Genomic DNA, 144,179 nt, shown 5'->3' on the forward strand with positions numbered 1-144,179 from the left:
TCTTCATGTTCTTACTAAAATCGTAAGATTCATAAGCTAATCTTGCAACATCATCTCAATTAAGCTGATTTTTGACCAATCTAACACAACTCTATCTGAATACACTGGGAGAACAGGGATTGTTCAAACATTAAATGTGAGCCCAAAGTGGTTGTAGACAGACCACCTACAAAACAAGTTCTTTAACTGTATGGCTCTGGGATACTGATTTAAACATAAAATGCAAGTTTTAGGAGCTCATCTTCCAAACTTCCTTAGTACCCTGAGAAAAGAAAAATCTTATCCTATAACTGAGACAATCTAAAAGTAGGTTGGAAAAGACCTCTAGATCATTGAGTCTAACTATTCCTATCAACCACTAAACCATGTCCCTCAGCACCTCATCCACCTGTCTTTTAAACACCTCCAGTGATGGGGACTCCAGCACCTCCCTGGGCAGCCTGTTCCTGTGCCCAGTGACCCTTTCTGTGAAAAATTGTTTTCTGACGTCCAGTCTGAACCTCCCCTGGTTCAGCCTGAGGCCATTGGAAGGCCAGCTCCCAAACTTACTTAGGGCACACTCAATCCCTTCATCCAGGTCATTGATAAAGACATTGAATAGGGCTGGACCCAGCACTGAGCTCTAAGGGACGCTGCTTGTGACCCTGGACACAATCTGGAGTTACCTCCATTTCCCACCACTCTCTGGGCCCAGCCATGCAACCAGTTTTCCACCCAAAAGAGTGTCTGCCTGTCCAGGCCAAAAGAAGAAAGTTTCCTAAGCAGAATGCTGTGAGAAATTCTCATGAGAAATGCTGCTTTATTCAACTGAGATCGCAACACCCTCTGGGTTAACTATAGTTTTTATGTATCAAGTCACAGCTATGCATAGAAAAAGTCGCCAATCTATTATTCTTGAATAATGTAATCTTACAAGGGTCTAAGTATGTTTCTTATTAGAAATGACATTTGCGTTTCAGGAGGTGGTGGATGATGTTTTATTTCTTGTTTTATTTTTACAGCCATTTCCAATTAGCTGTATGCTAAATTGATTTTACCATTTGATGTATTCTGTATCTAAGCAGGACAATGTGTGTTGTACCTTGGATATCATTTCACGTAACACCTTCTGAAAGAAATTCACATATCCCCCTGTCCACTCTCAATTCTAAAGACAAATAGAATATATTAATCAATGCCCGAAGGAAAAAACTCAACGGAAATTAACTGGCTGCATTACGGAATAAGTGATTGCTCCATAATACCCTGCACACAAAAGACAAGCTTTTCTTTCTCCTTGTAGTCCTCATAAGTGGACTTTTATCATGACAGCCAGAACATCAGGGGTTTTCAAATGATTAAGGCATGAATATATCACAACTCTTTCTTCCTTCCCCTAAAAGATTAATGCAAGGCACCTTAGGATTTGTCTACAGTAAGAGCATCCTATAAAATAATTGTTGCAAAAATACTTGCCAGCATTTCTCAAATGCCGTCTTTTGACTACTTGACATCTCTGTTAAAATCACTCTCAATTAGTATTCCATTCAGCATTAGTAAATGCTAAGTGTCAAGCAGTTACAATAGAGTCCCAGATGATGCAACTAAAAAAAAATCTAATGCAAATCCCAGCAGACTTGAGATATAGATTTAAAATACTTTCCTCAGAGCCTAACTTTTTATTTGCTGACAGATGCTTTTGTAGATCTGCTAACGTTTGAAGCCAGCAAACAGTAATCGCCCAGGCAGAGGCTGCATCAGCAGACTAAGAACAGCAATGATGAATAAGACTCTGTATTTTGAAGAAAACTTGAGCATGTTTGCCAACATCAACAGGTACCACCATTGTTTCTTGGAAATTCATCTGCTTGTGTAAGCTGTCCCAGTTCTCCGGCAAAAAGGAAAAGCTGCTTTCAAATTTCACCTACATCAGCACCAATGAGGAGTAACAATACAAAACCAGAATTAGTTCCAGTTTATATCAAGATTACTGAAGATGAAGCCCTTGAAATTGCAATTTTCCAGTTAGTGAAATGAAGACAGTAAATACTACTTGCCTATGATAAGAGGGAATTGGGCTGACACAGTAATATTTGCTCAGTGTTCAAAGAGTTCTAGCTAGAATAAATCAGTCTAAATTTGTCTCAAGTTCATCCTATGCCTAATGCCAGTGATTTCAATCAACTTATACCAAAAATTGTTTGGTCAGCCTTTTTTTACCTTGCACGTTGTATTTTCTGCTGCTGTGGCCAAAAGCAACACAGACGGCTTCCTTGGCCAGGACCCAGGCAGACACCGGTCATCTTACCTGGCAGCAAATCCCCATGCCAGTACACCACTCAGTGGCCTAAATGTATCTGCATAGATGAAAAACAAGAAACCACATGGAATCCAAGCTAAATTTTATTTCCCTTCCCACTTGCCAGTCTCTAGGAGCAAAGAAGATTTGCTTCAGGCTTTTTAATTAAAACTTTCCTTCTACAGCTGGACTGCATTACTGCTGGACGCAGTGCTTGGCTTGCAACACATCTGTGGCCAAGAACAGTAGACATGAAGCACAGGAATGTGTCAAACTGAAAAGGGTAAGGAAGATAGTTGCTGGTAAGACTTGGGTTGAAGTAGACAAAAAAATTAGGCTGTATTCTCCATTGTCAATGCCTAGAAGCACCATTTACAGAAGTGCAGAAAGGAATGGGAATCCATCAGTTCAGGTTCAGAAGTTTAAGGAAAAAAGTCCCTATATGACGTTGGTTAAGTCGCAAAGCAATAGTCGAAGTGTAATTTTCCTTGTAAAAACTGTAGTCTTTAACAGCTCCATTGGCTGATGCAGAAATCCTCAGTTTACTGCTTAAATTCTCCATATTCTTTAGCATTTCTGTGCCTCACCAAAACACTTCAGTCTTGGTTTGGCATTGCTTATTTCCTATGCTCTGTCTGTTCTCGTCATCCCAGTTCTGCAGAATCCTCCTTTCGATCATTATGGTATTTTCAGGGCTCTTAACACAAAAGAAGTCTCTGACTGAACACAATAAAAATCTTAAGCACCTTTTAAAATAGGATAAGAACACAAAGAGGTAATGTTCTGTCTTCTAGTGTACAGCTGCTTAACCTTTAGGGGTCAAACCAGGCATAGTGCTCAGGAAATAGCTCTCAAACAGATATAATTGGAGTTACAGGCTATTCCTACACTGCTTTGGAGAAGTTTTTCCTTAGCTTGTCTATAAAATTATTAACAGTTAAGAGGTTTGCAGATGCTACAGTAACAATGTACAGTCAATAGAAATAGAGTACCTATCTTCAATAGGTTGCCAGTTGAAACTAAGAGCAATATTTAGTCTCTTTCTTTATCAAATGGAAAACCAAAACCATTACAATGTTTTCTTGTAATTTTATTAAGCAAGTGACGTGTCCAACATTAACGTCAATGAAAGAGAACAAAAACATTGTAAGTTTGGAACAGTGTCCTGGAATGCAAGGAAAATTCAGATCTAAAAATTCAGATTCATTTTCACATCAAGAATTTCTAATTTTTTTGCCAAAGATGACAAAAAGATAATAGCAGATTTAATAAAAAAATAAGCTGCAGACCCATGATCTCAGCATAAAATAGGGATATGGATGACACCTAAAAGTGAACTACAACATTTTGGCTAAGTTGTGATACAAAAGAGACCACACATGAAGCAACCACACAAAATCTGGGACTGCAGCGCTGCAGGAAGAGGATGTATTGAATGGGTGAGGCATGAAGGAGAGCTGTAACATTTCACTGGAGCAAAAATAATGAACACAGATCTGGCTCTGTATCTGGGTCTGGCAAACTCTGAAGCATAACAACCTATGGTCCTATTTTTAGTACCAAGCTCTTACTAAATTGGAAAGCACATATAAAATAAAATAAAAAAAGTAATGCGTAATCAGAATAATTAACAACAGAATTATGACAAACACTAGCTGACTGTCGAGAGACACCTTGCTTAATGCAAGCTTCCTCAAGCCTCAGACACATCTGCATTTCAACCCAGGTATCATACTGCACCCAAGGCCACCAATTTTACCACAAATTTTACCACAAAACTCTGCAAGGATTTATCTTAAAGCGAGCTGAAGTCCCTCCACCCCCAACCAAAACAGTTTTACATATTCCAGTCCTCTTTTCCCCTAAAAGAGTCCTTTATTTTCCTCCATTCAAAATGAGATTGGACTCAGATACAAAGATTATTCAGAGCTATAATGAGGAGGTTTGCCATAGGGCCAGCATTTTCTAAACAAGGAATTTAAATTTCTCATTCAGCAATCAGAATTAGGAACAGCCTCAAATTACTCGAGAGTTGCCTACACAGTTCTCTGAAACAGCTGGTGTGATCTGGTTTAATTCAATAGGAAACAAGCTCTGTATGCCAGTTAATGTATACATTAACTTACTATACTTTATGAACTGTCTCCACACTTTAACCTTTTTACAATAAGATTTTGTGCTCTGAAGAATATCTGTCCTCCCACCTATCTCCCTTTCCCATAAACTGCACAAGACTCCAAAATAAATCAACCTACAGCTTTTACATGTCCACTTTCAGTGCAAAATTGCTGACAAGGACAATGACTTCACCAGAAGAAATGAGAGCAAAGTTTCACAGAATGGTTTCAGTTGGAAAAGATCTTTGAAATCATTGAATCCAACCATTGATCCAACCCTGCTAAGTCCACCATTATGTCCCCAAGAATGACATCTACTTGTCTTTTAAAGCCCTCTGAGGATGGTGACTCAACCACAGCCCTGGGCACCCTATTCCAATGCTTGACAACCCTTTCTGTAAAGAAATTCCTCCTAATATTCAACTAAATCGCCCTTGATGAATCTTGATGCCATTTCCCCTTGTCCTGTCACTGGCTACGAGGGAGAAGAGAACAACTCTCACCTCACCACAACCCCCTTGTAGGCAGTAGTGAAGAGTGATAAGGTCTCCTTTCAATCTCCTTAGCTCCAGACTAAACAGTGCCAGGAATACATGCTGAGTGTGACTAAACCATCCATCACTCTTGCCAAGAAGACAGGGAACCAAGCTCTGGTTGTGGTGAGGGTTAAAGCAATGTGTGCCCTAAGTAAATTTGGAGATGACACTAAGCTGGGTGGAAGCGTGGATCTGCTGGAGGGTAAAGACACTCTTCAAAGGGATCTGAACAGGCTGCACTGCTGGGCTGAGACAAATGGTATGGGTTTTAACAAAGCCAAATGCCAGGTCCTGCACTTGGGGCACAACAACCCTGCGCAGCTACAGACTAGGAGAAGTCTGGCTGGAAAGCCACCTGGAGGAAAAGGACCTGGGGGTGTTGGTTGACAGCGACTGAACATGAGCCAGCAGTGGCCCAGGTGGCCAAGAAGGCCAATGGCATCTTGGCTTGGATCAGAAACGGCGTGACCAGCAAGTCCAGGGAGGTTCTTCTCCCTCTGTACTCGGCACTGGTGAGACCACTCCTTGAATCCTGTGTTCAGTTCTGGGCCCCTCACCACAAGAAGGATGTTGAGGCTCTGAGGCGAGTCCAGAGAAGAGCAATGAAGCTGGTGAGGGGGCTGGAGAACAGGCCTTATGAGGAATGGCTGAGAGAGCTGGGGGTGTTTAGCCTGGAGAAGAGGAGGCTGAGGGGAGACCTCATTGCTCTCTATAACTACCTGAAAGGAGGTTGTGGAGAGGAGGGTGCTGGCCTCTTCTGCCAAGTGACAGGGAACAGGACGAGAGGGAATGGCCTCAAGCTGTCCCAAGGGAGGTTCAGGCTGGACATCAGAAGAAAAAACTTTTCATGGAAAGGGTCATTGGGCACTGGCAGAGGCTGCCCAGGGAGGTGGTTGAGTCACCATCCCTGGAGACGTTTAAAAGATGGGTGGATGAGGTGCTGAGGGACCTGGTTTAGTGGCAGATAAGAATGGTTGGATCCATGACCCTGGAGGTCTCTCCCAACCTGGTGATTCTGTGATTGGCTGTGGAGGCACCAGGAGCAGGCGCTGTCCCCCACCGTGGTGCTGAAACGACGGGCAGGACGAGGCCGGCTGACCATGAGCTGGGAGAAAGGAGCCCCTCGGGGATTGAGTCGTGGATTTAATGATCTCAACACTCTGTAGATGCCCCACCCCTGGAGCTGTTCAAGGCCAGGTTGGATGAGGCCTTGGGCAGCCTGATCCAGTGGGAGGTGTCCCTGCCCATGGCAGAGGGGTTGGAACTGCATGGGCTTGAAGGTCTCTTCCAACCTAAACCATTCCATGATTCTATGAGCAAAACGCAGAAACAGAAGACAAAGAAACAGATCAAAGGGATACATTTGGAGTTTAAACACATGCATGTGTTCACTACAATGAAAGCACCAGAGGCTGACCAAGCACAAACACTTCATCACTGCAGCAACTGTAGTTTTTAAGGAAAAGATTCATTAAAACTGTTCATGGAAAATTCACATCTAAATGATAAAAATAGGAAGGCAAGAAACAGCTTGTTAGTAATTCCTTTTACTGTTTGCCAGCCAAAGCCTCAAATAATTTCCTTAAGCTCTGCTTTTAAGCTGCAGCATATGTATTTTTATATCACAAGTACTAAGATACTGTTTTCAACAGGATTTAATGTAACCAGTTGAGTATATGCTTTAGCCCAGGCACACCACTGATAGATTTCTCTTCCTTATGGGCTTTTCTGCTGACAAGAGCTTTAATCATGACATCACCACATAGTTCCACATCTTAACAGAACAAGGTCCCCTTTTTCCATTTTTCATTTCCCTGTTCCTTATGATTCTTTGCCATCGCTTCCAGGAGCTTTAAACACAATAAGTAGACCTTGAAAGATGGCAGCTTCTTGAGACACTTAAGCCACTGAAATTAGAATCTCTGAATAAACAGAATAGGTTTGTGTAATTAATTTTTCCTCTCCAAAGATAGCACAGCTTGATGTCCTACTGTGGCAGTAACGTGCTAGGAATTGGGATGAAAACATCTGTTATCTGACAGACTACATTTGCACCTACTTTTGTTAAATTATTTTATCTTCTCATTACTGTACTACCTGAACAACTGTCTCCACAGAATTAATCCTTACAATGCCATGAAAAAAAAGGCAATAACAAAATTTCCCAGTATCACATGGAGATCACCAGAACTGCTTCAAGCAAACAAAAATTCTTTATGAAATGCCATAGAAACAGACTCTCCACCCATTTTGTAAAGCAAAGGTTTCTCAGGTGTAAACCAATATTTCTAGGTCACATATCCATGCAGATCAAGAAGGAGAAATAACAAGTGCTTATGGCACATGTCTGATATCTGTGATGGCGCACAACTTTGAACCTGCGGAGATTTCTTCTCATTTAAAACAGAGTCCCAGAGAAGAGGAAGGTTGTTCTTACGAAGTCTAATCAAATAATCAAGCTCATTAGATCCTAGACAATCCCCCCCACACTTTGAATGGTTGGGAAGTCTCACGAAGCTGTGTTGTCTTAGTGACTTCTGTTCAGGCTTGGAGGTCAGAATTGTAGACGTTGTGAAGAAACAGAGCCTCATTGAAGATGTGTGAAGATCTCATGTGTGGCACATGAGAACAGCAGTATGATTTCTATCCCAGTGTGCCACTGAATTAGAATCATAGAATCATAGAATAACCAGGTTGGAAGAGACCCACCAGATCATCGAGTCCAACCATTCCTATCAAACACTAAACCATGCCCCTTAGCACCTCATCCACCCATCCCTTAAACACCTCCAGGGAAGGTGACTCAACCCCCTCCCTGGGCAGCCTGTTCCAGTGCCCAATGACCCTTTCTGTGAAAATTTTTTTCCTAATGTCCAGCCTACACCTCCCCTGGCAGAGCTCGAGGCCATTTCCTCTTGTCCTGTGTCCCCTGTCACTTGGGAGAAGAGGCCATCACCCTCCTCTCTACAACCTCCTTTCAGGTAGTTGTAGAGAGCAATGAGGTCTCCCCTCAGCCTTCTCTTCTCCAGGCTAAACAACCCCAGCTCTCTCAGCCGTGACATTTCATATCATGTCATTTGATCTCTGTGCTTTGGTCTCCCTTCTGTGTTAGAAATGGGAGACATCTCATTAAGGATACAGTCTGAAGACCTGAAGGTTTTACTGTATCCTTAAGTTATTGTCACCAGCTGCACTGTTTTCTCACAGCTGGCCATACATACAAATAAGACACTGTAACAGGCTGAACATGAACAAGCTGCTTTCCGTGTGGTTCAACAAGTTACTTTAGATCACCTCCAGCAGCACATCTGACTGTGTCCCAAAATGTTTGCTTGAGAAAAAACTTAAGACCTTACTCTTGTTCAAATCAGCACTTAAATGGTCACTAGGGGTGCTTGGTGGGAGTGGCTGAGTCTGGTTTTCTGCATTGCAATAGATGGGATTTCCTGAATTATCCCAGGTAGTCTTATCCACAACGAATCTTATACTTGCAGAATTTTTTGGTGTATCTTCACTTTCCCCTATGAAGACTGGTCATAGCTACCTCCATATGTGACACCTAACTAGTTTCTTTCCATATCCTGTCTTTCTGATTGGGCTTTTCAGTCTCTCAGATGTTACCCTATCCCTAAACAGATATTTAATGTCTCTAAATGATCACCACCTCCATCTTCCTGTTGGCTCATTGTTCTAAAATACTTTATTACTCAGCAGACAACCTGGCAACCAAATTCCTAGGCTATATCTTGGGTGTGCTACCCCACAGCAAGGAAAAAGTGGAAAGCCAACAATAATTGTTTTTCTGCAGGAAAGATACCAACTAGAAACCAAGCCAGTTATTTTCTGATAAGCATCAGTAGCTTCTCACCTAGAAGTGAGGAGTTCTATGGGATTTTATCTATATTACTGCAAATCATCTAATGTACTTTGTTCCAAATCAATTTTGACTGAGAAAAGTAATCCTTCTAAGATAACATTTGTGGTTATAACCACATACTCTCAAGGACCTCACACATACAAAGTACTTAGAGCTTCCATTAAATAACCATCCTCAGTTTATCTCCTACCCTGGACTGTATTTATGCTGCTCAGGCACTAAAAGCTTCATGTAACAGACGGGCTATAAAATAGCCCAACAACATTGCCTGTTAAAAACTATGATTGGCTTAATATTGCATGTTTTTTACAGGCTTTCAAAGCTTAATGACATCTCAAGAAGTGGCCATAGACATAACCTGGTAGTATAAAAAGCTATAATAGCCATTCCTATTTTGAGACAGGTTGCTTTTTTGTTGTTGTTTTCCTTTGAGAAACAACCCTGTAGTCCCTAGGGCAAGACCCCACGGCTTCTAATTCCAGGCTAAGGAATTCCAGAATCATTACTCCCCTTGGAATCTGTCCATGGGTATTTATTATACAACAGCTTCTAAACTACACAGGACGTCAAAAAGCTGACCTTTCCCTGTTGCAAAACCAACAAGCACTTTACAAGTTCATTTCCCCACTGCACCTCTCCCTCTCAAATTTCCACCTTTATCTCACTCTCTCAAGTTGGGATAAGATACTTCTGTAGGATTAACACTTGGCCTTCATTTTACTGCTGCATCTAATGGCTGCAGATACAGCCAGAAGCCAGTTAACAATGATTTTCATTCCAGCTGTTTGGAACTACATCTTAGTGGTTCCTAATTAAAAACTGCCTAATTAAAAACCTGTTATGGTGACCAGACTTGATGCCCTTGATAAGTATGTTAATCTAAGATACAAAAGAAGACAGAAGGGGAAAAATGTGGAAACAGTCATGACTGGTAAATAATTCCTATGAAGTTTCCTACAGGGCTTTCAGCCACGCTGCAATGGAGCAAGGAAAAATTTTTTCTCATTCTGCACGATGGCATGTTATGCAGTGAAAGAAAGTACGCAATGCCTGACTAGCCTATGAAAGGTCAAAATCCACCAAATCAACCAAACACTTGATACTTGGGGTAAATATTTAAGTCTTGCAAATATTTAGCTGTTGGTAGATGTGTCAGTGCTTTGCAGTTCTGGAGAACACATTTTCCAATTTGTCAGGAGAGTAAAACCGTACAGCTTAAGATTACAGAAACCAAGTTTTAAAACTAATAATGATGTTACTGTGATAAGATATACATAAACACAGTCAGGCAGTGAGTGATAGAGTGACATTAATAGAATAGCATACATTTAGATAGGCAAAAGATCTTGGAAACTCATCAGCTCCACTGATGTTGATTCAAACTTCTGGCCTCCTAACTCCATCTCACTTTTTGCAGAAGTATCAGCTTTCTTGAATTTTGAGAATGGAAATTTCACATAGGTAATTCTCCAGTTGTTCTTTTAATCCTCCAATAACTGAGTGACTGTCATGGTTTAATCCTGGCCAGCAACTAAGCATAACACAGGCACTCACTGACCCCCATTTGAGGGAGGGAAGAGAAGTAGAATGGTAAAAATTAGGGAACTCATGGGTTGAGATAACAACAGTTTAATAGGTAACCCAAAAGTTGCACATGTAAAGTGTAATAAGGAATTCATTCATTACTGTCCATCGACAGGCAAGTGTTTAGAGTTGTCTCCAGGAAAGCAGGGCTCCATCAAATATAACAGTTATTTGGAAACAGAAAATCCATAACTCTGAATGTTCTTCCTTCCCCTGGCCTTGGTTGCTGAACATATTACACAGTATAGGATATCTCTTTGGTCAGCTGGGGTTAGATGTCTTGGCCCACAGCCCCATACCAGCTACTCTGAAGAAAATTAACTCTAACTTAGCCCAAACCAGTGCAGTGGCCCCAACTGATTTTTTCCACCACCTTTTGCTCCAGTGAAATGGCTGTGGCCACATTTTAATGGCTGTAAATTGGAAAGAGCTTCATAATTAGATATAATCATTACTTTCAGTTTCTAAAGCAAACAGCCTTTTTCTTAAAAAGTATAAGTCAAAAGGAGATAGAATTAGAAAAAAAAATTTCATTATCTATTTTAACTCATACTATTCTGAGTTGTTATTATTAATTGTTAATAAAGGACACTGATTTTACCAGCTATAAAAAGAAATTCTATACAGTTTGGCACTGGTGGACAGCTTATAATTCTGTTCAGTAAATATTTTAACTATTTTCCAATAACACCATTCCCATATATGCAGCTTTAATGCTTGAAATTGGGTGTATCTGGGAAGTGGAAACAGGTACATAACTAGAAAAGACTTGGTGCTTCAAGATGAATCTTACAACAGCGCTTACGAACGAAGAGAATCAAGAACTCAAACCACTTCCATAAAGCAGGAAGGATGACAGAGTCATCTGACTTCTAAATAACTAAAATACTTAGACATATGATTAGTGGATACTGCGTCTCAAGAGATTCACTGGTATGATAGACTGTGTCCATATAACACCAAACAGGGCCATCATTTGAACTATCAGAATTTAATACTGACTACTGAGACTAAGTAGACAGGGACTGAAGATTTTTTCTATTTTCAAGGTGAAATTCCAGCTCGAAGTCATAAAGATTCTTAATACACTTCAACAGAATTTCATCCTTTTATTCTCAACATCTTATAAAGAAATCTTTCATGTATTTGTATCAAGTCAATATAATACAAAGTAATTTGCTCTCCTCTGTAGAGCATCCCTTAGAGCATATTAGCAGATTAATACATCTAGTGCACACTACTCTCCTGTTCATGATTGTATAAAGTGTATAAAAATTTCCCCTGCAAAGTCAGGTTACTTCCTAAACCCGGAGAAATCAGACATCAACCACTGTGTTCTACACACATCACATTTTCAGTAATATTCAGTAGAGCACGCTACTTCTCTAAAGTGTTTTAGCAAGGGAAAGGGAGTCAGTGAAACGGCTGAATGAAGTTTCATACTTTTCATACTCCAACAAAACACAGACTGCAAATGACCTTGTAATTTATGCAGCAAGAAATAAAAGGAGAGACTGACAACCAATAAAAGGAGGGTTTCTCCTAAAAGATGGGGCTCATCCATGGCACTTAAACAGTGGGAGTCTTTCTATCCAATTCAAGAGGCTTTGGGCCAGATACCACATGAAAAGTCCTACAGTTGCACCAAAACACAGACCTTATGGGGAGAAATTAGAGCAAAACACTCCATTGCTTACATCTAAAATTTATGGCTCCTCCCCAGATGTCATTGAAATATCTCGTGCAGTTTCCTTCCTTGAAAAGGCCCTCAAATCAATGGTCTCTGCCAAGAAATAAAATGCAAAGAACTACACTATATATTTCCCTTGAAATCCAGGCCAAAGTAAATTACCAATGTCCAAGTACTGTAAGTTTTCTTGATGAATGTAGAAACTGCTACAAAACACACTGGCTCCCAAATCCATTTCCAACCAGATATTATCAATACAATCATTCAAACATTCACCATAGGCACATTGGCACTATTAGAATACATACATACCCTCAGGAACCCACCTGCTTTATTTCAATATCAAATGCCTTCAATACTGTGACATCCCAGTCCTCCTGGTCAGCCTTTGCAATTGTCTGTATGGAAGAAGATTCAAACTTGTTCTGTCATGGCAATCATTGCTATAAAACAGGCTTTTGTATGTTTAAATACACTAACTGAAATGGAAATTCAAGTCTTACTTCACTTTACAAAGACTTGCATTTGGCACATAAAAACCTTGGTATATCAATACCTAAAATAAATTCTAAAAGAAAAATTAGAGTTAGGCTCAGTGTTTCCCTCAAAGGGAGCTGAAATCAAGTGAAGCAAAAACTTGAAGTCATTTCACCAACTTGAACCCTTTGGACAGAATTCTAAGCTTCTAGATTTCTAGGAGGTGAAAGCAACAGATAGCCAGAACTTCCCTCACTATATCACGTTCCCATCTGTCACATCCCACACACCCTTTGGTCCTGCACATGTACATAGGAATTCTCCCAACTCATCAGCATGTACATTAAAGTGTAGTCCATTCCTTCAAGCTGAAGTTTGACAGCAGACAATGTTTCATAGAAGTAAAATGTTTTGTACACAAAGACAAAAGGTTACAGTCCTAATTCGTCAAGACTTAAACATGCCCAATTTAAGTTTACAAGTAGTTCAACTGAAAAGCCAAAAGCTAGGAATGTGCAAAGGTACTTCCCTTAATTACATCCAAAATGTAGACCAGCACTGGCCGAACAGTAAAATTAAAAGATTTAACTGGCTAACAGTATCAGCCAGGCAAATTTTATCTCAAGTTGTCATGATCTACTCTGTAGTTTCATTTTAAATGAGACTTCTGATTTATCCCGAGCAGTGAGGTAGTTTTAAATTCTAGAAACATGAAGCCTATCTGAATCTTAAGGATTTGTTTATATAAATGAACCCCTGTGCTATAATACTTCAGATGTATGAGAGGTTCCTGCTCATACTTACATGAAATATACTTTAGACACACAAACGGGGGCTATAACCTTCCAGGCAGAACAATACAGAGGACTCTTATTTTCTACTTGTTTTCAGTTTTAAAAATCTCAGTCTGCAGCCACACTGAATTAGCTGATGATTTACATAAAAAGCAGAGTCACAAGAATAAAGATAAAATTTTGGGGGAGAAATTAGGTGGAATCAGTTTATTCTAGTGGGAGGTGTCCCTGCCCATCGCAGGGGGCTTGGAACTAGGTGATCTTTAAGGTCCCTTCCAACCCGAACTATTACACAATTCTATTCATACATACCTAGTTGCTCTCCAAGCAGATCATTTTACTGCTAGGAACAGTAGTAACATCTGATATGAAACCAGCTATCCTAAAGGAAGGGTAGACTTAAAGATGAAAAGGTGGATAAATTTTGGTAACAAACAAATGCAAATCATGACTTTATGAACAGAAGTAGTCTGTGGTGCTACTGTAATTGGTAAGAGTATTCCTGACAGATAAAGTAATTAGCTCTGGAAAGAATCAGAGTAATTAATTTTACTTTAAGCATATAGTAGCAAAAGCATGCAGAAAGCTGTGCCTGCTCTAAAGGCAAGGTGAAAGTCCACTGCAATAAACTACACGACCAGGTCTGAGATTAACTAAATTGAAGTCGAGATATCATAGAATCCAGTTGAAGCCATTTCAGACTCTGCTCCATCACTCAGCCCCTAATCAGAGCCACTTGAGGGAAACCTGACTGGGCAGCTCTGACTCAAACCCTTGGCATGCACAGAATAAACAGAAAGCAGCAAATTATTAATTTAAAAAACAACTCTTTGACAGAGGTGATACCTTAACAAATACAAGATTTCAGAAGGGGGTATGTATGTGAGCTCTCCCCGTTGCTAAGGAAAGAAGACATTATATATGTGGCACAGGAAAGCTCCAGGGCTCAGCATACCTATTTCTTTCCCCACCTTCCCCTCTCTCTTTCTTTCTACTAATTGTCTAACTATGCATGTCTGACGTAAGAGTTTGTCACAGTTTTCCATGCAAAAAGCCAAGCTCAGTAGCAATACGTATGAAATATCTGGGGTATTGCAGCAAAACTTGCATGCAAGAACAAAAGAACCCAGAACCTGAAACTATAACTTGGACATGGACTTGGCCTTGCCTGCCATACCTCAAAAAAAGAAACTTGCTTTTATTTCTGTGTTCTTTCTTCTCCACAATCATATTTGCTGCTACATGCTTAAAGCTTAAGCTGCAGTGTAAGGTGTCTGCAAATTCTCTGCAGAACTTCTGCACCCACAGCAGTGCATGAAGTGCCCTTATTACTCATATACTATTGACAGAAGGTGTTATTCAAAAATTGGCTATCCTGAACTAGCTCTGGGCTGGTAACAGAAAATAGAGATGCACTTTGAAATGAAATCAGTTCCCTATTAAAAATTAAAAAGGAGCAGCTTGGCAAAGAATTCCTCCATTCTTTCTACCCCCAGCAGTGGCTTTTGTAATAAATTAATCACATCAGAACAGAATCAGATCCAAACCAAATTTTGAACTCCACTTGGTTTTCCCACAATCCTCCTAATTGCTGGAAAATCATATTTCCACAAACACCTACGTGCTGCTCCACTCTGTCCAGCAACTGCAGAGCTCCATAGAGCACATGTTCTTCTTTAGTGACCTGATGTTCCACTCTCCCCTTGGCAGGGCTTGCAAGGGACACTGCACGCCTGCTTACAGATGTGTGTCAGTGGTGTTTACCTCACACTGACAAGTTGATTAGATAAACTGTAAATACACATACAAATACAAACATGAGCTGATTTGGAACTATACACTCAAATACCTGGGACTGGCAGAAAAGGAATTCACTTTGTGCTCCTCATCCCTGAAGGAAAGAACCTGGCTGAAAAAATTAGAAGACAGGAAAGAAAAATAAAACCTCACCATCTCAGTTGCATGAAGCCAAATTCCAAGACTTTAGAAAACAAAATGAAGTTTCCAAAATTGCACGACTCAAAACCAAATATTGAGAGCTGACAGTGCTATGAATATCTCTGGTAGTTCTCTGCAGCTGTAGAGTATTGTGCTTAATCTAGATGCCTGACATGGAAACCCTTAAACCATTATGGGTTCTGTTGCTATGGCATGTATACATAGACAGGTATACACACTTCTATCCTGCAAAGTACTTATTTGTCTGCCAGGCTGGAAAATACAGGACAATGGGGAAATCTTTCTGCATGAGTCACTGCAGGAGCTGCTTTGAACCTTCCAGGGCGGTCTGGAGGTTCTTCTGGCTTTTAATGTATTTTAGTAAGGACTACAGGGTTTGGTGTAATCTTAGTGATACTCAGTCCTTTGGCTGCCTTCCACCTTTGTGAGATAAAGACTGAGGTTTGCAAGAGCAGCAGGGGAAGCGGAATTAGTAAGTTATTCTCAATAACTTCCTAACCTCCTCCATTTCTTCCTCTCTTGGCTCTCATAATTTGTTTCCCCACCATTCCTCAAAATGCATTTTAATTACTTCATCATTGCAAAACAGAGCCACAAAAGCCCTGTTGACTACTCTTCCACAATAAAAAAGACACACACGCATATATACATACATATACACACACTATAACAACCCCTAGAGTTTATAGTGATTTAAGACATTCTAAACATAGCACAGGCTGTGGCTGAAAACCTCATGAGTTTTATTTTTTCCAGTCTAGGAAATAAAGCTTTCATCAGCCTGGAACTCTAGTTTTAATAAAACAAGGGAGTGCCTTTCACTTAATGTTACCGCTAATGCCTCAGGTAGTGCCAAGCAGTAAAGGTTCAGCACAGACACTTATAGATGAAAGCCACAGCTTTGTTAGCATGAGGGAATTCAAAATGGTTTTGAGCCTGCTGAAGGCAGTTTTGTGTGAAGGTAGTGGTCTACTAACTGCAACAGCAAGGACAGAGACTACCTTGAATTCAGCTACCTTGAAAGGCAAGGCACCTCTTCTGGCCAAGGAAGCTAGAGGGAGCATGAGCAAAATAACATTGTTGAACCTACTAGAGCTCAACCTGCCAATGCTCTAAGAGGATATAAAAGGGCAGACTCTCAAACTAACAGCATATATTATTGAGAACAGGAGCTCTGATCACCTGGATCAGGCCAGTCTTACCCTGATAAATTACCAGGGCTGCCTTGTTACACTGTTCTCAAAATGCTTCTAAAAGTGGAGACTATCACATGGGGTTGATAAGACAGCTGAAAGAAAATTATAAAAGCATAAGTAATTGGGCTGCTCCTCTTTACTGCCCCCATCTTTTCTATGCAAGAAAGTGTATCCAACTGATTCATGTATGTACGCTTGGAGAAGAGCTCCTAATGAACAGAAAGGATCATTCAGCTATTGAAGACCCAGAAGCTATTAACAGAAATCATAAGAAGTTTAAGGTGACTATGAAAGAAAAACTAGGCTTTCAGCACAAGGACAATGCACAGAAAGTGAACTGTGAGCATCATTTCAACTTTTGCAATTCACCCTGCCACTTAAGTTTTAACGGTTTCTCTTTTGTGATATTGAACCTGAGCTTTAAGGACAGCATTCAACTGATCTTCCACACTAAATTGAAAGGGGAGACAAGTGCAAACACGAAATCATCTTCTAAAGTACTGCAAAGGAGATAATAGCCCTACAGCATTAAGCTCCAATTAGCATCAGTTGAGGTCTAACAAAGCAATAGGCAGGAATAGCAAAGGAGAAATGCAGTGATACTTGCCTCCCTCAGTTGAGGGGTGGAAGTAAGCCTCAGTCAGCAAGTGGCTTCTACAGTAACTTTGAGCTGACTACCATTAAAAGTGGTCAGAGCACTACTGCTTTTTCAGGAGACGTACAATCAATGCTGCCATTTCTAGTGCTGGTTTGTGATCAGGCCAAAATGAAACAGGACGTATTCCCCTGCTGCTGAATGTTTTGTCTGCCTGTTCCTTAACCTCACTGATGTAAACTCTGTACTTCCCCCCCTGCCCCGTCCCTTTCAATGTTTAATTTCTGTTTCAGCCTAATAGCTAGCTGCATGCCTGTGTTTGTTTTTACTTTGATTTATTGCCAAGCTGCGTCTGAAAATGTAGACAGGTGATGGAAATGTTTAAAAACTTATTAAAAGCTACTAAAACTCCTTGCTTTTGCATGTTACATGGGTTGTTTCTTCCTCAAAATGAAGCTAATGTTCTCTGAACGCTGTTCTCTGTCCTTTTGCCTCCTCACCTTTCCTCCCATCATGACACTGTAATAAGCGGTTATTATTCTTTGACAGATGCTGCTTGATAGCAGACCAGCAGAGTTTGCCTAAAGGAAAACAACAAAAAAGCCTGCTTAGCCCCACAAAATACAGGAGTTTTACAGTGCAAAAGGCTAGTTATTTATATTTATATTTTTATGTATAAATATATTTATTCTTACTTAGCTGGCACTCTTATGCAGCAACTCCCCCTATCTGAGGCTGGGTAACAAACTACTTGTGAGCTCCAGCTAACAAATACGCCCATATCAACCCCAGTTAAGAGACACCCAGACTAGTTCTAAGGCACTATAACCAACAGCGTGCACCTGTGTTGGAAAGACCAGGACTAATGCACAGCTGCACATTTCCTAAAGCACTTAACCTTCTTTCTATTTTTCTTAGGACATGTTAGTATCCAACATAGAGTTGCATAGGAATCTCCTTCATGAAATCATTTTCTGCCCTGTAGTTGCTTATATTTGATACTACTGTTTCTGTACTCGCTTACTGCTGAAGTCCTTGGTCATGAGAAGGCTGAGTGTAGCAACAAAGTGGACTTCAGGAGACTAGAGAATTCCTCTCCAATCTTAAACCTGCCAAAGAATGGGAATTGGAGTTGTTAGGGCACTATCATACCATGAGTTCAGCAGCACAGATACGGGCAGACTGCAAGTCTTTTGGCATGAAATCTAACACCCTAACTCTGACCACATGCCATGAGACAAGCATACACCACTGGAGAACAAAAAAACTTGAAGTCTTCTTCCATTTCTGGGTGCAGAGGTTTTCATTTCTTCTCCTCAGTACAGCAAAAGCTGAAAACTGAAGCCAAACTCAAAGGCACAAGGGAGGAAAGCAATTATGGATGACCAGTGACAAGCAGCCCCTTCTGCTGACTGGCTGTTCTAACTGAAATATCCATTCTCCTTGTGCATGGGCCAGGTTTCATGTTTCAAAACTCAAGCTTTTACACAAATTAAAACACAGTGAGAGTTTCACCTAATTTTTCATTTAGGTAATGATCAGAGAAAGAAAATCCACAGATTTTTACAGAACAAATTACAGTTTATTTGTAGAATCATAGAATAACCAGGTTGGAAGAGACCCACCGGATCATCGAGTCCATATTCTTCCTTTATAGGAGCAGTAATGAAAACGAGAAGGCTACGGCATTGCTTCACTAATTTAGTAGCAGGTTTTGACTTAGAGTAGGTAAAAACAAGGAAAAGATGGAAAAGGTGAAGCTTTAGGCATGATAGGGCTGCTGTTGCGGTAGATGTGTGCATGTGACAAAGCGCAAACCTAAGGGTAAAACTGTCTTGTACAGAAGACAGCATAAGGCTCAGGGCCAGCCTGATGCTGTTATGCATGCTCAGAAAGTAAGAGAAGACCTCATCACCTTGTTCTGTCACCTTCTCTTTGTAGCACCGTATGTATATTTAAATAATGCAAACAGAGCAGAAAGCATTCCCAAAACACACACTCCACTGTGTACATAGTGCTACCACCAGAGAGAAGATGAAAGAGCAAGCCATTTCAGAGTTATTAGTCATGTCATGCAATGACATTGTTTAAACACCACAGAACTGAAAGTGCATCAAAAAGTAGCTATTGGACTTACATTAAAGAAGCTGCTGTCCCTAACCAAGGTCCTCTTTCCTCATTTTTCACTCCAAAAGGAAAAAAAAGAACAAAACCAAAATAAACTCAGTCTGATTTCCAAGATGAGTACCCTGAGAAAACAAGTGGCTATGAACACCTGCAAGTTCTGCTGAGTGACTATAATGATTTGGTTCTTGTTGCAGCGTGCTCGTCCGCAGGTAAGAACAGGATGCACGTGCTGTGTATCAGCAACAGAGACCTGCACTGAACAGAAAGAGTGAATTCTGCAAGGGACTTGTTTCTCAGAGGCCTGGCTCTCAAGGAACACTTTACTGGATGTCACTGTTGATGCCAAATACTGGCTTGTTTCAAACAAGTGGAACTGAAGTTCCATCCCCTGGAGACCTTCTTAGGACAAGGTGTCAGGGTCTAGAAAAGCGGCAGAGGAGGAAAAAAGATCTTCATGTTACAAGTAACCCATGCAGGGCTTTCCAACAGCTGCATCAAAACCACGTCTACCCTGTTCCCTACTTTCATATACTCCCAGCCACAATTCCTGCCTGAAGTACTGATAGTGGCTTAATACAAATTTGGATCCGACTATTCTGTGCACACAAACAAAAATCTCGTCTCAGGTTTCTTAGATCCATTGAATTTGGAAATACTTCCCATAGCTTTTAGACTAGTGTACTAGACCTGTCTTCAGCTCATCTCACCTTGCTGTGCAGGGCACACTGATCTACAGTTAAAAAATAGAGTTGCATCAAGAAAGGAGAGCGAGAGGAATAGAGAAGGAGTTATGTATAACAAAATACTGCAAATTAATTATTACCCGATGATTGTGCAAGGGTGCTGCTCAGGTCATCACAAAATATAGTATGGTTCCAGTGATTACTGAAACTTATAAAAGCCAAAAAAAGAGCACAAAAAGGGAAGGAGGCATACCCCGTTGACTTGAGGGTACTGTGAGATTAACTGAGCATCCTAAAGCAAGACGGGTGCAAAGTAGGTCAACCCATCACCACTACGAGGCAACTCAGTCTCATCAATGCCTTTGCAGTGCTGCTTCAGCACTTCATTAAAACATTTTTACTAGCTACATATGCCTTCTGCCTTAGCAGCACACACTGTCAGTAATAAACACCTATTGTCTTTGCAGATCAGCTTTTCACTAGTGCAAGCACATTGCTTCATTTTTATAACTTCAGTATTCACCCCATCAGTGAAACCACCAAGGCCAAAGCCCTTCTTCCTTTCTACACACACAATATCACACACTTAAGTGGAATGCAGTTATGAAGGGCAAATTATTGCCTAATACCAGTGCTTCCATAAAAGTTCACTATTTAAAGCACTATTGCTAAAACATAGTCATGAATGTAAACTGAAAAACTCTTGGAAAAAAAGTCAATTCCACAACAACCCACCCTGTAAAACCGGTAACAGGTGAAAGGAAAGTAGCCAGAGTGCTTTAAGACAACTGTTAAGCTACATCCCTTCAAATCACTACATGATACTGCTTGAATGTGGACCAAGTTCTCTGTTCCTCTGTTGTTAGAGCAGTAGCTGTTTAGCAGCCATAAGTACTTTTTCCACAACAATTCAGAGTAGTAGGAAATATTTAAGTTCCTTGGAACAAATTATTCAGCCATTCCTGCATTGCAAAGAAACATAGCAGAGATGCATTCTTGCCATTCCCCATCCCTTCAAGCCCAGACATGCAAACACTAAGACTTGTGAACTGAATCCAAAAGCAGAATACTTCCTTAGATCCTCCCTTTGAAATAAACTTGTCCTCTAATAGCATCGACTCTGATCTGGGGTCCTAATTCTAAGTGCCAGCACTCCTTTTTGAAGAATAGCTACCAGGTGTTAAATGGCTTTTAAGGTACTATGAGGCAAAAGCAGATCAAGAATTGACAATTAAATATGAAGCCAGAAAAACTACAGTTTTAAAAGAATTTAGCAGAGATGGCGAACAAACTTCAGAATGCAATACCCAAACACCAGTGCAAGATCCTCAATACTCCAGGAGGTAAAATCAGCATCTCTCCCTTAATATCCAGAAATGAGGTTCCTTGAGAAGAAATGCTTTAACAAGAAAAGTTATGAGGTTCCAAATGGGAATAGTATAGTCTGTAAAATATACCATCTCCGTCTGACCTCTTATGAGATGTCCCTGTAGCTTAAGCTGTGTGAACCCTTTCTGTCTTCCTTCCAAGCTCAGGCATTCACCTCTGGAAAGAAAATCCTTGATGAAAAGTGCATAGAGTCACTCAGATCCAGTTTTGCCAATCTGAATAGACATGACTCTGAACAAACTGAACAACTATTCCTTGATGCTCAGTGACAATTATGGTTTTCCTGAGGATTTGGTCATCTTTGGAAGGCCAGACCATTAATCTGCCTCCTCAGGCTTTGCTAGCCAAGTTTTGCTTCTTAATCATCACTATATGCTCCACAGGCTACCCCAAAGCCACCTAGTCGTCAGACACCTTTTCTCTTGCCAGCTATGACTTAATGATAGCCTTTCTTGATGGCATTCCCATTCCAACAACGACCAGCTATTCTTATACTTGCCTTGCTGGCCAGCTTCCCAGCTGTGCAGTTCTGTACACATTCTGCACATCATTTTGGTTCAGAAGTCTATACCCACATATCATTTCCAGTATTCCCCTAAGTGCCAAGCACGTTTCCAGAGAAATCAGGACAGGAAGGAGGTTCAGCGCTCCATTTCAAAGTTCAAGAGTAACAATAAACCTGAATTATAATAGCACAGTTTGTTCATCTACATAGTATTCTTTTGTTTGGCTTCCCAAAACCCCATAATGAAAAAAAGATAATGTTTACTTGGGCCAAATTTAGATGTTATGTATACAGGGCTGTCTAAACGTGACTTCAGATGTTAAAATTACTTTCTATTGTTCTGAGTGAGTATCCTAGGGAAACAAAGGAATACTAGCTGCAGCCCTCTGAGCTGTGTAGTGCTCAAACACAACAGAGCTCTGGCACACCAGGAAACTGATGGAGTCACATCACCAGTCCCAGAGCCCTACACAAAGTACCTAAAACAGGCATCTGTGTGCTACACTTCACTGCAATGCAAACACCTGGGACCACCTGCACAGGTTTTGTAAGTTCAGCTCACTCTGAGCTAATAAGAATAAAAAGGTTCACCTGGCCTTACTTCTTGTAGCTTTGTTAATCCAGGATTTATCACCATTTACAAGAGGCAAAAGTTGTCAATACCAGTCAAGTTACCTCCATGTTCAATCTACTTCAGAACAGGAGAATCATAGCATCATTAAGGTTGGAAAAGACCTCTAAGATCATCAAGCCTAACCATCAGCCCAATGAAGAGCTGCCACACTTGAACCCTGTGTAGCCATTGTCCTAGTTTTATGTGTATTTTTTAATTAGTTGGCAGTTAGTATACACCTACTTGATAACATTTTCCCTTCTTTTTGTCCTTTATAACTTACAGCCCATAGACAAGATGATGCTTCTTTATTCAATTAAGGAGGACAACAGGACTTCATTTCTCTTACCAAAATTACACCACTTTTCCATTTCAGAATAGCCCATGGACACCTGCTCTGAGAATAAACAGAATTCCAGTTTTCTGCTTAGAGACAAGGGCTACCCTCTGTGTCCTAAACATATATTGCAGAAGGAAGGACAGCTGCAAAGACAACTTCAAGCTTGCTTAGAGCACAATTTCAGATTCTTACATCAATCACAGCTGCATGGGACAAGAGCAGTTAGTGTGCTATCTTGCAAGAAATTTACCTCAGATAGAGCTTCACAGCCCTGCTGATTCCAGTATGTACTTCTACCTCAGACCACGCTCTATGCATACCTTTTATCACTGGTAGTTTTTAAGACCTCCTTTGACTCAGGGAAGACATCATCATCGAACAGAATAATACAGATCTCTTCCAATGCGAGGTATAAGCATCATCATCAATCCCAAATCCCTGCTTCTCACAGGATTATCTAAAACTAAGCCATATGACTAAGACAATCATCCAGATTCTCCTTGAACTTTGAGAGGCTTACTACTGCTGGCACATGGAAGAGATTTGGGTTTAGGTTTTAAGAACAACCCTTTTCCTCATTGCAATTGACAAGATAGATTTTCCTTCAAAAATTATAGTTAAGTTTTTAAGGCCCAGAGCAGAGCAGAAACATGCATGGAAGTAACAGTTCCACAGAACATCTTATTTCGAGAACAAATATTCTCAGCACCTACCAGAAACTTCAGGCAAGTGTTTCAAGTATGGGTGAACCTCAAGTCCTGCTGCCAGTGCAACTGATTGGAGCCAAGGTTAGTCTTTCATGGAGATGGTAGTATTCTACCTTCAGACTGAATTTTCAGGCAGGATGCAAACAGTGATTTACTCCAATTCAGAAGGGTGTTTGGCCATTCAAAGACCTAAGGTGGACTTGGAAGTTTCCCCTTGTCCAGCACAGAAACAGCTTAAAGTGTCTTTTAGCTCCTATAGAGTGTGCCGTTTCAAGTGCTTCTTAGTGTGTCTAAGCAACAAAAATCCAATTCATCCCCAATTAACCTAAATTGAAGTGTGATCACCTGCATCCAGTTTATACTGGCTTAGACCCCAACCTGGATCACTAAGTGACTTAAGCCTACGCTTACAGAAAGAGCAAGTACAAGGTCAATCTACATGGTTATAGTCTGTAAGAGTTAAGAGTGCCAAGTACATTGCAAAGAACAGATTTTTTACTCCCAGATGTATTAAGCTAAATCAGAGCTAATGTACAGCTTTCTAAGAGCACAAGGCTGAAAAAAGGCTCTATATATGGGAAGATCCAACTACACAGATAGGTAGCATTTCCAAAAGGAGAGGGTGACCAGGCAGACAGCAAGAATTTTGGCAGAGATCTTTTGTAGAAGGACAGTCATTTATCTCTATTCTCCTTCTACAGCTCCAGAAGAAGCAATCACTAAGATTTATAACTGGCCATAAACACACTCAGTCCCATCACTGCCCTAAGGCAGCCCAGAAGAAACCCCACCATACACTGCATTCGACACTACTTAAAGCAAGCTTAGAAATCCGTACTATAAAGTCCTTCACATGCCACAGTTCAGACACTCCTGAAAACCGCTTTTACTAACCTGCTACCTCTGTGGTAACATTAGGTTACCAACAGCTTCGTTTCTAAGCTTTTTGGAAGGGCTCTCTTCCTTTCCTTTACTTTTAGCTTTCTGTCTTGGATTCCAGCCAAGCTTTCAAGGACAGCACTCATGAAACAGTAACTCAAGTGAGAACAAATTGGAACTGAACAAAGGCACCCTCACATACTGCCTACCCCACTGGAGCCAAGGTTTCTCATTTCCTTAGTGACTTATGAAGCTTCCACTACGTTAACTAAAACAAAATTTCTTTCAAGAGTACCCAACTGCTTCTGCCAGCTTCGGCCATGCAAGCTTATCCAAGTCTTGCCTTACAGCTCATTGACTAGTTTAACTTCTGGCCCACACCAATTTTTATCATCCCAACGTTTATGTTTCTCCAGCTTTAGCAACTCCCAGGTTCTGCTCCCATTTCATATCCAGCTGTCCACTGGCCAGTAAATCCATTATCAGCAAAAACACACAGCCATTCTCTCTTCTCCTAAGAAAGAATATCTGAGGGAACAAAGTGTGGATGACACTGCAAGGTGACTTAATGCCCCACTGTACCCACTCAGAGAATCAGGCTATGGGTTCCCAGTTCTTTGAAAAGCTCAGAGAGAAGCAGCCAGCACCCACAGCCCACATGGTGGAAAATGATACCTTGAGGTGATGGCAGGAATTCTCTTCTCTACTAATGCTGGCTGTTTAGCACAGATTCTGCCCTTCAGGCAAGCATGCCCAGCTGCCAGTGGCATGAGAGCTCAGCAACATTTTACAGGACAAGATTTAAGGCTCATAGACTTGATACCTTCCACCAGAATAATCATAGAATAGTTTGGGCTGGAAGGGACCTTGAAGATCATCTAGTTCCAAAGCCTCTGCAATGGGCAGGGACACATCCATCCAGATTGCATCCTTCCAGAGGGCTGAAGGAAATAGAAAGATTAAGTCCCTTATTAGACCAGTCTACTGTACATGCTGAGGGAAGACTGGAGTCTGGCTGACCTCACATTTTGAAGAGCCTCTAGAAAAAGGATAAAAGCAGACAGAAGAGTAGTGATTAAAGTTCAGTGCAGAGATAAGCAATCCTTGGCACCAGTCTTTAGTTTGAGGATTTTTAAGTGGGCTTGGGGGGCACAGTCAGCTATAAAACTTTTTAAAATAAACTTGACTTTGGGACTCCAGGCACATTCACTCCTGATTTCATATACAGTAACTGCAGCAGGAAAGTATTAGAGAGCATGGACAAATACCCTTTGCAAATAAGTGCAGTTTAAGGTGAAAAAGAGATGCCAGTAAGAGAAAAACCGATCAGTTTCCTTCAGAGAAAATGGGGAGGACAACCTCTAGCTTTCTAACTTACAATAGTTATTGACACTTGTATATCCTGAAAAACTGGTCTACAGGGCAGGAGTTCAGGATTCATAAAGGCCTTGCCCAGTGGACAGCAATTCACAGTTCTAAACCATGAAAATAAGTGACTGTTGCAGTTGCAAACAGGCCTTTGAAAAGAACAGTTTAATTGCTGTATGTTTAGAGTGCTGGGCAAGTCTTCTATGCTTATACTCTGAAAGGTCACCCAACCTTGTCCACCCTTGAAAGACAGGTATTTCTGCCTCCCACTCCTCACAAGTGCAAAGACATCATTAGAAAAGAGCCAGTCTACAGGATATGTCTATTGATTTAAACATGCGGCTGCCCTCCAGGGTCATTCTGTAAATGTACCACATGGTATTCAGTCCAGGCTTTTCTTTAAAGTGGTTCTCTCAGAAAATTCACTTCTAATGACCCCCTGAGAAATTTTCCAAGTACACTGCTCAGCCCTCTGCTCGTCAGCTTTCAGGCATGCTGTTCATCCGAAGGAAGCGTTCCTGGCTCTGTAGATATTATTACTCAATTCTTTCATGGCAGCCAAGCAGCTAGAGCTGCAGGAAAAGAGACCATGGGCCGGATCACAAGATGCGTTTCAGAGATGCTCACTTACAGCTGCTCTTATAGTTTGGAAAAACTGAAGAAGGGGCAAAGACATAAGTGAAGAGAAAAAGACTGCAAACGTGTAATTAGTAATGGGTTTAAACTATGAAATAACTCAAACGAGAAAGATACATCTTAAAAGCCTGCTTTTTGTTACTTGAGTATTCAGTACTGATCAGTGGATTAGTACTCTAGCATGTATCTGCATGATTTTTCACAGAAAGGGTCTTTGGGCACTGGAACAGGCTGCCCAGGGAGGTGGTTGAGTCACCTTCCCTGGAGGTGTTTAAGGCACAGGTGGACGAGGTGCTAAGGGACATGGTTTAGTGTTTGATAGGAATGGTTGGACTCGATGATCTGGTAGGTCTCTTCCAACATGGTTATTCTATGATTCTATGACAAAATATCAAACTGATTCTTCACATAATGACATCTTAAGTAGGATACCCTTAAACAGCATTTCACTCTACAATAGGAGCTGTGTTCATTTCTCATTGAGAAACTGTTCCTGGCACACTGCTAAGGGTCTTCTCAGGATTGCATTTTGAAAATAGCATAACTAAAGCAGTCTACTAGATCATCTATAATGTAATTCAAAGGTTTAGTGACCAGTTCTATTGTCCTAGAAAGAAGTAGTGCTACTAGTGAATTACTGCTTCTATCTGGGGCTTCATTTAGAACAATGTTTTGTTAAAACACAAAATGCATAGCACTGAGGCACCACTTAAGACCTCTAATATTGTGATAGGGTTCTATGAGTCCAGAAAACAGACATGTAAACCCACAACTAGCAACGAAAGAATCAAAAGCAGTTTAGCTTTACTAAAGTGCAGTCTTCAGCACTCCCTAAAGTACTGCATTAGACCTATGAGCTTGTCCCTGTGCTGGTCACAGCTGCCTGCTTGTACGCTCCAGCTATCTCACTTGAAGGGAGAACTTAAGTGTCAGTAAGTCAGACTAATTCCTAAATGAAGGAATACTCTGGAAATTTACACAGTGGTCACACAGTGAAACACAAAACATTGAACCCAGGACTGCTAGTGCAGCAGAGCAGGAAGAACAAGGAGTTGCCTAGGGCAGCCAGATGTTTAGGACTGGTTTATTGTGTGTCTGACTACAAAGACAAGAGGGATGTTTTCTGGATTGTCAAAGGAAGAAGCCTCACAGCCAAGCACAGAGGAAGAGATGGTGAAAAAAAAAAAAAAACCCAACTTATTTTCTACCTTTAGCTGTCATCCTACTTGGAGGAGTTTTACTCTAGAAATGATAGAAGTCTACCCTCTTACCTAGCCTTTCTCAGCACGTAGCTGAAGAATTAAATACTGGATCATGAAGAACAAGTTGGGGTTTTAAATACCATGACTTCCTTCAGCTGTGAAATCAGAACTCTAGAAGAAAAAACAAACATTCTTTAGTCACCTACCATCTCTTCAGATTGTGTTTTCCAGCCAACATGCAGTCATGATTGGAACTACATCTGGAAATATGTATAATACTACGAAAAGATCAGAGCAGCTCATTAAAAAAAAAAAAAAATTAAAACCCAACCCAAGCTTCTAGTACAGGACACTTGTTCTTTGAAAGAATGAACTGAGGTAGACCTAACGCTGAAAATTTGTTTTGGTATAGTTTAACTGACACTTTACTATGTCCTGAAAGCTTCTCCGTATTTCTTTTGCAAGCTCTTGACACCAAATGCTCTCACAGCTTCAGTTCAGGCAGCATTAGACAACGCCCTGACCTGAAAGAAGGGATATATGGATATACTTCCACTTGAAAGGTAGCACAAAGTGCTGCAAACAGTATTGATGTGATGGGAAGGATACAGATAGCAAGTGCGGTCTTTATTCTCAGCCAAATCAAATCTGATGTGTACTTCACCAGGTAAGCAAAAATTAATTTCTGGAAGTTTTACTTCCATTTTTACTTCTTAAATTTGTTTTCTACTTCTGTATATCCTCTCCCCTCCCACCTTCTGTTTGCTTTCTCACCCCTACATCCCACATTTTCTTCTTTGCTTGTAAAATAAACAAGAACAGGCAGAGTAGCTCGCTAGTTTGACAAGCTCTCCAACACTCAAGTCTCATGACAAGTAAAATGAAAAAGAATCTTTTACAAAATAGAAACCTTTAGAGAAGCCTTTTCTCAAGTCCATGATCAGTAGTCCTTATTATGCCAAGCAAGGTAACAAGAGGCATGCAGGAGGCACTTCCTTCACCTACCCATTTTATTTGCTCTGTGTCCAAAAAAGGGAATGACACTTCTCCTTCCACATACAAGAAGCCAGCTTGAACAGAAAACCAAGCCAACAGACTGTATAAGTGGAAAAAAATGGAGCTTGGAGGAGGTGACTAGTAGCTTTACGCTCAAGAAGGAAATAAGGAATAAAACGTATGAACTCCTTCTCTGACGTGCTTCATGGACAGCAGCTACGTGCTGCTTCCATCCTTCAGGACAGACTGTACTATGCTCTTCTCCACTGATGCTATACCCAAAGTTGCACAAGTATCCTGGAGACTTCAAGTCTGTCACTGGACGGAGAAAGGGGGAGGGTTAGATGACTTATGAATAGAGCTATTCACCATATCCCACGGTGGGCATTCTTTTCAGCTTGAAACAGCAGCCAGGCTCTCCAGCAATAACCACAGATGGAGGCTCTGCCAAAAGAGATGCTGAGAAAGGGGAAAAAACCTTCTGATTGATTTGTATTTAATCAAAGTAAGTTTCTGCCAAAACTCACACTATATAGGGACTTAAGATGCCTCTGTTTTAGATTTTGCTGTTGATAAGACCTGGATTATTTTGTTTCCCATGCAAAAAAGAAAAGTAGCCCAGGCCAACCAGAACCATTTGTAGGTTAATGCCGAGCTATGGGAGGAGCTGTGGACTATTCTATTGTTTCATCAAAAAGTCAATCTGTTGTACTGTTTGAGAGCTGAGCCAAACAAGGCAGTACACTGAAGTCAGATGGCCTCAAATTTAAATGGCAGTAATCCCAGAAGTATTTCTTAGAAGTCTGAGATATTTGTCAAGAACAGTTTGATCCCAAAGGATTTTAATTTTAGTTCTGGGGTAAGCCATTAAAAAAAAAAAAAAAAAAAAAGAAAAAAAAAGAAAGTAATTTGTATAACTAACACTTCACCCTGGCATCAAGAACCAGGAAAGTAGATTTACCCAAGCACTCAGCTCCTTTATCTCTTTTGTATCTGAGCATCAGTCTTAGGAGATATCTTCCTCCTCCTGAGCAGTCTCTGTTCAGTTCAGAAATTCTGAATTTCTCAGACAAGTAAGACAGGTTTGAATGTTCAGGACCTGAAAAGTTCACCTGCTAGTGACACACTAACAAGTGTGAAACTGTAGGCAAGAGCTCAGACGGACTTCATCAAGACCTTTGTAGACTGCAAAGCATCTTCTGCCTTGTGTAAGGTACACTACCACAAGAATGAAATCTATAAATCCTTCCACTAAAATAATGGATTAATTAGCCTATTTTGAGGGGATACACAAAGTGCCAGAACGTGAAATACCGTTTCCTACATAGCTCATACATAGAAGCCTACTGCGGAGCTGGGAGTTACTGTCCCAGACAGTAAACATCTGAAACGCAGCTTGCATAGAAAGATCTTGCCCTAGAGTATTTTAACTGTTTTGCAAAGTTCAGGCTTTTAAAAATTCATATAAATTTTTGAGGCATCTGTTTAGCCTAGGTTAGCATAAGCAACGATCTTTAGATTTTAAAGAGCTTGAGAACAGATGTTAGCAGTGGAAAGAGCAAACAATGCAACTTTAGCAACTCCATGGTTTCTGGTTGTACTGTCCCCTTAAACTTCTGATCACCATTCAACATAAGCATAGGGGAGCAGAGCTCCCTACAAGCAACTTCAATTTCAGCTAGACTACTGCATTGCAAGGAACTTGGGCTGGGAAAGCAGAAGCATGTACCTAAGAAGCAGAAATCCCACATTATAGCCTCTACTGAATGCAATCAGGAGCATTTGTGCTAAGGGGCATGGTTTAGTGTTTGACAGGAATGGTTGGACTCGATGATCCGGTAGGTCTTTTCCAACCTGGTTATTCTATGATTCTATGATTTGAAGGAACTGACAAAGATCTGGGGGGCTGGAATTACATGATCTTTAAGGTCCCTTCCAACCCAAATCATTCTACAACTTTATGATGTACAAGACTGGAAGATGCACACTTGCCATCTCTAGGCAGGGTGTTTATTATAACAGAGGCTTCCAGGAAGGTGCTAGAGACCATGTTGAAGTTGGCTCTTAAGAAAAATAAAAAAACCTCAAGGGAAAAATGCCTCAGGGAGATTTAACAGTGAGGATACTGAGGTATAGGAAGTTGTTTTATAAGCAGACAGGTGCTCCTGCTCTGGAGGTTTGTCTAATAGCAATCAGCATCCAGCACAGAAGCTAGAAGTCATACAGCAGCTGAGATCTCTGGAGCTGCTTTATGCACCCAGCTGATGCCTCTGCTTCTGTGCTCCAGGGCAGGCAGCTTTAATTAGCACAGCCCAGATGTACACAGGCCCATGATTACACGGTTCATGACCCAGAACACAAAAAGCACTAATTCTACTTCAAAAAGCAAGCTCTTTAATGAATTTATACAAGCCTTGTGGCTAGAATTACCATCCAAATATTACTGATCTTAAAAAGGAGGAAGTGAAGAAAGGAGGAAGTAGAAGAACAGATGAATTATAACCATGAGCACTGGCACCAGATATATGCATTACCTGGCCTGGTGGTTGGGACCACCCCAGCAAAGCAGCTGGGGAAGTAACACAGAAAAGCTAGGAAAACTTTTCCCGGGAAGTGCAGCCTTGCAGTACTTCAGGTAAATTGTAGCCTTCAAAACCAAGAATGAGACTTTGGAACAGTTTAAGACAATAATGTAGCTGAGAAAGTGTCTTTGCTGAGCCTTTAGCTGCCCAACAGGAAGGCACAGCAATATGTAGGTGATGTTCAGAGAGGAAGAGCCCAAGGCAACATACAATACCAAGCTTATTAACTTATGCTCCATCCTACAACTCCTTGCCCTTTTTGCTGTCAGGGTCAGATGAGTAAGAACATTTAGCTGGGAGGCAGCAGGGTAAACAACAGTTTAGCACTACAGGGAAAAGACTAGAAGCATAAGGGAGAACCTTGATCTCCTCTCTTCCCTACTCTGCCACTGACCTGATATGATACAAGGAGAAATACTTAGCCTGTTCTATCTCAGTATATTAACTCCTATAATTACTTAAATCCAGCTACTGGAAGGGACCTCCAGCATAATTTTAAATTGTATCCCCTATATGCCTGATGGCTATTGGCCAAAAATACAGCTCTGTTTTCATCCTCAGTGAGCCAGTATTCCGTCAGCCAGGCCAGCTCTGATCCCAAAGCCATGCAACCACTGCAGTGCAATACTAAACCTGGCACAGCAAAGTAGATAACTCTGCCTCAGGCAGGGAGATCAGCAAGTCCTAACATAACAGGCAGGCAGAACAGGCAAGAAGCCTTACGAAAATCATGAGAAGTAAGAATGATCTGTTTTCCTGGGAACAGCAGGACCACTGCAGGGAGAGTGAAGGGTTACATTAAAGCAGATATCGTCAAATGTCCACTGGTCTGCTGAGTAATTTTAACACCAGCCTTCTTGGATGTTTGAGCAAGCCCTTGGTCTCCTACATAGATGGCAGTTTTAGAGCCCATCTGTCCATAAAAACATTTCTTCCCAACATTGCTTAGACCTGTTTGCCTTGTAAGGTAAAGGACAACAGAAGAAAGCAGTTGTTAAATTGAACAGATTAATTGCACTCGTAAGTTTGAATTGTCTGTATGAAAGCTTGAGCCTTCAGGAACATCATAGGTAACAAGTCACTGAGAAGAGTCTGTTATGAGGCTGCTTTTACAGGGCTTTGGCACATAAGAAGAAAAAAAAAAACAACCAAATACTATGCATATATAGAAGGAACTAGCTTACCTAGTCCTCTTCAGGAGTGCTAAAGTGCACTGCTAGTAAATGCACCTCCTTTTCTTTCCTACACCCACCTAACTTTACTCCTACCTTGCTTTAAAGAAAAGTTTCTTACCATCTTGAATTCATAGTCTCCAATTGCCTGCCTAACCTTCCTTTTCATTTGAGAGTCCTGAGAACTACAGCACTGCATCCACAATGTGTTCAGTGATCCCTCTGCCAAGGCTGTTCTAGTCCATTCATTAGTCTACCTTAGCAAGTTGCATCTTGCATCAGTTTTGCTTTCTTACCTGAACCAAATTCAACCCAGAGTTTACCCACAGTTCCATTTGTGTTAAACCTTTACACATCCCCTATCAATGTTAACAACCTGCAGCATTTATTCCATTGCAAATATTAAATGCTCTTATTTTACCAGAAAAAAAAGTGATGAGGGGATTGATGCACGGACTACTGCCTGATAAGCAGAAGACCTTTATTTAGGCTTAATGGCTCCTTTATATATGTTAACTAGTAAGAATACCCTGTTTTTCTTTACGATGATTGGTTGGTTTTGCTGCTTGTTCCCCGCATACAAAGTGGTGTTATACGACTGGCTAAGATTAACTGTTCATGCCTTCTTCCTGCTGCTTCTTCTCTCAGCCAAGGTCTTTCGAGGACAGCCTCCATTTTCCTGTGTCCTTCAGCCTGCAAAAACCTCCACAAAGTGAGGCAGAGAAGCCACATGCCCACAATTCTGTGGGAAACACATGTAAAAAGATGTCTAAACTTCAAGTTGTTTAAGTCCCATGCAACAGTCATTTTCTCCAAGTTCACATTACCATATTGAATCCTTTAAGGCAGCTCAGGTGCCCAAAACCACTCGTGCTCTAAAATGTTAATAGGAGACCCTGAAAGTATTCTACACTCTTCATTTTCTTAAACAGTGCTGAAACAGGTAAAAATTCCTGTTAATAATGCACCAAGCCTTTTCATGTTGACAGTCTCCTCTTTCCCATCTCAAGATCCTGAGCTATCTGCACAGCCTGCTCCCAGCGTGGACACTCACATCCACAGTAAAACAAAGACTGCCCACAGTGGACGCTGCACAAATTCAGGCACTTGCATCCAGTTACAGCCTACAAAAGCCAAAACCAACCATTTTCTTTCAAGACATTATCATGCTGTCCATCCAATCAAACAAGCAACATGCCACGGCCTTAATTCATGGAGGTGGCTGACTAGAATGATAAGTTTTCTAAAAAAAGCCATATAAAAGTACATGCGTTTGTCAGACTCTTGCTGGTTGCAAGTCAGTATCTCCTAGGACTACTTTTTCTGAAGATAATAGCAGATATAATGCTGGCAAGAATCCCACACAGCCTCTATCTGTCCAAATCATCAGCTATGTTTTTGATCTAGCTGCAGTTTATACAGCCAGCTTCAACATACTGAGCAAGGCAAGGTTGTTTTAAAGATGCTCTGAAAGTAAAGGGAGAGGAAGACAAACCATTCAGAAGCAAGGGCAGTGTGGTCAGGCAAGGCTCCTGGGATCTCTGTGGAAAGCGTTTGGTGCCTTCAGCACTTTAGATCCAAAACAGCTAGGGAAGGTGAGGAAAAGAACAGAGCTCTTGTGTAGACCTGGGGGATTTTATTTATTTTGGAACAAAATCAGCATTTGTCTTTGTCCTTGAAACTGTGCAAGGCCTCTTTGATCAACAGTGTCTTTGTTTCATCTCCTTTAGCATTGTCAAATGCTGTCTTTTCTTCACAAAACTTTGCTGTTTCAGCAAGAGCACACAGGGAACTCACATGCATCTAACAGTACATGCAAAGAGAAGGCATGAAGGTCTGAAGTCCTTGAAACAGGTAAGCAAGAGTCACCAGGAGAAGAAAGAGGTGGCTGCTACATGTAGATGCACCTGATTCAAAGCTCAGATCTCATTTTCTGTGAAAAGGTTTCAAGTTGAAATTACAGCCAAAGATTAAATAAACATTTTTCTTTTAAAAGAAACCAGAAAAAACACTTGTTCTGAACATAATTTGCTTCTAGTATGTATCAAGCTCACTTTCTCTTCAGTGATCAGTTTTAGCCTACAGCATAGAAGCAACCTAAAATTCACCAAGAACTGAATTAAATTTAGAAACTGGAGAAGAGTTTCAGCCATTCCAAAAAGGCTTTTAACATGGAAGATTTTAAGAAAAGCTTCTTAAGCTGGCCTTAATATTTGTTGCCTTTTAGTAACAGGAGTAGGAAAAGGAGCAAGAGGCATGATTTCAACACAGAACACTCAGTGAAGCTGGAGTCTGGTGGTGCTCTGAGCAACTCAAAGACTCTGTGAAGCCCAGTTTAAAGAAAAACCCAATCAAGCCACAAAAAAACTCCTCCAAACCCAAAACAACAACAAACCCTCAAAACTATCCTTCTGCCCTCCCCCCACCCAAAAAAAAAAGAAAAAAAACCAAAACAGAAAACACTTGAACACACTCTAAAAACAAAGGAAAAAACTGCCTGATGAGACAGACTCTTCCCCTGTCAGTGTTTTGGGCCATTTGCTAAAATGAAGCCAAGTCTTTGAACTCCATAAAACACTTCATTAAAGATCTAGAGGTACATTAACCATCCTGATAGTGCCTGCCACAAACAGCCTCTAACCCAGAACACGACTCTCCCTGTCTCACACTGGCACTGGATTATTGTGACTTCTATTCTGTAAACAGGCTATTTAGGTGTGGAATAATCCTTGTAAACATTTTGATTTCCACAAGCCTATTTTTCATTTAACTTCTACAGCTTCTCAGAATACAGTGAAGATGTCTGCATGCTAGCATAGTTCTCAGAGGTTATTACCCGTAATATCAGAAGCTGCAAACTTTAAAGAGTGCTCTCTTCTTGAGGTTCTCTATCTCAGGCTGAACTAAATAAGATTCAGTGGCTTGTTTTTCCCTTGAATTGATGATACACAGACATCAGTATTTCCTTAAATCACTCAGAGAATTATGAAGCATTACTAAGTCTAACTCAGACAGAGTCATGCTTTTCTTATTTATATTAAGGTACATACACTCATTTTCAGTTCTTTTGAAAATAAAAAAGTAATCAGAAAAGCTCCATGGACTAAACAAACTGTCCAGTAGCATAAATACTTTGCCTCAAGTGCTTCAAAATGTTTGATTGTGAGATAAGTGGCAGCTGTTACTGCCTTCCACAGCCTTCACAGGAAACAAGAGATGTAGTTCTTCAGATCTGGTGCTGTTCTTTCCACTTTGATTTTCATTCACTTCCCTGCCCAGGCATCACCATCCACATCAGTTGGCAGGCATAGAAAACACACCTTTTAAATACATCCATACTGAGACATGCCAGGTTCTTTGACCTCTAAAGATCAGGTTTCTGAATTACTTCATTACAGGAATAAGTTACCCCTCCTTAAGTCGAATAAACCAGATTAACTAAACAGGACTAACATGCAAGTTGGACAAATGCCACAAGATTTAAGGGCTGTAAGAAAAACTGGAAGATAATGCAGAGATTTTGTGAAGTACTCACTATTCCAAAAAGGTGATACAGCCCAGCCAAGAGCAGGATAATTCCTAAGCAGCAGCATTCTCATAGCCCATTCAAATGCCATAACAAACTAATTATACTATTCTTCCCCTTCCTCAAAAATTCATTTATCACTAAGAAAGTATACTAAAGACTTAGAAGAAGCCTTACTCATCTTAGTTCATCTCTCCTCCCTGATCATCCACTACTGATCAGAAACAACATATGCCTTTCTCAACACCAGACAACTTTTAGTAAGGTCTGCTGGAAAGGACGACTATTATCTGCTCCCTGTAATAGCCTTGCAATTTAATCTACATATGTGACAGCCCAGACCTTTGAGCTCTGTTTATTTTGGCTAGACACTTCACGTGTAGTTGATTTTGTTTGAAGGCATAAACGCAAGCTGAATTTTAATTACAGATGGATTTAAAAAGGGTGAACTAGCCTGGGGCATTTGAGTCACACCAGCAGTGACAGACACTGGTAAATAACCAATAAACTCATTCTATAGTGTCATTCCTGCCTCTTCAGGCTGGGCAACAACCTAGACAGCCTGCTCATCACTGGTTCAGGAGAACTGATCATTGTTTTGCTTGGCATTGAAGTTTTCCAGTAAACTTTTTACTTATTTTTACCATAGACTTCAGAACTATACAGTTTTCAGTTTGAGAAGGAAAAACAGCAAGTAGCTTTTCAGCTTTGGCTTGCATCAATTCACTCCCCTTTTCCTTCTTCTCATCTCAAATGTGTACTTCAAAACACACACTGCCAAACGTTTCCTGGTATCTGCAATTAAAACCACACCCTGGCTTAAGCACCTATGTATGGATCTCACCAAAACACACAACTGGGTGTCTTTGCTGGTCAAGACTCCCCACCTTAACAATCAAACACTGCGATGGAATTTGTGCATCTGAACCTTCTTTCACAGTTGTTTCAACAAATAACAAATACATGTAGAAGTTATCAATCAGATACTTTGGAAACACAGGCAAGAAACTTAATCTGAGTGGACAAGCTATGGATTGCTACCTGGGTACTGTACTGCATCCTTCCTCCCAGTTAGTGTTCTCCAGGCCAGCTGGACCTGTTGAGTACACATCACATATAGAAGATTCCTACCCAAGAGCTCAAAATCAAGCTCTCCATATCATTGGCTGAGAACTGGTGATAGAGGCTACCACACAAAGTACTTCATAAACCTGAAGTGAGTAGGGGTTTATCCAGTTAGAAGGTAGAGAGGCTGACTGCATGCATGTACCTCATATTAACACTGTACCTCATTAACACTGCTTCTTCGGCAGCCCCCAGCAGCAGGGAGGTGAGTTCCGAGGTGGGGGGGACTTTGTGAGGCGGTGGGAGCTTCCCGGAGCCGGGAAAATCCCAGACAAGCCCAGGCGGGGCGGGGGCCCTGCCGGCCCCACAGGCCGGTCCCGCGGGGCCTGACGGGAGGGGGCGGCCCCGGCGGCCACCGCGGGGGATTTAAAGGATCCCCGGGAGCCCCGCGAAGGGGAGCGGGGCAGTTGGAGCGGGCGGGGCCCAGAGAGGACCTAGGGACTAGACAGGAGACACCGAGGGCCATGGTGGCCACCCGGCAGAAGGTTAAAGCTGCTCCGGGTGCTGCAGCAGGCAGGGTGGATGCTGCCGCCCAGCCAGAGCCACAGGGGGTGCAGCAGCTCCCCAGCCCCCGGGCTGCAGGCAGGGCCCCCTCCCACACCGGCTCCTGCCTCTGGTACTGGCTCCGCTGGGGAAAGCTGCACCCGAGTGGGGGACTCCTTCACATGGTGGAGGAGCTAAGGGAGGAGGGAAAGAGGCTGAGGACCATCAGGGAGTGTGAGAGGGAGATAGACCAGTGGAGCAGGGCCCTCTCACTAACTCAGCAGCCTGGCAAGAGGTTTAACAAAGCCAAATGCCGGGTCCTGCACTTGGGGCACAACAACCCTGTGCAGCTACAGACTAGGAGAAGTCTGGCTGGAAAGCTGCCTGGAGGAGAGGGACCTGGGGGTGTTGGTTGACAGCGACTGAACATGAGCCAGCAGTGGCCCAGGTGGCCAAGAAGGCCAATGGCATCTTGGCTTGGATCAGAAACAGCGTGACCAGCAGGTCCAGGGAGGTTCTTCTCCCTCTGTACTCGGCACTGGTGAGACCGCTCCTTGAATCCTGTGTTCAGTTCTGGGCCCCTCACCACAAGAAGGATGTTGAGGCTCTGGAGCGAGTCCAGAGAAGAGTCCACCAGAAGCTAGCGAGGGGGCTGGAGAACAGGCCTTATGAGGAGTGGCTGAGAGAGTTGGGGGTGTTTAGCCTGGAGAAGAGGAGGCTGAGGGGAGACCTCATTGCTCTCTCCAACTACCTGAAAGGAGGTTGTGGAGAGGAGGGAGCTGGGCTCTTCTCCCAAGTGACAGGGGACAGGACAAGAGGGAATGGCCTCAAGTTCTGCCAGGGGAGATTTAGGCTGGACATTAGGAAAAAATTCTCCACAGAAAGGGTCATTGGTCCCTGGCAGAGGCTGCCCAGGGAGGTGGTTGATTCACCTTCCCTGGAGGTGTTTAAGGGATGGGTGGATGAGGTGCTGAGGGACATGGTTGTTTAGTGTTTGATAGGAATGGTTGGACTTGATGATCCAGTGGGTCTCTTCCAACCTGGTTATTCTATGATTCTATATCAGAATCTCTTTAATGCTTAGAACTGCAGGCAACTCAAATTCAGAGCTTTGTTCTGGACCCACATCTGTTTTTAGTAATAGCCTGCATGGCTTAAAGTTTTGAGATCAGCCTCCATGGAAGTGTACTTCTTTGACACAACTAATCTCTTCAAGTATCTGAGGGCCAGATCCACCAGGTGATTCACCAGCTTGGTGCCCTTTAACTCATGCAATATTTGGATTCCAGCACCTCCTAGCGAGTAGGTCCAGACTGCAACAAGAGCCACGCAACCAAACTTTCTGCCTCAGATCAGGTGATGACTGTCTGTGTTATGCCAGTTTTCCTCAGAATCAGATGTTGGTGCTGAAGTATTTCTGTAGTGACAGGTGGTCTCACTCCTAAAAATAAATAGCTATGAAGAATTCCAGAATGATTCTTCAGAATTGCAATGCACAGGAACCCTTTAATCAGTTTGTAGGTAATTAGATGAGTTACAGGTGTCCTACTTGCATTTTACTTAGTTACTAGTGGCCACGTCCTTTGGAAACAGAAGGACTTGGGTCACATATTGAGATTACCAGTTCTCAGCCAATGCCAGTTACTCACTACTGTCAACTTCCTTGACTAAATTCAAGAGGACAAGAAACAAAACTCTAGATATCCTTTCATAATTTTATAGCTTTTCCCACTTTACCATCAGCAAGATGACTAGTATGAATTATTTGCTACAACAAAGGAACTCAATTCCTTATGCTGTGTACTCTGGGGTCAGGGCACTGGGATGTTTTAACAGATCCACTAAGAGTTCCTGAAAGCTGTAACAGCAGCTAATGGATCTGCCAGGCACAGCTTCTGAAAAATACCATTAAGCTGGGTAATGGAAACTCCAGCTCTCCTCTCCCTGTTGTTTTATGCATTTATTAAAAGTATACTTTCATTCATTTTAAGCATAAAAACACTGTTCCTCCACTGACATTTGATTCGGCGCCAGATCTCCAGTACTATTTCTAGGGCAATAAATTAAGCATCAATCAAGTTATGTTTACATTGCTTCCTAGGGAAACATGGGCGTGAAAATCCAATACCAAAATACAGAGTCTGGTGTCCTAAAACATAGTTATGACCCCCCTTGGTCTGGAACAATGTATACAAAGCATTTGTTTGGACATTATTCTACTAGCTGTAGGTTAAGGTGGGTGTTATTACAGCTAACTACACAGATTTGTATGAAATGCATGACTTGAGCCTCATACTGACAAAGCCTTCTCCAGTAGCTGCAGTCTCCACCACACACCAAGTAGCTAATTTATTGGTTCTTCTCTCTCAAGATTCTCCATTAAAGACCTCAAGAACGTCAGGTTTCAGGCAGATGCACTACCAGCATATCTCAAGTTCCCAATGTGACCATGTCAATCATGATCTAGTGGGAGGTGTCCTGCCCATTGCAGGTGGCTGGAGTTAGATGATCTTCAAGGCCTCTTCCAATCCAAACCATTCTACGATTTCCTCTTCCCCCTCAGTTTTGTTTATCATGTGGCTGAAACATTACAGCTGAACTAACTTTCACTTAAAATAAAAGCAAAGAGCTCTTAAAGCTTCAACATTAATTCCAATAAACTTGAATTTTGCTAGTTATTGAATCCTAAATATCATCCTAAATATCAATTTGTACTAAATGAGTCTAATCCAAACTTGGTAATGTTTATCTGTAGGAAGTCTGGAAACTTTTAAGGACTCTACCTGCTGCTAAAAATAAGTTAGTCTATAGCATATAACACCTTCATTGAAGGACAGTTTCACCATCTCAAGGAGGGATCAAACAATATAGAAAAAAAGAGGGAGATATCTTTCAGAAGCAAGACCCTTGCCACATCCAGGAACTCAATATCTTTTGTGATTGCTGTCCATCTGAAAATCCTGCCATGATAGAAACATGCTAAAAACAAGCCTTTCAACACCAAGTTATCCAGAGTTTAAAGTTCAAAACTAACCATCACTAACAACCTTTGATTACTTTCCATGGACGGACTTCAGCGAGCACTTCCTGCAGAGCTGCCCAGGTCCTTGTTCTCTGCAATACCACGGTACATGAAAGGTGAGCAGTTGAAGCAGCAGCTGTTAGCATATTTGCAGATCAGTACAAGCACCATACCAGATGGAAACCACCTCATCCATGCCAGTAACAACAGAAGACTTGGCATGTGAAAGGGTGCTTTATTCCTGCACTAGAATCTTCTTTCCAAACAGCAAAGACTGCACACATGAAGGTTGTTGACTTAAAATCCAAGTCAAGAGGAGTCCCATGTGGCTGTGACATTCTGTAAGTATTCTGTGTACATGTAAGACTGCATCACACTTGTAAAGCATAAGAAATACAAACACCCTGAAACAACTCTTTAAATCACTAGGAAAAGCCAAGCATATCTAAGAGAAGTAGCATCAGCTACTTTCACAGGGAAACAAGAATTCACACCATCAATCTTATGCTTGCTGAGAACACAAAGCAAGGATGGAGAGCAGCCCTCTCTTTCACCAGACAGCATGTTCTGATACTCATTTCTGTAAAGCTCTGTTTATCCATTACACAATCTCACCAGATAACCTCAGCTTTCATTGAAATGCAGGTAATCTTGGAGAGCACACAGACCTCGGTTAATGCTCTGTCAAGAGCTGACCTTAATGGTGGGGAATTCTACAGTAATCGCATGAAACAAAACATGAACTCTTCACTTCAAAAAAAATTCCTATGATGTCAGTAAGGTCATTTACGTAGTTTTAACCTTGCTTAATAAAATACTCCAATTTTCTAAATATCCACACATGTTATTGTCTTCAAATTGAAATTTAGCATCTTAAGGCAGCATGTCAGAAGATATGCAACCCAAACAGTGCCTTACAGGGCAGGCTGAATTGAAAAGCAGGATTCCTGTCAGCTAGTATTCAGGAGATATGAAGTAACACTAGAATCCTCATAAACTGCATGAAAGATGGCTGCTTCCCCATCAAAAATTCAAAACTTTTCAAGAGAGATCAGTTTTAAGCTGACCAAGGCCCTGATAATAATAATTTTTCACCTCTAAAATTATGCACAATATCACAGGAAAAAAGAGACCATAGAGTGATATTGTGAAGTGGTAGATGTAGTGGCTGAGCAGAAAGTTAAGAACAGTTATTCCACCTTCTTGCACTTTGGAACATGTATGGTTCCCTACCTTCTTTTAGCCTATTTCAGTGATGAGGTCAGGACAGCACCTGACCTCTCTACGGCATGGTCTGTTGTAGATGGTCTTCAAATTCCAGCACAACAGAGATGAGTGCTGTTCATCAATAGAATCATAGAATAACCAGGTTGGAAGAGACCCACTGGATCATCCAGTCCAACCGTTCCTATCAAACACTAAACCATGTCCCTCAGCACCTCATCCACCCGTCCCTTCAACACCTCCAGGGAAGGTGAATCAACAACCTCCCTGGGCAGCCTCTGCCAGGGACCAACGACCCTTTCTGTGAAAAACTCTTTCCTAATGTCCAGCCCAAATCTCCCCTGGTGGAGCTTGAGGCCATTCCCTCTCATCCTGTCCCCTGTCACTTGGGAGAAGAGGCCAGCTCCCTCCTCTCCACAACCTCCTTTCAGGTAGTTGGAGAGAGCAATGAGGTCTCCCCTCAGCCTCCTCTTCTCCAGGCTAAACACCCCCAACTCTCTCAGCCACTCCTCATAAGGCCTGTTCTCCAGCCCCCTCGCTAGCTTCTGGTGGACTCTTCTCTGGACTCGCTCCAGAGCCTCAACATCCTTCTTGTGGTGAGGGGCCCAGAACTGAACACAGGATTCAAGGAGCGGTCTCACCAGTGCCGAGTACAGAGGGAGAAGAACCTCCCTGGACCTGCTGGTCACGCTGTTTCTGATCCAAGCCAAGATGCCATTGGCCTTCTTGGCCTCCTGGGCCACTGCTGGCTCATGTTCAGTCGGCTGTCAACCAACACCCTGAGGTCCTTCTCCTCCAGGCAGCTTTCCAGCCAGACTTCTCCTAGTCTGTAGCTGCACAGGGTTGTTGTGCCCCAAGTGCAGGACCCGGCACTTGGCTTTGGTAAACCTCATCCCGTTGGTCTCAGCCCAGCGGTCCAGCCTGTTCAGATCCCTTTGGAGCCTCCCTGCCCTCCAGCAGATCCACACTTCCACCCAGCTTAGTGTCATCCGCAAACTTGCTAAGGGTGCACTCGATGCCTTCATCCAGGTCATTAATAAAGACATTGAACAGGGCTGGACCCAGCACTGAGCCCTGGGGAACCCTACTTGTAACTGGCCTCCAGCTGGATTTAACACCATTTAGCACCACTCTCTGATAATATGGAAAAGGGAATAACTGGCCTTGCTGTACACAAAGGTCTTGGTGAAAGCTTGGACAAACCATGAACAGAACTATCAGATTAGCAGCAACTGGGGTCACTGACACTAGGAAGGGACTTGCCTCTCATTTTATCAAAGCATTTATATTGTATGGAAGCATACACAGCAACAGAATGTCTAATGCACAGATGACAAGCAAAAGATGCACATCTGCTGGAACAAATGATGTCTTTAGAGAAAGGGGAAGTCTTGGGTTTATGTCTATTTATACAGGTTGAATTCAATTCTATTAGCCTGGGAAATAAATTTGGTTTGTCCTCCAATTAGGATTCTCTCACACAGTCCATGAAATGGAGAGGAAGCGAGCAAAAGTTCAGCCTAGTTTTCCATTGTATCTGACAAGGTAAGTTAAAGAGATTGAGGTTATCACTTCCTGCATCCAGTTTCCACTGGAGCCTGTCAGATATTTATTGTTGGAAATCCACCCTGGGTCACTTGCAAGCATAGTTGTTTCTCTCATTTGAGGAAAGTATCATGACAAAAAAAAAAACATTTCAGATAGGACTAAGTGAAATGAAAGCAGTAAAGAACTCCAAGCTTGCTACCTTGAACTTGCCATGCACTAAAATAAGATGTGCCTCGCTGTTATTGAATTACTTATTTATTCCTTTCCACTAGTGACTGGCCAAAATCTAGAAGATTATCGACTTAAATCTATATTTGAAAGCAAATGACCCATGGGCAAACAAAATATTCAGTAGTTACCTTCCTCACTTACAAATACGTTGAACAAGTTGATTGCAGCACTGGTAAAACACCCAATGATCATCACCACAAAGCTCCTGAAAAATGTAACCAACCTTTTGACTGTAAAAATGGAATTTATTCAGACCTGAGGTTAAAATTAATTAAAATGCTAAAAATCTTAATTCTTACAAATGATAGACCATTGAAATCAGAGCATTGCCAGATCAAATTAATACCTACATACATGGAAGCTGTAGATCTACGCTGTGTGGAACTTAGCTGTGATTTGTGCAATTGGTTACAAATAGGAATCAATAGGGTTAGGGGAACTTGTATTGGTTTTGGCTCAGTTCATATTTAAAAAGCCTCCTAAACTGTGTTAGGGTATAATCCTACACCAAACCCTCACAAATCACATCTGGAAAACATCAGCAACTTGTAAGTAATTATCTCAACTATTGCAGTTATCCTTCATATTTCTACCAGGCCATCCTGGGTGAGGTGATGCATTCTTTGTGCTCCTGATGAACACTGATGAATGTTCCCTCAGCTAAATAACTGTTAAACTGCATGGCAGCTCAGTGAATCACAGGCTGAAGGTAAAGCTCACAGCTGCACACCATCATTCATACACGTGGCTGTGGGAGGATATGGATGTGCCCTGGGGAAAGGAAACAAAGCAGAGGAGGGAAAGCAATGAAGAAAAGGTGTCACTTTAGAGAGCTGGGATGTGCAGTGAGTAGACATTACTCATTTTTTCCCAAGTAAACCCTAAAAGTTTCTCTGAACTTTAGAGTTGAGAAATTTCTTCAATTCCTCTGGGCAGACAAATCCCAGCAGTTCATCTTGCACAAGCAAGTACATTTGCAAGACTTCTTGTAAGCCCAGTGTCTTATCATCGTACTGCCTTCTGCCAGTTTGGTTTTAAAGGAAAGTGGCTTTTTACTAGTATGCCCACAAAGAAGTGAGTGGAATTGCTGCCAGCAGCCTTTCAGCTGCCATTAAATAAATAAATAAGCATCAGAACAGAGACCTGCAGCTGGAGGGCCAGTTCAGGCTTTTCTCTGCCTCATGAACAACTGCAAACCCTTTCACCTAAAATGATCCCTGCAGCATACCTGTATCCCTAACTCTGTACCAGCAAGAGCCTCTCAACAGGGAGAAGTGATAGAAACCTACCTTCAGCATTGTTCACAGGCAGTCAAGCCAGCATGTGGCTGAACCTTCCTGCATTCCTAGAACTTTCTTCCCAATACAGCATAGGTAAGCACTGTACTTGGATTAGAGTGAGAGACCACAGCCTGAAAAACAATAATTTCCACCTTCTCATGTTTATATTTTTTAAAAAATTCAATTGTATGTGGGCTTTGTTGTGCCAAATTGCCACTAACATAATGAAAGAAATTGAATAAATATGATTCAAAATAGCAATACAGGTCCCAAAAGAACATAGTGTGCTCCTCTTGGAAAGAACTATAAAACACCACACACATCTCTTTGTAATAAGAGTCAGCACTTTCCAATACACACAAATGAGCTGTGCACATCCTTTTGTATAAGGTCCTAACAGCCAGTCTAGCTTCTTATCAAAAGCTGTGGCACTACTCTACGTTGTATTCTTCTTAAGTTCCTTTTAAACGAATGTATCAAATCCCTGGTTTCTGCCACTGCTCTCAGGTTAAAATCCTCTTGTTCCTGCTGCCACCTTGTACTCTCCCCAGGTAACAGGAACAGCTTATATTCAAAACCAAGGAAACCTATGCAGGCACTGCAACAAAACCAGTTGAAAAAACATGCTGAAGATTTTCAGCTCTGACAGTTCAAATCTACCTATTAAAATAAGCCAAAGTGGACACACCAAAATAGCCTGTAATTTCAAGATGGGTTTTGCAAGCTTTGTAAGCATCAAGCATTGCTTGTTACATTCATGAGCATGTAAATGAAGAACAGCTTGAGAGATATCAGGGTTCTCTCCTTTGAATACTGACAAGGCAGTTGAAAAGTCAGCAAGAGCAGGTTTAGAAAACTAACCAAATGGATACAACAAAAGTGCCAAACCCCCAAACCAACAAAACACAGAGACAAGGAAACAAGACCTTTATTTCTTTATGATAAGCATGATGTTGGCTGCTGACAATGAGCTAGGCAGGTAGCTATACTCTACAGTTTTAGATGGAAGGCACTAATTTCTAGGAACATAAGCAGAGAGCAAGAAAGTTTAGTCATTCTTTTATACAACTGGTTTTATTAGCCCCATTAATAATGTTTATTTCTCTGTTTTATCAAAAAAAACCAGATATACTAATTCTGAAACAACCTCATCTTTCCAGAGTGGATGACAGCAATATCCCAACTTTATGTACTAAACAAGCTTCATATAAAAAAATGCAGACAAGCCACTATACCCAAGCTCAGTGTGAACTAAGAAAAATATTAACTTGTTTCCATTAGTTAAAATCAATATTTATCTACTTTAACAGAGCTGTATTAGACTAAATCCTGGTGCTGTTGTATAGAATTTTAAGTAGACATAAGGAATGATAATGCAGCCGCAATCAACAAGTGCTGAATTTATATTCTGATGTGACCAGTGCTCAGTTCTCCCAAGAAAAATGCATGTCAGTTGAAATTAAAACAATACACACAGCAAAGGGATCCTCGAGAATGCTACTGCATGAGATCTGGAACAACATCTATTTATATTTAATGAAATAATTATGTGATAAATATTAGATGGACTCTGAGCAGGAATCCAGCTTGCTCTCAATAACATTCCTTCACTCCATTTCCTCCTACATAATCTCAAGTCAGCGCAGTTTCTGTAGGAGTTGTGATAAACGCAGCTCAAGACCATAAAGCCAAGCAACACGGAAATCCTCCCTGGAGAAAGACAGAGTTTTGAACTCACAGAATCACTAGGTTGGAAAAGACCTCCAGGACCATAGAGTCCAACCATAGCTCATCTCGTAAGTTTATTCTCTAACCACACACATGAAGCATGATTGTATCCTCCTGCAACTATGAGAGCACAAGAGCAGTTTCTTTCTGAATGAGGCAATCTTATTCCAGGACATGCTTTGGGACTGCAGATCTTGACAAACTGAGGAGGAGCCTTCATTGCAGGGTTAATGCTTCCTCAAAAATTACAGCATCAAAGAGGAAATCCTGTTATCATTAATCCTCTCTGCCAGGTAGACTAGAGGACTCCTACTCCCTACATTGGTCTTGTCCTGACATGCTTTACCCTCTGTAGGTAAACCAGGCTTTCAACACACAGGAAATGTTTCTTCTCCATTCATTTTGGGGACTTCTCACTCCAGGCAGCATCCCTGGTCCATGAAAGATCCAGTGATGGAGCAGGCACACGCTACCATAGCTACAAAATCATAATGCCCACGTGCAAGAAGAATTCTGAGAGCACAGGTTTGTAGCTACATTCTCAGCTGCTGCAGGTCCACGCACACAGTCTGGGACCCAAGGCCACAAACCACACTTCATCAGAGAAGTGTCCTCTCATTTGTACTGTTCAAACCAAATTAGATCACTTGCATCAATGTTCTCCTTTTGTTGTTGTGTTTGTTTGAGTTTTCTTTCAGTAGCCCCAGTCTTAAATTGCTGCCTTGCACCCAAGCAAGACCCAGCAAGAGATACAGAAAGAACATCCAAAGCCAGTTCTTTCTCTTTGAGACAGACTGTGAGTTGCCTATGCTGTATTAATATTAAAAGCCCAAGGTAACAGAACAATTCTGTTTTGGTGATATCTGTTTATGGAGCACTGCACAGTCAGGAATATTAATTTCACTCTTTGCAGTCCAAGTAACCTAACTATGCAAGAGAAAATTTAATTTCAGTGCATTTACAGCACAGATGCTGCAGTCTGTCACTTGACATACATGCTGTCATTTAACACTTTTGCAGAATGCTACCAGGCAGAATATTTTACACTACTTTATACTTCCTTCATAGTGTTATAGAAGTTGAATGAGGATCCTGCTCTCCCCTGAAATGTTTTCATTACCATTTTCAGTGCTTAGCACTCACAGTAGAAATCCTCACAGCAGCAAACATCACTCTTTGAGCTGAAAACAAACATTCAGAGCTAAAGATTCAACATAACATGAACGAGTGACTGGCACTGATGGTTTAGGTCTAATAGAAAGACGAGAAAGGGGATATTTATGCTTTGGGGAAAGCATATTCTCAGGCTGTTTCCCCACTGAGAATACAGCAAAGCAGACAACCCCCTACTTCTATCAGATAAAAAGACCCTAGAAAAACTAACCCAGGCAGACAGTACTTAGCACTCCACTTCCTCTCTGAAGCTCAGCCACGACTGCGTACTGTGATACATACATCACCAAGGGACCCACTCAATTCAGGACTCAGGACACCAAGATTTTGGAACTGCAAAAACAGCTGCTTCACATTCATCTGCTTTGTAAAACAGTACCTAGGAAAGGATACTATTGCTCACAGATGTTTACTCTACAGACTCTTGAAAAAGTTTTTCATAGCACTTAAGGGTCTATCCTACTGGCTTCCAGTGAAAGTTGATGTTCTAAATACATTAGAGAGTTCTGGAAGTCAACTGTTCAACTCCATGTTTCCTTAACTCAAATTCAATTAAACTCCATTATGAGCAAACTCAGGTTAAGTAACTGGAAAACAGCTTGGGGTGGGGAGAGAATGTTCCACATCTCATATTTGTGGACTTCATGGCCATGTTTTCTTTAACAGAATTCAATTCTCATGAAAGCAATCTTTGTTTTGCAGAAAAAAAGTCCATACTCTCGTGTTTTCACATTCAAAATAAAATTGGATATAAATGCCAAGTTTCCTTGCCATTCCAAATAAGTAGAATAATTCTACTAGGTGTTTCTGCTTCTGTTTGAGGCTCAAAGTTCAGTTCATCCTTCCCAATTACACTACATATGTCCCCATTACAAATAATTTAGCATTTTGCAGAAAGCAATTAAAGAACCTCTTGGTAGGATCCCACTTATATGCTATTTAATTGCATGTATATATCATTAAGTGATACCCAATAAAGAATAAATTTTATCCAACAGGGAATTGTCAAAACAAAGTAGTTACATGCATTCACTCTGCTACTGCTATAGCTGGGGACATCTGCAACAGCACGATACTTTCATAACTTAAAAAGTGACCTTAGGCAAAAATTCCCGAGTAGCGCAAGAGTGCTAACCTGAGTATATTTGATGATGGGCTACCAAGAGAAAGCAGCCTGCTATACCTTCTACCATCTCTTCAGAATGCCTCTAAAGGTGAAATACCATTAAACAGTTGAAAAGAAAGATTTGACATAACTCATACCCCAAAAATGGTTGGGCTGATGGACTATTCTACTTTGAAACCAGTTGCAAATTCATAACTAAGGAAAATGTTCTCTTTGCCTGCTGCATTAATCCACTGTGTTTAAAGTCAGCAGAAAGGTAATCAGGCTGTGGAAAGATACTCTTTTAAAGAAGTTTTCCACTGATAGTTTCTTTTTTTATTTATTAGTAAAAGTGATATGGCTCTAGAGCTCAAGGTGAGTCACATCTTTAGAGGAGCACCGAGTCACATTCAGATGGATTAATACATGCTTGTACCTCATTTTACCCATGCCAAAAGCAGTAGCATCACCTGCCTGATGAAACATGATTCAGCACAACAAGTTCAGGCAAAACTATCAACTAACAATGAATTACCAGAACTTGGCAATTTACACTCTGTCTAGGTTGTGAGAAAGGCATAAATATCTCCCCACATATAGCACAGCACATGTAGACTTGGTACCAGATTCTGAATCCAGATGCACCCTCACACTGTTTTGATCAAGAAAGGCAAACAAGCAGGACAAAGCTCTAAGTTTCTACCATAAAAACTATGTATTTTGCTCCTAGCGAAAGATAACATCCATTTGTAATTACCTCCTTTCTTTGTAGGAGAAGAGGATTTATTTTGAAGGGAGGAATGACAAATTCCTCAAATTGTACCTTGGTACACACACACATCCCTTTACTGTCCAATACTGCTGTGACAAATACACTTAATCACTTAGCCAAACTAGTGATAGTTTGGTACAGGCTCCAAAAGAGGTAAAGGCCTAAACTGAGTTATAACTCACTGAAAAATTTAAGTTAGCACAGTGTTCCCCTCCTCAAGCCTAGAAAGAATATACATAACATCAGTATCTAGCGTTTAACACATACCCCCGCCATACTAGTTTGGTTATAGAAAAATACCCAGATATACCTAGGAAAGTATCAGAATTAATCATCAAGATCATAATTCTGGAAAGGTTAACAGCTATCTGATGCTCCCAACTCATTCTATCCAAGACCATTAAACACAGAAAGCAGCAGGCACGAGAAACAAAAATAAGGAGAAGTAAAATTCCTGTTGTACGTTCCCAAAGTAGGAGCAAAGGGGATCACAGAAAGACCTAAAAACCAAAGAAGTTCAGGAATCTTGCTTTGGGGAACACAGAATGCAAAAACTTACGCTAATAATTATAACCTAGGCATGACAGACTAATCCACTTCTATCCGATAAGGGAAAAATAGGTCTCCGCATGTCACCATTCAGTAGATATTACTTAACTGTTTGCAAAGAACTTAGACATAGCAATACCTCCCTTCAATAGAATTCTCAGATCACTAAAGGCAAGGAAAGGGTAGAAATGCTCAATTTATAGTACTAGCTGGAAAGACTTTCGAGCATCTCCAACACATCAGTAATAAATCACTATTATCTGGCTGTGTATTTCCACCTACTGCCTCATGTAACGTGGAAGGAATGAAAAAGAAAAGAGGCAGACAGCAGTAGCATATAAAAACAGCTTCCTCAAGTCTCCAGAGAAGAGACATAACATGCCTTAAGAGTTGTTTTGCACTAGCAATAGCCACATTAAATGCACGCTTACATCACCATGATGGATACTGTAATAGCTTTAAAACACTGAAGGACTAAACGTACCATTTTAGACAAGAAAACCCTGAATATGAGCAGGTTTCCCTCACTGTGTCATGCAGCAGCAAGGAGCAGTTACTCTACAGAGCACATCCAGGAACAAAAGCAAATGTGACCAGAAACATATTTAGAAAACAAGGCTATAGTATGTGCATAGGCAGGAGCGGAGACAAACAGGCACAAACACAAAATGTCCTACCAAGAGACAATGAACCAATCTCCGTGTATCCAAAATACACTTAGATAAAGAGAGCCAAAGGAAGAGCAAAGAAACATATACACCTGTAAAAGAGCTCAAAACGATGCAAGAGTCCAGGCCTGAGCTTAAAAGGGTTTTCCAGGCCCTGGGTGTAGTGTTGGTAGGTGTCCCAGGTAAGGCTGATTATAGTTGTTAAGACCTCATGGTGGACTCAGGGACCTGACATGCTCATTACATCTCAGCCAGTGCTTTCATTCCTCTAGATATTGTTTCTGCACTCCTTAGAGCCATATACAGACAGCATAGATTAACTCAAATGTAGGTGTTTTGAATACAAATAAGTCATCTCTGATTGCAACATCACTTTACTTTAAAGCTTTAATTTTCAGATAGGAGACTGCCCATAGTAGTCTCCTATAGGAGTCTCCTTCAGTTAGGAGACTCCCCCAACCCAGCCAAACTCCCCACAGCAGTGACGAGTTAATAACATTACATAATTGCCACTCCTGCTTGCTTTAATCTTTTCTCTTCTCCTAGAAAGGCAAAAATAGAATCAGCACAACTGCTTGTGCAGGACAATGCAGTCAAGCCCTGTCTCAGTCCTCTGTACTGAAGCAGAAAATCATCTTTTCTTCCAGCCTATCCTCCTACCCCACAGTACTTTCTAGGCTGAAGAACATTCAACGCTTCTAGGCTACTAAAAACTCATCACAAAGCATATGGACATGTTTCTACAAGGTAAAGGCTAGGACAAGCCACAGTCAACTGCAGCTGGCTACATTCACAATCATCATTTTAGCCAACAAGGACAGAATGCCATAATACACTTTGTTTTGGAAATCAGCAGTACATCTTCTTACCACAAACCACCAGGCAGCTCTCCTACTCCCTTTTAAGCTAAGCCTTGACATCTATCAGCAAACCAAAAAGGGAAAAGACTAACACTTGCTTCTGGTATCATTGACTGAGGCCAATTATCCTTTTTAATGAGCTTGATAACCCTTTCCTCACTTATATAGAGTTTTTCTAGTAGAAGAGGCAAAGTGGCTAGAGTGCCTAGAAAGAGTCAAGACTGTAGATCTTCACCTGTGAACTTGCCAAATCCTCTGTTAATTTAGTGAAGGGTCTGATAACTACAAGAGTTTTCAAGAAAAACTGTGTTATGCTGGGTGTTGTACGATAAGCAACAGGGGAACCTTGTCAGTGAATTGCAAATAGCTTTAAAGAAAAATACAAACAGCAAGCTGGACTATAAGCAAATTAAAACTTAGCAAATACAAGTTCTGATCCCGAACTCCAATCCCTGATCATTGTTAATGACGGAGTGGCAAAATCTGATCTTGCTCTTGATGCAGATGCTGATTTCAAACTCCAAGCCCCAATTGTTATTGTTAAGGGGGAGAAGTCTGAAACCTCTGCTGTAGGGAAAGCAAATGCCTGTGCCCTAAGGGAGCTGGCTGGATTGCAGGAGCTTGAGGGAGCGCTGTGCTTTGTGAGTCAAGCAGGATTCTGCTGGGGTGGAGGAAATAGATTTTGGGAGCAGAATGATGAGATTGAAATCCCTGTTCCTGGAACAGGAGAGGGGTTTCCCCGATATTTAATGCCTGGCCTGCCCCTATCTGACCTACGCTGGTTGGCAAAAAAGCGGCAGCCCCCAGACAAAAGCTGCCCCCCAATTCGAGAAAAGAAAATGCCTGCAGCCCCTTGGACAGAGGGACTGATAGCCGCTGCTATAGCTCCTCTTGGAAAGAGGAGCAGCCCCCCCAGGCTGAGAAAACCAGTGGAGCTATCGTTAGCCTAGCCAAAAAGCAGCCACTGGGCTTACTTTGCACTGCTCACAAAAAACAAACAGGGGGATTTATTGGCTACTTTCTCCCTCAGCAAATCAAGATACTGCCCAGGACAGCCCGTCCAGAGGAGCCTCCCAAATTCAGAGAGGCATCCCTTACTTAAAAAAAAACAACAAAAACCAAAAAACCCCACTTAATCTATATGCATGGATAGCCACTGATGCCCATGAAAAGGACTACAAAATAAATACACGGTGGATTGGTAGCATTATTAGGACAAGATGTGTTGTCTCAAATGGGGACACGATTGGTATCAAATTTTGGGGAGCGACCACTGATGGGCAGCTGGACAAAATCATAGAAAAAAAAATTAAAAGCTAATGTAACTCGTTATGTGGCAGATAAGCCTTTGGAGCTAGTATTGGTTAACTCTGGTCAAGATCGCAAACATCCTTTGGCCTTTTGGGACAGACAAAACAAAAGTTTCAAATCATTGAATGGATATTTTTACTGTATCAACCGAAAAATACTATAACCACTAGACTCGAGCTGTTTGGTCAATTGATTATGAAAGGCAGGAAAAGATGTTTGGAATTGTCTGGGACTGAACCTTCACGAATTTACCTGCCAGTTAATAAGGGATATTTGGATTGGCTTATGAAACATTCAAAACCTATTGGGGTTGCATTAGCAGATTTTATGGGTGAAATTAGCAACACGTATCCGATTAGCAAATTGATTCCTTTGATACAAAACCAAACCTTTGAACAGATACCGATGCGATCTGAAACACCAGTGAAAGGCATTCCATTTTTTACAGATGCAGGAAAGAAATCTGGTAGGGCTGCTATTACCTGGCAAAAACGAGGATAATGGAACCAGAAGTTAATATTTACACAGCCAGGTGATTCATTACAAACTATGGAGCTACAAGCAGTGGTTTGGGTATTTCAACAATATACATCACAGCCTATTAATATAGTTTCTGATTCATTATATGTTGTAGATACTGTTTGTAGAATAGAACGGGCTATGATAAAAGAAGTTAAAAATGCAGTTTTGTATGCCTTATTGTTACAATTGCTGTACCTGTTGGAACAACGAGAGCATAAGTGTTTTATTACTCATATACGAAGCCATCAACCTAATTTTGGCCTGGCAATCGGGAATAATCGTGCCGATCGCCTTGTTGCTGCAGTTTGGAATGATCCTCGAACAAATCTCTTTTTACAAGCCAAAGCCTCAAATCAATTTTTTCACCAAAGTGCTAACGTACTTAAACGCCAATTTAATATTCCTCTCTCTGATGCACAAGGTATAATCAATTCTTATCCAGATTGTCAAAAGCAAGGTATGGGATTAGGATTTGGAGTAAACCCCAGAGGGCTTCAAGCCTTACAATTATGGCAAATGGATGTGACCCATATTCCAGGGTGTGGGCGATTGAAGTACGTGCATGTCTCAGTAGATACTTTTTCTATGGCCATATGGACCACGGCACAGACCGAAGAATCTGCAAAACACGTAATCAAACACATGTATGCTGCTATAATGGCATTAGGGATACCTCAAATGATAAAAACAGATAATGGGCCAGCTTATGTCTCTAAAAATTTAAACATTTTTGTGTTCAGTGGGGAATCCACCATAATACGGGTATCCCACATTCTCCAACGGGTCAGGCAATCACTGAGCGTTCTCATGCAACCTTGAAGTCCCTTTTGCAAAAACAAAAAGGGGGAGGAGATGTATTACCCCCTAGTGAAAGAATTGCAAAAGCGACTTATGTGTTAAATTTTTTGCGCCTTACTGGAACTAGGAATAGCCCTCCAATCGTAATTCATCATCGATCACTGGAATCAGGATTGAATAACCAGGACCAGCAAGGTATTAAGGTACAATACAAAGACTGGGACTCAGGTGAATGGAAAGGACCTGTTGAACTCAAAATGACAGGAAGAGGTTATGCTTGTGTCGTAACAGATACTGGACCTCACTGGGTGCCACAAAAGTGGATCAAGCCCTGGAAAGAAAGGAAGACGACGGAGCAAGAGGACCTCACATCGGAAGAAGAAACTGGGGTGGTCTTTTGACAGAAAAGGGAATTTGGAATAACGGTTCTGAAAAGGCTCTTCCACCCGGATATTTTCTAATCTGTGGTGACAGAGCATGGGGCGGAATACCCAGCAAACCAGTTGGTGGACCTTGTTATTTGGGAAAGTTAACGTTGTTTACACCAAGTATACAATACGGTTTTGGAGTTTTGAGGAAAAATTTTTCGCCGGTTTATTAGCCCCAGGAGTTGCAGCTCTTGAAGCTGTGTCACAGGTCAAGAAAATGGCTTGTTGGAGCGGTAAAGCAAGGATTCTTTATCTTGATTGCCATTATTGTAGTTTTAAGTGTTTTGATGCTTTTAATGGTGCTTGGGTCGCTCAAAAAGAAAACGGGGGAATTGATGGGGAGCAACCTACAATGAGCAGCCCAAGCACTGTGGCTGGGAGGAGCTGGGAAGCCACAGCCAGGGTCCTCAAGGTTATAAAAGGGTATAACGACTCTGTTGTGTTACGCAAATTAGGAAGGTAACTGTTGAAGGCGGACTAAGGTTAAACAAGTTTATAAAAGCAGAACGAACCCTAAATAAAACGGCTTCACTTGGATCACAATGATCGTTGCCTGTTGTCCCGTATTTTCTTCCATCACATGTAGGCTGGACTGCTGGGGTCAGCCTGGTTTCTGTGGCCATTCTGGGCTGCTTCTGACTCTGGCTGTGCTGCGTATGATGTCGTCTTTCCTTTCTAACAGGTAAGGGTCATTTGGTGGTTACTTGTTGCTGTCAGCTCTAGGATGAAAGACTATAACCTTTCTTGGGGCCTGCTGGTGGCAGGGAGCACCAACGTGTGCTCTCAGTGGGAAATAATGCAAATCTCTACCTTCCAAAGTCTCTATTCTATACACGTGCTCTCAAGAAGAGGGCATAAATCAGGCTGGCATTAGCAGAAATGTGAAAGAAAAAGGAGTAGAATGACTTTCTAGGTATAGTAGAACTGAAGAAAGGAGAGAAGAAATCTTGTCTTAGGTTTTTTTCCTCAATTGAAGCTCAAAGGGAGAGAAAGAGAAGAAAAAAAAGTATGTTTTTCTGGTTTCTTCCTAGCAAGTAAAAAAATTCACTTTGTCTCAATCTATAACTGGTCTCTTGAAGCTGTGTCTTTTTGTCATAGTTATTTAATCTTTTGAATGTAAAAGAAGAATTGGCTTGGAGCATTAGCTTTGAGTCAATATATATTCATTTTCAAACCAGGAGATACAGAAACATTTAATTTAGAAAACAAAGAAAACTAGAGTGAAAACAATTGCAAGACAGTATTTTGATCTTCATTTAAAAGTTTTTTCCTAGCAACTTCAGCCAAAGCTACCTGTGAAATTCAGGGTGCATTGGCATAAAGCTTCAACATCCCCTAACATCTTTTTCTTTTTAACTATAGGTCCCCTTATTCACCCAATTTCAAAGAGCAAATCCTTATTCCACCTCAACCACCACAAAAGGTTATTTTTAAACTCTCTAAAAGTGTTTTCCTTCCCAATAACTGATTAGAAAGGAAGGCAATAAAACCCTATTGAATTTATGACTAGCAGAAAACAGCAAGAAAAAAGCTCTCTTGTTATCTGAAAAAGCGTTTCTTTGAATGATTATGAAAATGTCACTTGTACTGGAAGCCTCTCCACACTGCAACTGTGTCAACATAATTGTTACTGTGTTTTTCCCCTTGCTAGTTGTGGGACCCTTTATGGTGCTGCCAAGCATCCTTGTCCCAGCCAGAGACTGTTTTTCTTGCAGAAGGATTTCCCGTAACTCTTCCCTCTATCCTTTGTAGGCTTTAAGTATGGACTGTGTGGCAGAATGGGTGTGACAAGTTATTACTAAGCCACTAAATGAGCAGTCAAAGTTCTGGATACATGGCATTAAGGCCATTCTAAAGTTCATCGTTTAACTTGCTTTTTCTTCCACCAAATGAGTTTATCCAAGTTCCCAGTTTTCATGAATTATCACACATTTAAATATTTGTATACCTTACCAACAGTTGGAGTATAGCATTTGTGCATGGACATCTTTCCCTGCCCCCGTTTTAGTCATAGTAGCTGTAGAGAAAATCCTGAACACGTGAATCTTAAAATTTCAGAAGCTGAAAGAAAAAAAAAAAGCTAGAGACTTAAGACTGTGATTAATATTTCTTTTAATGCTTGGGCAAATCAACACTGACTCACTGTAGCCATACCTAATCTCTCCAAACACCCCTACCAAGGCTATAGCCTGGCCAAAATCTGTTTAAGAGTTCCAGCTGTTTACAAGATATTTCTGTGGGGGAAGTATGTGGCAATGTTTGTGTTTCTTCTAACCGACAACTGAAAAATGGTTGAAAGGATTTTCCTACAAATTACTCAAAATAAGTGAGGAAAACCAACTGTGGGCAGGAACTGAACAAAACCAGTTCTCAATAGAAATGCTTAGAGCTGAAAGCTTTCTGCATCTTTAGCTGTGGATGTGGCTCCTCTCTGTGCTCTAGAGGTAGCCTATGGAAATGGGGTGGTATTAGGTTTTCATTGCAAACTGCCTTTGGACCATCTACAAAATTCATTGTAATTGTAGACCAGCTATGCTTTGCAGAATTTTTGATTGTGTTCTACTTGGAATACTAAGACTAGGGGTAAAACATATCAGAAGAGAGAAATCTGTATAGCTTTTTCAAATTTGGGGCATCCCACTCTTGTGCTATTTGAATACCATTTCAGTCAAGTCTTGGCGGGGCCTTGATGCAAACTGAACTGCCTAGCTCTGGAGATTTAAAGGTTGATCCCAAATCTCTAACATTGGATTCTACACACTGCTCTTCTGAATCAGTGGTTGGACATTAAAAGACAAAGCTTACAGATGCTTCCTAGATCCTTTCTTGTCTGACTCCACCTGATCTGTCCCTGTTCTTAAAACTAATCTGTCTACATCATTGTCTTAGTGCTCATTAGAGAAGATCAGGAAAAGAAGCTCTTAAATGGGTTGTCTCATTGGGTTTCTGGAGGTCCTGGAAGGCTTCTGCCACCTTCACTTTCAGCTCAGGTTAAGGTGTTAGCTCCTCCCCTTTATAAAGTCGCATGTAGTATGAGCAAAGGTAGAGTAAGATGAGCACAATCTTTGTAATGATTAAAAAATTGTTGCATCTCCACAGTTATTTTTAATTTTCTGAAACATGTTCATGAATATTTTTTTCAAATGTAGTGAGGTATCTTTGGAATTTGTTCTACGTTTCCTCATTCATGCATCTGCATCTTCATTTGGTTTGCACTACCTGTGTATGTTGCACAAGCTGCGCATCTTGCCACAGCCCAATACAGGTTCTCTACAAATGCTTAAGCTCTGAACTGCAGGTATTTGGCCCACAAGATAGGATTAACCTCAGTTTGCTCTCTGAAAGTTATTTAGCCAAAGTGAAATGTCTGGCTCGTGTTACAGTCAATGAAGAAACAATGACTTTAAAAGTGTGATGAATAATATTGAACATGCACAACTACTGTGGGTAGGGAGTAAGGATCTTATTGGGTAGAGGGGGCATTCAGACAACCATGGAGTGACTTGAAAAGTAGATTTCTGCCATAGTTTATCCAGTGTTAAAAAAATAATTGAGGGGAGGAGCACATGAAATGGCTTAATTTGTCCTTTCTAAATGTATGGCTAGCGATAAAAACCTCTTTAACAATCACTGTTTGATACCACAGGGATCCACAGTTCACCCTGTGAAGACTGTTGGATGTACATCTTTAGTGTACATCTGGGTTTAAGAATCTCAGTGTGCAAATAAAGCAGCTTGGCTTGAGAGACTAGCAGGCAGAAAGCCCACAGTATGTTTATAGCAACAGCTTTTTGGCTTGTATTTATCTGAAGGGTCCCACTTCTGGTTTAATTACATTCCATATAAATCATAAGTACAGTTATATTTAAATCTGGAGAGTTCTAACGTAAAACATTTTCAATGGTGCTGCAGTTAGTAGAGAAAGAGCATCAACCTGCAAGGACAGAGTGAGAAACAAAACCCTGAGCAAGAACCTGGACCTGTGCAGACAAAACTCATGCCAGGTCCTGTTGGCTGCCCAAAAGGCCCAGAAACAAATACTCTTTTTTCTTTTCCCAGGGAAAAATAAATGCTGATTAAGTCTACTGTTTCCAAAGGAGTATTTGTTGCCTGAAAGATGTGCTGTCCTTGGGGTGCTGGCAGCTTCTTCACAGCTGAAGGGAACGGGGGGCCAGTGTGAGCTACAGACGCTTTCACCTTAGGCTATCCTACCTCTGCATGCAGTTTCTCTGTCAGAAATGTGCCTACATGGACAGATGGCCTGCATATGTGCTAGAAATTTTGTATTCCACGGTTGCATTCTAATTATTATGCCTGTGTTAAAGATCAGATATACAGCAGACCGCTGAGGGAAATAAAAAATCCTCAAATTTTTGTATTTGGGATAAGAGGCAAAATAAAGGAATATCATGGGAGAAAGTCCATTTAAGTGTCTTCATGAGGCTTGCTCTCCTTAGAGCTTCCACCTCAGCACTTGCACCATAGGCTCCATTTAACTGTATGACTTAAAACATCTTAAGTAATGAATCCAAGTGGCATTGTCTTACCCAGAAAGTACATCTGAAGGGCGTCTGTTCTCCTGCCTCTTCCAAAATCCCTTTCCTGACTCCTCCAAGCTGTGAGGGTGACTTGGGTAAATTGCTATCCCTAGGACTTTCTCTGGCTTACAGTTCCTTGGTATGCAGCACTTTTTTTATCCATACATAAAATGTATGACTTCAGCTTCCCCAAAATACAAGCTAGATCCAAATTCAAATGCCAGGCTCCCCTGGTGTGAGCATCCTGGGGAGCAGGCAAGATCCCTGTGTAGGTCTCCCACAGGTATTGGGATGTACGGGGGCTCTATGGGGAGCTGCTGCAAGAGAATGTCGGGGCAGGATGATGGGCAACCTTTTTGTGCATAGCTAGCAGAGGAGAATACTGAGGACCCCTTATTCAATGCTTTGTTCATGTACAGAACTGCTTTGACTTGCTGTCGCTGTGCCATGGAATGAGTGGGGGATTCCTGCAGGGATCAGCTGGTGCTGCTAGGATTCAGGCTCGGATGCTGCCACTGGGCTGGTCTTGGATTAACCGCCTTGGGATTGAACTGTTCGGGGCTTTTTTTCCCTCTAGGAGGAGAAAAAAAGCAGAGTGATGTCCCCTGGATGGGGAACAGGGCAAACTTTCATATTTCATACTCTATGATAGTGCTTAGAACAATTCACTCTGTGGAGATGTTTTTCCTTCTCTTAAATTTCTACTGCACAGTGTAGTGGAGCTCCCTCTGTATCTATGATGCACAGCTAATAGCAATAAATGGGATGGATTATGATACTGTAGAAGAAATGAGGAGGTGAGAGCTCTTATTTGCTAGTGGGAAATGCTGCCACTTCTGTTTTCATGTAATGATGCCTCATATCTCCATTGAATATTTTATACTAGCCAGTCCTCTTTACTACTGTGATTGTTCAGCATCCTATTGTTGACAATTAATTTTTTTTACTGTATGTTTTAAATATGCATTAGAACTAACACATCATTGACTTCATTTTCTGCTGCCCAGTACCCATTTACACTTTCCTAAAGTGCAATTAGATGTGAAACATTACCAAACCAGTGCATAAGTTTCTGTAAGATCTAATTAGATAACCCACATGTAAATGAATCTAATTTTTCCTTGCACAATAAAATTGCATGTTGACTGCCTCTAATATAAAAAAGGAAAATTCCTGGCATACTGGGAACTTTAGAGAAAGTGCTGTATGAGAATATTGGCTGCCAAGCTCAGGCAAAAAGGCTCACAAAACATGCCTTGTCCCCTGATTTGTCTTTCAGCTAGCTCAGAAAATGCTGAAAAGCAACATGTCACTTTGAAAAGCTGAAGAGGGGGGAAAAAGTCTGTTGCTAAACTAGGCTGGCCTTTTGTCCAGCCGCTCAAGCAAACAAGAGGCCCAGGGAGAAAAAGCACAACACTGCAAACTGATTGAGCCCTGGTTTGAGTGTGTGAACAGCAGCCCAGTAAAACTGGCATTGAGCATGCTTAGAAAAGCCTGGAAAGGACTTCTGTGGCCAGACAGAGAAGGGAAAATAAAAAAGGTGATTCAATTAGCTAGTTTGAAGGCAAGCTTCACTGTGACTCAGAAAAGTACCTGGAACGGTTCTTGCGGTTCTAGTTGATATATCAATACTTTGGAAACAGTGAATGGAAACTCAGAAATATGGAGGAGTGCACGGGGAGCTCGGGCTGGTGGAGATGGATGTGTTTAGGCTGCTTGGTTAGATAAGGTGAATGATGAGATCACTGCAGCCTTCATGACTGTTTACATTAACCCTTCTACGTAAATAACATTCCTTCGGTACTGTGTACATGCACACGCGCTCCACTTTACATTCATAGTCATGTTAAACAAACAGAATCTGATCTAAGCCTGTGAATGATGGCTCTGTGGATGGCTTTAGCAGAAAGTAAGCGGAACTTGATGTGAAAAGTATCTTTTTCTGTCCCTTCTTCGTTCTCTTTCATGGTGCAAGCTCAGTATGATTGATTCAATGCTGAAATGTAGCAGGGCTTGCTCTCCAACATGCCATGTGCTAGCAGCATCCAATTTGACCAGTCTTTCTCCTGTAAATGGGTAAGTCTCTCCTGTGAGATGTCTACAATTTCTTCTCCTCTAAACAAGGTTTTGTTTTCCATTGTCTAATAGTCATCTGCTTGCTCAGAGGAAGAATGGTTTATTTTCAGAAGAGGGGCAAACAGGAAGTAATGAGTAACAAACCCATTCTAGGGTGAAAGCATTTTGTTGCTTCTCTGAAATCTGGTAGTATTGGCTACATGGTAGGATTTTACCTTGTAGCTTTCCTGGGCTGCCCAAATATCATAAAAGTGAATAAAAACATAATCGCATCACTTGCCCTATGTATTCCATATTCTTTTCTATTTGGATCTCATCTTTGCCACTTATTCTCATACAACTTGCTTATAAATTCTGTTGCTATGTTGTGCCTCATTTCTTGCCTCCCTCCCCACCCCTACATATGTGACATCTGCTCTCATTATCTACTTCTTTAAAGAGAAATCAGGAAAGATTAATTGCATTGTTAAACCAGGAAAAGTGGGAAAAAGGGTAAGGGATAATAGGACAGACTTTCTTCCAAAAGTAAAAGCTTAACTTAGCTAGGCCCTGTCTACTGTTGACTTCAAAGAATTTAAACTCACAGAGCTGGACTCTGTTTCAAGAAGCTTGAATGCTAGGAATGTGCAAACATTCACGTATGATAAGCACTCTCAGCTGTGACTTCCTAATCCTAAGTTTTTGAATCTGTGCTAGAATAAGAAGCAAGTGCTGTGAGCAAACATCCTCCTGATTTTATAGTTTTGTTAAAAGGGGTTTTTTTGTGCCATTGCTCTCTGTCTTCAGATCTCCTGTATCCCGGGTTTCTTGCTTCCTGGTGGGCAGGACTTCATAAATGGCAATACACTTGAGGAAAGATGAAGAGCAATTGGAGGAGAAAAACAAGAATGATCAAAGGTTTAGAAACAACCATGACCTTTGGTGTGTGACTGAAAGAATGGGGTTTATTAAACATGGAGAGGAGAAATGAAAGATGTAATGTTCTTCAAATACATAAAAGTTAGCTGTGAAGGATTAAACTGTTCTCCATGTGCATTATAAATAAGAATAGCAGTGAAAACTTTAAATAACAGGAAAGGAAATTTTAGGGAATGTTATGAAAGATGTTCAGACTGAGGCATTCGATTGCCTAGGGTTGTGTGGATTAGCTGTCACTGGAGAAGACTGCAATGTTTCTTGGAAAAGAGGTTAATTAATGCCAGTACCAAATCTGTAGGGAAGAAAATCTGATCCTTTCAGATCAGTGGGATATTATGAAGAACATCCTTATGTGGGTTTACTCTCCAGTATCCCCTTCTTAAGCAGAAGAATTTACTATAATAAAATCCTTTTTAACAGCAAAATGCCCTTTAAAACATTGATGAAATATACCATTCTTTGCAGAGATGATGTTTTCTGTTTTCTATAGCTTTCGGTGAAAATTGAAATTTTTTTTTCCCCTTAAAATAGAAAATGGCCTTATGTCCCAAAGGGGAAACATGTGAGTTTTCTTTCCAGTTCTCGTCATACTTAAAACAGCATTGGAGTCTAAAGAAGTCCTGTGTCTTGTTTCATGTTGATGAATAAAAGCCAATGTTTTACTGAAGAGACATAAACAAGAGTTTCATCCTGTCACATGCTGGTCATCCTCATGCAGCAAATCCAAACTCAGGCTCTAAGGGGACATTGCTGTTACCTGCAGCTCCCATGGCTGAGGTTGTGATCTTGCAGGATGAGCTGCAAAGTTCCACCAAAATATCAGTTGATTTGGAATGATCTGGAGCCCAACGGTCTGGAAAGAGAATTACTTTTCCTTCCTCCATGCATCACTGGCTACTGGCCTGACAGAAGTGCTGACTGAAAACACCAGTGGCAGGCTTGGGAAGAACATACTTTGGGAGTGCCATGGGCTGGGATACAGCAGATTCAGCCCTGTCTGATCCACTTGAAATCTACAGAGAAGAAAATAAACTACTCTGAGTTGCAGAAGTGCTCAGGTTGTAAATCTCTGAGGCTGGTGGTGTTTAGGACTGATCTGTCTTATGGGCAAGCTCCGAGAATGGCCTCAGGCCCAAACTGTAATGTGTAGTGTAAGCAGAGCTGTTAAGTCTTCTGGGCTAAAAAAAAAAAGGATTATGTTCATGGCTGGTTGATGGTTTTCTGTAAAATGCTATTCTATATCTTTGGATTGACTGCTTTTCAGTTCTTCTGAGCTGAAGCTTACTGATGTCTTTGAAAGGGTCATCTGGCACCGCTCTGCAGCAGGAGCTGCTTTCTGCAGAGAAGCTACTCATTTGTTCATGTTAACAAAATCAGACACTTACTGAGTTCTCATGTGCAAGTTCTTTAAAGCAAATAAAGAGGTTTTTTAAGTATTCTCCATCAAGAAGATGAATATGGAGGGCAAGTTTAGTTATGTAGCACAAAATTTCATGAGTCTAAATAGCTTTCTTTGTTTAATGTTTAATGTTCACTGATGAGGACACTTTCTGAATCCTTATCCTTATGTCTGGTTTTGGTATGTCCTGCTTTTGTGTTGGGACAATTGATTCCATTGTTTATGCTTACCCCAGGCAACAGTTCAGCAAAGGAGAAATTTTCACCCATCAAGAGGAAAGGTTGGTGAGCAGCTGGCAGGGTGATGTTATATCTCTGCTTCCTGGTGGCTCCCAGAAAGCCCTGGTGCAGTTTACTTCATTTGTTTGCTTTATTTGTTGTTTCACTGTGGTGGAAAGCTTGGCTACTGACTTGGCCATAATGTAAATAAATGATATGTGCCTGACCAGTGTTTGTGTCATGAGGCCTTAACTACAAGGCCCTGCTGGGAGCTGAAATCTGGTGCTGTTTAACTCTTTGATGAAAGCAGAGTGCTAGGGAGAAGCAGATATCAAAGAATCATAGAGTGGTTTGGGTTGGAAAGGACCTTGAAGCGATCCAGTTCTACCTGCCTGCCATGGGTAGGGCCATCTCCCACTGGATCTGGTTGCTCCCAGCCCCATCCAACCTGGCCTGGAACCCCTCCAGGGATGGGGCAGCCACCACTGCTCTGGGCAACCTGGGCCAGGGCCTCCCCACCCTCACAGCAAAACATTTCTTCCTAAGATCTCAGTCTACCCTCCTTCAGCTTCAAACCATTCTCCCTTGTCCTGTCCCTTCACTCACTGATCAAGAGCCCGTCCCCATACTGGAAGCTGCTCCAAGATCTCCCCAGAGCTGTCTCTTCTCCAGGCTGAACAACCCCAAGTCTCCCAACTTGTCTTCATGGGGGGGGGGGGGGTGCTCCAGTCCTCTGATCACCTTCATGGCCATCCTCTAGACTCTAACAGTTGCATGTCCTTCCTTTGCTGAGAAGTGCTGGAGAAATATCAATTTTTTGGCATCTATCCAGCTAAGAGAAAATAAGTTCCCTGTCTGTTTGTGGTAAAGCCACTCCAGAAGAGCAAGGTTTGTTTATGCATGGTCCTGATGAGGCACTTAACATCCACTGGACTCCTTCTGGGGAATGCTGGAACCCAAAGGTGTATATGGATCCAAATTTTACAAATCATTCTTGTTTCGGGGATGGGCAGGAGTGAGGCTGTGAAACTAAACATTTCTGACCTTTGCAGAAAGAAGCAATTGAGATCCAGTTTTGGAAAGAGCCTAACATCTGAAACTCAGTCCTTCCTCTCTCTGAAACCTTTCCAAAGTGTTGCTGAAGTTCATTTTATTGAAGGTTTCAAAGAAAACCGTGCTGGCTGCAGGATAGGCCTTTAGATATTGCAGTCCAAACATGAAAGAAGACCTGGTGTACTTCCTGTAAAAATTATTTTGCTTTTTATTTAGCCCGTGGGTATAAAATTGTTTCACTCTGGGGAGCTGGGAAGAACATAGTGCAGCCCTGTGCTAAAGCAAACATGGGTGTTGTCTGACTGACACGATGCTGTTGGGGGAGCAAAGAAAAAGGCCTGAGACGGTCTTTTAAGGTCCTATCTAGGCTCTGTTCATCACGGAATTTACATCATAATGACATTCACAAATGCATACAGATGGATTTTCAAACCAAAGATGAATCTGCTAGTCCTGCCAGATGGCTGCTTCAAAACCTTATCTATGATAGTTAAAATCCTTCTTGTTTCCAACATTGTCATATTATTGCCCAGCTTATGGCCATTTATTAACGAAAGCTTTGAGCTACTGAATTTCAGGTCATCAAGATGAAGTTTTCGTTCCAAAGGCCTTTTTTACCTATCGCTTTTCCTTCCTGATATTTACACTCATAAATGTCACTCTGTGTATCATGCCACCATGTTATGTTGCCAAATGACATGCTAGAGAATTGGATTAATATGAAAACAACCCCCTTCCTTGTGCTGTTTAGTCTGAAATAGATTTTTAACCCTCTCTTAAGATTTACTAAAGTATAAGTTTCTTCTTCTTCATTTACTTTATCTATGTTGTCCTGAGCTGTTTGTGGTCTGTTCCAGTCCATCCGTTCTGGAACATGAAGCATCCCCATCACATTCTTTTAGCCTTGGCAGCCCAGCCTCCTCCTGGTTTGGAATAAATTGTTTGCAACCTTTTCTCGATTCACCTCCAGGAATCCTCTGGGATGGGTAAATGTCTTTCCATTGTAAAATGGTCTCCTGCTCAGTAAGGATTTTTTAATTGGAAATATTGCTAGAAGGGACAAACATTTTCAAGGCATCTTTTACAAAATCCAGCAGAGTTTTCCAAGCTGCGAGTTTCATTAACTGGAATATTCCTTTGGCACCAAAGGTAGGATTTTGTGATGCTCTCTGCCAGAATTTTGGCTCTTGGGAAATTCTAGATTTTTGCTGCCATGTATTTACTTCTAGAGCCCTTCCTCTCTGTTAAATCAGGTTGGAGTACTTTCTTTTCCTCTAAGCCAGAGGGTAATTGCTCTATCGCTTCCAGTTTCAAATATTATTTGTAATCCCCACAATATTCTATGGATATCTTGTAGCTTCTTTGGATAAAGTGTTTTCTTTTTGATGATTTGGTTGTGGGGTGGTTTTTTTTTTCAGGAACATATGCAGTTTCTCAGTCTTTCTCCAAAGTATTCTCCCCAATATTTTATTTCTCATGCTGAAGTGAAGAACATTCTTCTGATATGGGCCTTTATTAACAAAGATATTATAATGAAGGAGCAATTCCAAACACCAAAACACTTCTGTGTGGTAGAAGATGCATTTGTTTCTTCCTGGACTGTATTTTTAGAGAAAGGAATTGAGAAGAATCCGAATGGAATCTATACTTGTGGAGTGGCAGTGAGAGTGGGGAGGCTTGTTCTCTGTTTTCTTGCACCACAGAGTAGTAGGAGCCTCTCTATATCACCACATCTGTCATCTCTTTGTAAGCCTGTGTGCAGGGAAGCTCTGGTCCAGAAAGGGAGACATGTTCTTGAGGAAGGAATAGGGTGGAGAAGTCTGGTTTTATCTGTCTCTTCACCTCACTGCTGTGGCATAGATAAGGTATGGATGGTGCACAGGTCACAGGGGGACAGCGGGACCTGGTGGTAAAAGACTAGAACCAGGTGTATTTATGATGCTGTAGTGTTCCTAGCAGCTGATTTTACTGCCAAGACATCCTGTATCACTGTTGCCATACAACCTGTGCACCGGGGTCACAGAACTCCAGGTTCAAAATATCTGTTGAGGCTTACCAATGATCCTTGGGAGCCCCTCTCCTGCTGGCTCAGTCGTGTGCTCTCGTTGCTCACCCTCTGCAGTCAAGGACATACTGTCTCACTTGTTCTGATTCTGGCCTGGGTTGGTTTGTGCAAATATTAACGTTGGCTTTTTCCTTTCACAGCCTGCCTCCTCATCTGGTGAGAGACCACATGTATGAATAATGTGACAAGCATTTCTTTTGGTGGGGTTGGAAAATGCAGCTTTCCTAGAGTTAGATCCAGAATTGGCAAGAGTCACTGCTGCCACTCAGTTTTTTGGACTTAGCAGAAGCAGCAGCAACCCCTTTTCATTAGCTGGAGTCTGGGGCAGATAAAAGCCTGTTGAAATCAGTGGGCACAGGAGAACTGCATTGTAGAGGATGTACTTTGAAATCAGAAGGCACTCATCCGGCTGAACAAGAGGTTCCCTCTGTTGGTAGAGGGACTGTTCTTTGCTCTCAAGCTGTGTCTGGTTCAGACAGCCCTAGGGTGGCTCCTCAGTGATGGCTAAGTGACATGGTTAACTGTGGGGGGAGTCAGGGAAGCAAGAGTCCGCTGCAAAGCTTGGAGTCTAAAACTTGTTTGTGGATATTATCCTGGTGAGAGGATGAGAAGGGCCTACTTTGTCCATACCAATTCAAAAACTTGCTGGTAAAATGGAAACATAGTTGGTTAATAAGGAAAAAAAAGACAAAAGACGTGTGAGTATTTTATTCAGGATTATGGAACAAATCTCGACATATCAACCTAAATCTAATTGCAGCCCTCTCTTTACAGGTTGGCTAGAGCCTACTGATGTAACATAAAAGCAGCTTTGATTTTGGCCCAAACATAAAGCTGAAATAGTGAAAAGGCACAAAAATACATTTTTTCTTATAGTAATTTCTGACCACATGCAAATAAGGAAGTATTACAGATCTTTCAAGAAAGCCTGACTTTGGTATTTCCAGCATCATTTCCAGATTAAAGAGATTTGGGCTCAGTGTTCAACCTTCTTTAGGCTTATCTGCACCAAACAGATTTTCTGAGATTTATGTCAGTCTGGGCTTTACCCCTTATATGAGTCTCACTGTAGGTTTTCGAAAGCTCTGCTTTCAGGTATATTTAAGAGAATTGTGCAAATCGTTCAGCCTGGCTCCCAAAAGCCTAGATTCTGCTTTCAGCAGCAAACCCACCCTCACTGACCAGATACAGTAAGAGTCTAACAAGCTCTGAACAAAGTTCTGTGGAAAGGGGGTCCAGGTTAGATTTTAATTTTGACTTTACTCAGTTTAGAGAGAGAACATATTGAGGAATGAGAATGCTGCTCTATGGTTTCTTGCTGTTCTGCAGGCTGCTTTGATTTGTTTAAGCTGATTGTGTAACTTCTAAAAGCTATTTAGGTATCCAGCTGCTGTTGATTTTTAATCATAGGTGAGGAAAACCTGGTTAGGGTTAGCTCATTACTGTCTGAACTGATGTCAGTAATGGTTTCATGATAATTTCTGGTTGAAGCTCACTTTTGCAGAGTGTACTTGCTGAAATCATCCTACAAGAGCATCTGCAGTCTGCATTATTGCTTCTCTCTACAGAGACATACATGGCTTATTTCAGGTTCTAGCTGGTCTAAAACGTCTGTGGAGTGATCTAGTATGTAGGAAAAAAGAACAAGGGAATTCAACAGTGACTAAGACATCCTCTTTTTTCTGATCCGCATGCAGCTGTGATGGTACATCACTTTGTTACTCTAGAGCAGTGCTGAAAGATTGTGAAGTACTTCCTTACCACCAGGATTATCTAGGACCCACTTATGGATCCTAAAAATCAGGATTTTGGGATTTTTCTGAAAAAAAGCCATTGAATTAATGCCAGCTGTTGCAGGGAGATTTTTCATTTGATTGTCAGTGATAGGCAGGGTCAGAATTGTGATTTTTTTTAATCTAGGAAATCAAAATGCTATTTCTTTTGAGGTCTAGTGCTTTTTGATGCATCTAAACTCTCTCCAGGCTCATTTGAATATAAATGCACTGAGGTCAAGTTATGTAAATGTTGCTTTTATCTCCCTGAATGCAAAGTTCAGCAGCCATTTGTTCTTAGAGCAACTTTCTGTACTGTAACAAAGGAGATGAAAACAATAGGGGTTTTCATGTGACCACACAAGTTTATCTGTTTTCTTTCATGCTGCTCTTTACAAGAGTCAGATGGACACCTTGTTCATTTGGTAGGGGAAATATAAATTGCTGAAAGCCTCTAAGAATTGAAACCAGTAAATCCTTGCAAAAATGCAATTGTCATAATTCAGGGAAAAAAACTCTTTCACCATAGTGCCCATCTTTCCAAAAGGAATAATGTTTACCACATTGGTATTTTTGGCTTTTGTTTATCATTAAAAGCAAAAGAAGATTTGTAAAGGAAATTTGGCAAAGAAGTTACCCGTAAAGAAATTTAATCACTTTAGATATTTTTAGCATAATGAGATCCATGCTTCTTTAAAAAATGTCTTTGGGCTCCCAATGGGGAGGATGTTTATAGCTCTGGACCTTCAAGATTTTAAGTTGATTATTTGCAGGCAGCATAGCCGGCCTCCTTATATAACAGAACAATTGTGTAATCACTATGAGTAAGTGAAAAGGCACAGGATTTGAGTTTTGTTTAAACTCAGCTGGTTCTTGTTTCTTAATGTGTTGCCATTCCCTTGTATGCAACCTAAAGGAGAGTGAATCTGATAATTTGAAACAGCATTTCATCTTCGTCTTTTCATGCTTTCTAACTTTGTTATGACTTTCAAAATCTCTCAAACTGTTGGGGAAATAGCTTCCAGTATTAGCTATCTGGACTAATTACACACTTCTGCATGGAACTGGTATGGCATTAATGGTTCAACAAGAATTTTTCCTAGTGAGCACATTTGAGCATGAACAGCTTCCCACAGATCAGCTTTTAATGAGCCACAGAGACCTGGAGAGCCCTCAGCATGGTGGATGCAACACAAATGACTGGAAGGATGGAGGATCAGAGGCAGCAGGCACAAGCAAACATAAGTATATATGTGTGTGTGACAAAAAAATTAGAATTTTCTGGAGGGAACAAATCTGAATTATGTTCCTGAGGAAGAGGGAATACAGCAGCTCCCTACCAGTACCAGAGGATTTGAACTGAGCTTACGGTTAAGCTTTCAGATGCTGCAGAACTTGAATGCCCATCTTTCGTGCCATGCCACTTCCTACATTCTATAAGCTGTTCTCTCACACTGCAGGTCTTCAGGAATAAAGGGAGACAATACGAGAGATTTTGGTGTCTGGAATTTGTATTTCCATTATATAACTTGTGTCTCCTTGGGTTTTTTTTCTTTCTCTTCTAGATCTAAGATTCTCTTCTTCCTTTCCTCTTTCTTCATCATCATCTTTTTCACTGCTTCCACTGTCTTTGCCATGGCCTGGAAGAGCTCCCTTGCCCCACAGCCCAAATACCCTCTTCAAGTGCCAGCAGGTCCTCCTGATTTTTCTACTCAGTCTTGTGCTTCTAGTGGCATATTTACATATTTAAAGCTTGTTTTCTTTAAACTATATCTGGAGAGCTAAATAAGTATGGAAAACTGTCTTTATGTGACTGTGGCACTACAGCAGTTGCCCTGGGATGTCTGTTGCTAGTAAATGAAAGCAAAAGTGGTCTACTGGTACAAGCTTTGTCTTCTGTAAGACACGAATTCCCCATTTGAAGAGCTGGGTCTCTTCCTAGAGGCAGGTTTGGCCTGGAAAGGCTAAGTGACATGGCATCTCTGCATGACAGAAGTACCACATTCCACAAACAGGTCCTTCCCTTTGCAACAAGACTAGAACTGCAAATATTTTCCGTGGTTACTCTGCCATTTTCTATCTGGCTATTTCATTTTGTTGAGCGATGATGATAGCTACGTGTATGAGCAAGATGTCTGTTCTCTAACCTCTGCTAGAAGCTGCTCTTGATTTTCCTTAATATAAAGCAAGCAGAGGACAATGGATCATGTTGTGCCTGATTAAATTTTCTGAACAAAAGGCATAATGTCTCCTGTGTGCTATCTTAGCTAGGGTTACCTCACTATAACCACAAGAGAAACCTGAATCAGCCACCAGACTGAGCCACACGTAGTGTGTGAATCCAGCTGCTGATGGGAAAGACATTTCTCCCCTCTTCCCAAGTATTTTCCTGTAGCATAGTGTCCACTGGGATGGCTGTGGAGGTGGTATTGCATTGCAAGGACATGTGTCTCATTCTCTGACAGTCTTCGATGACTTCATAATTTATAGCATAATAAAGTGAAAATCATATTTTGCAGTTACTCCTCCTGGAGTGGCCAGGGCAACAGAGCTGCTGCCCTGGGAGATGGGACAGCATCTCCGATTTCAGAAACCACTTTGAAGAGAAGATTATTGAATATTGCTTATATAGAAAGAAACAAATTACTATAGAAATGAAAAAAAATCAATTTCTAAGGTCAACAGTGCTAAACATGAATCACTGGTGTGTATGTGTGAGAGAGATTTTGTCTTTCTATTCTTTGTTTCTAATATCTGAGGAATGGTATTTAATGGAACAGTGCAGACAGGGACAAGGCAATACATGGATTTAATTTCTTACCTCTATAAACAAAGCCACATTTCTTGCTGAACTCTGCATGAGGCAAGGGAAGAGATGGGGACAGGGATTTAAGCCTTGCATGCTGTTTACAAAGGAAGGGAAGGAAAATGTTCACAAAGGTGATGCTGTTTGCAGCATTTCTACATTTTCCTGGGTATTAATGTCACTAATACATATTTGCACTATTATACTTTGCTCTTAGTGTGTGCATACCACTCAAACAGTGCCAAGGGAGATCTGTGGATCAACCTGCTTCCCGTTGGATGCAGCTAAACTGCCGGTCACAAGGCAGACGCTATCAAACACAGCAGCACATACAGAAGTGGGACATGATGAGGAGCTGCTCTGGAGGCACAGGACGAGGGAAGTGGTGGAAAGAGCAGCATGTGGTTGAAGACGGCTCTGGCAAGGAGTGGCATTTGGTCACTTACAAAGCTGGAAGTTGGAAGAGATTTTAGATCTGGAAAACAGTTATGCCCCTAGAAATAAAAGGTAAGTAATTAGCAAGCTCAGACTCAAACAAAGCTGAGTCTGAATGTTTGTGGACCCGTTTGATCCTCTTGTTCCACCAGCTTTGATTTCTGTGGTTCTCCATAGCATTTACCAGCACAGAGGGACTGAAGATGCTGCAGTGCTTTGGTGTACCTAGAGCTGTATTATTTACCAACATCCTACTCTACAAACCTCTGCTATATGGCAACATGTGCTGTCATGCAACCTCACGCACAGATTTGTGACAAATATTCCAGGGCATCATACACAGATACTGGGGAGCAGATATAAGAGGACTCTATTATTGGACACAACAAGGACCTTGGTGACTGAGAAGCAAGGTGTTCAGAATTGATTGGTGCAGCTATGTAACCTATATCCTAACCACACTCTAAACAGCTATTTTTATCAGGCTTGGGGGCATGGAAAATAGCTGTATTTTTAATTTTAACTAATCTGTACTGATAGTCAGTCTGCACCTAGATAATTTTCTTTTTAACCCTTGTCTAGCCTCTGAATACAGACCCATTCACGTCACGCTTTAGGAAGCTGGCAAGGCTTCCTGAGAACTATGGAGTTTGAGCCATCCCAGGATTTCTTCCGTGCAGGGAGCTTTCAATTATAGAGCTTGCTTGGCTGCTGTGTTCTTTCCAGATATATTCCAGCTGCTTCCCACTTCTTTGCTGATGCAGGCTTTTGATATTTTCATGGCTAGGTAAAAGAAACCAGCAAATCCTTATCCCTTTGCCTCCCTTTTCCTCATACACACACACACACAACTGACAAGAAAATAAGCACTAATATTTCATCTCTAAAAGAAGAAGGAGACATGGTTTCCCTATGAAGTAGTGGAAATGCTGACATCATTTTTGGAACAGCTTTTTTCCCCGCTTTCCTCTTCTAATTGCACTGAGTTTTAAAATCAGGGAATAAAATCTTCCTCTCTGGAGTGGGAGAAAGTTCCCCATAGGCTGCAGTTTGTCTGGCCTTGCTATGACTCACACTGCTCCTTTTGCAGTTCATTGACAAGTTACTAGAACCGGGAGCTAGGATCTTCGGCAACAAAGGGAGAAAGCAAGGACTGCCAGTCAAGTAGTGAACAAAAATGGAGGGGAAACATTATTTATGGAAAGTTCAGTGTCTGGTTCCTTATTTCTGTATTATAATCTTTTTCTTTATGGTTTAAAGGAAATGGCTCCTATAGAAAGAATGACTCACTCATCAGATGTTGCTAGTGATGAGAATTTGCCAGTTACTTGTTACGTTAGCCTCCTTTTTATCACAGCGTGGTGCAAGTACATGGTTCCAGATAAGACCACAGATGTGAAGGCAGAGAAGGAAAACAGCGGGAGGTGGAAGACCCATTGTTTATGGTCAGAATCAATCCTGTGTGTCTGCAAGGAGAAGCAGCTCTTTGATAGATGTCTGAGCTGACCTGAAGTAGTATTGAGAGGTTTCTCCTGTGTCCACAAAACATGTGCAGACTTTCACAGGGTTTTGGAGTTCTGTATCTTGACAAAGCAGAGGAAATTCTACCTGGCACAGTGACAACCAAGGTACAACACTACCTCAGCTTTCTCTGTCAATTATTTTTCTTGCTGCAACACAGGCTGGTTGTGATGGCACCTGCTGCCCAGTTCTGCACAACTCCTCAGATATTCCCAGAGTATCCCTGGCTCTTCACTGGGGAGAATTTAGCCTTGTGCTGACAGAGGTAAGGGAAGAGGAGAAGCAGAGGAGGACACTGTAAATAATACCTGGAAGAGATATTCCTGGTTTCACAGTTTCCCTCTCCCTTCTTCTTCCTCCCCATTCTTCTTCTTTCCTCCTCTGTCTCTAGTAAATATAAAATGACAATTAAGTACAGGCAGGAACAGATGAATGTGACAAGGTATGGTGTCTAATTATTCACTAAGAAGAGCTGGCTACTGATTTATGTTTCAGTAACACCTGAAATCATATGAGTATCATGGGTACACTGTTGGCAGATCTGCCCTGACAAATAAAAGAGGTCCAGGAAATAAGGGAGAAAATTAAAGTAGGACTCCTGGGAGGAAATTAAAGTAGGACTCCTGGTTGTCCATAATGGTTTTTTTGTTCAGTTTCTTTTGGCCACTCGTTTCAACCACTTCAACAGGCTCTACGATAAGTTTGCTCTACAAAAGGCTGCCTGCAGGCAGTGCAGGTGTGAGCTGGTAAGTAAAATCTGATGTTAGAACTAGGTATTAGTTCCTGGTCCTCCCTATTCAGCATTATAAGTACAGCCTGGAGTCTAAATTAAAATCCATTGGCTTACCAGTTGATACAGATGTTTTACAGTTTTCTTGATGCCATCCCGACTTAGACAAGTACACTGAAAGTCACAGGACAAGACTAACTCCATCTTAGTCTAAGCTGGGAGTTGCTACTCATATGTCCTAATATCTTGGGACCACCAGCCTAACTCCTGAAAAAGATTTGGACACATTTTCAAGGTGGAGTTGGATGGCTCTGAGTTTAAACAGAGGTGTATCCTAAGAGCAGTGGTGATCTGCTCTCCAATGAAACTAGAGCAACTTAGGAACTTCTGTGCTTGTTTTTAAAACTATCTGTCTCAAATCTTGGGACGCTTTCAACTCTATTTAAAGTTCAGAATTTGCCACCTCTCAGATGTGCCTTTGCTGCAGGATATGAGGGAAGTGGATCGGGGAAGTGACCGGACTTTAAATAAAAGCTATCAAAGATGCTCTTAATCCAGATGATTTCTTTTATCTGCTTTAGAGCACGGCTGCCAGAACCTAACCAACAGCACAAAAACTGGGAGGAGGTTGTAATCTTTTAAAAGTATTGCTGTAGCAGATGAATGTACACACCTAGAATATTTGTGCAGAGAAGCTACAAAATGTTTCTTTTGGTGCTGTAGCCTCACTAAGTGACTTACACCATAGTCAGAAAGAAGTAGAGCAGGTAAGGGCAGTGACATGATTTCTGGTAAATATCCTACAGGAAAACATCCTTGATTAACTTTTCTGAGTATGGTCCAGTCTCAGTGTTACTTTATAGCTTAGATATTACACACAACAGAATTATGCACCCAACCAACCCTTTTGTTTTAGACAAAACAACTGGGAGACATGTAAGCAGTCTACAGTTTTAATCCCTGTATCTTGTATATCCAAAGTTTGGAGTTGTTTTCCTTTGAGCTGTTGAAATGGAAATTCAAATATTACTTCAACGGCGACATAGCAAAGTCTAAAGTGAGGGACTGTAAATAGAGTTTGAGCTGACATTTCAGCTTGGAAGTCAGGAGAAGGAATGAAATGAAGGAGCCAGCATGAATGCTCACTTTTCTTGAGAGAAAATAACATTTGAGAGATTTATTTTTCTACTGATATTGCAATTTCTAAAGCTGCATCTGAAGACCATTTATTCTTATACCATTCAAAACACATTCTTATTTAACACAAAACTAATTGCCATCTGCTTTCCTTACCCCATCTCTCCGTTGTCTTTGAATTCTCTGCAGTAATTCCTGAATATAGATTGGAAAGGAAACTATTTACCAGCCTAGAATGATTATAAGTTTTGGTAACAAATCTTGACATGCCAAACTTGGTGTCTGCAGTTGGGAGCATTCCTCATAGCTGTTTTGTGTGTGCTAGCCTGGAGTTTTAAATTAAATCTGATATAGCAGTCACTCATAGCAGCCCTGCTGGTCTAGGCAGTATCACATATCCAGAAGCGGCATCCTGAGCAGCCTCTGCAGAAGGTGTTTTTTATAAGAACCTTTAAAGCAAAGCACTCTGAGGTGAACGAGACACACGACGCAGGTCTGAGAAAATTTGCTGGGGCTGGAAAGTAGGAGAGTTGCCCACAGATTTCTTCCTTTGCATTCCCTTTCACTGTAGTATTGTAAACAATAATTAATATTTTTAGGCTTGTGGTAGTTCTGGGACATACTGTCCTCATTTGGTGCATAAAATCTTGGATGATCCCTCTGTCTAGAGAGATACTTTTTTTTGACCAAGCCAGGCTAGCAAAGAACTGCCTTTAGGAAGTAGTAAAGCTGGTAGCCAAGTAAAAGGCAATGTTTCACCTTGTGTCTTTAGAAAATAACTCTGCTTTTCTGGTCTTTGTGCTCCTGCAGCTTTGTGTTTCAGAACTCAATGTGTGAGCCCTGCTCAGTGCTCGCTTCAGGTTGCTGTGATGAACTGACTATGTGCTCTTGTTTGTTTACTACATGCTTGTTCACTTGGTTTTCTGTTAATTCCTGTTATAGGAAGTCCATTTTCAATTGAAAGTGAAGCTTTATAAGCCTTTCCTGCTCTCATCTTTATGAAGCCAGTGTAAGCTTGGCTGTAGGACGTGGCACCTGGGAGATTCAACTGCAACATGAACAGAGAAACATGATTAATCTAGCTGTAATCCAATTAGTTAGCGGAATCCAAACTAAAAGGCTGTAACAGTGACAGCCATAACATCTTACCTGCTACCCTGGATATATATTCAACAGCCACATTTTCTTTACAGTATGCCTCTGCTTGTTTTCACACTTGGTAGATATAACCCTCAGAACAGACCATGTTTCTTCACAAAGCAACATCCTGAACAGCCTCTGCCGATGATATTTGTTGTGCTTTACCTGGCAACATCTTCAACAAGTCCCAAAGGGTTTGTTTCCTGCTTAAGCAATGACTAAAATCTTGTGCTTATTAACTCTGTTCCAACATGTCCTCTCCACTGGGAATAAGCTTATCTGTCAATTCTTTAAAGGACGTAGATGATTTATCTGGCTATGGGATACTCAGGCCGTGCATTCTGCTGCCAGATTTCCCTTTCTCCTGGTGAATGCAAAACCAAGAAACTTAAAAATCCTGCTCCAAGGAGAAGATAATGTAAAAACTTCTACTGATGTGAGTGAAGCCAGGATTTCAAGTCATTTCACCTCATTTTCATTTATGAAATCCAGGTAGTATGTCAGGAGGTCCCTGAAGTCAGAGGAGCTGTGCTCATTTATGCGTCACATTTTCTGCTAGTTAAAACCCTCTATAAAGTTTATGTGGAGATATTTCCTTACAGTTTCCTCCACCCCCCCCAGGCTATGAGAATGAAGTGAAGCTCTTACAGTACAAAAAGAGATTGTAGGGAGTCAACAGCTACCTGACAGGTATAGATTAATAAGACTTTAGTATTCAAAACCATGCAACTGTCCATCTTTTGAACTCAGGTTCTGCATTCTTCTGAAAAACAGTAAAACAAACAAAAACCTCAGTGGCATATTTAAGCTGACCAAATGGAAAAACCATGACCTATAGAAAGCAGAAACCTGGCTGGATTCCTCCTGCACAAGAGGAAACTGGATGTATATCAAGGGGTCAAGAGAACACCTGCTGTTTCTTTGGCCTTGCTCTCTATCTGCACAGTACAGGGTGTTTTGAAGTGCTGTAAATATAAGAAATATTGGACAAAAACAAATCCTCTGTGTAAAATAATGCAAATCCTGGATGCTGGCTAATTCAAAAGGGATATGTAAATTCTCAGGCATTTGCCAGAGACCTATGAGTGTATTTGTCTAGTGTTCTCCACTGGGAAATTCTGAGGATATTGGCAATACATTTTTAATTAAAAAGTACTTTTTTTGCAAACTTTAGTCTTGCACATCTCACCACAGCTGACTATGGTGTGTGTATCGTCTCATGCAAAAATAAGTGTATTTCCAGAATCCAACAGATTAACATCCTGAATTCAAGTTATATCAACGGTGAGCCTTGTTCTGCTTATTTGCCCTTGGGAGACATCAAAGCTAATAAACTTAGCCTGGAGATCACAGACTCTCCTGTGTCATGCTTATAGCCATAGTATAAACCAATTTGAGTAATATCTATGGTGTGGCGTGTTCTTTCATCTGTTTTGTCTCTTCTTTCCAAAGTAAATTTTCATAATTTTCAAAGAACAAACCACAAATTATAATCCTTTTAGTGGGTTTTTTTTAAAATAACTGTTTTGTAAAATGAAAGTGCAATAACAGCAGAACAGAACAGCGGTGACCAAAGCATTGCTCCTCTTCTCTATCTTTGCCCATTAAATATTTACTTCCTATTCCAGTTCATGCATAAATCAGCAAAACTTTCTTAAGGCTTTCTTCCTTTTCTATCCACAGCTGCCAATGGAGCTGTGCTAGGTACCAGAGCGGGTGTCTGGTTGTGTTCTATCAGTCTGCCTTGGAGCACAGGCGTGACCACTATTATTTCTAGTCCAGGGAGTGAAGGAGGAACAATAATTGATGCTGCTAGTAGCATCTCTCTTTTTAAACTATTCTCTTGTTTAGGATCACAAGAAAGACGTTTTTGTAACATCCTGTACAGAGCAAGTGCCTTCTGGCTCCAGCTTGTCATCACTGTATGTTTGAAGCACTAAGTCGCTGTCCTCGTGCCATACAAGTTTTGCACATTCAGAGCTGCACAGTTTTCACTTAACATGGCCATGTGCCCATGAAAAATATTCACTGCCAGCATAGGCAGATTTATAGTTTAAGAACTGCCTTTCTACCTAAAAGACAAGGGTTTAAAATCTTTCTGTTACCAGCTGTTTTATTAAATACCAGTCATGTGAGGGCTTTAACGGAAGTTCTGTCTAAGTATCTGAAGGGAGTGTTTGCACCAGTGTCTGTTGCAGGTCAGGGCTAAATTCATTCATGGAATGACCTGACTGAATTCAAGTCATACTAGGAATAAACTGTCTTATTTTTGCCTTTTCATAGATGAATGAACAGATTACAGACATGTGGATGTTAATGTACCATAAGCTTGAGTGGGACTATGCCCTGCTGGATCCCCTCTGATCACTCTAAATGAAAGGAGGTTGTAGAGGGAAAGGAGGGAGCTGGGCTCTTCTCCCAAGTGACAGGGGACAAGACAAGAGGGAATGGCCTCAAGCTCCACCAGGGGAGGTTCAGGCTGGAAATCAGAAAAATTTTTCACAGAAAGGGTCATTGGTCCCTGGCAGAGGCTACCCAGGGAGGTGGTTGAGTCACCTTCCCTGGAGGTGTTTAAGGGACAGGTGGATGAGGTGCTGAGGGACATGATTTAGTGATTGATGGGAATGGTTGGACTTGATGATCCAGTGGGTCTTTTCCAACCTAGTGATTCTGCGATTCTGTATCTCAGCACTTCAGACTACAGCAGAGCATAGATCTGCGCGTGTGGCAATTATCACCAGCTTGCAGCCAGATAATCTACAATTACCATCCATTTGTCCTCATTTAGCATTAGCAACAAAGATTCTGGCATCAGAATTAATAAGCACGGCTCCACACTCTGTCTAGGTCACAGCCCAGACATATCTAGTCCTCGGAGACCCAGAATGTTTCCCATATGCACGTTCTGACTGTAGCTAGCGGATCTGATGCTCATTGCTCTTTGGATTGCTGAGTGGGAATCTCTGCAGTCTGATTCACTGTCTGCAGGCGATCTGTGGTTGAGTAACCATATCTTGCTGCCGCCTGCCTTTCTGGCTGAAGTTGATTTGGGAGTCCTTGCAGCACATTTGCATGTCCTTTAGGGAAGATCTTCTTCAATATTAAAATAAACAGATGTCTTGGTGGTTTCTGATATCATAAGTATTCTTTCCTGTGAAGTAATACTACTATTATTAGTGGGTTCATATGCATTCAAAAAGTTCTTTTATTCCCCTCTCCTTCTTTCATCCCACATACATTCTGGTTTTACATGTGTGAAGAACATTGCTCTCCTTGTGGTTCTTGTCAATGTGTTAAGCTGCTCCTGATGGTATTTCAGTATCATCATGTGAGTCTGGGATGTCTGCTTGGGGATTTGTTAGTCATACATTTGTAGTAAGAAGTCTGTTGACAACTACAGGTTGGATAGTCTGAGTGCATTTTTAGATAAGAACACATGCCATCAGTGTAAATATATACACATATACATATATTTACTGTTTGACTAAACCCGTTCCCCTAAGCCACGGGATAGCGACACAGGGGTTGGACATGTGGACAGAATCTTATCTGTTGATTTGGGGTCCTGAATACCTTGCTATAGTACCAGGCTGTAGGTTCAGGATATGTATGAGTGTAAACTCCTGGATTTTGGGCCTGTTCTTCATTGCTAAATAAATCGTGGACAGCTTTTTCATCCAGATGCCAAAGGATGCAGGCTGGCTACATTCACGTAGCTGTGTTTTCTGCTCTGTTTGTGTGACTCTTAACACACAGTTATTAGTTTTTTCATTCTTGTTTTTTCTCAGTTCAAGATGCTGGAAATAGTGCAAGAACTGTATTGTAGCCCATCAAAATGGTGTTTTCATATTATGAGCACAAAGATGCTGAATGCCTTGGGATGTACCATGAAGGTATACTGGGAATTTCTGAGGGTGCAAAGTCTCCTGGACAGTGTAAGGTAAAGAAACCATGCTGGTGCACTCTTTCCTATGTTACCCATAAGCTCTGGAACTTGTTTATTCCAGAACCGGGTCTGGATGTTGCTCTGAAGACTGCTAGGGAGCATAGACCACAACTGTGCATGGGAGACAGCAAAGAGTTGCATGGTATTGACTGTAACCACCAGAGCTCGAGCCCTTGAACTCACCTTGTTCCATGTGGTACTATAACCACAGCCTGTGTGACTACAGAGGAATCTCCTGAGGCTGGAGTTGTACCTTTATCACAGAACTATCATAAAGTGGTTTGTGTTGGAAAGGACATTAAAGCTCATCCAGTAGCAACCCCCTGCTGTGGGCAGGGACACCTCCCACTGGATCAGGGGCTCCAAGCCCCATCCAACCTGGCCTTGAACACCTCCAGGGATGGGGCAGCCACCACTGCTCTGGGCAACCTGGGCCAGTGTCTCCCCACCCTCACAGCAAAACATTTCTTTCCAAGATCTAAGTTTATGAGCTGAAGACAGTTGCTGGCTATCTAAACAGCATACTGCAGAGGTATGCAAAGAGCTTAGTAAGAGGTTGCCATGCTAGTATGATTCTACTTGTGTTCCTTCACCAGGGCTGGCTGACACAGCTGTACCAAGCCAGCCAGCGAGCTTTCCTTGGGAAGGATGGATTGCACTGTGTAGGAAAACCCACCCAGTAGTCAACACTGTGTTGAATTCTTTTTTTCATCCATACTTTCTGAGAGGTTTTCTCTTGTGTACTTTGCTGCGACTTCTCTCTAGCAAGTCACCTTATTCCCATCTCTCTCCAGCCAGATTTTTGCTTAGGCTGTTCTATTTTCCAGTACATGCTTCCAGTCATCATTTTCCCAGATATACCAGCCCTGATCTCTGCTCATAGCCAGCCAACCCACATGCAAATGCAGTTACTTTTGGGAGTACCTGCTGCCTCCGTTGGTAGTTTCCTTGCAGACAGACAGTCCTCTGTGGAGCATCAGTGAGCCTCTTGAAACATTGGGAGGAATATCAAATTCTCATGCACTCTGTTAGGAAATACTGTCCTACTAGAAGGAGAAATAAACATTTCTCTTACAGGCAATGTATTCATTATTTGTGCCTTCTAGGGGTTCCTTCTACTGATACCTGCCTCTGGGACACATAAATCATTAGCTTACCTTGATATGTGTATATTGTAGTCTTCTATTTTCAGGGCAGTGTACTTGTTGGCATTTATTCAATAAACCTCCCCTCAGCAGTACAGTTATTTTGTTAGAGTATCTGTATCTATTATTTTAATGCAGTATCTGTACATTTGTTCACATATTAGATTATGGTAATGTTAAAAGTATTGCTTTAACCTTGTTTCAGTCAGGACTCAATAGAATAGTCTGATTTATCTGCTTCATGGGTGGTTCTTCAGGCACTTAATTATCCAAAGCATAAACTACATTATTTACCTTGACTGTCTCTTTGTGTCTGCCAATAATGTTTTACGTTTCAAACTGAAGTTGGCCAAAGAAACAGAAGAATGCTCTCAATGTCTTATTATCCTCCGCGGGACATTTTATCTGTTCACAAATTCATACTGCTCCTGATTCTCCCTCTTCTTACACTACTTTTAAACCAGAAAACTAACCTGTTGTGTGTTGCAGAACTGGAGAGGACCAGGCACCAGTAGTTCCAGTAGCTTCCACAACTTCCCAGATCAGAGCAGGCAGTCTGTGTTTCCTGGGGCAAGAGAACATTGCCAAGTTGGTACCTTGATAGAAAATCCTCTTCCAGTCCTAAACCTGACAATCCTGGACATGTGATCAAGACTACAGCTGATATGTTAAACCACAAAGACATGGTATGAGCCTTGACAACTGTTCTACTCCATCCAGCTGGAAACAGCTGGAAGTAGAGCATGATTTAGGAGAATTTCCTTCTCCAATACTGTGCCTACACTGCTAAATGGCAAGAACATGCAGAGGGCACACTCTTTCCCAGGCTTCTAGAGGCAAACAGGAGCAACCTGAAAGCATGAGGTCTCATTCACTCAATGAACACTGTGAAAGGACTACATCTAGCAAAATTTTGTGAATTTCTCCCTATATTTTTGCTTGTGTTAGCATTAGCATTAGGGAAAGCAGCAGCTATGTAAATAGGCAGTACCTTTTCCTTACTGTGAAGTGGAAGACAAGCATTTGTGAGAGTCTTTCTCACATGGTCATAATGTGAAGTTGAGAACTACTGATGTAATAGGAACTGAACTGAACTGGAACTCCGATCCTTAAGTATCAAAGTTTCCTTTAAAAGTCATCTTGTGAAAAAGCAGTCCTCACTAGTCTCTTCTAGATTTAACCCTTCAGAAAAAAAAGCCAGAGGAAGGAGATTTCTTCCTGCGTGACTTAGTAATATAAATTCAAGCTGCAATGTGTCTATCCCTGATTGTTTAGTCTCATAGTGGGACTGCAAATTTGCCTTCCTTTAAAAGTTTCCCTCATTTCAGTGGTCTTGTGCAACTTAGGAGCCCTCATTCTTCTGATAAGTTTGTTTTAGATCTTTAGAAAAGACAACTTGGCCAGCACAGCTTTCAGAAGTTCCAGTGGTCAGTAATGATGTTTTAACACGGATAATGGAAAGGTCAGACTCCATTTCTTTTAATCCCTAAGACTAAAGTTCTTAGAAATAAGTAGGAGATATTCCATTTCAGCAGAACAAAGAAAACAGATGAAGTTGATGGAGGCTAGACTGCAGCCCAAGAGCACAGTGTTATATTCCTGGTTCGGACAATGTAACCCTGGCTAAGAAGCATCTGAAGAGGAATATCCTTTGTGATTTTCCATCAAGCAGGTTCATAGTTCTACCTCCGACAAAAGTACTTTGGGAAGAGAAATGTGGTGTTCCAGGGGTAGATGGATCATCTCTTCTCCTGGAGGCCAGCAGTGAAATAACTATTCCTTATTCAAAATAACCATAAAAAGCAGTGAAGTTCATCGTGGAAAAGAAAAGTTTTGCTGTAACAATAGCAACAGTCTCCTAAGTGACAGGCACTACGCCAGACTGGTCAGAAAGACATAGCAATGGTTATATCTAGACAATGCAGTAAGCACCCTTTGGTCTACATCTGAGGAACCTTCAAAAGACTTTTTAGATTTGATAGGTTGAGCGTGGCCCCATACCCAAGGCATCTGTACAACTGCTGACTTCATTATTTGGCATCCTCCTAGTGTCTTACTTCAGAAGTCAATCTCCTGGAAGTAAACTGGGTCCATTGGCTCATGCTCATTTCCATCCATGAGACTGCAGTCTCCTTGTCTTAGCTATCACTTGCAACTATCTCAGTTCTCATTATGTCCGAAAGGAGGAGAGAATTAAATGGACACAGCAAGGGGGAGGAAATCCGTTTCAGTTCAGAAACCATCTGGGCACCACAAACGTAATCAGAATAAGATCCAACATAAGATCCAGGAGAAGGAATAATTCACACTGAAATAAACATTTGAATATCCATTTGGATTACGTCATTTTAACTGAAGAGGATTTCAGATTGCTCTGTATTTAAAGCTTGCCAAGGCCATGGGTGAAAGGGCAGGTTGAGAAAAAGTTTGTTTGAGTTTACTTGTTAACAGCACTTCAGAAATAATGGGTTGTGAATGATGTATGAGGTTTGACAAGGCCTGTGGACCATCCGTCATCTGTGCAAGGTCAGGTTAACATGGAGCCAAGATGAAACTGTAAAAGTGCCGAATGTGCCTTAGCGTCCCTAAAAAACTTCTCAGGGTTAACTAGGTTAACTAAGTGTTCTTTTGAAGGCCCCTAAAAGTCTGACGAGAGCTTGAGTCATAACAAAAGAACTGAGCCTTGGTAAAAATGCTTATAAACCATCATGTATTATCAGGTACCGCAGAATAAATTTTCATGGAATTTGTGGACAAAACTCAGCTTTCATAGAGAGAAAACCCACTCCACCCCTGAAATATTTAAAGTTTTAGTACAGTACTTCACTATGTGTTTTTTTAGTCTTCTTTTCTAGGCTTTGAAATATAAACTCAACATATGAAATTAACCCAGAACAGCACTTGCTATTTTAAGAAGTTGATTGACCTGACACACTGGTGCTTTTTCAGACTGCAAGTTCCAAAAACTAATTTCAATACAAAGAGTATATAATTTATTTCATGTTTTTAACAACCACTAAGGAGACTTCAGGGCAGAATGACAGGACACCACTTCCCATTCATTTCTGGGAAAAAGAAATAACCAGACATATCTTCTCCAGCAGCAAAGCTCATTGAAGAAATTTCATACTGTGGTGTACTTGCCTTCAGTAGCCCTGAGGCAGCTAGAATCATAGAATAATTTGGCTGGAAAAGACCTTTGAGATCATCAAGTCCACCTGTACCTGTCCACTACTAAACCAGATTCCTAAGCACTTAATGTACCCATCTTTTAAACACCTGCAGGGATAGTGACACAACTACATGCCTGGGCAGCCTCTGCCCGTGCCCAAGAACCCTTTCAGTGAAGTTTTTCCTGATACCTAACCTGAACCTCCCCTGGTGCAACCTGAAGCCATTTCCTCTCATCCCCATGCGATTCAGAACAGGACTGCTGAAGTAATCTTGCCTAAAAATAACTTATTTTTGTCTAAGCAGTTTTTTAGCCAGGTCAGTGTGTGGCTTCAGAAAGTGTCCTACAGATACTAAGGGAACGGGACAGAGGCAGCAGTGTGAGCAGGCTGGGTGTACACAAGACCTGAAACTGTCCAGAAAAAAACACATCATCAGGCCACGCTGTAACCTTATAATTCTTAGGCAACCCTGAGCAAGTGATTTCTCAGAAACTTGTCATAACATGATGGACTACATTTTGTATTTCTAACAGCGATGTCTTCATTTTCCTTATCCTAGAAAGGTCTACCTTTAATTGTGGTGTAGGCAGAAGGAGTATGTTCAGTTAGATCTCCCCTGTAAAAACTCAGATGGGGCTATCACTTCTTCAAACATGTTCAGTAGTACTTGATTAACAATGAAGCCATCCCCTTGAAAAGAAGAAATATATTCATGGAGTGCTACAGCATTAAGGAAAAGTGCCAGGGGGTTGAGGATCACTAGGAACAGTCTGAGCCAGCATCTCCAGATAATCTGCTTTGTGAGCCCTGGTAACAAATGTCCTGTCTTTATGGTCTGTCTGTTTTGGTTTAGGGATCAGCTTTAAAACACCTAAATGTTCATTTTGGAGTTTTTAAGAATGCAGAATGTTAACGAAGTATTTTGTTCCAGAGGGAAATCCATGAGTAAATTAAAGCATGGGTAACATCCTAGACAAAATTTATCTGCGAGAATAGAAAAACACAGCGGGAATACTCACTGATTAAGAATGCTGCTGCTGTCATCTCGCATAATTTGTTAATGTTTGGTGTCCTCAAAAAAGCAGAAAGGAATTAGGGCCCTAAATTCCATGAGGATTCACTGGGTCTTGGTTACGCTGCTTCCATGGCCTGTTTGGTAAACAAACCCTATAACAGTCACCTTTGCTCTTCAGCACATACGCACAGCCTCCTCTTGTCACTGCTGAGGAAACATGAGCTTGTGCAGATGTACATACTTGACTTCTGCTCTGGCACAGTGTGACAGCCTGTTGTGTTGCATTTAGCATACAAATTGCATAGTAACGTGTGATCAATGTGCTAACCCCACAAAATTTTAAGGTGTTTCTCACACAAGCTGAGAAAGGCTTTGCTGTGGTGCTCCTTTTGCATCATTGAACCTCACTTGCTTCCTTCCACCACCCCACACGACAGTGATGCTGCAGCAAAACCAAGCAGGCTGCCTTGGACAGATTGACCCTGGGGAATTGTTATTGATGAAGCAGACTGTAGCCTGCTTACTGAGCAGAGTAACTCAGCAATGCCACAGCTGATGCTCAGAAGACTCTGTTCTGTTCTTGAACCAAGATATCTAAAAGCGTGGGCCTGGATTACCTCAAAGGCTGTGCTCTACTCCACTGACTAACTCTGACTCCAGCCCTTGAGCCCCAGGAGCAAAGTGTGATGGTGTCAGGCCACCACCACTGAGACTATTCCCTGTGGAGATCAGCTAGTTTCTAATTTTGGCCCCTTTCATTTCTCAATGCAAGATCCACCCACCTGTTTGAGAAGGTCTTACCAGAACAATGTCCCCTCCATAAGCACTTTACACTCCCTTTGCAAAGAAAAAAAAAAAAGATAAATAAAAAGGAAGAAATATGAGTGTGAGTTGGGAGGGTGTGAGAGGCCAGAGAGCACTAATAGCCTTAATGGCCCTGACCAGCCTCACCTGAGGCCTCCACCCTCTCTGTGGGATTTAAACTCAGTCTTGAGACTTTGCTCCTAGTTCAAGCTCTGCTGTAGCATTGGTGGTTTCTAGCTCAGCCACGGATCTCTTTGATGTGGACCCTGAACCATCCACTGATTCCCTGGGTTGGCCTCAATTCTGCATTGTCACTATGGACCCATCTGCCGTCACTGGGCTATGTCAGACCCTGTTTGCCATCAAAAAAATTAATTCTAAGTTGTATTTGCTCCTGGCTTCTCCTTAAACCTGATTCATCACTAGGAGCTTACTGGTGATTAGGACTCTTGGTTGAACTCTCCTATTCTGCTTACTTTACTCAGTGGCTGGTGAGGCTCCTGCTCTGCTGACCCTAGAATCACTCCTCTGAACTTTTGGAAGCAGGTGATGCGCCTGTGCCCTGACAGAGGGAACAATGAAAACGTTTGGATACCTATGCCAGCATGCCCACGAGCTTGTTGGACGCAAGCATTTGAAGGAGTCTTCATTATAAGTTTGCTTGCTGAAGCAGGGAGCAAGTTTGGATGACTTAGATGATTCCTCGCGGTTGCATGCTGCTAAAATGCACGTGAACAGAATGCAGAGGCATTGAAGGTAAATTCTGAATGACCTAGAATATCCGGAAGAGGTGTCCAGTGAAATGAGGGGACTAAAGCTGCTGCACTTACCACTGAGAAGTGCAGTTTTAAAATTGTGTGCATGATGAATCCTTCTTGCCAGATTATGAGGTTTTGGGGAAGAACTTTTCTGGTTTGCTTAGAAAGCTAAAACTCTGGAGAGCAGACTGCCGTGAGCTGTTTTTACTGTCAGCATTATTCAGGTTCCCTAAGCTGATTAAATGAGACCTTGGCTAATGTGTGTCATGTCTCAACACCGTGAGGATGAAGTGTTTCATGAGTTTCGGGAGCCAGAGCAGACTTTTAGTTACATCATAAAAACTCTGGTTACACTTTAAAGGCAGCTTACCTCTGCTTCTTGCAATCGTTTCTCCCAGCTGTGTCCTCTAAAGTCATTTCTGTCGGTAGGTATCATGACCCAAATTCCAGAAGGGTTGAGAATGCAGAATTAAGTGATGTATGTACACTGTGTGGAAGGACTTTGGTTGTCCAGAATAGAGAAGAGGGCAGGGAAGCTCTGTGCAGGAAACTATCACCTCCAATAAGTTAGGAAATGCTGGGGACAGGCTGTGTTTTACATCTCACTCTCTTCAATACCTTGGAAAAAGGGTCTTTTCTATGTGAGCTGTTGCTCTTTTTTGTCATCTTCTCTAGTAGGCAGAGCCATCAAGATCTGATTTCCTTCTCTAGTCACAAGGCAACAGGTCATCCTCACCCCCTCATTTGTGTAACTGAAGAACTGTAACTCCTGTCTGCCAGGTGGAACAGATTCAAGCAAAATCAAAGTAAAAGTTCCTTGCCCCTCTATTGTGGAATAGCCTCTCTTTTCAGGCAGTGTCATCAGAAGTGAAAGCTCTGATGTTCAGACTACTTAAAAATGAAACAGAACAGAAGTGAGATTTAAAGTTGCAAAGGTTTCTCCTTTCAGTACAGAAGAGATGAAGTCTCCATTATTTAGTGCACAGGAAGGAATGAGACAAACAGTAGATTAGAAACTAAAAACCATGATGTATTGTCTTTCCCTCCAAAAGAATAATTATTTTAGATAAGGCACTTGGCAGAAAGACCATGCATGGTCTAAACTAGGAAGCATGTCATTATTTAGCTTCAGTTATCTCCCAAATACTGTTTAAAAATTCTAGCCTCCTAGTAAATTAGGGTTAAAGACCAGTTAGCCCAGTGGTGAAGGTCACTTTGTAATACACAGTTGGCCTATGTGAGAGTCACAGGGTTTTCTGTGAAAGAAATCCATTTCTGCTAAACAGATTTTTATACAGAATAGATTGTTTTTGCCAAACTGAACTGGTTTTCAAAATTGTAACCAAAAGCAAAAGAAAAATCCTGGAACTGTGAGCCTACACCCATTTCTGCATGAATATTTTGCATGTCATTAATGTGGACACGTATCAGCTTAGAAAACAGAGTGAAACCAACAGCTCATTTCACGTGGGCCACCAAAGAATTCTTGTCTCACTTTCATGTTCAGATGTTGTTTGCCTGCAACAAATTCACTAAGAACACAATCCATTTTGTTAACACTTCTGGTTTAATGTGTGTAAGAGCTCTGTAGTTGGACAGGAATATTCTTATAAGGCCACATCAAGACACTCTTCCTTTCTGTGAGTCTCCTGGGGTCTGATTTTTCTGCATATTACTTACTTGCAGTGAAAAGAGGCTTTCAGACAACAAACAGTACATTGCATGACCTTTGAATTTGCCTTGTGACAGGAAATGCAAATTCAAAACTCACTAATACTTTTTTGAGGCCTGATTCTCTGCTATAACTGGCTTAAGTTAGTGATTTCACTATGATTATTCCCTATTTATATTGCTATTTTTGAGGGGAGAACCAAGTGGGTTGCTGGTTAGGTAGCTGAATAGTGACACATGGAGGGAAAAGAAAGAGGCATGAATGTACGTAACAGAAATGTAGAAGCCTGTGCTCCATTCTCTACTTGTGAACAGACCACACAGCACTCACCTCACCTGTCAGTGCATTGTGACTCCTATCAGTCAGAATGAATTATCCTCAAATAACATTATAATACTTCCCTATTTTTGTAGTCTTTTATCCAAGAAATGCAAAACTGAAGGAATTCTTTGCTGGAAAGCTCATATTCCCTAGAGTGGTTTGCATTGTGTGTATTTCCCCCAAATCATTTTCATATGAGTACTGGAATGCTTCTCAAAATCTCTATATTTTCCTTTGTGGATATTCCAAAACTCTTCCAGGAAGTCTAAAGTTTCACGGATTTTCTGGGATTATTTTATTTCAACTGGAACGTGCCTCGCTTTACTTCAGGCAGAAGAGAAACAAAGTCAGCGTGCATCTTCGGAAGCTGAGCCTGTGCATATAAATACAGCCCTTCCACTGGTGACTCTTGGTTGTAGAGGACCATAAGCATGTGTTTGTGCTCAGGAGTCCCTTTGGTCACTCAGGGTGGCAGATCGTTATCATGATATGTCAAAATTACTGAAGTACAAGGCAACAGGTTAATGGAGTAGAGAATTTTTCTCCTAAAGGGAGGCAGTTCACTGGACAGTTGTTTTCCTGCAAACAAGTGTGGGCTTGTCAGAGTTACAAAATGGAAAAAAAATGGGAAAAGGGGAAGAAAATGTGTGGGAGGACTAGCAATATAAAATTTCAAAGATTATGAAGCCTAGGATGATGTTAATGGAAAACATGTCCTTGACTGCCAAGAGCCAGCCGGGAAACAGACTTCCATGGGAGATGACATGAAGGCAACGTCTTTAAGCAATGTGACAAAAGCATTGTTTTATGAAACTCTTCCTCTATAAAAAGATGACATTAGCGATGTGGCCCAATCAATAAGCAGGGAGAAGGGGATTTGTGTGAATATAAAAATAAGTATTCTAGAAGAAAAGTTTTCCTTTGAGGAAGACGCATCAAAGTCACATAAATATCTAAAGAGATTTTTTTCTCAGCTGTAACCTGCCAAAATATTCATTAAATATTTAGCCAGAAGTTCTTAAAGTCATTCGTTTAAAAATGAATACTCATGAAGATGAAAGCAGCTGAAATTCTTTTAAATACTATCTTATTTCTCTGTTTAAAAACTGTAGGCAACCCTACATACAGAAATGGCATTAACACTTGTCCTCTGTGCCAAGAACTGAAACTCATCAAGCAGACATTAAAACTTAGTAAGTGACCAACACCAGCAGAGAGACCAACACCAGCAGAGAGATGCCAGAGTTAACTATTAGCTCTCCAGTGCAAATGTTTGTGGCCCTATCTAAAGAGCTCCCTAATGCTATGCAGATTGCTTGAATGGTGCAGTAGGAAGTATCTTAAAAATTCTTAAATGGAGGAATAGCTAAGATAAATAAGAAAAGCTTAACAAAGGGTCCTTTTCAGTCCTGTATTACAAAATGGCAATTGAAACCTCCTGAAAGAGATGGAAATCTCTCTTTAAAGTCTTGCTACGGCAGGATTTCCTGGTCTCATGAAAAATGTAGAAAAGAAATATAGATAGGAAGAAAAACATATCCCTTTCTTTAGTAAAGGATTATTATACAAGATGAATTTTGACAGGCTGTTCATATTTCACCTGAATGGCTGCAGTTTTCACCTCTTATTGCAAAATAAATGTAGAAGGGTTTCAAAGGTTCAGTGCTTCTATCTTATCGTACAATAAAATCCCTAGTAAGCTTCTGTCTTTCTAGCTGTGGTGGTTATGAAGGTCATAGAATCATAGAATCACCAGGTTGGAAAAGACGCACCAGATCATCAAGTCCAACCATTCCTATCAAACACTAGACCATGTCCCTCAGCACCTCATCCACCTGTCCCTTAAACACCTCCAGGGACGATGAATCAACCACCCCCCTGGGCAGCCTGTTCCAGTGCCCAATGACCCTTTCTGTGAAATATTTTTTCCTAATGTCCAGCCTAAATCTCCACTGGTGGAGCCTGAGGCCATTCCCTCTCGTCCTGTCCCCTGTCACTTGGGAGAAGAGCCCAGCTCCCTCCTCTCCACAACCTCCTTTCAGGTAGTTGGAGAGAGCAATGAGGTCTCCCCTCAGCCTCCTCTTCTCCAGGCTAAACACCCCCAGCTCTCTCAGCCGTTCCTCATAAGGCCTGTTCTCCAGCCCCTTCACCAGCTTTGTTGCTCTTCTCTGGACTCGCTCCAGAGCCTCAACATCCTTCTTGTGGTGAGGGGCCCAGAACTGAACACAGGATTCGAGGAGCGATCTCACCAGTGCTGAGTCCAGAGGGAGAATAACCTCCCTGAACCTGCTGGTCACTGCAAAGGAATCTACTGCAATTTTGCAGTCATCTGGAAATGTAGGCATGACAAATTTTCTAGGTGTTTATAGCAATTGCTTGGTATGCATGTGGTAACTGAGCAATTCAAGTCTCTGTTTCCCCTCCCAGAGTATTGTATGAAGGCTCTGTAGATACAGTAGGACTCTAAGGATTTTAGGATTATCTTTTTGCTGTACTCCATTCTTCTGGGGTTCACCTACATGGGGTTTTAGCTGCTATGTAGAGTCATACATTCTTCAAGGTTCTTTGTTATATTTCAATCTTTGAAACAACTGTGATGCTAGAGAGCACTAAACTGCTTCCTTACAGGATAGCTGTTCATTTGGCAACTTCATTGTTACCAGGCAGTGGTGAACTGCTATGTAAGTGTGACACTGATTATTCATTTCAAGAGGACTAAGAGACCCTTGATCTTCTGGCATTTTGCATATGACACACCAAATGGCTGATACGAGGAAACGCTTTGATATCACCCAAAGCTGATGCTGATTCCTCAATGCACAGCTGTGGCTGAGCTGTACGTCGGTTCACAAAGCCATTGGAAGAATTCATATAGTTCTTGAGGACTTACAGATATACAAAAGATGTCTTTGAAGGAGAACTTTGAAGGACTTACTTGGATATATTTCACTGTATTATGGGTCCTAATCAGCACACCCTTGATTCCGCACTAGCAAAGGCAACATTTTGAAATGTTGCCTTTTTCCAGAAAAACCCAGGCGGGGGCCCTGCCGGCCCCACAGGCCGGTCCCGCGGGGCCTGACGGGAGGGGGCGGCCCCGGCGGCCACCGCGGGGGATTTAAAGGATCCCCGGGAGCCCCGCGAAGGGGAGCGGGGCAGTTGGAGCGGGCGGGGCCCAGAGAGGATCTAGGGACTAGACAGGAGACACCGAGGGCCATGGTGGCCACCCGGCAGAAGGTTAAAGCTGCTCCGGGTGCTGCAGCAGGCAGGGTGGATGCTGCCGCCCAGCCAGAGCCACAGGGGGTGCAGCAGCTCCCCAGCCCCTGGGCTGCAGGCAGGGCCCCCTCCCACACCGGCTCCTGCCTCTGGTACTGGCTCCGCTGGGGAAAGCTGCACGCGAGTGGGGGACTCCTTCACATGGTGGAGGAGCTAAGGGAGGAGGGAAAGAGGCTGAGAGCCATCAGGGAGTGTGAGAGGGAGATAGACCAGTGGAGCAGGGCCGTCTCACTAACTCAGCGGCTGCTGGAGCTGGTGTGTCCAAACACCATCCACCTGCAAACTGCAAGGTTGGGGGAACAAGAGATGGGGAATGGCAGCAAGTTCCTGCCAGAGGTAGGAAACCTGCTCCCCTCACCCAGACAGCAAAACCCCAGATCCCCCTGGAGAACAAGTACCAGGTGCTGCAGGTGGAATCCAACCCTGAGGATGAGGATGATGGTTCCCACAGCCTAGAATCCTTCCCTAGGCTGCACCATCCTCAGAAAAAGATAAAAACATCCTCCACCAAGAAGAAGAGGAAGGCGATTGTTGTAGGGGACTCCCTCCTAAAAGGAATGGAGGGACCCATCTGCAGACCGGACCCGCTCCACAGAGAGGTCTGCTGCTTACCGGGGGCATCAGGGAAGGAGGTAGCTAGAAAACTTCCTTCCCTGGTCCTTGAGACAGACTACTATCCTCTGATAGTCCAAACTGGTAACGATGGTCTAGTAAACAAAAAGACCAAGACCATCAAGAATGACTTCAGGGCCATTGGGAAAATGATGGAGGGCTCTGGGGCACAAATAGTATTCTGCTCCATCCCAAGGCTAAATAGAGAAGAGCGGGAAGCCAGGAAGAAGAATTCGATTAATGCCTGGCTCCGAGCCTGGTGTGAGGAGAGGGGCTTTGGCTTCTTTGATCAGGGGGTGGCTCATGCACCCCCAGGCTTTCTCGCTAAGGATGGGAACTAAGGTAACTAAAGCCCTTGCTAGAAACCTAGCTGCCCAGGGAGGTGGTTGATTCACCTTCCCTGGAGGTGTTTAAGGGATGGGTGGACGAGGTGCTAAGGGGCATGGTTTAGTGTTTGATAGGAATGGTTGGACTCGATGATCCGGTGGGTCTCTTCCAACCTGGTTATTCTATGATTCTATGATTCTATGATTTTCTGGTCTGGATAATTTGGATAAGCCAAGAATAGCTCAGCCTGCAATAAAGGCTAAGGGACAGGTAATGACCAAGTGCAAAATACTAATCTCCATCAGCACTCCCAGTGACATTAATGGTAGCTGCATACTGCGGCAGGGACAGAGTCTGCTTTCCACAGAAACCCTCAGCAGTAGCCGTGAAGATTTCACTCACCCAGGAATTGTTCTTGAAACAAAGGGAGTGGTACATAGCTTTTTGCATTTTTTTCTCAGATGTACCAGTCTTCTCAAGATGCAAATAAAGTTACGAGGAAAACAAATCCAACTAACTTTTGTTTGTCTTACTGAATCGATTGCATAAAGCCTGGCACAAGTAAGTGTTTAAAGTGGGCTATTTTGCCAAATTCTAAATCCTCTTCCTAGATGCACCATGTTTCCAGTGTCCTTCAGAGGGAGTTCCCTCCTGCCAAATTTTCTTATAATATTTTCTTAAGAGAAGCAGTATTTTCCACAAAGTGATCCAAAGTCTTGCCTGCATAGATCCACAGAAGTCAGTGAAATTAAGCTGCCAGCAAAGAAAATTTTCTCTTCATTCTTCACAAGGCTGAGAGAAAATTTCCTACAAGTAGGAGAGTGTATGAGAAAGATTAGACTATGACCACTAAATATAGAGTTCACTTGACAGACTTGCTCACTGTTTTCCTTCCTAAGTTTCCCTGTTAAGCACCATCTACTGTAGCAATAATCGTGTTTTCTTTCTGTGTCTCCATTTGCTCCTCAATAGACAATATTTACCTTGTGTTCTATCTCCCAGAATAGAGGAAAGATGGTTTTTTTTCATACACATGACAATCCTTAAATTTTTTCTGTTTGAAGTTCAGGATTTCGAGTAATTTAAGACATGCATAAGGCACGTAGGGATTCTGGAAACGTGGCTGAGGGGAGAAATAAGGCAGCTGAGCTGAGTGGCCTTTCTTGAAGTAGTGTAAGATGTGTCTGAAATGCTTTATAATTCACTCTTTCAAACTAAAAATGGGTAACCTCTCGAACTAGTGAGTAGAAGACTTCACAGTGGAACTGGCAACCACAGTGAAGATACAACTTCAGCTGCTGGAGTTGCAGCTCTTTTTCAAGTCAGTTTTTGAAATTATCAGGAACAGCTAATCAAGAAGATGATGCAAAACATGGTAGAAGTGGCACCTTCACTTCCCTTCCCTGATCCATCTACTGAACATCAATCAGTTTCCTTTGACTAAAATATTTCTTGGCTTCTGAATCATGGCTGGTCACAGATAACCCAGGTTAATTCAGTTTTTCAGACAACCACCCCTCTCTAAACAGTACTTTCATCCTAGTTGTCTTCCTACCACAGAAGTCCTGCAACATGAGCAAATAAAAGTAGGTCACTCAGCTATCACATGCATGAGAAAAAAAACTCTGCCAGCATAGAAAATTAATGTTTGCAATTAGGTTTTATAGTTGAGTTTAGTTTTGCATAGAAAACAGCAGATTAAAAAACACGGTAAATAATTTGACCAACAAACTTCTCAAACTACATTTATTATTCTAATAAGCTCTCCTAACCCGGAGAGAAAGCAAAGATGTGTTTTCCTTAGATCTTTAGAGAATACACAGTACTTCCAGTGGAAAGTTTCAATCTAGGGGTTGTTCCCTGGGGTCCACATAAGAAGGTTTGCTTGCACTGACATCATGGGCCCCTCACCACAAGAAGGATGTTGAGGCTCTGGAGCGAGTCCAGAGAAGAGTCCACCAGAAGTTGGTGAGGGGGCTGGAGAACAGGCCTTATGAGGAGCGGCTGAGAGAGCTGGGGGCGTTTAGCCTGGAGAAGAGGAGGCTGAGGGGAGACCTCATTGCTCTCTCCAACTACCTGAAAGGAGGTTGTGGAGAGGAGGGAGCTGGGCTCTTCTCCCAAGTGACAGGGGACAGGACAAGAGGGAATGGCCTCAAGCTCCACCAGGGGAGGTTCAGGCTGAACATTAGGAAAAAATATTTCACAGAAAGGGTCATTGGGCTCTGGCAGAGGCTGCCCAGGGAGGTTGTTGAGTCACCTTCCCTGGAGGTGTTTAAGGCACGGGTGGACGAGGTGCTAAGGGACATGGTTTAGTGTTTGATAGGAATGGTTGGACTCGATGATCCGGTGGGTCTCTTCCAACCTGGTTATTCTATGATTCTATGATTCTATGATTCTATGTCAGGACAACATGCGTTGTGTGGGTGTGTGGACTGTACTGTCTCTTGGTTTTGCTACAGATCCATGTTTCTGAAGGGTTAAGGTTGCTCAGATTTGATTCAGCTCATTATAGACTATGTTCCAGATTCACCAAAAAGGAGGAGAGAAAAATACCCTTTCCAAATGTGACTGTATAGTGAGTTCTTATGTACTGTAACCACTGAAGAGAGAGTCTCTTCAGAGTGGTAAGAAATATGGCTTTGACACTCTCTGGACACAACACTGAGCTGTTTTACGTCTTCGAGTTGTTCTCTGACAATTGACTAGAGGAAACCATATATTCTGCACTTCAAAATCATTCACAGCAGGGTTATTTGCTTTGGCTTGAATGGAGAGGCTTTCCAAAGATGGTTGTCACTCTAAAAGCAGGGGAGAGGAATATCGTCTCATCATAGTGCTGATCAGTGAGTTACGCTGTGGAAAGGGATGTTCTGAGAGTTACAGGGCTCACCTGCAGAGACAGAGTGCACCTCCAGCCCTGTCTCTTGAATTCCTTTTGGACATTTGATATTCTGGCTTTCAGAAGGCTGCATGTGAAATCTGTGATAGAGTAGTGAATCTCCTCCTGGCTTAAAATCTGCTTAGCTACCTTCACTCCCCTAACTGGCATGGTTCTCTTCTTCCCACTAAGCCTGAAGAAAATTAAAAGGAAACCAAACCAACTTCTTTTTAAAGCTGCAAAGAACAGTTGAGATGCATTTCCTTATTTTCTTGCAGTGCCAAATCCAGAAGCTTTAAGGGCCATCCAAGGGGTTTAGCAATGCTACAGCTACTGTAGCTATTAACTTCAATAGCAAAGTCCTCTCCCACCACTTGTATTTTTTTGTGTTATTTTTCTACGAGTGTACTTAAAGTTGCAAAGCCAAACTCTCTGATGTTGGGAAAAATCAGAATCATAGTTCCTAAGCAACTTGAATTTGGTCTTTTTATGTATGTATGGTACAGTTTTAAAAATAAGTGACTTTTTCCCCCATGTGACTCAGTGCTTTTCACGATAAGGATCAGGAATTGATCTTTTTATTGTTTACATTGGCTGCATGCTTTATTTACTGGATATTATCCAAGTCCGTTCTGAGTTTTTCTGGTTTTGTTTTTTTTTTTTCCTTATTGTGCCCATTACTACAGCATCTTAGCATTTAAAGAACCCTCTTATATTCTTTGCCATTATGTTTGGATACAATCAGCCTGGTCGGGAAATAGGGACACAGGCTGTAAGTAAGCTCTAACTATTGGGTTCTTATTGAGAGATCCTCAGTGGCTGTTTTTTCTCAGGGCACGTAGCGATATAGAGCACTCTATTTGTTCCCAGCTTCCCTTGAGTTCAGCTGCAGCTGTATTTAGCACTTCAGCACATCAGGCTCCTGGGGCCCAGGTCAAGCCTGCAACACAGTAAGTGGCCTCCTGGCTGAGATGACTTAGTCTAGTGTGCTGGGATACTCAGTGGTAGAAGCTGATATCCAGTCTAAACCTGTATCCAATTGGCAGAGCCATGAGATAATCTTTTCTTTTCCAGAAAATCCTTCTTCTTGTAACAGCTGAGTCTTCCTAGAAGTGAAGTAGAAGTCTTAAAGCTTCTACTGTTACACAGCACTAATTCACTGCAGAATATGTCTGCTTTTTTTTAACGCAAATGAAGTCACTTGGAGTAAGAAGGAATAGTGTGTAGTCAAAGCAAAGCTAGAAGACAGTCAGCAGCCTTGAAGGAGATAACCTGGTTAAGCCTAGGAATTGGTAGATACATCTTTTTGGTTGGAGTTGCTGAGAGGAAGGGAAGAAACTCATACCTGCCTCCTTAATATTGCTTTTTTTCCAGCATGTCTTCGTTAGAAATATATTACTTCTTCCTAATCTGTCTGCTTCCTGAGGGATGGAAACCCAGAAGGGATATGAAGTGGTCACCTCTGATATTGATACACAAGGAGGTCTGTTATGGGTCCTGCTGTCCTGCTTTGTGTTTGCCCTGGACTCCAGAGACAACCCTGGCGTCTTTGTCTTGTGGCTACTGTTCTGCAGACTGAATGCTTTTGCAGCTGGGAAAGCAACAATCAGTCACACTTATATTAAGAGACAGTGGTGGCCATGGAAACTGATTGGAGGGAAAACCTAGAATCATGGAACCATTTATGTTGGAAAAGATATTTAATGTTATTGACTACAACAGCAAACCTAACATTTCCAAGTTCAGCACTAACGCATGTCCCTAAGTGCTGCATCTACACGCCTTCTAAATACCTGAGGGGATGCTTGAAGAGTGGGAGAGCAGAGCCTAAATGGCTCTCCAGGGAACCTGTTTATTGTTGTTCTTACATTTACCAGTCAATAAAAATCACAACTAAGCAAGATCAGTCTAAAAATGTTGTTCACAGTTCTAACAATGAAGCAATTAATCTGTCTAATAACTTAACAGTTGCTGCTGTTGATTGTCTCACTGATAATCTTTAATTAAAATCACATTTTCTACATATCTGCTTTAAATAAAAGAGTAATTAAATTGTAGGCAGACTAGAGGTGATCATCATTGCTTTCAGTCACATCTGTGTTTCAGATGTGGTTAGGAGCCTCAGAGACTCCCTTGTTCAGCAAGGTGACAGTGACAAATCCAGGAAAGTAATTTGCTGACTTTGCACTCAGGTAACCTCAAAAGTGCCAGACTAGTCCTGGAGACCAAAACCTGCCTGTTTGCAGAAGGGGTAGATCACTAGATATTAATAAAAGATTCCCCAGTTCCATGCTGGCCTAGAGGTAACCTCTTCTGCAGCAATTAATATAAAAACACTCTTTTCTGAGACTGTTACTAAGCTGTTCGACCTGACTTGCACATTTTCCCACAACAGCACAATGTAGACCTTTGACTTATTCCTGTTTAGCAAATAACTTGTTTTCAAATAGGTAGTCTGGGCAATTACCTAGAAGTGAAAATGGTGTCTTACTACTTGTCCCTTCCACAATCTATTCCTTCCTACAAACAATATGTATTTGTTGGAGAGAATACTGTAATGGGGAAGTTTGCTTCCATAGAGTACTTCTACAAGCACCTACCCATATCCAAATCACAGCTATGATGTTTGCACAGCTGTTTTTATACCAGATATTCTAACTGCATTTACATGCATAACATTTCTCTGTTGCTAATGCTAACCTTTCAATGTTCAAAGTATCCAGCTTCACAAGTGGTTCGACCTGTGGTGAAACCTGCAACTTCTAGATGCTGATTCAGTTTAGGAGATGATGAGATCTGATAGAATACTGTCTGGTTTCAGCTTATTAAGGTTGATAGTACTGTTGACTTATACAGGATTTATTACATGGGTCACGTAGTTTCACCCCTATCTTTCCATGCAAAATTGTATTTCATGAGAATGGAGGTAGAGTAGACTTTGGGTGAAGACATACTAAAAGCCACAGAAACAATCCATGAGCACCTCTTGTAGGAGGACAGACTGAGAGAGTTAGGCTTGTTCTGCCTAGAGAAGAGAAGGCTTCAGGGAGACGTTAGCGCAGCTTTCAGTACTGAAAGGGGCTCCAGGAAAGCTGGGGAAGAGGTCTTGATCGGTGATTGCAGGGACAGGATGAGGGGAATGGTTTTAAGCTGAAAAAGGGGAGATTTAAATGGGATATTGGGAACAAATGTTTTCCTATGAGGGTGGTGAGGCACTGGCACAGGTTGCCCAGGGAAGTTGTGGCTGCCCCATCCCTGGAGGTGTTCAAGGCCAGGCTGGATGAGTCTTTGAGCAACCGGATCCAGTGGGAGGTGTCCCTGCCCATGGCAGCGGGTAGAACTGGATGATCTTTGACATCCCTTCCGACCTAAACCATTCCATGATTCTACGATTTGTACCTTTGGGCTAATTTTCCTATCTCAGCTTCATTTGCCTTTGCTTTCTTCTTCTGCTGTTTTCTCCACACCCCACACTCCCTCCACGCCCTCCCCCATGTTTAGATTATCAGATGCCTAAATGCAGGTGTTTGAGTGTCCTATCTGTTACATGCTATCTACTACAGTGAGGCTTGGTCTTAACTGAGTTTCTGTCTCCCGATGAATGCAATGCCCATGTTTAGTCGGCTGTAGAGTCTACAAAGACTGAACCTATAAATTCTAAGCAAATGGACTGGGCAAATGTGTTTCATTCCCCAGAGACCCTTGGAGATGTTTGCCTTTCATCTGCAAGATTTCTAACCTATTCTGTTTTCTTTGGTACCCAAGGACGTGAATAGCTGGAATAATAAGAATAAACCTCATTTCTAGTCAGAACCAAGTCATAAGATCTTGCCCAACATGTTCCTTTGCGTAGGAGCTTGACTCCATTCCATTATTTTGTCAGCCAGTATTTATGGTCTTCCAACCTCCTCCCCATGGCAGCTGGCTAAAATTTGAAAGCAATTATAAGCCTGGGCTGATGTTTGTCGTTTTGTAGGAGGGAGTAACAAAATGCTAACATTCAAAAACAATTCAGTTTCTCTACCCAAAAGAGTCTTTTGGGAGAAGACCCTTTTCTCTGGGTTAAATAGTTCATATAGTGTAAGTGCCAAAACTAGCTTGGGTGCAGCTCTGAGATGGAAAGTACCTATTTTGCCCAACTTCTCATGTTTTCTTCTTCTACAGTCTTTCACAGAGGATCCAGATCATCCCCATTAATTACCACCTAACCTTAGACATATCTTTTTCTGAAATACTTATTCATTGCATTCCATGAGAAGTGCTGAAACAACAGCTTTGCCTAAGATATCCTGCAAGTGACCTGCATGCTCCTCACTAGGCACACAGCAGTATTCCTAAATCTATAACTGGGTTCTGTTGGAGGGAAAAAACCAGAGTATGTTATCAGCCCTTCCTTGTAGGAGTCGTTTGGGTAATATATTGGAAAGCCATATCTGGTTTTGGATGGCTAAACAGATTGACAGGGTGTAAGAAACAATTCATAACTTCTCTTCTACCAGCCTTCCCATTTCACTTTTTAGAGGCTCATTTTCTTTCCCCCAGTATTTCTTCTCCATAAGCAGACTCTAACATCTGGCAGAAAGAAGACATTGCTGCTTCACCGTACAAAGCAGCATTGATCAATTCATGTCAGAAATACCTCATTTCAGCAAGCCTTGAGATTGAAGCGTTCTCTTTTCCAGAGTCTGTCCAACTTGCATATTGGCAACAAAGCATCTTTTTTCTCTCTGTGAAAGAGGTTTACTCTTGAAATCATTATGAAATCAATAATAGAACAATTCTCTCTCCTGTCCTAATTCTTTATGACAACCACTGCTCGTTTCTTGGAAGCAGTTGGAGTGACAGGGTGAGAGAGTTGGGCTTGTTAAGCTTGGAGAAGAGAAGGCTCTGAGGAGACCTCAGAGGAGCCTTCCAGCCATGAAAGGGGCTCCAGAAAAGCTGGGGAGGAGTTCTTGATCAGGGATTGCAGGGATAGGACAAGGGGGAATGGTTTTAGGCTGAAAGACAGGAGAACAAGATGAGATTTTAAGAAGAAATGTTTTCCTGTGAGGGTGGGGAGACACTAGCCTAGGTTGTCCAAGGAAGTGGTGGCTGCCCCGTCCCTGAAGGTTTTCAAGGCCAGGTTGGATGGGGCTTTAAACATCCTGATCCAGTGGGAGGTGTCCCTGCCCATAGGCAGGGGGATGGAACTGGATGGGCTTTATGTTCCCTTCCAATGCAAATCATTCTGGCCTCTTCTCCCAAGTGACAGGGGACAGGACAAGAGGGAATGGCCTCAAGCTCCACCAGGGGAGGTTCAGGCTGGACATTAGGAAAAAGTATTTCACAGAAAGGGTCATTGGGCACTGGCAGAGGCTGCCCAGGGAGGTGGTTGAGTCACCTTCCCTGGAGGTGTTTAAGGCAGGTGTTAAGGAGGTGTTTAATCATTCTATGATTCTGTGACTTCTGGGATGGATCCAGCCTAATCTGGGGATCTGTGTTCAAGATTTGATCCTGGTTCTGACTTAATTTTTGGTGTCTCTTTCCAACAGGCTGGGTTGATGGCAGTATCGCAGCTAGTAGGCACCACTGCTGCTGCCTGGCCTTATGAGTTGGAAATTGCTCCTCTCTCTGACATCACTGCATCCTGGTCCTGGAAAGAAGCTAAGCATGATTGCAGGGTAGGAAAAAATCACTGAAAGAAAAGTGACATTGATTTGGGGTTAAATACTGGTTGTAGGCCAAAGATGCCCTAGGACTGACTGTCCTTCATAGCAAGCTGTTGAGGAGAATGCTCACACAGATATCTGGCAGGCAGACGAACCTTGAGACAGCCAGTGAGAAGCAAACTGAAAAATAAGGGAATGGAGCTGGGAAGCTGGCTTGGAAATATATAATCTAAATATAACTTATGATTTCAATAAGTTACTACTTCTAGCTGCATTCTTTAAATGCTTGTTTATTCAGCATTGTATACAGCGTGTTCTATGCTCCATATGCTACACATAATTTATTCTGCCATCTGAAATAGTCCTGCAAAAAAATAAGCTTCAAATAATGCTCTACAGATGCAAAACTTCAGTCTATCAATTAGAGGCTTAGCATCAAATTGCTAAGCCAGACTACCGTGCCTCAAAGCTTATAAGCACTTTGTGAAGTTTCATGTTATCTCCTAGTGCTTCTCTCCTCCCCTGTTATGTCATCCCTTTAGCTTCATGTTTGGAACACAGAGCACCTCTAGATGCCTGTTTGCATGCTCCTTAAAGTGAGGAGGTGGTGTTTTACCATGGAGCTGACAGTAGCTTCACACTTTTTTTGAGTTTTTTCTTGCCTAGGCAATTTTTTCACTAATGATTGATGAATGCTGTAGGGTCTGTATTGATCATAAAGAGCTACAGCCCCAGAGCACCCACCAAGGACTGCAAATAGGGGAACCTTTGTCTGCTTGTGAGCCCAACATCTGCGCTCTTCCAGGCTGTTTCTTCCTGCTCTCACACAAGGGCTAACCCACTGCACACCCCAGCAGCCAGTGTGTGTTTCAGGTAGGGTGCAGTGTGGACAAGAGATGATGTCATGTTTTTCAGTCCTTTGTGGAGCTATTAAATTGCTGGAAGACTGTGTGAGTTATGAATTGTTAAAAATTACTCATGTCAAGAGGTTGCCGCTGCTGCTGTAGGATGTGCCAGTGACTCAAATAAAAGGCAAATAGATTATTTCTCTGAGCGAGCAATGACTCATTAACATCTGCCTTTTTCTATTTATATGTGTGAATTCACTCATTGACTTGCAGATTTTCCTTTCCATTCTCCTTTACAGTAAGACTGTTACTGGTTTAGTCTAGTCTATTTTAGTCCTTCTATAGGCAACTTTTTCCACTGCCCCCTTCCACTTCTTCTTGGGAAAGAGTTCCTGCTGAAACTCCCTTTCCCAAGGCCTGTGGCTCTTTGAAGCCAGTTTGTCTGAAACCGATGGTGTTCCGAGATCCTTCAGTGCTGAAGTGCAAAGCATTTCACAGACGACAGTTTTTCTTAGAGGCTTATGGGGCATGGGACTTCTAAGAGAGACGGATCCAAAGTGACTGAGAATTCCTATACAACCACTTTCCTGTCCCATTTCCCATAAAGTTCCTTTGGAAGGAGGTTTCCCCATTGTTACACCCTTCTCCACACTGCCAGGCTGTCTAACCCAGCATACGGCTGATTTTGTCAGTTTGGTCAGATCTATCTTTAGCTTCCACCTCTGCAGAAATTGGTTGGGTTTCATGTTGATCAAAACATTCTGATTCAAATTAAAGCCTGTAATTTTTGGTTTGTGTTCTTAGCTGACAGTAGGGTGCTGGTGGGTTTCTCTAATGACAGTCTTGGGTACATGCAGTCGTGCTGTGCCGTTTTTTGCTTCCAAGAAACACTGTGTGTAGGTGCTGGCAATGTCTTAGAGGTGAGGGTACGCTGACAAGGCAGTGTCTCTCCTCTTTGCCTGTGCCACTGGGACCCATGTATGTTGGGCAGCTCCCAGAAACAGTACAACTCAAAGTTTGGGCACTAGTGTGGGACATACTTTTAGGGCAGCTTTAAATTAAGATGGTTCAGTTAGATTTGTTTAGCACTAATGTTTGTCATGAAATGGGAAAAGGCCTTTAAAGGGTAAAACTGAAGCTTTAACTGTCAGTTCTCATGTATAAATCATCCCAGTCATTGCATCCCCAGCACTTTCTGGACTCTAAGCTCCATCCAACTAAACTTTTCCAAGCTCTATTACATTCCTTCCCTCTCTCTTGTCTTGGTTGACTTTGGCCAGGACCTCTCTGCGCTCCCAGCTCATTCAGTTCAGACCCAAGTCAGAAGATAGAGCTGGAAATGTTTTCTTAGAGATGCTTGACTTTGTGGCCACAACAGTGAAACCATGACCTCCTTTTAAATAATGAGAATCTGACTATACATGTCTATGTTTTTAGACACTACAAGGTAGTAAAGCCTTGGATGGATGGTGGGTATGATTTTGAAGAAATGGACGGCTCAGAAGTTGTACCAGGAGAAGAGCTTAAGTACATCCCCTCCTATACCCAAGAAAAGGAGAGACTTTTTCATTTTTGCTTGCTGTCTGTGAATCATTAAATAGTGTGATTTACCCTCAAAACTCTTATTAAAGGTGACTAGAGTGTGTTCAGAGGTTTTCTTTAGCTCAGAATGCATAGTATAATGATTAGTTTAGGTTTGAAAAAATAGTATTGAAACCCAAATGAAATACTTTGATTAGAAACATTTTCTCCCATTTTAGCAATTTCAAAGAACATTCCTCTGTTCTGAAATTTCCTTTGAACCTCTTGGTTCATCTGTTTTCAGAACTGTATTGGAATTGTGGTTTTGCTGACCTACACAAGTAAAGATAAGACCCTGTTTTCCCCCTGCATATCACAACATGTAGTCATGCCGTCCAGTGTTGGAAGATTTCTAATAGCTGCTTTTGGTGGGTGCTGTATCTGGAGCCAGGACATGACCTCGGCTCTTCTCCGTACACAGCTCTTATTTCTCACTTGACAAAAGGAAAATGCCACAGAGCAGCAGACCCTGTCTATCCTGCAGCTGAAGAGATGCACATTGAGATAAAATAGAGCACAAGTATGTTATAAATGGGATGTGAATTTTTTGATTTTTTTTTTCTTCTCGTTCTGCTTTTGAACTACCATTGTATGGCAGTGAAAACTGATAACGTAAAACACATGGACAGCCAGGTGACACTGCTGCTGTGTCAGGAGAAACTCCCAAACCACAGGCTGCACAGCTCCTTTTCCTCTCCTTTCTGGATTTTTCAGGGAGACTCTCCTACAGGAGCAGATATGAGACAGTTTCATTATCTGTGAATCAACGGTTTCTTATGATTTCATAGCAGGTGCTTAAAAGTGCAAATTTCAGCATTTTTCAAACCTTGGGTTACTCTACCACCTGCAATAGAGTAGGAAAGGAATTTTCCATGCAGACTCCCACAGCCAAGCGGCTCTTGGCCTCTGGTCCTCATGCAGAAGAACCCTGTTTGGTGGGGATAATTGCATTATGGTGTCACCCACACTTGTCTTCTACATAAAGCTTTTGCAATCAGTTTGGATTACCTTTAGGTTGAAGATCAGATGTTCTATTAATAATTGATGTGATTTGCTGAATGTCAGTAGTTTTACACCCTCAGAAACTGTAAGTTCATGCAACTCCATAAAAGTCAGCATGTCTACATTGACAACAGCTGGGTTTATGACAGTGTTCACTTCTGCAGGAGCCTGTTTTCATAGAGATGAGGGGACAGGCAGTTTATGGGGTTTGCCGGGCAATTGCAAATGAATGAGGCAAAGAGAGATGAGTTTTTAAAGGTCTTCGGGCTAAACAGCTTTTCCAGCTGGTACTTTTTAAGAGAGCTTAATGAAGGGAGACCACAGGATGAGATCAGGTGCAGGGCAGGACAATGTGGTGTGGATTTGTCTTCTGAGCATGGGACTGGGCCCACAGGGAGAGATCCTGCCTTACTGCACTGACCTCTCCATTTTGTGGTCCTGTTTATGCTTTCATGTCCATTGGAAGTCTCTACCACAAGGAGGGACCACATAGTTCTTTTGTGAAAAGCAGGATAGTATCTGTCGTGAGGTTCCTAAGCTGAGAAGCAGAATCCAGCCCAAAATTTCCAAGGAAAAGGAGTAATTTAAACAGTGGTTCAGACTGCCATGACGCTTTCTTTCTTCTTGCAAAATGTTCTAGGCAAATTATAAAATCATTTTAGAGATGGTACTCAGTGATTCAACACATTTTCAGAAGCAGTTGCATCCGTAAGAAAGAAATAAGGGCAGGGCACTACAAAGCCTTGTGGTCTAAAAGGCTTGTTTTCAATTGTATCTTATAATAGAATCATAGAATAGTTTGGGTTGGAAGGAACCTTAAAATCCATCCAGTTCCAACCCCATCATGGGTAGGGACACCTCCCACTGGATCAGGGGCTCCAAGCCCCATCCAACCTGGCCTTGAACACCTCCAGGGATGGGGCAGCCACCACTGCTCTGGGCAACCTGGGCCAGGGCCTCTCCACTCTCACAGTGAAGAAATTCCTCCTTATGTCTAGTCTAAATCTGTCCCTCTCCAGTTTCTAGCCATTGCCCCTTGTCCTATCACCACAAGCCTTTGTAAACAGTCCCTTCCCAGCTTTCTTGTAGCCCCTTCAGGTACTGGAAGGTTGCTATAAGGTCTCCTGGGATCCTTCTCTTCTTCAGGCTGAACAACCCCAACTCTTTCAGCCTGTCCTCATATGGAAGGTGCTCCAGCCCTCTGATCATCTTTGTAGTCCTCCTCTGGACCATTCCAACAGCTCCATCTCCTTCTTATGTTGAGGATTCCAGAACTGGACACAATACTCCAGATGAGGTCTCATAAGAGAGGAATAGAGGGTCAGAATCCACTCCCTCACCCTGCTGGCCACACTTCTTTTGATGCAGCCCAGGACACAGTTGGTCATCTGGGCTGCAAGTGCACATTGCCAGCTCATATCAAGCTTCTCATCAATCAGCACCCCAAGTCCTTGATGCAATGCTATGGCTGGCTGCTGTTCAGTGGCACTTTAGCCCAGCTACAGTATTTAGTTGTATCTGGACTTTATGGCCCCAACAGCCTTTGCCTGTCTCCACTCCCTGGCAGACTAGTGTTACACTACACCAAGCTTGGCCTTGGATGACTTGTCTGTATCAAAACTTTTCTGTTGAACATAGCTAACCTCCCATGTGATACACCTTAGAGTGCAGTCCTATGCCACTTTCATCATCTTTGTCACCTGAAAATTGTGATGAGCACTTTAATTTTCTATCGTAAATGAAAGCATCTCTGCCATCCAGCATACAGTCTCTGCCATTGACTCTTCTTGATATCTCATCCTGCTTGTTTCTTGTCAGAACAATACAAACCACTTGCAAAACTGTTGGAAGTGCTTGAGAACAGTGTATCTGCAGTACAGTTACAGGAGGTTTTTTTAAGTCTCTTAACACTCTGCATTTGCATCTAATGGTACAACCATGGGATGCTATTCCTGCAGCTGAAGTATTACAGTGGCCCATGGATGATTCTGCTGTGCTCTGGACCACTTCAGCCACAGCTCACAGCTGGCTCTGCACTAAGATGGATCAGGAAGCATTTGAAGGGTCTGTTTTGGTGACCAGCTGCTGGAGCCAGCCCCAAGGAGGGGATAGCACTCCAGCTGTTTTCAGTAATGTAGGGTCATCCTTTCTGAGCTAGCTTTTGGTGGATATATGCCAAAATCTCTCCCTAAAGCCCACTGGTGGTATTGGCACCATTCACCAACAGATGAGTTGCAGAACAGAGCACTCACAGCTTGAACTCACTTTGCCTTATTTCTCCCAGATAAGTGAAAACACAGTGTGAAGCAGGAGTGAGATATGCCAAACAACTGCCACTCTGCATACATTTTATGGATGAAGAGCAAGTTCCTGTCTCCTTACCCAGCAGTTCCAAAGTGGCAGTGTCTATCCTGTTTTTTTTCATCCTCCTCTACCTGACGTAAGAAAAGAGAGTATCTTTCTACTGTGTTTCACTTCTCCAGGGTAGAAGATGGAATATATTATTCAAAACCTTCAGTAGTACACACAATTTGAAGCAATGAGTAAACAGATTACCTTATCCAGTTAGGAATCCATAGAAGTTTGAGTGGGATAGAAATGTATTAAACAACACTACTGAATTCTAGTGATGTTCTGGAGCTTAATTTCCTTAAACTTAAAAAAGTGTTTGGTATTAGGGATAAATGGAGGTCAAAACCTCAGCTCATGACACTCTGCAGGCATCGCTTGCAGCTATGTGGGGAACTACTTTCATTCTGGAGCATGGCTATAATTTACTTGAACACTCATGAGAAGAGATACACCTGCTTTTGCTGGACTCCTCTCAGTGACTCAGTGCATATGTGAAAATACATCTTGCATCTGCTAATTTCTGGTTGAAGTTGGTTTCTGTTCTTTAAGGTCTCTGTTTCAAACTCACAGAACCAGAAAAAGAACGGCTGCATAACAAAATCTTCAGTAAGTGATTCTGAGGCAGGAAAATTAAAGAAACCCCAAAGAAATTGCTTGGTTATGCCTAGCAAGGAATGCTGGACGTAGCCATTTAGTCCCTGGGCTCACACTGGTATGTGTTGCTGTGTTGAAATCAAGACCTACTTAAACTTCCAAAGTGAATTAATTTATCTGCTACTCTGCATTACTTGGTTTGCTTTAGGAAACACAACAACACTATCCAAACATGTTCTTTACAGAGCTGATTATAGAGATGAGTTGCTGGAAGGTATCAAACATTTAAAGCTCCCAAGGGAGAGAGAAGTTTATGCAAGGTAAGAAATTGTAAATGTTTCAGGAATTGCATCTATCTGACACAGGAGGCAGGCAGTTATGATGTGTAAACAATCTGAAAAAACAAGAAGTTTGTACAGGAAGGATGTGATGGACCAAGCCTTCACACGTTGTAAAGCAGTGCTGCTTTATTTGACTTCCTTAGTACAAGCTGATTGATGACGGCTGAGGGTTTGGGTCAAGAGAACCAGTGTACAGGCTGTAGTGGGTTCATGGATTCGGTTGAGAAGAACAAGCTCTCCATTTATACAAATCTTTTGCAGATGTTTTCAAGCATTTTTGTGGGGTCAAAATGGTGCTGGAAAACTCGAGATCATTTTTACTATTTACTTCTTTAATTCTTAGATTTTCCATGTGTCCAAATAGGCTGATTGGTTCTCAAAGGTAGCTTAAACTGTTTTAACTGTAGGAGTGGGAAAACCTGGGATGTCAGTTACCCGCAAGAGAATTAAAAGGGCATCATCCATCAAGTGAGGCAGTTAATGGTAAATTAAACACGGAAAAAGCATCAAATGAATTTAAAAGTTGTTGGCTCTGATTTTGAGAATGTTTTATACTAGATAGCTTCCCCAGTAAATGTCCAAATCTACTTGAGTCTAAAGTGTTCCTAGATACTAGCCAAACTGCTGCAATATTTTTTAGTTTTCATGATTTATCTCCTTTGCAGCTAATCTATCACATAGTACTTCATTGACAGCTCTGTCACCTTTGGTCTACAAGTCTATGGTCAGCATGTGTGCAAATTGGTAATTTTCAGCAACAGCACCAAGACTTGATATAATGCAGGAGGAGGTGCTTTTAATAAGATGTTTAATTGAAGTCTGTCCCTGTCAAGGCAAGGTGAAAACAGATTCCTCTGCTGCTTTCTATAATTCTGAGGCATCTCATATTAACCAGGGAATGTTTTTTCTTCCAGTGAAGGAAAAAAAAAAAGATTATTAAAAGAAAACTAGTTTAGCTAATAGACTATGAAGATAAAGATAGAAATAAGTAATAAAACTTGCTGGAATCTTTCAAATAGGAACCACTCCTTTTTTTATATAAGGGGCTATCTATTCAGTAATCTAAAACAGGCTGATCCCTACATGTTCCGCTCTCCTCTGTGGTCCAAGGTTAAAAGTAGCCAAGCTAGACTCCAAATGTCATGTGTAGCCAAATCATGATCTGATAGCCAAGACCATGACGATTGCCCAATATTAGTCTTATTAAACTTACCTGTCCATGTCACTTGTCTGTCACCCTGTCCCTGGTGTGTAAAATGTTATATAAACTACTTTTTTTTAATACAGGGTTTCTGGAATTCAGGCTATGAAATGCTGCGAGTCACATTGTGTTTGCACATGACTCAAGTGTCCAGGGGATCTGAAAAACTCATTTAGCTCTTCTCTGTTTGTAAAGTTTTAAAACTCATTTGGAATTTCTGTTTGGAAGGTTTTTAAGCCACTGTAAACTCAGCACAGGCAGAGAGAGATCTCTCCCCTGAGTCCTCCTTTCACTTCTTGCTCAATCTGCCCATCCAGCTGATAAAGGTGTTCACCTCCTCTGAGGTCAAGTGAGACGCTAGGCAGGGGTCCTAGGGTTGGTCTGGACCCTGCAGTAGGACTTTGTGCAGTGAGAATAAATTAAAAGATTACACTGATGATGTGGACTTCAGCCCAGGAGCAACTTTTCAAATCTGTGTTTAGCCATTTTATAGCAAAATATCACTAAAAACTCAGGGAGTCTGTAAGCAAATGCAATTCATTGCTGTAGTGGAAGACGAACTAAAGATTCAGATTCTAGCCTCTGGGGACATCCAGTCAAAATTCAGATCCTCCTCCATCACTCAGTTAAGCTCAGCTTAACTCTTACAATTCTGCTCTTTCCACACTCTGGCAAGGCACAGAACTGGCAAGGACTGATTGGTCTTTGAGTCTGTATAAACCACAAAATATCTCCCTGATCACATACCTAAAAAACAATAGTCATAATCAGACCATGGCATAGGGGAAAGTGCAAGGGAGTAAGGAAAATGGCCCAAGTGCTTCAGGGAATTTGTCAGAGGAAACTTCTATGCAGCCCTGGCACTTGGCCTCGTCCCACATCACTGAAGAGAATAAAATAACCTCAGTATTCCCTCCCTTAATGACCTTAGTGTAAAAAAAAAATGCATCCTGATTGCACCTCTGGTTGTAGGTTAGATAAAATCAGCATCTTATGTGACTGAGGCCAGGATGACTGATGTATCCTCCATACAACATGTCTTTAGGTACTGCTAACTCTCCTCTAAACCCATGCTGCAGAGAAAGGGGGAGTCAGTTTAAAGCAGAAGCTGCTAAAGGAAAATGCTTCCTAGATGCAGTATATACATAACAGAAGAACAGGAATGTGAGGTTCATGCTGCATAAACCTAACAGGCCCAAAGTAGGTCTCTTCCCCTTGGAAGTGTACAACTCGTATTGAGCTTACATAGAAGCTGAAGCAGCATCAAAGTTCAGATCTGGACCTGAAATCCCCCTCAGTCTTCCATGTATTTTTAAATCCCCATAGCAGTTGGTGCTTTGGGTCTGGATTTAGGCAGCACTTAGAGAAAAATGGACCAGAGACCAGATTCTGGTCCTTATAAGTCCCTTGGCACAGTGTTCCCTACCATCATGACAACCCATCTTTTAGCTGCCACTTAAGTCTCTCCTTCAGCGCAGTGGTTTCAATTCATGCTACTGGCACTGCAGAAAACGCATTCAAACCTTATTGCAATGATTTATTTTTCTTCATTTTTTTTCACTGGTTTTATTGGTGCCAAACAGAACCAGTCCTTTGAACACTATTTAAAAACCTCTTTATTTTGACTATTGGGTGTCCCCTCCAGAGCTGACCACCAAGCACTGCACACGGCCAGGCTCGCCAACATGCTCTGAGAAATTGCTCTTCCCTTTCCCCACTGCCCACACTGCCTTTTGTGGTTCACTATTTAGAGATCTGGATGGAAGAACAGATGGAATAAATCGTCTGGTGGTAGCCAAGTGACTGAACCACTTCTGGGAAATGCTGCATCTCCCTTTCTGTCAAATTGATATGCGAGATACTCAGAAGTCACTCTTGTGTCAGCAGTGTCAGGAACAATTTGCTTTGCAAAGCACTGTAAATCTCTGAGTCTGTTCTGCTTCCGGGAAAGCTCCCCAGCAGAGATGCCTGGAGCTCGCTCACGGGGAATTTCCAGCCAGCCTGGGGCTGTCCTCTAAACCAGCATCTGTGTTGTTAGAACATATAGGAATGAGGCCAAAACCACCATCTATATATCACGTCTGCGGATGTGGCATATAAGCAGGGGAAAAGGGGGAGGCACACATTAAATCTTACAAGTACCATTTTGTTTTCCCTTCCTTCTTCTCTTCCACTCTCCTCCTTCTGACCCCTGGCTTTTTTTTTCAGTAGCTGATGGGGATGGTAAAATATCGGGGGGCCAAGACAAACTGTTAAACTTTGTGATTTCTAATGGTTCCTCTTGAAAATTGCTGACAGATGCTGGTCCTCAGATCAGAACAGTGGAGGCTGCCAGTGTGAGGCTTGGGGCCAGTCATTGATTCCCTATTTTAGCAGCGAAATCTAAATCTATGGTAAATCCAGGCAGAGACTATGTGCCAGTGTTCTCAAAATTTCTCCTTGTCCCCTCATGTCCCCTTATTCCTTCTCCACCTCTCCACACTTTACCCTTTATACTCCATTTCATAATTTTAATTTATAACTTTTCTGTCTTTCCCCCCGCCACTCTCTTTCTAGCTATTGGGCTCTATGGATGTTTGCCCAGCTACAGGTTAGAAAAAGAATAGTGCAGGAATTGGACTGATGTAGCAAATTTCTCTTCTTTTTGGAGCCTCTAATTCATAAGACAGCCCATTTGTGTCTCAAAAAAATAGATAGATAGATAGAGCTGATGAGGGAGATGGGATGCAGGATTGTTTGGTATAGAGGTCAGTCAGGGTCTTGCTGAAGGAGACAGAGGTAAACTGCCAGCTTAGTGAAGGAATTTGTTTTGATTCCAGCCAGACATGTAGCTGTATTTGTGCACACTGTAGCTGAACTATTGTTTCATTCATAATTGGCCCCCGGCACCTGGCGTAGCAGTCTGGGCTCTTTCCTCACTTAATACTGGCTCCTTGTAAAAGAATATCCCTAACTTGAAGTTTTGTAAAGGAAGAGATTAGCCACGGTTTCAGTTTTGCTGGTAGAGCTTGGAAAAGCACTGACGCAGTCCTAAACATTGTCATGAGTTTAAGAAACAATAGCAGGCCTGGGATGTGGAGGAGGGGAGGGACTTGTCCCCAGAAAAGTTCATGAAATCTGGATGGAATTCATAGAATGGTTTGGATTGGAAGGGGATTTAAAGATCGTCAAATTCTACTCCTCTCCCACTAGATCAGGCTGCTCAAAGCCCCATCCGACCTGGCCTTGAACACCTCCAGGGTTGAGGCACCCATGGCTTCCCTGGGCAACACGGGTCAAGGCCTCACCACCCACACAAGAAAATATTTCTTCCTGATGTCTCACCTAAATCTCCCCTCTTTCTTTAACTGGTACTGGCAATAGTCCAATAGCTGAATGGGAGACTGGACTAGAAATCTCCAGAAAGCCTTTCCAGCCACAACTTCTGTTAATGTTCAGATGTCAGCTGGCAAGGGTAGGATGTAAACACAAGTAGGCAGAGCTCTTTCTCTGAAAATATTCACTACTGAGATGCTCAGCCGAGGCATATCCCTGCGTCAACTACCTGAACATAAAAGTACTTATGGTTACTCCTTAATTTTACCTTCAACAGCAGTGTCAGTAGACTTCAATGTAGCATCACAGAGTTGCTTTGGGCCAGAACTTATGACCAAAGCTGTGCTACTTAACCAACCTTTCCTTTCACCACTGTAGCAATTAATGCACGGAAAGTCATTTTATCCCTTTTCCTGCCTGCAAGGGACTCCATCACATCCCCTCACGCTTATCCAAGAAGCAACTGTTGGAGACTTGAGTTCCGCCAGACATTAAGTCCCCAGCTTCCTGGCTGGCAGCACGAATGGTCATGCTTGCAGAGTGTTTTGCTCTCTTATTAGCAGCTGTCAACACCACTAAGGGAACACCTCTCACTCTGACCAGCAGCCAGGGGAGATTAATGTGTGTGATCCTAGAGGAATTGTTTCTTCTGGCTGCTGATGTGCCACAATTAGCACCTTCATCTCTAAGCTGGTACTTGGTTCCTTCTAATAAAACAATTGTCAAGGATTTCCTTCCAGAGTTGTGGGAGCGCCATGTCAGAGAGGCAGTGATGATGGATCAGCTGAACAGAGGCACAGCTTGGGAGCCATGCAGATAGATATTGCATCGATCCTGTTGCCACCTTATCAGTGTTTTGGGGTTTTATGGAACCATAAATGTTTGGCTGCGCCATTTTCCTCACTTTGCAGACAGTGAAATGAGGGACCCATCAGCGCGTCCAAGGAGGCTCTCAACATGATGCAGGGATGAGTTCGATGCCTGTATAAAGGACACCATAAAAAAGAGCCTGGAAGATTGAGCACAGGCATCTATAAGGCAGACTATGCATCCTTTCCTGGGGCTGGAGGACTAGAATAAAATATCACAAGACAACCTCTCCAAAATAAGGACATGCAGCACTAATCTCCTTTTGTTTCATCGTTCCAAAGGGTAAGAGGTAGCCACGCTGTATGCTATCTCCTGTTGTTGGAGGGCACTGTGAAGTGTGGAAAGAGATCATCTTCACAGTTGCATCTATGCAGCTGGTGTGGAAGGTTAAGTTCTTCCGCATTTTTAACAGGGAAAGTCTGAAAGGTGAAACATCTAAGTATGTGCATCCCCATAACTGGCTAAACAAAGGCATGCAAGCAACTGACTCACTGACCTGCATCCATTTTTTCCTGCTGTGTTCAAACTCAAGAAAGCAGGGAAGAGCCTGCTCAAAGCTACAGCCATTTCTGAACCTTGAGCTATCTCGAGTAACATAGTCTTCTCCCAGCTTCGTGGGGACTGTGTTTATTCTGTCACATAATGCAGAACAGCAGGAGCCATGGTATACACTCTAGACAAGCGTCATTTGTCCTTCAGTGCTCTGCTTCTCTGTAGCAGGTATGAGCATGGTGCTGTTATCCATTGTATGTAGAAGACAGAACTGCTTGAGATCACAGGGCAGACTGTAGCAGTCACAGATACTTCATTCAAACCCAGAAAGAATTATGTTGCTTCAACCCACAGGTGCCTAACCACAGATGGGCAGTTCATACCTAATGTCAGAAACATGAGTGGACTCTTCCAAATCTTAAAATCCAAGCACTACTCAGAGACTGAAAGTATTAGCTTTGCCTCTAAGAACTGATGAAAAAATATCAGTCAAGTCATTTAATTCAGTAAGGAACTGCAGTGAAATAGCACACATATACAAAAAAAAAAAAGCATTATACTGTTTGATATTCTTGGCAAAACACAGGGCATATCTAATTGTATTTTTCATTGCTGAGTTCACTGCCTGATCATAATGAATAAATAATGTTAGAGGAAGTAAAGTGTATATATATATATATATGGGTATACATTTCTATAAATGTGTCTGTTATAATTGCTATTTATTATTTATAGTGTAATAACACCTAAATCCCATCAGCAATCACAGCTCTGTTGTTTTAGGCACCATACCCACACAGAGAGTCTAATGCAGCCTTTGTCTTGACACACAGCTTAAAATAGGACTGCCTTAAGGCCTGAGGTGTGCTTGCAATGGGAGAATATATGTCATCCATTTGCCTTGGATATTAGGGTAATGATCTACCTCCTGGGGATGTTCCTAGTGAGGGTACCAAACCACTATGTGTTCTGCAGGGAGATGTTGGCATCTGGCTGTAGGATGCAGGATATGAATGTGAACATTTGACAGAAAGTGCTACATGTCTTACAGCAGCTATAGGTGACAAAAGTTTTGGATCTCCCTTTAAGCTCAAATTCTCTGTGCACAAACAGGAGAATGAAAATATAAAGAGAATGTTTAACATGGAAAATTAAGTGCTTTCATGTCATGAAGATGCAGTAAATGTGAAGTCAGTGGGGTTTTTTACATCTAGTGCTTTGCCAAGAACTGTGAGGGCCTTACAGAGTTCGCCCAGGGAGCTCATACAGGACGAGAAAGGGGAAGATAGTGGTGCCTTTTCTTTGAAGTATTTTGTTTTCTGCCTGGAGATATTCCCATGGAGTACCAAGCCACACTGGGAGAGAGACGGGGAATAAACAGAGGTCCAGAATACATAAATAACCATGACAGGGCCTCTACACAGCCAAATGACTTTGCACGTGGGAAGAACTAAGTGGGGTGAAAAAGAAGCTATAGGTTAAAACCCAGGAGACTGTCTGTGCTAGAAAATGACTCACTATTAACAACATTTGTCAAAAATAAGTCCCTTCCCCCTCATGTGGGATTGAAAACACATTGGCTACTAACATAGATAGAGCCAAATGTTTTCAGTACCTATTATGAAAATATATGAGACCTCTGAGCAAGAGATATCTGTAAAAGATGGTGGGAAAGGTTTGGCTTTTTCTGCCCTAGCAATCAAGTAATTATGCAGGCAGAGGGTGCCAAGTAAGAACTCACTAGCATCTGTTGTCAGCCACACATCAGCGCTACTGGTGCCTCCAGAGATGAAATTTCGGTCATGCACAGAACCAAGACCTGCACAGAGATCCCTGACCATTCCGATGGGAAATGGCATGAGTGAGATCAGCATCTCGCTCATGCCGTCTTCCTTGGCCCATATTTTCTGCAGCCACAGGAAAGGACATACAAGTCTGTGCCACGGAGTGAGCATGTGCTAATTTGTGTCTAGACAGCCTGTCCTCACCTCTTCCTCAGGGTTCCCTGGGGCTAATGCTCTGCCTTTTATGCACACTTTCAGATGGAAGAGGAAGTATTGAAATGCAGGCCTGAGGAAACAGTGTTAATGCCACTTAGACCCTGATTATGTCATGGTATAGCTGCATCTGTTCAGTGCCCCGCAACGGACTGCATTGCTTGTCCTCCTCAGAAGCCCATTAAGGTACAATCTACAGCATTTCGAGCTTACAAGTTTGGGTTTCTTTGCAGGGAAACTGAAGGCTGAATAGGGTCAAGATTTGCTCCTGTCAGAGCTGGAGCTTTGCCAGTACTTACACCTCGACCTGGGAGCCAGGAAGCATTCCTGGGACCTACAGTATTGCCTGGCTTATTAATCATAGCCTCATAAACCTGGTTTCATCAAGCCCCTTCTTAGTTCACACTTGCATCATGGTGAGATTATTAAAAAACAAGAACAGGGATACGAGAGGACTTCATCAGCCTTTTGGATTTCAGAACTGGAGTCTGTGTGGTCCAGCTTGCCTTGGTAGCTGAGAGAATTTTTTAAACTGGAAATACCAAAATTAGCACTTAAATAATGAAAGATAACATTTAAAAATAAAGAGAGTAAAGGCAGAATAAAGTTTTAAATACAAAATTCTGGTTTTCTTCTTTTTAGCAATTTAATTTTGTATCTATCTCACACAAACACCATGGCTCATAATCTGCACTTAATTTATCACACATTTTTGTTAGTAATCCAAAATCACACAAACATCCTCAGATTGTTACCTTCCTTTTCTAGATGCTATTGTAACAGTTCCAGAACTAGCAAAGGAAGTTATTTCACTGGTCATAGTGCTGGGGAATAGTCTGTTCAAGTCTAGTTTTAAGTGGAGACTGCTTGGATGACTTCTGTAAATGCTCAGATAGTATTTCAGTGTTTAGCTATGATCTATCTCCATGGAAATGAGGTGTGTAAATTCTTTTGCAAGAAACTAAGTTACACGACAGGATGATGACTGGCTTTAGCACGCCACAGCATGAGAGTTTTCTGAGAAAACCTTTCTGGTGCACCTTTCGCTGAGGGCTGCAAATTAGCCCACACAGTAGGTTCTTGGTGTGTCTCATCCCTTAGATTGGTTATGATGTCATGAAAAGGCCAAACTCAATAATCAATGCCAATTTGATTATTAAGCAGATATTTCTTTAATTTGATGTTGGACACACAGGGAGTTATTTCACCTTATGTGTGACCATTGAGGCTGGTTACAGGACTTTTATACTGGTTAAACATATGTATTCATATAGATTTCAGGAAACATTGGTTAAACATATAACATAGAACTCATCACATCTTATCACCCCCTCTGTATGCACATCACAGTTCCTTTGTGTTTTCAGAATCCTCTTACGCCACAGAACAAGATGCAGAAATAATATAGCAACAAGGAGAAATCGCTTTGTTGTTTTCTTATCATGTAAGAGAATTATTCGTATGTTTCCAAAAGGTGCTGAGCAGCTTTGATAACCTTTAGCAACTAATTGATAATTAGCAACGAACACTTCTCTCTCCAGGTGAAGACATGGGCCCAGCTTTTACACCCTGTTACAAGTGACCAATCAACAAGCCACACACAACAGAGTCATAGAGACACCCACTTCAGTGCTACAGTACTGATACTGCTCATATACTTCACTATTTTTTATAACCTGGGACTGAAGTGGTGATGGCTGGCCCATTCATTCGGAGCCTTTTAACCAGGTGAGATTTAGATTAGACATTAGGAGGTAATTCTTCACAATGAGGATGGAGAGGACCTGACTCAGATTGCCCAGAGCAGTGGTGGGTGCTCCGTCCCTGGAGGGGTTCAAGGCCAGGTTGGATGGGGCTTGGAGCCCCTGATCCAGTGGGAGGTGTCCCTGCCCATGGCAGGGGGTGGGACTGGATGGGCTTTAAGGTCTCTTCCAACTCAAACCGTTTTATGATTCTATGATTCTATGAATGATATTAGTCCACCTAACCCACTGATAGTACCCCTAGATCATCTCTTCAGACGCAGTTCATTCAACCATAAGGATTCTTCCTCTTGTTATTCCCCTTAAAAAATATACCTGATTTCACAGCCTATTTCTGCGAAAGGGCCGGGAATCAGGACAGGTTACAATGACTGTGTGGATCACGCCGGCTAGTGACTGCAACATGAAATGCAGTCATTCCCTGACAGCTGCCTCTTTTCTTTTCTTGTTTCTCTTTTTTTCCAGTTCCCCCCGCTGACATTTGTGTGTGATTAGAGAAGAAAAAAATTAATGAGTATATCATAGGAATTAAAAACATCTCCAAAGCAGATGAATCCTAATAACTATGCTTCTCAGGCTGCAGTGGTTTTCCAGTGCTTAGGACAAACTCCTGAGGAGTCTCATTTGCAGACATGTATTGATGTGGCAATTACACACAGCATGTCAAGTGTCAGAGAAGATACATATCAAGGTAGCCTAGGAAAGAGAGAAAATCTTTCAGTTCTTCTTCATAATAGGAACAGATCAAAAATTTACTCCTAGATTGAGAATAAAATAAACTAAAACCAACAAAAGCCCAAACTCATGCCTGTTTTCTGTCCCTATTGCTTGTTTTTACTCCCTCTGCAAGAAAAACACTTCCTTCAAAGCCTGTACAATCTCATTTTTGCCAAAGTGCTGAATGCCTCTGTGATGATTCTTGTGAGATTCCTTAGTTTTTCAGCTTCCAATTGGTTCTCTGAGTCTCTGCGCCAAATCTTTAGGGCTCCCAGTTTTGGGCCAGTTTGTTAACTTGAACATGGTGCTGTGATGCCCATATCTACCCAAACAGCACTTTTAATAACAGTTATATCCTCCTGACAGTAGCTGAATTGAAAAAAAATAAACAGTAATAGGATCCAAAATGTTAATCAAGTGGGAGAAATCCTTGCCTCCTTTCTATGGGGACAATTCTCCTCAAGCACATACCCCGTATCTATTCTGCAATACAAGGTCATGGAGAAAGCACAGAGGGTTTTTGCCGGGGCTGATGGATGCCCTCTCTCCTTTCCTGTGTACTCCCAACATCACTGTTGGCTTGGACATGTAAAACCAAAAGTTGGGGCTCGGTCTGCATTGCACAGCAGTCTGTCTCATGCAAGGTACAACCGCTTTTAGCCAAGGGCTACTTTTCAGTCCAAGGGCAGAATCACAAGGAAAAAAGTAATATTCAGAGGATAACACCAGGGAATACTGGACATGCCAGAGATTAGAATGTGTTTCAGCGAGCTCCAGAAGACTTTAACGAATACAGATGACATGACAGCTATGGATAGCAGAACCTCTTAGCCGAAAATCAGCTGTCAAAAATCTTCAGCACACATTTCAAAATCTTTCACACAAATCTCACTTTTCTGCCAAGACAAACTTTCTCCCTTTGAAAAACAGAAGCAGTTTTCAAAGAGACTTTCTCCCACCATTTAGTTATTATGATTGATTTAAGCGTCACCCAAGTCACCATGCCCTTGACTTCCATTGTACCAACACTAACTGGCAGAAAGTGAGAGGCAGAGCAGTTAAGCCAGCCAGCATATCTGTCAGTGTTCCTCCCAGTGAGGCAAAGAAAGTGGGTGTTGGCTGAGCATAAATGGAGCAATAGTAGGACTAGAAGGGCGATTCAGTTCCTCTGCATGGCACTTGAACTTGAAATCCAAATAAAAGCATGGACAAGAAACCTTTTCCTTCTAACACCACCTGATAAAGTATAGAATCATAGAATAGTTTGGGGACTTTAAATATCATCTAGTTCCATGCTGCCCAAGCCCCATCCAGCCTGGCCTTGAACACCTCCAGGGATGGGGCAGCCACAACTTCCCTGGCCAAACTGTTCCAGTGCCTCACCACCCTCAGAGTGCAGAAATTCTTCCATATGTCTGTTTCTGCTCCTCCCCGCTTTATACCCATTGCCCCTCATCCTGTCACTCCAAGCCTTTGTAAACAGCCCCTCCCCAGCTGTCTTGTAGCCCCTTCAGGTACTGGAAGGTCACTATAAGGTCTCCTTGGAGCTTTTCTCTTCTCCAGGCTGAACAACACCAACTCTCTAAGCCTGTTCATGTATTGGAGGTGCTCCAGCCCTCAGATAGTCTTTGTAGCCTCCTCTGGGCCCGTTCCAACAGCTCCACGAAGTATATTGTATATGATACCGCTCCACAAAGTATATGTTATATACCTCCCCACAAAACTTGACTTGTTGGTGTCTTGGGTGCCATCATGTATCCTGCAAAATGTTCTACTCTGAAATGTCATTCTGGCTTTGTGGGAAGTGTGAAAACTTGAAATGCAAGGTACAGAAATTAAATGAAGGCTGAGAAAATGCTTCAGAACATGAACAGAAACTGATTAAGTATGTTTAATTGGTAAAAGAAAATATTGAAAGGTGTTGGGAAAAAAAAAAAACTGGGCCATGCTGAGCTCTTCAGTAATCCAGCAAAGTAAGAAACAGAAGATAGATCTGAAGATGAATAAATTTGTGTGAGAAATTCTGTGTTGCTGGATATTTTCCTGCAAAACCTTTCTGGAACAGACATTTTAGGCAAACATTAATAATTTGTTTCAGAATAATTAGATGAAATGAAATGGCCTGGCTGATATGAAATGTTGGAGCAGGTAATCTAGCAATTCCCCCTGGCTGTAACGTCCTCGAGTACACTTTGTGGCTGCCCAAACCACGAAGAGCTGGCTGAGAGCTGTGCAACCACAGAGTGGGAGTGGAAGCAGAAGTTAAGTGACTTCCCTGAGGCCACACAATGGAGCAGGGAAGCAAATTCCCTGTCTCTTGACTGCCCACATCTCCCCTGTGTGCTGTGCTGCCTCCCCTTCCAAACTGTGTCTTCTCCTCCACAGATCCTGTTGGGATGCTAAAAAAAAAGAAAAAGACAGTCAAGGAAATTAGTCAGAAGTTCTGAGGAGGTTTCCTGTTCACAAAATGACTTTCCGAGCTAATGGGGCTGTCATCCCATCCTTATAATGGTAATGAATGGAAAATCGTGCACAGTAACATCCTCAAGCAGATCAGGACAAATCATCTGTGTACTGGTGGCTGGAAGGTAAGGTGAGATATCTCCAGGCCAGGTAGCCAGGTGTGCATCACCAACAGCACTGCCTGCCATTCTGAGAGGTTCGGGCTCCCACTGGCTGGGACAGAACATAAGTCAGACGCACACATGCTGGTTTACAGAAGTAGTTATGTGTCTTTACTGCCATACGGCAATGGGGAAACAGAGGCACAGGGTGACAATTGACATTTCCGAGATGTTACAGCAGGTCCCTAGCAGATCTGCATACAGCAACTTTGCACCTGGAAATGGACTGGATCTGGATTTCTCCCATGAGGTGACTAGAAGAAGTTATTTAGAATATGGGTGTTGATACCCTTAGGCACCCCTCTGGGTATGGCCTTACATTTCTGCTCTCAGTCCCCACTAAATGCCCAACCAAAGCACAGGCTTCAGTCCTGGGAAGTAGAAGCACTCAAGAGTGCAGCCCTGGTGAAAAATCCTAAAGATGCAATCTTGTTTGTGAGTTTGTACAAATGCTGTCACTACTTCTGATAGACAAGGGGCTGAGGACTGCCAGCAAGAGCAGCCCCATTCCACAGGGTCTTTCTCCTGAAAGTCCTATTCAGACTTTTGATGGTGAATGGCTTTGACTTAGTGTCCTGCACAATAACACACACCGAAAAGCATCTAAATGATGCTTCAAAGCCCAATCAGAATGACTGGAGCTGTTGTTTTCTTTTCATTTCTTTTTGTAAACTGACTGAAAGCCAATATCAATATTTATCTAAAACTAGGGGAGTGGTTTGCTGCCAGGAATTTGAATGCTCTCTTTTCCTCTAACTATAAATGGTGCAATTACTAATGAGAATATTTCCAAAATGAATGAGTGGAACATTAATTTCCCCTAGCCCCAGCCTCTAGTCATCCTACAAATAACCCTTTATGTGTTTTTAAGTCTTATCTGATGGTTAAGTTGGAGGCTTCGCTATACGATATTATTTTATTAAGATATTCTGTGCATTGCTGTTGCTCAGACTTAATCACCCAGTTGTTTTGTCAACATTTATTCTTGTTGATAGGTATATTTCTTCTGTGTCCTTCACTGGGAATGATAAGAGAGATTCTTTTGATCAAAGAACATAGAAAGACTGAAGGGTACCTTAAGAAATTGGTCAGCTGGCTTGCATGCCCAGGGCTGTACCTGAACTGTTGGCTGCAGCCAGCAGTGTGATCTGCCTGCGCTCAGAAACCTGTAACCCTGACAAGTACACAGCTTCCTTACACAGATTATTCAGGGGCATTACTGCTCCAGTGCATTCCCTACAGTGTCATCAAAACTTCCTCAGCTACACTTTAAACTTTTACTTATTCTCCTTACCAAAATAGATACAGTAGATGTTTTATTCCCTTCCTTTTTGCAATTACCTTCACTGCTATCATGTCTTTCTTTGCCTTCTCTTTGCTAGGCTTAAGTAGACCAAGTCTTTTCAATCTTTCATAACAGGTTACATTCTCTAGAGCTCTGATCATTCCTTTGGCTTTTCTTTGGGCTTCTTCCAGCTGATCTTCCAGTCTCTCTTGACGTGTGCTGCTTCAGACTGGACGGTCTGCCAGCTAGAGTCTCATGGCATGAGCAGACTGGCAGGCGATCTATCAGCTCACACAAAACAATAAGGGGATATAAAATAGAACCTGACGGCTACATGTCATCGGCTCCTTGTGCGTTTACTCTCTGTTAATGTTTCTACTAAGTTGTATCGTCTACTGGTGTGCCAGCTGACACCAACTGACCAAAAGAAGCCTTATGTTCCTTTCCACCTACACTTCAACCAACTGTGCTCTGGTTAGTTTTCAATAGTGGGAAGTGAGATGGGTTCCAAACCTGCTCCTTTTAAACCACCCATCATTATTAACCAACTAAGCCGAATAAAAAATGTTCTTTGATGATTGCTCGTGCCTCTGGGGAGGAAAAGGTTGGAAGAAATGTCAGAGAGAATGAGACATTCAATTAATTACCCCATAGCAACTTAGTGGGAGGCTGGATGTTTTTCAAAACTCCCAAGCTGTTTTGTGCACACCCTCCCTCACATTTTTTTCTAATTGGTACATTATTTCCATCTCTCTGCTAAACTCTTGGTGTTGCCAGTTGCCAAGCTAAAACCTTGCAAATTCTTCCTTGCTGTTGAAAACAGGGTCATTTCTATGAATCACTCAGACTGAGAAGAGTTATCACATGCCAAGATACTTGTGATGGATAGACTTTAATGGAAGCTGTGACCACACATATTTATATGTATAGATCAGTCTCCAGCTGTGGAAGGATTCCCTCTTCTCTATCAGTTCAGCTTGAGATGTGATCTTGCAATATTTTGCTTTCTCATGGAAGACCTCCAAGTAAAGCCTGGATTACTGTGGGAAGCTGTGCTGTAGGCTTCATAGCTGCCCTCCTCCATGTCAGCTTCCAAGCCAGTCTCTTACTGTAAAGCCTGTACAGTGTCCATATAAATCCTTCTGCACACCCTAGAGGGCTGAAGCCAAGTCCCTCAACACCAGTATCCTGAGTCCCTGTAAGTTTTGCCTGTAAAGTAGCAAGTTAATCCAGCAGTTATATTTCCCTTTCTAAAACTCGGACTCAACATTGCTAAATTAGTTCCTGATTCTCTGTAAAAATTGTTGCACTAGAGGCAAAGACGGTGCAGCCACAGCCTAACTAGGTAATGCTGTACTTTCTAACATACTCCGTTACAGCACATCCACAAATAAGTCTTTGCACAATGAGCCCCAAAGGTGTGGAGATGATCTAGTCAAGAATAAGTCCAATGTTCTCTGCTCTGTGCCCCGTTTTGTCTCAGAGCTGCTGTTGGGTGTAAAGCTATCCTTTCCGCTTCTGGCTCGGTTTATCAGTCATTTTAAAAACAGAAAGAAAAGATGTTATTGTTGAGCAATTTGTTTCTCTAGGATTTTTGTGTCTTCAATGAAATGCAAAGAATAGACAAGATACTATTGACTGTGGATATGGAAATTGCAGTTTCTAGGCCTGCTCTTAAAACAGTAGATTAAGGCTGGATTATCCAATGTTAACTTTATGGCAAGTCAAATATTAACACTGGATACTTATAAGATTTTATCAATGCGCAAAGTCCCCCCAGTGCTCTTATTTATTCAAGTAGATTGCGGGCAGGAGGTGAGATTAAAAAATGACCTTTCAATATTTCTGTATTGAATTCCTGATTATAGATCGCCAGCATAAGTTCATCTGTTAAATATAAATGAAAAATAATTTAGTTTTTAAAATTATCTAGAGATCTAAATTGCTAATGATAAACATTGGAGAGTGGAAGGAAAAATCATTAACTGTCTACATTTGCAAATTAAAATTATGTTTTTCCAGTCCTAACAATTGCTGAAAGAAATGCTGGGCTGTGCATTCTTTGCACTCTCTCACTGCCCACCGTGTGCACGTTTCCTTTGTTGGAAAGGGACAGGCTCTTGATCAGCACTGCACCCGTAGCTTCCAACATTTCCAGATAACTCTGGTTTGATCTCATGGGGTCAGGAACCAAAATTGTACAGGAGATCCTGGCCTCCAAATCCAACCCTCAATTCCCTTCACACTCAATAAAGGCAGGAACTCTCCATTTTGGTTATGGTATCTCTCGCTTCAAATGGTATCTAGCTTATTGTTTTGCTCCTTGGCTGTCTTTTCCATTCCGGAATTTTCTCTTATTACCAGAACATCTCTATTCCATCTACTTTGCTGACAATGCATTAGAAAACTTTCATGAAAACTACTCTGTTCTCCAGTGTGTTTTGCTAAACAGGATGGAAGTTAATGTTTTCTCCACGGAGGAGGCAATTTATGTCTATCTGGAATAGCCTTGGCTTCCTTTGGCTGTAAAATACAATATCATCTACTGGTGCTAACGCCACGTCTGATGTGTGGCTCTAAACTGCTACGGGCAGCTGCTGAATGCTTTGGGAGGCCACAGGCATTTGTTGGCATTCCCAGGGATTATCACCAACGCAGACACGTGCTGAAGAAGAATCAAGGGTCAGTTCAGATAATGATGACTTCTTTACTTGTACAAATTTGATCTCAAGCCCCAAAAACTTTCTGAACACACTAGAGGTGATAATGTCACAGAACTGAAGGGATATTTGAAAACACACATAGTAATTTTTCCTACCCTGTTAAAGTTGATTGCAGAAGTTCTTCTGCCATCAACAGCAGCCTGAACAAGCCCCATCAGAGGTGAAGGAGGGCTGCCACCTTCTCAGGAGAACTCATTGAAAGAGAAACAATAAAGAAAACAAGGAATAAGAGTGTGATTCACCCTCTGAGCTCCCCGGAGTCATCCAGGCCTGAATGACTATGTGCAGAGGCAGATTAATTGGAAAGTGTTTATTAATAATTTAAGAATAAGCTGACCCTTGGCTATGTGCTCATCTCCAGCAAGTTTCTCATACCACAGATTAAGTCAAGCCAATTCCAATATGTGACATTACACAGAGGTACTTCCCTGCCTATATAGTGGGAAATAACGCAGAAAAATACACTAGCCAGAGGGAATGAAAATGCAAAGAGCATAAATATGCAGTGTCACTTTGAGTCTGAGCCTGTTTTAAAATCTTCATATGCCTTCTCACCATATCATTTACCAGCACTATGGCTAAGTCTCAGAGTTTTCCAGAGGATCAAGCTTAAGCATGCTCCATACTTAAGCATATCTCACATCCCCATTCATGTAAGTCTGTGAGTGTAGTCAAATACATCATGTTTCAGTAGCTATTTCCTAGCAGAAATCTAGCTAAAGGCCTTAATCAAAATCACTTTTCTTGCATTAGTATACTTCTGTGTATCTATAGTAACATATTTCTATGTTTAATCATGTGTCAATCATGTATTTCATGAAAGGTACAACAAAAAAATGATAATCTATATAGTTTATAATGTTTATAAATAAAAGAAGGGGGAAATGTGGGCATAAAGATCCCAGTGTTGCGTGTATGCTGGGGCAAGTGGTCGATGCCTTGATGTACCTGCAATATTAGCAGCAAGCACGGAACAAATGGCTGATGTTCTCATGCTTGCTAGCTTGTTGCAGTCTTGGAATCTCTATTAAGACCCGTGGGTTAATAGGAAAGGAATGCACTGGGCAGAAAACATGAAGGGGCACATCTGTGGAAAACAGGGGGTTGCACTCTGTTGCTGCACTGCAGGATTCGCACTGGTGGAAATTCACTGGAAATGGGCCAAATCGGGAAGGTTGGCATGATCAATCTGTTTGGCTGATATGGCAAAATGTAACTCCCTCATTTATCCCTCTCAATGACAGCTGGTTTTGTACAGTAAATGGTTGTGTAAATACTATTGGAATGTGTGTGATGGAAAAGGGAATATGAAACAATGGTTGACTGGACCATCTGAGGTCTCTGCTGCAGGTGGGGAGTCAGCAGCCTGAGCGGAGGCAGCCCTTGAGCCCACAGGCAGGCAACAAAAGCTGAGTGAGAGCTGGGTGTTAACCTGCGGTTAAAGACATTCAAGCAGTGATACACAAGGTGGTGTCTTAGTCTTGTGAATATAGGAGGAGGGTCTGGAACCAGTGATGGCAGAACCTGTACTTAGAGACAGCTGCGTTTCAACTTCTTATTCCTCTCAGAACCCATGGGAATGTTTCCTCTGCATGGCTGTATCACTTGTCTCTGATTTCCATTGCTGTGCAGGGAGGAAGCCCCACGACGTTTCCCTGGTCCTGCTTCCTGGGGAATCAGCTGAGTTTGACGTGCTTTTCAAACCCACGCTTGCTCAACATGCGGAAGGGAAGATCCGCGTGTTGGTGCTTGGCGGCCCCCAAGCAGAAATCAACATTCAGCTGGTTGGTGACGGCTTTGAGGATGAATTCGTGCTAGGAAACATCCATGGACTAGTGGCAGACAGCAAGAAGTACACCGAGGGCAGTCTGATGGAAGATGTTAAGGGTAAGAGAAGAGAGGCTGCCACCACTGAGCAAGGAACAGGAAGACTGACATTTCTGCTCACCCTGTGCCAGTGCAGGAGTGGTCCAGACCCAGCAGGCAGATCACGTGGCCCTTTTTGGCCTGCAGGGCAGCCACACTTGAGAACACAAGGGAAGATCCTCTGTCAGGGTGAAGTATGCGGGCTGGTAGGGAAGAGTTGGAGATCCCACTGTGCAGCAGAGTATCTCCACAAGGAGATCTGCCAGGCCATGGTATCCTGCAGAGATGAAGACGCTGTATGACCTCAGTATAACCAGGCCTGTGCTGTCACCTGCTGGAGCTGGTGGCCTGTGCTAGTTGTTTGCGCAGAGGCAGTGCATGCTGTCCCTCTGCACAGGGCATGTCCCTCTGCACAGACACAGCCGCCTCTTCAGGGATGTGTTGGGGCGTTTCACTGAAAGCAGCAAGATGGGGAAGGGCGTCTTGCAAAGGGAGGAAGGGTTGGAGGGAGGAGAAGGGGTGGACATACACCTGTATCGGGGCATGTAAGGGGAGCAGATGGAGCTACCTCACACTAAGATCACTTGCTCTCATTCTGAACAGCTGCCAGAGTGGATCACATCCAGTTTGGAGACTGTCGCATCGGGACACCCTGCACCAACACCTTCACTGTCACCAACCGCAGCAAGGTGCAGGCAATGCGGTTTGAGTGGCTGGCGGATGCTCCATTTCAGTTCTCCCCCAAGGTGAGCTTGGACATCTCTGCCTTTCCCCACTGCTCGAGCACTGCCTGGCAGGCTCCAGGAGCTGCCAGGGAATCGCCACATACCAGTGAGAGCCCATTTCAGTGCTACGTAGGAGATGCAGTGCCTGGCTTTGCTGAGGCAGGGCTGTCAGCCCCTCCGTGTTGTGGAAGGTGGCATCTTTTGTTTGTACTTTTGTCTATCAAAACTCGGAGAAACGCACAGAAAGATGCAGATTCCTGGCACAGCTGCTCACCACATCAACTCTTTTTCTGTCAGTGCTTCCTTGCCAGTGATTTCAGTTTGGTCTTGGCTCTCTTGATTCTCTCTAGGTGGGACACCTCCATGCTGGCTGTACCAAGGACATCACAGTAACCTTGGAATCGGATGTTCCGGTCACCTTCAGAATGCACCCTGTGAAGTGCCGGGTGGCCAAGATTGCTTTCCAGCTGCCACCAGAGGAGGTGACTGACTGGGACGACCGGCTGTGCACTGTCAAGGAGGTGAATGCAACGAGGGACCTCACCACCACACAACCTTCCAAGGAGAAGGTAGGAAGCACAATGGCAAAAGCTGTCCTAGCTTCTTCAAAAAGAATTGCTGACAGCAGATGACTGCTGTTCCTGCTGGCTGAGCAGCTCCTGCTTCCTGCTGGTGTTTCATCCATCCGTGAGCTTATAACCAGCAGTGCATTTTAGGGGAGAGGTGCAGGCCCGGTGGCCTGATATGCTCACTCAGTATGGGGAAGTCTTTCTGACAGAGACGCTTAGTTTGACAAGAGGCATTTAGCCAGGTGCAAACTATTGGTCTCTGCTAAGAGCTGAAGCGTTACAGTCTGTGTTGAATGGGAGGTCACATTTTATCATAACATGTTTTATGGTGTTAAAATCTCTTAATCCGATCCAGTGCCTTTTCACCAACAAGGTGAAATCCACTGCACTCTGTCTCTTGTTTTGAAGTGGAGAGCAACAGTAGCGCTCTTCTGTGTATGCGGTCTACCCACCAGCACATTGTGGGTGAGCTCTGAGCTGTGTCTACCCTGATACCAGCGATTTGGGTTGCAGTCTCTGTGTCTCCAGGAGGTGTTGTCAGGAACAGGAGTGAGGAGAACTGACAACCTTTGTGTTTCGTAGCACAGGCAGCTTGCTGGTAATCAGGATGAGAGGCCTTCACCGAAGTCCCTGATGCCCTGAACGTGCTTATCTCCCTCCCCTGTGGGTCCAGGTGCCGGCTGTTCCCCAGCACTTGTGCAGAAGCCGCTGTGCTACACCGTGCCATTAGCCTCCAGGGCATTGGTTTTGAACGCCTGGCAAAGAGAAAGGAAGGAACAGGTGTGAAGGACAGAGCAGCGCTGTTCCCCAGAGCCTTCTCTCTAGCGTGCACAACAAGCCAAAGTCAGTTCTGTAGGCAACAGGGGAGTAGGACCTAACACTGTCCTTGCTGCAGAGGCCGGCTGTACTGAGATGCGAGATCTGGCCTCTTAGCTCCTTGATGTGGTTTGGGAATGAATGCTGGCCAGAAACTATTCTGCAGGAGAAGTCTGCATCTCGCTCCCCAGTCCTGGAGAAGGAAAGAGTCGAACAGCGTGGAGTGAAGCAGCTGGCTTGGGTCCTGAGCCCACTTCATTTGCTAACAGACATGGCCTTCCTGGCTGTCACCTGAGCATCTAGCACAGGCTGATGTTCAGTGGTATGTTCTGATTCAAGGAGTTGTCTGGATCTCTGGGCCCTTTCATGGTGTTTACTGTCCCTCTCCCTCAGTTCACCCTTCTGACTCTTCTCACTTTCACACCTGTGCCCAGGACTTTCCTGATTTACGATTTAGCAAGCAGTAACACAGAAGCAAAAAACGACCCGACTGCTGTCCTTGTTCTTGGTCGAGAGTCCTCCTGCTGAGAGCGCTTGGGCCAGGGCTGCTCCACGTGCACCTCAGCTCCCTTCTGTCCACTTGCAGCAGGAGGCAGTGTTGCTGGGAGCAAAGGATTTTTCTCTTGAAAGATGTTCTGTTACAACCTCTTCTTTCTGCAGGGCATTTCCCCTCCTCCCCTCCTGGTGTCTCTGTGAAGCAGCAGTCCAAACGCTGCTGGAGCCAGTTGAAGCAGACTTCGGAGCTCATCTCTCCCTCCCGGAGACCATCTCTGAACACCGACAGTGGTCCCCCGCCATTCTCTGTCGAGCCCTGCAGCGGCACCATCCCTGCTGGCCAGGAGCAGCTGTTCCAGATGAAGTTCTCTCCTGTGCACGTGGGGAAATTTAAGAGCCGTATGCTCTGCAGGTAGGAAACTGTTCAGCTCGTGCTGCTGATGGGCAGTCGTGGTGTTGCCTCTCATTGGGGTGGGTGGGAGCGTGAACCTGGGGGAAGGCAGCAAAACCAACCACCATACAGGAGCAAAGAAAGATGGTCCGCAGCCTTGGTAGAAGCAGGTATGGAGATAGTGGGAAAAGACATTGTGTGGAATATGAAGCTTCTGGAGGATTGCAAAGTCTGGAACAAGAGACCCAGAAAAGCTGTCAAGGGGCCAGCCAGTCCCGAGCTGTGCTTCTGTATCGGACAAGCACGGCTTCCCTGTCTACAGAGAAACCTGCATGCTGCAGTTGGTCTCTAGACACGTAACTGCTCACGTTTCTGCCGTTTGACCTCTGCCGCCTCCATGACAGGGAGCCCAGTTTGTTTTTTTCTTTATTTACTGGTCAGTGGTTGCCCAGAGAGAGGATGCCATGGTCTGTGCTGTACAAGCAGAGAGGCAAGCAGCTGGCTGCCTGGAAGCATTGGTCTGGCTAATAGCATTCTCTGTCTTCCTAGCATTCCAAACCTGAAACCACATTGGAAGGGCCCAGAGGTTGTTGTGACGGGGAGAAGCCTCAGGGCAGACTACCACTTTGAACTGGAAGACTCTGACTACCTCACTGCAAAAAGGCGCAAGTCAGAGTTGAAGGGACCAGCGGGAGCAGTGTTGGATCCCAACACAAGAGTGATTGAGTTTGCCACAAGTGGAGTGTGCAACAGACACAGCAGGTAAGCGTGGACATGGCTTCTCCTGTTGACGGTCTCCCTGTCATCCCCCTTAGCCAGAGACCTCTCTGGCTACTCTTCCAAGCCCCAAGGTACCTCTGCACCTTGTCTGTGATCTGCTGCCACTTGGCCACCATCTTGTTTTGGGGCTGGAACAAGCTGGTCACTGAAGACCAGCTGGCCAGTCTTTTGTTCTTTTTGTCCCTTTCCTCAAGAAGGTGGAGGTCAGTCTGGGAGGGCCACATATCCCCAGCCTGTGCAACCAGTACAACCTTTCTCCCTTGAACAGCATTTTTAGGACATTCTTCTGCTTTGAGAGGCCAGTCAGACTGGGTCAGTGAAGGCTGAACCGCAACAGAGAATGCCATCTTCCAACCCATTTTCACTTGATCTTCTTGTTGTAAAGTCCAAGAGTTTGGCTGTATCCTTGCTATCCTTAATGGCCCAACACCACCTTAGCAATCCTTTTCTCTGTATGCCCAGGACCTTCATGGTTATGAACCCGACTGGTTCCGCGTATTCCTTCCTGTGGACTTGCCAAGACCGTGGAACCTCACCAGGAGAGATGGCTTTCGTCTGCCTCACAGAGAGGGGTTGGATCCAGCCAGGGGAGAAAGCAGAGGTGGGTGCAGAAGATTAAGCAGGTAGATCCAGTACGTACGTAGGCCACCAGCTGTGCCTAAACTCACTGTGAGCTTGCCACAGGCAATGTAGAAACCTTCGACTGTGGTGTAAATGAACTGCCAGATGTACAACGTAAAGTGGAGGTTCCGTGCCTTTCTTGGTGGCGTAGGCTGCGTACCCATCCCCTTACCCTGCTAGGCAGCAGCTTTCTTTCATTTGCCTCTTTGTCCCACAGATGAAGTTTGAGTTCATCCCGCAGCACCTGGACATCACAGAATCGTTCTGGGTCTTTACAATCCCTGAGCTGAGCATTTCCGTCCCGTTCCTGTTAGTGGGCAATGCCACCGACCCGCTAGTGAGTCTGGACAGACCCCACCTGAACTTCTACTCGGTGTTAACCGGTGAGCATCGTGGTTGAACCTGGTACCTCTCCAGGAGCCCAGCAGTCCCATTATCCCAGCAAGCTCCCATGAGGAAGCTGGAAATGGCAATGGGCTCTTGTGAGCAGAGCACCCAGCGCCAGGCACCCCAAGTGTATGACGGGCAAGAAGGGGAAGGGAGGAAGGTGTGTGTCAGGGACAGCACATGTAGTTGGGTCTGTTTCCAAGATGGAATCTGCGGGTGGTGCAGGGGAGCCCAGGGAATCACCAGTGTGTCTCCACGTCGCAATCCCGAGCATGCCATGCTGCAGGCAGTGGTCTGTTGCAAACTGTCTGGTGGGCTGAGCCGGGAGGCAGGGGCACAGCAGGCAGTGGTTGTCTGGTGGCCAGAGGAACTGAAGTTTTTCAGCAGCTGCTTTGTCCTCTCTGCAGGGCGTGAGGCACAGCGGACCATCTACTTGATCAACAAGGAGAAGGAAACCTTCAGCTTTGCTTTCAGAAAGAGCTCTCTCTCCTCAGAGGGGTGCAACGTGAAAGTAGAGCCCCTGAAAGGCTTCATCTCTCCTCTTTCAAGGTAATACGGGTCAAAGTCCAGATTTCCTCTCCTGCGTGCCCAACACAATACTGTCATTTTGGCTTTGAGTCTCTCCCCCTCTGCAGTCACCAGATGACTCTCAGCCATAGCGTACGTCTGCCTTGGTTCATTCCTTCCCAAGCGGAACAGGAGGAAACTGCAGGCTTCTTCATAAAGAGGCTGTGTCTGTGTCCTTCGGTCCCTGTCTTTGGCTGTATTTGATCACATACCCAGAAATGACATGGAAATTACTCACAGAAAGTACACAGAGGCAGTTTGATGGCTCCCTCATAGTGTAGCCATCGCAAGAGCTGGAGGATTTCTCTTTACAAGGAGGGTGTTACCATTGCCATGTAGATCGGAGAGACAAGGGTTCTGTGAGTGCTCTTCTCAGTGTTTGGAACAGAAGCAGGGTCTTGTAGAACATGGGTAGGGCAGTAAGGTCAGTGTTAGCATTTGCTGCCTTTCTGTTGTATCCTCTGCCATTTCATTGCGTGGGATCATCATACCCTGAACAGTTCTCACCAGGGTGTGCTCCACAGAGGGAGGTCCTGGCGGGGCAGAGCACTCTCCTGGTTTCTCCCAGGCTAGGGGTCTCACCACAGCCACTGCACAGGGACTGTCCTGGAGAGCAGACAATGTGCGGCCAAGAAAGCTGAGAGACGGTGAACGGAGCTAAAAAGGTCTTCTCTCTGCAGGCTTCCCGTTACAGTCTTCCTCAAACCAACACGAGAAGGAGAGGTGGTCCTCAACCTCAAGTGCGATGTCAAGAGGAAGAGCCAGCCCCTGCCCTTGAATGTCAAGGCCTTCAGCTTCAGAAAGAAGGTGGAGAAACCAAGGGCAGAGAAGAAGTAACCTGTTAAATGAGACCAAGCACAGACCTGATAATAAAGCATCGCACTGATTTTAAGGGTTTGCTGGCAAGGTGCATTTGATTATTTACTGCACAGAGGACAGGGTCAGACTTCCTCCCATTGAGTCATAACGTTCAGAGGGGACCCCCTTGCATTCTAAACCTCTCCTCAGAGAGACTCTAGGTAGGTGCAGCTGGATTAAGGCAGTCCAAGCCTTGGTTAACGGTTTATGTCTAAAGGATCACATCCATGCAGTCATATCCAAGCAGTCCATCCTTTGTACCTCTGAACTAAGATCACCAAGTCTCCCTGCACTTATTCCCAATCTCCTCTCCAAGGTTCTGTTGCAGCAAGGATTCTCTCACCCTTGAGGAGTAACTGTGAGAGGCGCCCCTTTCCAGGGCAGATCCTGACGTGCAGCCTGCTGTCATTTCAGGAGAGCCCAAAAGGGCTTTCACAGGAGGTTCCATTTGAGGAGGTTTTTCCCAATCAGTTTCCACCTTCTCTTGGGAAGTTTTAGTGTGTTGTAGGAGGAGGTTTTTCTCAGGAGGAACAGCACTTGTGCTGTCTGCTCTGTCCTGTTAATTTCTGCTTTGAGCTTCTCCTTTGCCTTTTTCTCCTTCTCAAACACCAGCTGGAAAGCAATAGAACCAGCTTCCAGAGGCTCTTCTCTCACAGAGATGGCATCAGCTCTGCTGGGGAGCATGAACAGATTCTGGTTTAACATCTGCTGTGCCTCTCTTGGTTTTCTCACACCTTCTGACAACTCAGCACTGGGAAATCCTTCATTATCACCCCCTTTTCTCCTCTTCCGATGCTTTTTCTGTTTATTTCCTTTGACATCCCCCGGTGGAACTTCCACCTTTGTCTCTTTAGATTTTGTGGGCTCGTTGATGCCTCTGCTCTCTCTTCTGGAAGAGTTTTCAGGGTAATTTCCAATTATGTTACTATTTCAATGAGTCTGTCCACCAGGAGAACCCTCTTTACATCCCTGAGCATATGGCAGATTTTCTTGTCTGGTCCCAGGGGGTGAAAACCGATCTGGAGAAAAGTTCTCCCTGTTTACTGGAGGGTGAGGGCGAGCACTAATAGCCCAGCCCTTGTGAAACTTCTTGTACTGTTCTCTGTCATTCATTTCCTGTTCTCTGCATGGTGATGGATGGGGAAAAAAAGGAATAAAAGGGGTAAATAATGGATGCCTTTAAGAAGAGTCTTGCTTGTGTTCCTTGTCCAGATCTTGTAAGAGCTTCATTTAATGTAAGACTATTAAGAAATAGGGTGAAAAGGAGGGAAGGGATGAAAAAAAAGAAGAGAAATCAAGCAAGGCAAGGGAAGGCAATCAGAACTAAGAAAGGCAAGGCATGACTCAATTATTAGACCTTAGCACAAGAGATTAATCTTGGATCTCCTCAGACATAACAGCCCATCCCCTCATATTGTGCCCTCATACAAAAATCTGGGAGAGACTCTTAGATCCACGAGATGAAAAATGCAAGATGAGGTTCAGCTGCTCAAGGGATAAGTGCAAACTTGTGGAAGGAACACCAAACCAGAGACAAGCAGAAAATAAACCTGAGCTTAACTTCCCTGTGCAGCAACAGAAAAGCCTTGTCTGCACCTCCACCCCGCCCCGGGTCCCAGTGTTCCTGTGCCCCATGTTATCCTCCTGATCCAGGTGGCCCTGAGGGGTTGAAACCTGTTCTATAAGGGAAGTGAAGATGTTGTTCAAGGACGATGGGCAAAGGGCAGTGAACTAATTCTCAGATGGGCCATGAGAGAGAGTTGTCTTTGATGGGGCTACATTTGCTTCTGAAGTGGGGAGCTTCTCAGGTCGTCAAAATATCCGGGTGACAGAAACCCCTGCAGAAATCTCACAGTTCTGAGAACAATCCCGCTCCCTGTTCTGCACCCTCCTCTCCCAAGGTGCCAGTGTCCCATCTGGCCACCGTTCCTCAGACAGACGGGATGAAGGACAAAGGAAGAGACAAGGAATGGTCCCGCGGTCATTGCCTCTGGAGTGTCACGCAGACCACGGGGCTTACAGCAGCCCCATGGCCCGGCCTGGCCCTGCCCACTGCCAAAAAGAGATGTTTGACTGTTCCTGCTCAAGAAACTGACTCTGGGAAAAGTGTGCCAGGACTGGTACCAGGAACTAATGAAAATGTAGCCAAGCCAGGCTCAGCCAATACAACCAATGCCTCCAGGAAGGGCTCTGCCCTCTCCAGGCTCAGGAAGGATGTTTGGGTGTCGGCACACACAGAAAGGAGAACTGACCTCCTCTGGGGGAGCGGCTCCCTCTGCTCTCAGCGATGACTAGTTGCATAATGCATCAGTGTGATCTGCGTCCGTCTTATGAAGGTGCCTGGGGACTCTGAGAATAAGATGGAGGGACAGAGCAGATCTCCTCACTCTGCACTGAGCCATAGGCAATCCTCTCGCCTTGCAGGATTCCCTCTGTCCTCCCTGAGCACAGCAGAAATGCTGAGGGCTTCTGGAATCCAAGAACACCCCTAGGGGAGATGGGGAGAGCTGTCAGAAACTCAGACTTCTCTTTGGCATCCCCATTCCTTAGAACCAGGCTTCGGCTGTTGACAAGCCCTTCTGTGTTAGCAGTGGGTTTAGATGACAAAGACGAACCCCAGGACTGCCCCCTGCCTCCACCATCCCTTGACCCCAGTGCTGCAGAGCAGGGCTGACTCCCCAGCAGCAGGGCCCCGGTCTGCCCAGCACCAACAGGAGCTTCAGCCATGGAGCTGAAGGAAGGTCTTCTTGCAAAAAGAAAGGGGGGGGGGTCTGTAGCAGGGTAAGGGTCTAGGACAAATGATTGTGATTTGGCTCAGAGAAATCTCCCTTTGCTTCTCATTGACTTTTCTCTAGAAAATGGCCTCATCATCACCACGATGGCCTGTAACAACCACCTCCATACCCCCTTGTACTTCTTCCTCCTCAGCCTCTCTGTTCTTGACCTGGGCTCCATCTCCACCACTGTCCCCAAATCCATGGTCAATTCCCTATGGGACAAGAGGGCCATATCATTCTTAGGGTGTACAGCCCAAGTCTTTCTCTTTCTCCAGCTTAGTGCAGAGTATTTTGCCTTCTCACCATCGTGGCCTATGATGGCTACATTGCCATCTGCAATCCCCTGCACTACGTGACCCTCCTGGGCAGCACAGCTTGTGTCCACATGGCAGCAGCCGCCTGGGGCACTGGGTTTCTCCATGCTCTGCTGCTCACAGCCAATCCATTTTCACTGCCCTGCTGTCAGGGCAATGCTGTGGAGCAGTTCTTCTGGGAAATCCCACAGATCCTCAAGCTCTCTTGCTTACACTCGTGCTTAAGGCTAATTGGCCTTGTTGTAATCAGGGCCTTTTTAGGCTTTGGCTGTTGTATTTTCATTGTGGTATCCTATGTGCAAATTTCCGCGGCCGTGCTGAGGATCCCCTCTGAGCAGGGACAGCACAAAGCCTTTTCCACATGCCTCCCTCACTAGGTTATAGTCTCCTTGCTTATCATAACCAGCGTTTTTGCATACTTGAAGCCCCCCTCTCTCTCCTCCCAAACCCTGGACCTGGTGGTTTCAGTTCTGTACTCGGTGGTGCCTGCAGCAGTGAACCCCCTCATCGACAGTTTGAGAAACAAGGAGATCAAGGATGCCCTGTGCAAAACAGCCCAATGGGCGCTGTTTCATGTTTTGTTTGTTTTTTTTTTTTATGGCAAACTGCAGGAATTAAACTTGCGTCTTTACCAGTGATGACAAACCCTTATGCTACGTGGAATTTAATTTAGATAAAAATAATGAACACTCCATTGATTACTGTAGAAGGCTTTGTTAAAATATGGAGGGAGGACCCTTTGAGATTTTAGTAGACCATTGACCATCGATGTATTTTGGAAAAAGCTTGATATATGGCCAGTGCATCACCCTGCTTCTCAGCTGGAAGCCCCAAGATGGGCGGACATCGAAGTAATGCAAGGATGAGCACACTCATACCATGCAACGTCCAACTGGCAGGGTTCCTTGTTCTGAGCCTGCTTGGTAGACCACAGTCTCCCAGTGCAGCATCCCGCAGCCAGCACACAGTGCTTTCCACGATGTGTGATAGCGAGAACTTGGTCCTGAGATTTAAGGTCTAACAGGAATCACAGAAGGACATCACACATATTTTGTCATTCTGGGACAGAGTTCAGGGTATCCTGCTGTCCCCTCTGAGCCAAGGGGACGTGCACCACCAAGGAGAAGACCAGCACAAGCATTTATCCAACCGCAGGTACCGGAAGGACAGAGAAAAGGAAAGGCTAGAGAAGGAACGCAGAGAGAAAAAACACCTGCAGAAAGAGCAGCTGGGAAAACTGAAGGCTCTTCAGGAATCTAAGTTCTCTCTTCTGGAAGAGGAAAGGGCAGAAGGCTCATCCAGAGGCCAGGGTGTCGGGGTGCCGTCCTTGGACATCCAGGCGCTGAACTCAGAAGATGTAACTATGGAAATCCTGGAGAGTGGCAAGCTGCCGACAGCAGAGGAGGCGAAGCCCTGTGAGGGTCAGATGATGAGCCTGGCACCATCTGGGCCCTGGTCTGTTGTATCTCTCCAGGTGACAACAGCACAGGGCCTCGTCCGGGCCACTGATGATATTCCATAATGGCTCGAGAGCAGCCAGGTGGCTGGGGAGGTTTTCAGCAACCCCTATACGAGTGGAAGATAAAAAGGAAACTGCGGGTCACTTGAATGCCTCTGCTGGGCTTACAGTGAAGGTGCCAGGGCAAGGGACCAGGTGGGGTGGGGGGCATGGTGGGTGGAAGGATGGGAAAGGATCGCTGTGGATTTGCACGCCAGCAAAGATTCCTTTCATCTGTCCAAAAGAGACAGCTCTGCTCGAGACACAAGGCAGTTCTGTAAGATGAGAGGAGTCACCCAACGCCCTCAAGATCCCTTGAGGGGAGGATGCTGGTCAAGGAGAGGGTCCTGTGGGAGGAGGTGTCATTTTTAAAACACAGTCCAGCAAGGAAGAGCAAGTCTCTGGGTGGATGTGGAACCAATAGATGCGGGTTGTGTATTTATTCTCTCTCCTGTTGGCTAAGAGAACCGCAGCATTCTTCCCAGGATGGGAATGTCTCAGGGCAGGTCTGACCTCTCTCCCTCTTTGATCTCTCCTCTTGGCATGAAGAAGTCAGAGGAGCTGGCCAGCCCGACCAAGCACAGGGTGAAGGAGAAAGCTGAGAAACCAAGCTCTGTCCAGGACAAGAGAGGTCAGCGACGTGCACCGAAACGTTCCCTGAAGGACAGACAAAGTCCTGTGGTTGTGGTGCCACCCCCAGAGAGACCTGCCAGGTAGACCACGGTCTCCCAGTGCAGCATCCTACAGCCAGGACACAGCGCTTTCCATGATGTGTGATAAAGGCAACGGTCTCCTCTGCAGCCTCTTCCCTTTTTGTGGACAGGTACAAGGCACAGCATTGTCCCGGCAAGATGGATGTGTTTGTTTTAGACCTTCCCAGGTAGGAGAAGATGGGCAGATAGGGCAGGCACCTGCAGAAGAGCCATTTCTCCTGCTCACTGAATGCTCTTCTCTTTTTCTTTTTGCGGGGACGGGGCCAGGAGTTGAGCATTTGGGCGTACCCCACTTCAACTGGGCTCAAGGAAGACCACCTCATCTGCTCTATTGAGGGGAACCCAGACCCAGTGGTCTTCCGCCTGTGCTGCCAGGGGGTGCAGGTGAAGCTGGAGGTCAGCCCCATGAAGCTGCGCTTCGACAGGCTGCTTCTGCACAGGTCAGTCATCCTGCAGCTGCTCTGATGGACACCAGTGCTGTCAGTCAGGTCCCCTTCAGCTTCTCTTGCTGGCTGTGTGGCCACTCAAATCGGAGGCTGGACTAACATCTCTCTTCCTTGCAGCAGTTCTCAGTCTCTTGCTCACCGTTCTTCGCTGGCTTGGAGATCCCATGACAGCCACAAGCTTTGTAGCCCAGGCAGTGCTGTGCGATGGGCATCCTAATGGATTTGTGGCTTGTCTGGTTTGTGACGGCTGGTTCAGAGAGGTGATGTGGATTTTGGAACCCTTAATGTCCTGGATGAGGCAAAGCAAGTGGTGACTCTGACGAACAAAGGACAATATGATATTGTGTACAGGTAGGTCCAGCAGCCTGGTCCATGAATGCGTGGTGCCACCACCTGCCCAGGCCTGCATTCTCCTTCTGACCATGGTGGCACCCTCACAGTCTGGGTACATACAGCATCTGGGCTTTCCAAGGCTTGGGATGCTTGGAAGGACAAAAGGAAAGCCATGCCCTTCAAGACTGAGGGTGACAAATGCTTGGGTCATGAAGGGGAACGTCTTCTTTGTTCGGCGGCACCAGCTTCTCTGTGGTGCCGGGTTCGGTGAGGGGCAGTTCTGCCGCAGCGGGTGCTGCTCACCCCCTCTTCGCTTTTTTGGCGACATCCAGCAGCAGGAGGGCGAGTTCTGCAGCAGGGTGACAATTTGAGGCGGTGGGGCACTTCCCAGAGGCAGAGAAAACCCCAGGAAAACCCAGGCGGGAGCCACGCTGGCAGCTCTGGACTCCTGAGAGGGGGAGCGGCCATTGCCACGCGGTGCCTGACGGTACCGGCTTCACTTGTGGAAGCTCGTGTGGTGACTCCTGTCCTTGGTGGCAGAGCTGAGGGAGCTAGACTAGGGAGCTAGACTGAGCTAGCTGAGGCAGCTGGACTAAGGACTAGCAGGGAGTGTGAGAGGGAGATAGATGAGTGGAGCAGCGCCCTCTCCCAAACTCAGCAGGCTGCCAGTGCCAGCACACCTGAGTTAGACCCATCTGCCAGCTGCGAGACTGAGGGAAAAGGACAGGGAATGAATGGCAGCAAGTTCCTGCGCGGCACAGAAAGCCTGTTGTCCCCATTCAGACAATGAGCCCACAGGCCGTATGTGTGGGAATGTCCTGCCTTTCTTTCCTTTCCTTTAAAAATACAACTGGATTTTTTTCCCCTCCTTCCTGTGAATCTGCTGATTTGTACAGGGTTTTCTTATGGAAAACTGCAGGAATTAAACTTGCATCTTTGCCAGCGATGTCCAACCCTTATGCTACGTGGAATTTAGTTTGGATTCAAATAATAAGCACTCCATTGATTGCTGTAGAGGGCTGAAAAAGGCTTTGTTAAAATATGGAGGGAGGACCCTTCAAGATTTTAATAGAGCATTGACCATCGATGTGTTTCTGGATTGGCCATTACAGAACAATAACAAAAAAAAAGAAAAGGGTTTTAAGAAACACTTTGAACAAATAGAACAACACAGACTGAGCAAATTCAGGCTGTTGCCCGCAAGCTCAGGACGTTAGAGGTCTACCCACCCTTGCTGCGTGGGGTTAAGCTTTTCTATCATTGAAGAAAACACCTTACATTGCCCCAAAAATTAGAAGCAGCTTGCTCCCTAGCCCCTTCCTCCTAGAATGTGGCCAAGGTCCCAGGAGAGGAGGAAGCAACTGGATATTTCTTATCTTTAAGCCGGAGGGCTGTAGAAACACAATATTCCACCACAACACGAATAGTCCCTGGATCACCCATATCCATCAGGCCCTGTCACTCTAGGCTTAGAGCAACCAGATGCCCCTGTTGAAATTGGAGAGCGACGGAGGGAGTCGAACACACTATGATAGGTGATCAGAGCTCGATTTATTGATTCATGGTTGCTTCTTTTATACAGTGTTTAATTAGCTCACACATATTGCAAAAGCTTAGCTCATGATTGGTTACATTCATTTGCAGAAGTTGCGGTTTATCATGCTTGCACAGCTATGTTCCATCTTGACTACTCCCTCAAAATGTTTTTCTTTTGACATTTAAGTTTTGCTTAATCAGTATGACTCACATTTTACAAGGACGACACGTCCTTGATACTTCTTTCTGAAAGCCATTGTTGTAAATATGGGTCTATATCTCCCCCGTTTTCTTTAGGCATTGCTAGTGCAATTTGATTAATACGTTTTGATACACACTTAATGGCAACTTGCATGCCTATCAGTATTAAAATGATGATGCCTAACCAACGTAAACCTTCTTTCAACAACCCCTGGAGCCAAGGTCCATTTATCTTAATAGGTCCTTTTATGCCAGTTGGAATTTTTTGTGGAAGCGAAGTTATGATGTTGACTTCTACTGCTGCTGCCACGTCCAATCCGAGACTCCCTCTGGTTGCGGGTTGTAGACCTGCTGGTTGGATAGGCAGACCGTTGCTGCAGCTATTTGTGTCCCGGCGCGGCTGTTGGCATTCGCGCTGTTCTGACCGTTTCCCGGAATCCATCGACAGACTGCAGTGTTGTGAGTGCCGCTATTACAGTGGTTACACCAGACAGATCTTGTTCGGCATTCCCGTCGGGTATGTCCATTGCGTCCACACGGGTAACAATGTAACGTGGTTCGTGGCCTTGGCACAGGACTTGCTGAAGAGGACCTCAGAGGAGCTAATGCTGCCATTATTTGTGAGCTATTTTCCTGCCCCTCTCTCAAACCCTCTTTTAGTTTTTCAGCTATCTGATTTCCCACTTCCTTTATTGCCTGCACAACAAACGCGGCCTGGCCTTGTGGCATATTAGCTGCTCTTTCTAAGGCCTCTTCTATTGTCCAATTGGCACCCATTGATGACAACATATGTCTCGTTTTGGTATTACCATTCTGTATTACACATTGTTTTAATATTGCCCCATGCATATATACTGCTACTCCTGCCTTCTTTATCGCGGCAATCAGTTTATCTATAAATGCCCCTAACGGTTCCTCTTGTCCTTGCTTAATGCTCATATAAGCTGGTACTCCTCCTACATCTTTGACTAAACTTAATGCTTTTCGGAACACTCTCATTGCTTCTCGCAGTCTATCTGGCCCTAATGTCGCTTGTGCCTCAATAGAATGGTATGGACCGATTCCTAATAACGCTTCTACTGTTATACCAAATAACGGGTCCCCTTGTTGACGTTGCGTGGCCGCTGATTCTTGTGCTGCCGCCTGCCAATGTGCCCCACATAATAACTGTTGAGATGGGGTACAAATCAATTTCATTATATTCCGACATTCTGATGGCATAATGGTATTGTTTTCAAACAAATATTCTAAAATTTGTATCGTGGGCTCACCCTGCAATCCGCTCTCTGCTACAGTTGCTCGTAGCTGTGATAACAGCTTCCAATCTATTGGTGTGAATTGCATTACTACGTTATTATCACGTCGTTCGTATATAACAGGAAAGGCCAGCGACTCAACCGCTTCGTTATCCCCCTGCGTAATGTATTCCGCAGCAAGTTTCGACCAACACTCTGCCCTTTTCCGCAGTTGTTCCGCTATCTCCGATCCCAGCGATTGCCGCTGCTCTTCGGGAACAGAGACCTCGCTAGGCGGAGGAGGTTCTGGAAAATCCTCCTTTTCCTGAGAAGGTGCGGAGGGGGCAACATGGTCATTGCTCGACATAGGCATTACCAGAGTCTTATAACGCGGAGGTCCCGCCGATGCCTCATCCAGATACTCTTGATTTTTTGCACTTGCAGCATGAGCGGATTTTGCAGCTCTTATTTCCGTAGCGTGTTGCAATAAAACATTATGAACAACCCGCCATTGTTTTCCTAACTTTTTTGCAGTCTTATCGTCATCTAATACAGCCTCTGATAGTTCATGGATAGTACTTGGATTGATAAAACATCCTTTCGCTACCCCATAAGCTACCAAATTTGGAAGTTCCTTATTTAAATCAATCTCTTTTACCCCTTTTTGTCTCAAAAATTGAGTAAATAGGGTTAACGCTGCCTGCCTTTCCATTTTTCTATTTTCTTTTATTTATCTCTCTTTAAATATTATTTATAGGTCTATACCTTAATGGCTTAGCTCAGTCTGGCAGTCCTCGCAGCGTCCTCCGGCCGATGCGTTATTCACCCCTCGGGACCCGGTGCTATCACAGAAGCACTTTGGTTGTCCTTTATTCCACTGGACCCGGGTATCTTCTCCGTTTTCTCTACGTTAACCCTTATCACGTCGGGGTCACCATTTGTTGAAATTGGAGAGCGACGGAGGGAGTCGAACACACTATGATAGGTGAACCAGAATATTCCATGTTTGCCATAGGAACTATTTCTTGCATCGCAGCCAGAACTTCTGTCTACCATGGAAAGCCAACTGAGGGTTCCTAGGCAGTGCCCTGGGTGTCAAGGAGGTCCAGCCCAAAGCCAGCCTCCAGAACCTGCTTCTGTCTCACAAGAGCCAGCAGAGAAGTGCCCTCTTTCTGCCAGGGCTCCCTCAGTGGAGGGTTGGGCCCTGCAGCTGGGGGAAGCACCATCCCTTCACAGAGAGAGTTACCAGGGGAGCTGACTCTGCCGCTCCAGCTTCTGTCTGTTGATCCTAGCCACACACTTGTACAC

Source organism: Phaenicophaeus curvirostris, chromosome 20 (assembly GCF_032191515.1).
Source record: "Phaenicophaeus curvirostris isolate KB17595 chromosome 20, BPBGC_Pcur_1.0, whole genome shotgun sequence".
NCBI classification, from domain to species: Eukaryota; Metazoa; Chordata; class Aves; order Cuculiformes; family Cuculidae; genus Phaenicophaeus; species Phaenicophaeus curvirostris.